At 42.0% G+C, this 144179-nt stretch overlaps 3 protein-coding genes, 2 long non-coding RNA genes and 1 other non-coding gene across 7 annotated transcripts; 4 read left to right on the top strand and 2 right to left on the bottom strand.

Moving 5' to 3' along the window:
- Positions 1-2312: 2312 nt before the first annotated feature.
- LOC107980846 lies at positions 2313-4216 on the top strand. The gene is made up of 6 exons (XM_016983486.3): positions 2313-2601; positions 2695-2865; positions 2942-3184; positions 3250-3441; positions 3544-3748; positions 3830-4216. The coding sequence occupies exons 1-5, from the start codon at positions 2499-2501 to the stop codon at positions 3627-3629; spliced, it is 795 nt and encodes a 264-aa protein (XP_016838975.1). The 5' UTR covers positions 2313-2498; the 3' UTR covers positions 3630-3748; positions 3830-4216.
- Positions 4217-29762: 25546 nt separating this feature from the next.
- Positions 29763-102608, bottom strand: LOC100120686 (flocculation protein FLO11). Of its 2 annotated transcripts, none has more exons than XM_016984734.3 (7): positions 102194-102608; positions 59740-59795; positions 45258-45298; positions 36274-36424; positions 36131-36181; positions 35857-35972; positions 29763-35788 (listed from the first exon to the last, which is right to left on the bottom strand). In XM_016984734.3, exons 2-7 carry the CDS (start codon positions 59765-59767, stop codon positions 31211-31213), a joined length of 4965 nt encoding a protein of 1654 aa, XP_016840223.1. In that variant the 5' UTR covers positions 59768-59795; positions 102194-102608; the 3' UTR covers positions 29763-31210. The 2 variants fall into 2 exon arrangements, with proteins under 2 accessions (XP_016840223.1, XP_032454552.1); XM_032598661.1 differs by lacking the exon at positions 102194-102608 and adding an exon at positions 61060-61085.
- On the bottom strand, positions 63884-63956 carry TRNAF-GAA. Its single transcript has one exon. It is a non-coding gene; the product is annotated as a tRNA-Phe (tRNA).
- LOC103316811 lies at positions 66579-68549 on the top strand. The gene is made up of 2 exons (XR_512573.2): positions 66579-66904; positions 67434-68549. It is a non-coding gene; the product is annotated as an uncharacterized LOC103316811 (long non-coding RNA).
- A 20887-nt stretch (positions 102609-123495) lies between the features above and the next one.
- On the top strand, positions 123496-124627 carry LOC103316810. The gene is made up of 3 exons (XR_512572.4): positions 123496-123924; positions 124132-124374; positions 124449-124627. It is a non-coding gene; the product is annotated as an uncharacterized LOC103316810 (long non-coding RNA).
- A 3808-nt stretch (positions 124628-128435) lies between these two features.
- On the top strand, positions 128436-128828 carry LOC100680250. The gene is made up of 3 exons (XM_008212488.4): positions 128436-128455; positions 128510-128565; positions 128658-128828. The coding sequence occupies exons 1-3, from the start codon at positions 128436-128438 to the stop codon at positions 128765-128767; spliced, it is 186 nt and encodes a 61-aa protein (XP_008210710.1). The 3' UTR covers positions 128768-128828.
- The last annotated feature ends 15351 nt before the right edge of the window (positions 128829-144179 follow it).

The raw sequence follows: 144179 nt of genomic DNA, 5'->3' as shown, positions 1-144179 counted from the left end.
CCACAAAAGAGACAACATCATTCCTTCGTGCCAGGGCATCGTGAATTGTCGCATGAACTTAATATCCCTATATAACAAAGTCATGACCGGATGAAGTGAAGCCAAGAATGCGTTAATATGATTGGCTCATGTAGTGCACATGCGTCAAAAGTATCGTTAGAATTTTTTGATTTGTTCTATAATTGATTCTAATATTAAAAATGTAATATAATACTATAATACATATCAAATTATAATTTGTGTATTTATAATATTCTAGAGACATTCTACTCTCGAGACATAACCTTAAAATTTTAAAAGGAAGTTGGCGACGAAACCGCGGAACTTTGAAATTTATATGAGCGCGAAATGAATCATATATTGTAAAGTTTGATATATTTCCGTGATAGAAAACAAATATTAAAAATATCAATCAAGTATTTATATTCCATTTAATAAGTTAATGAAATTATAGTCTACTACAGTTCGCGCAGCGCACTGCGCCAAGTCTAGTTAGAATTAAATTAGACCTTGCATACGAAGCTGTTACAATACACGTAGTACTTCTTAACTTTTACAATTATCAATAATGCATCGAAATGTATAATTATGTGAATAAATGATAAAATAAAAATTACTTTAAAAATTGCTTTGAATTACTTCCTATAAATTTTCCACTAACCAGGCAGAATTAATTTTATATAACCATATAAACATATTGAGAATATAAGCGCCTTAGGGTCGATTTCGCCGGGACTTGAATTTGAAGATGCAATCGTGATTTTAACCGCTCAGGGAGTTCGTTCGATCATTTACCCTCGGTTTGCTGTGATACATTAATTAATTATTAATAAATTATTGATAATTACTGTGGCTGATAATTAATAAAAGAACAATTTTTAACAAGTATATATTTTCAGCATCCTACTTTGCGCGCGCGCTTTGCCATTTTATAACTTCGCGCTCACTATTTCGTAATCCATCAGTGCGCATACATCCACTTGACTATACCTATTGGTTATTATCCCGATAGCAAACGTAACTCTTTGCGTAGCTTTTATCGAGGTTACTTTTCACCTATGCATCTCAAGGAAGCCACCGTTGCTTGCAGTTCAAAATCATAATTACAAAGTTAAGGCAGTTGTCTCTATGAGATTAAAAAATCACAAACATTGTCTGCACTGTCAATACTAAAAAGCCAATATTTTTGAAGCTTTGATCACGGCTCTCTTATAAAGCCAGGATGACGCAACGTTACTACGGCGTAAATCTCTCGACATTCGTTAGTCCGCCTAACAAGTATCACATATGTACCGAGAGAATTACCCAACCCATGGGCTAAAAAATAACGATCATAATACTTATACATACAGTGATTAGAAATGCAAAAAATGTCAGGTGGCGACAAGCTATAGCGCTGATTGTGCGGGAGAAATCAGTACCTGGTTGCAACGGGATCGTAGAGCTAACGAGGTGAATAAAAGCGCGCTGTATTCGTATGATGCGCGAGAGTTACCGAATAGCTGAGGACTGCAAAGATCGGTGATCGGTGGCACTGTATATTCGCATCCTTCTGGTTGATTTATCCTTGAAAAGATGTCGGTGCTTTAACATTTGATAATGTGAGTAAAGATGCATTGCACAATAGTGCTCTGGTAGAAAATTGACCGGGAGCCGTATTATCTAACTGTGTTAACTGTGTAGTACTCGACACAAGCAACACACCAAAACAGTTCACACATTTTTTTCGTTTTCAAATCGCGGTTTGACCCCTACCGATAGGTGTCTGATCATGCAAAAAGCCTCAAAACTACTGCCAAATCTAATAACACCGCTACTTCAGCTTTTTTTTCATAACGCATGTGTGAACTGTTTCGGTGTGTTGCACTATACACACAGTTGCGACAACTAGGTGCGTATATATGCGAAAGCGTTTATTATTATCACCCCCCTATGGGATTTAGATTTTTGTATTTATATTTCTCATTAAATTGGCCTGTTTATAATTGGGTAATAAGCTTATTATTTAATAAAGTATAATAACACCTGAGTTTTATTTTTTATATAACCTACATACCTATATTCACGCAATACTGTTTCGTTTTCCGTTGGATCACGCGGGCTAACGAGCCAGCCAATCACGTGCGATTAAAGAGAGATAGCATGTAACTTCATAGCTGCTATCTCTCTCTCTCTCTCTCTCTCTCTCTCTCTCTCTCTCTCTCTCTTCAGCTGATAACGCGCTCGGCCACTGAAGCGCTACCTCCAGGGTGTATTCCGAAATGGCAACAGTAAGTATATTTGGCAACAGTGCAATTTCAGCAGTCGACATTTGACGTCCTGTAACGGTCAATGACGGCTGCTGACTACTGGAGCTGTGTTCCGAATATGAAGCCAGTAATCAGCTGATTGAAGTGCTAATGATTAAGGAAAAGAAAATCATTGCAAGCTCTTTCTTTTTCTTTAAGAGCTAAAATAGTTTTAAATTATTTTCTTGTTGTACAAATGTATGTTACACAATGGATACAGTAAAAAGGCAGCAAGTAGTTTTAGTTGACCCAGTTACCAAAGAAACCTTTAAAGTACTTGTGAATGTTCAAGATGTTGAAAGGGTTAAAACCCGTAAGATATAACCTAATATTCTTTAACAAAAATTTGGGATTATTATTCAATTATATACACAAATTTATTACCAATTTTTTTTTATAATTGTAGATCCAAGCTATAGGCAGAAGATGTTAAATAGCATAAAGAAGGCCAAAAATGTAAACAGTTGCTTGGAGCCGGATAAAACTGATGATTTAGTTGAGTTGATATTAACGGATGGATTCCATCAGGTACACACCTTAAAGGTGCCTATCGAAGTGCGCAAACAGGCTTTAAGTGGTAAATTATTATACCATTATATATTAATAATAAATTGAAAAATGTATTCTTGTATATACATATTTTTTTGTTATAGATATACCATACGCAACAAAGTTATTGAACGGGCACTTACCAGCTTTGAAGAGTAATTCTGAAGTCAATCAACAAAGTTTATGCAATGGTCTTACCAGCGAATTTGAAACAAGTTCTGCTGCTCTCCAAGAAGGAACATTCGCCGCTGAAAAGAAGATGTATGAATTAACACTTAAGGATCAATTAACAATGGAGACTTTTACTTTCATTGTCGACAAAAAAAGTTTCAACCGTGCAAAGACAGGTATTTTTTTGTATTTTTATTGAATGAATAATAGATGAATTTTATGGAATAATTTTGTTACACAGATATGGTGTTTGCGACAAAACTCTTAGATGATTACAAGGCATCTATAAATAAACAGAAGTTGAATAGTTTATCAACGGATATGAATAAATGTGGTGATGATACTGCTGGAACAGAAAATAGCAGTGATCAATTACAAAACCTCATTGACACATATGAGAACGATGACTTTGATGAGGATATTACCAAAAAAAGTAAATATAAATAAAAAACTGATGTATCACTTAAGAAATAAATAATTTACCAATATTAATGAAATTATATCAATGAAATTACAAAAATGAATATTTTTATAGATACTGGTCGTTATGTATGGAGTAATCAAGAGACACTATTACTGATCCATTTGTATACAATCCAGCTTACAGTGAAGGGAAAATAACCAACAAGAAATTTTGGAAAAATTCCAAAAGAAACCATGGATCAAATCAGAAGCCGTAGCTGGAACCAATATGCCATTAGGCAACTTAGATACAAATGAAGGATCTACGAATCCTTTGAGTGAGTATACATTTTATGGCAGTGATGAATGATAAAACTGTTTCATAAATCCGTATAAATTTTTATTCTTGTTTTTTCTAGAGCATACAAGATCAATACTAGAAGCAAAGAAAGTAAGCTATTAGAAGAATCTTTAGAAATCAAACGCTTAAAAAGAACAGATACAGAAAATTATAGAGAAAGAAAATTATCTGTCATGGAAGATTTAGTACGAGCTTTTAAAAAATAAGATATATTCTGAATACGGGTGATGTTTTGACGGTCAGAAGTCGTACCCGCCGCCATTGAAATAACTTCGCCAAAAGCGGCTTCTGACCGTCAAAACGTCACCTGTGTTCAGAATATATTCACATTAGGTGTACACATAAAAAGAATTAGTGAATTCTTACCTAGAAAACTATTCAGTTATCGCTTGACGAATTCATGTTATCGAACGTATACAGATGAAAATAAAATTACTAGAGTAGTGAAAAAACCGCTGCCAATTTTTTGGCACGTAGCTTCCTCTAACAAAATTTATAGTTCCAATAGATACAATATTGTTCAAATCTGCAGTATAATAATGATTTTCAAAAGACATTCAATCTTATGTTGCATTTACAAAATGTAACCAAAGTTCAATACTTAGTCGCAGAAAAAATAAGTATTTTTTGATCAAAGATAGTCAATAAGATGTGATGATTTAATGTTTCTTAAAATAAAAAGTATTATTTTGTTTAAGAGATTAATTAGTTTTTAACAATAGTAAATTGTGTACCAAGGGCGTAAAGTAAACATTTTTAGGCCGAGTGCGAAGTTTGCAAAATTTTAGCCCTCTAAGTATGATAGTTTTCAAATGAGAGCCAAAATAAAATTGTAAAAATAGTAATCGAAATTAATAAAAACTTGATTTGGCTCTCATTTGAAAACTATCATACTTAGAGGGCTGAAATTTTGCATCTTAATTTGTATTAGCATGTTGAAACAATATATTAAGTTGAATTCATTCTATCCGATATGAATTCGACTTTCATGTACAGAGCTATCTGCATTTTTTGACGCCGAAGCCACAGGGTTCAGGGTGAAAAGCCGAACCAAGACTGTTAAGTAAAAACTGAGAGATTTGGTGGTTGAGAGTAACTGACTCGCATACCGATGAGATTGAAATACCTGTGCAAACCTCATCATTGGTGACTTCGAGCACATCGATGACACTTTTTACACAGTTATTGTACTTTAACAACACAAAGTCAGTCAGTACAAAATTCTTGTACATACTTTCATATATGAGAGCATGCATTGCAGGGTTAGGTTTTCACTCTTTGCGCACCTTAAAAATGATATTTCCCCTTCAAAAAATATTCTAAATGAATTTATAGGGTATGTATATTCACCATTCAACATTGACTGAAACTGTGAGAACTGTAGTTTTGGTCTGCTATGTTATTCTGCTATTTAACATAGCAGACAGCTTCTACTATACCCGTCGTATACTTCTGGTATGCCTGTGCCTGGCCTGAACCGTACGCGCATGCGCAAAAAATTAAGAAAACTTTTGCTACTCCGGTTTCAGCCTAAAAATGATGCATATTTCTTGATGGATTCTGGGTTTCATTTTTACCGAGTCGCTAGGAAACGGGCCAGAACTTATCGGCCATTTGCTACCATGGTTAGGCCTCTGCGTATAAAGGCTCAATAGACCCCTTTGTGCACGATTCTAGAGGACTACAGGACCCAGAAAGTTGTGTTATTTTATAAAATTCAACTTTTTTTTAAATGAGAAATATTAACGAAAATGTTTAATTTTTACAATATATATTTATTTTTATTTAAAAGATTCTTAAGCAGTACAAAAAATAATTAGAAAAATATTCAATTCACACAAGTATATCTCAGACTACACATTAACATACACAATAATATCTAAAACTAAAAAGAAACTTAAAACTATTCGACCAATTGTGGAGCTCACCCTGACTTCGAGCTGTATCCGCTCGACGACTCATCCTCGCTGGATCTGAAAAGGAATTTAAGAATTTCCGAGGTATTCTTAAACTCGAACTTAGAGGCCAGCTTTGTTCGTGGGTCCATAGAAGCGGGCCTCTTAATCGTAGACTTGACTAGGGCTTCAGCGTGATCAAAGACAGGCACGTTCTTCTTCACCTTCACTCCATATCGAACCTTTGGAGCGTCCTCTTCGATGTTGAAAGTTGACGAGTCCCTTCCCGATGATGAATTCGTTGAAGAGTCCGATGACGGAGAATCTTCCGTACAACTGGTGTCGTCCAAACACTCGTTGGCATCCTCATCTTGTTCAGGCTTCTGAATTATCCTCCATGTCTTGTTGGCGTCACGAGCCAAGACTATGGAAAGTCGGGGCCTCTTACTTGAAGGCTCCAAGTCTTTGTCGTCTTCTCTTGTAGAGCTCGTCCTTTTAGCGGTTGAATTTCTTCTGGCCTCGGCAATGTTGCTTAACCTCTTGACAACGACCCAGCAAGCGTTTAAATCCATGTTTAAATAAGTAGAGAAATATTCTGAAAATTCTGAATGAATCTAAAAAGAAAAATAAGCGTTATTAGAATAGTCTAGCGTTACGAATGTGCAACTTACGGGTTCTCAACAGAGACTGAATTGTGCAGTTTGAGGTGGGATGAGAAGCACTATAATAGCATTCGACGAATGACTACTACTCCGTTGTGAAGAAGAAGTGGAGTGGGGGAAGGGTCAGTATGGGCCAGGTATACTAAGGTGAATTCTACGAAGGTCTTAGGTAATTATGTTACAGCTCATAAATCTGTCCTGACGTCAACCTGTCTAGGAAGCGGAGTCGGCGCCTTACTGTCGCAAACAAGGTCGTTAAACGGTCTATCAACCTATACCATAAAATAACGCATAGTGAAGCGCATAACTTAACTAGACAATGGTATTTATTACAGTAAATTTTATTTTTATTTAATAAATTTAATTTCAAAAATATGTCATTGCGTAATTCAAAAAATCATTTTACGGGGTGTGGTGGAAATATTTTCCGTGTTCGTTAATGATGGTCTAGACGCCAAAGCACGCCTTCTAATTTTTTCCCGGAATTTACCTGTCTGCGTCTCAGACTTATGGCGCAATTATTATACCACATTTCTATATGATATCATCGGATTAAAAGACCGTACAATTGTGTAAGGTTTAAATTAAACAGTGTCTGAATTAGCATATTTGTACAAGCATTTATAAAAAAACTTATTTCTTGGTAAAATTGTCACTGCACTGCACAAAATTCTTTTTCTCGAATAATTGAACGAATCAACAAGAAATACGAGGCTCTATTTCATGATAAATCAATAGGTTCGATAAAATAAATTTGAGTAAATTTCCGAAGCCAGAATTTCTAAATTGTATGAGGAGAAATATAAGCACATAACTGATATATACGATAATATTTATTAAAGTTTATTTGACAAAAAATGAATAAATTAACTTAGAAAAGTTTGCAATTACATAATTCAATATTTTTATTTAAAAGATTCTTAAGCAGTACAAAAAATAATTAGAAAAATATTCAATTCACACAAGTATATCTCAGACTACACATTAACATACACAATAATATCTAAAACTAAAAAGAAACTTAAAACTATTCGACCAATTGTGGAGCTCACCCTGACTTCGAGCTGTATCCGCTCGACGACTCATCCTCGCTGGATCTGAAAAGGAATTTAAGAATTTCCGAGGTATTCTTAAACTCGAACTTAGAGGCCAGCTTTGTTCGTGGGTCCATAGAAGCGGGCCTCTTAATCGTAGACTTGACTAGGGCTTCAGCGTGATCAAAGACAGGCACGTTCTTCTTCACCTTCACTCCATATCGAACCTTTGGAGCGTCCTCTTCGATGTTGAAAGTTGACGAGTCCCTTCCCGATGATGAATTCGTTGAAGAGTCCGATGACGGAGAATCTTCCGTACAACTGGTGTCGTCCAAACACTCGTTGGCATCCTCATCTTGTTCAGGCTTCTGAATTATCCTCCATGTCTTGTTGGCGTCACGAGCCAAGACTATGGAAAGTCGGGGCCTCTTACTTGAAGGCTCCAAGTCTTTGTCGTCTTCTCTTGCAGAGCTCGTCCTTTTAGCGGTTGAATTTCTTCTGGCCTCGGCAATGTTGCTTAACCTCTTGACAACGACCCAGCAAGCGTTTAAATCCATGTTTAAATAAGTAGAGAAATATTCTGAAAATTCTGAATGAATCTAAAAAGAAAAATAAGCGTTATTAGAATAGTCTAGCGTTACGAATGTGCAACTTACGGGTTCTCAACAGAGACTGAATTGTGCAGTTTGAGGTGGGATGAGAAGCACTATAATAGCATTCGACGAATGACTACTACTCCGGTGTGAAGAAGAAGTGGAGTGGGGGAAGGGTCAGTATGGGCCAGGTATACTAAGGTGAATTCTACGAAGGTCTTAGGTAATTATGTTACAGCTCATAAATCTGTCCTGACGTCAACCTGTCTAGGAAGCGGAGTCGGCGCCTTACTGTCGCAAACAAGGTCGTTAAACGGTCTATCAACCTATACCATAAAATAACGCATAGTGAAGCGCATAACTTAACTAGACAATGGTATTTATTACATGATATCATCGGATTAAAAGACCGTACAATTGTGTAAGGTTTAAATTAAACAGTGTCTGAATTAGCATATTTGTACAAGCATTTATAAAAAAACTTATTTCTTGGTAAAATTGTCACTGCACTGCACAAAATTCTTTTTCTCGAATAATTGAACGAATCAACAAGAAATACGAGGCTCTATTTCATGATAAATCAATAGGTTCGATAAAATAAATTTGAGTAAATTTCCGAAGCCAGAATTTCTAAATTGTATGAGGAGAAATATAAGCACATAACTGATATATACGATAATATTTATTAAAGTTTATTTGACAAAAAATGAATAAATTAACTTAGAAAAGTTTGCAATTGCATAATTCAATAGTACATTACGATAATAGTGGCATAATTCATACTTTACGACACGGCGTGTATAAGCGCCCAAGCGTAGCGAGTGAAGATCAACTTATGACGCTTGTATCGTACGATATTTTATAGCAGTGACTAGCATAAATTCACTGTCACGCCTATCCGTGGCATTAGCAGTCCTTTTTTCCTGTGAAGTCAGCGCCCGAGCGTAGCGAGGGCAATATGCACGGTGCAATAAAGGACTACTTATGCCACTCATAGGCGTGACATAAACGCGGATTTATGCCACGCAATGCTATAATGTGGGATTTTTTAGGTTTAGTGTGGAGTTTGCTGTACGAGTCAAGGCAAGTTAGCCCGAGCCGAAGGCGAGTCGCAGACGAGTACTGCAGCCACAGGAGGCCAAAAAGCCCGCTTAGCCGTTGGTGCACACCATATTTTTTTAACGCATGTACTGATTTCCGCGTTTACACTCACGCACACACATGTGTATATAATCACACTCACACACACATATACGTCTATTTGATGTGAACTATTGACCATTTTTTAAAAATATTTTAGCGGGCGTTTGTAATCTTTTTTGCCCGACGGGCATTTTTTTATTTTTTTTGCCCGCAAATGCGACATATGCGGGGAAATAAAATGAAAAACGCCCTCCAGGCAAAAAAAAAAAAAATTAAAAACGTACGCTAATAGTATATTGTGTACCAAGGGCGTAAAGTGGGCTTTATTAGGCCGAGTGTGGATTTTGCAGTACGAGTCAAGGCGAGTTAGCCCGAGCCGAAGGCGAGGGCGTTTACGAGCCGCAGACGAGTACTGCAAAATCCACGAGGCCGAAAAGCCCACTTAGCCCTTGGTGCACACCATATTTTATGTAACGCGCGGACGTATTTTCGCGTTTTTTCGTACGTGTTAAGAGGGACTGATGTGACTATTTTTTGACACGGCAACCGTGCTCTTGTCTTGTTCAAACATTATATAAAATAAATAAATAATGCAAATTTATCAAAATCAACTTTTTTTTTTAAATTACAAACAAAAAATTTGCGTGCAATAAAGACTTTTTAGCGGGAAATAAAGGCCATTATTGCCCGCTGTTTGAATATGCGGGCAATAAAGGTTTTTATTGTCCGCTAAAATAACTTTTTTGCCCGCCGGTCAAAAAAGAGTCACTTTAGTCCCTATTAATAGGTACGAAAAACGCGAAAATCGTTCGCGTGTTACATAAAATATTTTTTTACCCGCTGGTAAAAAAAATAATCCTTTACGCCCGCATAGTAGGTACGAAAAACGCGAAATTCGTGCTTGTGTTACAAAAAAAGTTTTTCCCAAGGCTTATTTTAAACGTGTTGAATTTTCTGTATTTGCATTATTTATCATACACAGAAAATAGTATATTTTGATAGAAGTTCGCGAAGTAAGCGATTCTCGCACGGGTGTAGTTTGGGGCAAAGAAAAATGAAAAACGTCCGCCGGGAAAAAAAATTAAAAACGCCTGCTAAAGTTCTTTTAAGAAAATGATCAAAGCTTACATCAAATATACGTATACAAGTTTGTGTGTGTATGAATATGTATACATGTATGTTTGCGTGTGTGTAATCGCGGAAATCAGTACATGCGTTACAAAAAATGTGGTGTGCACTAAAGGCTAATCAGGCTTTTTGGCCTCGTGTGGTTGCAAACTCTACACTCGGCCTAAAAAAGCACACTTTACGCCCTTAGTATACAATATACTATTACGCTACGAAAAAAATCTCATGCAATTTACTTATTCACTATTAATATTAATAATAATAATTCGTGTTTTACTATAATCTCAGCATCTGATAAAAAACTCAAGAAGCCAAAAGTTTAAAATATCATAGAATCAATAAATTAAATATCACTAGGAAAAGTTTACAATTAGACTTAATAAACATTATATGTTTTCAGTAATTATAAGTTGCAATGATTCCATGATCTCGGTGAACTTGAGAGTAAAATCAGTAGGTGAAGTTGAGAATGAAACCAGTAGGTGGCGCTGGTCTTGACGAACTTGAAGACCTCTACCGGCCCTCATACCAGAGGTTAAACGATACCACGGGCGACCGGGAGGCTCGCGAGGGGGACTACGTCCGCCCCGCCCCAGTCACTGGGTATGGACTCGTGGTGGCAGTGGTTGTAGCCCAGATCGCTTAGGACTAGAGGCCGGGGTTGAATGAAAGGCTCCTTGGGTACTCTGCACCATCGGAGTCTGGAACTCTTCTCTGGCCTCAACGTGTGAGTTGCGGTCTCAACTCGGGGAGCGGCCTGCTTAGCCGTTATGGATTGGATCGGTTCCGGCCCCCACCGAGGGTTCCCTGTGGCCTTGCCAGCCAAGGGGAGAATCGGTAGTCGCGGTGAAGCTAAGGGTGCGGTTTGGGGTGAAATGTCTTGTGCATTCCTCCCTAAACCGTGCCCAAGGTGGAGCAGCGACGCGTTGGCCGAGCGTATCTCGGCCCCGCGCCCCATGGGGGGCCGTGTGGGGAAGCTCCTAGGGAAGGCCACACGTTAAACAATTGAATTAAAAAAAAATGATCTACGACTAGCATTCATTTTTGAGTGAACCAATAGAGAGTGCAGATCGAAATTCGAAGGGTTTCAAAAGCTAATTCGTGTCTTTAGATTTTTGCTCAACTTGCTCAGTCAGGATTTATAACAAAAAATTAACATTTAGTTCGTATATAATATAAGTGTATTTAAGATTTTATACAATTTCCACGTGCTTATCTAAGTAAGTCTAATGTTAGTGTAGTTTATTAATAAGTTTAGTAACTTGTATATCAATATTGAATCAACAAATCAGTTTATTTTTCAATTAAAAAATTAATAAATTAGTTTATATTTCACGCACGATAATGTATACCGTATAAAGCGCTTATCTAAGTAAGTCTAAAGTTATTGTGGTTTAATAATAAGTTTATTAATTTGTTTATTAATAAATTAGTTTAATCGAACATAAGTTTATACAAGTTTATACCGTATCACGTGCTAATTGTTTATTAGTTATTAAACGTAAAACGTGTAATTTGTTGGTAAAAAAAATGTCACGACACAAGCCAGGCAGTGTTAACAGCGCTCTTGAACGGGTGGCATCGGGCAACAAGAGGCCCGCTATTAAGATGATACTCAGGCGTTCAATTAAATCAGGTGAGTGGGAAATCATATCTAATAACGCAAATACGCCAAAAAGACATAGACGATTGTGACATGACTGATCAAGATGTAGATCTATTAGCAAAACCGCCCTGTATCAATGTTTAGGCATCTCGAGCTAGTATTGTGTTTGTATGCTCGAGTAAAAAGTGCGATAATTGCTATCAAGATACGGCAAATATAACTGCATATCTTGATAGCAAATTATATAAATTTGATCTAAATGCATTACAGCCGATAATTACAGCACGGAATGCATGGTTAAACGATGATTCGTTACATGCTTTTCTTGGCATAGTTCAAGAAAATCATCCCAAATTCGAAGTACGAAGTGTGCTGTATTTACACTATTCACATTGTGTTCAACCTGCAAGAACCAAAACCTTTAGCCAACTTATTACCAATTACCTTAATTATCGGAGGTTTATGCGCAAGGCACTGGCGCTTTGGATACTACGATGGTCATACAGTACGCATATATGACACGATTCCTAATTACACGGGTTGAAAACCTGTCGAACAGGAAAAGCGTTATATTACGCAGCGCTTTCCAGGCATTTTGAAAAGCGATATCAACATTGTTAAAAAATAGTAAAACACTATTTTTTATAAATAATATTGATAATGATTGCGTAAATTGCATGATTATTTTTGATACGTTATAGGATATTGTGTCTGTTACAATGCCGCTACCCTAAGCGGGTCTTGGGCGTTATCATCCAGATCGGACAGATGGGTGCCTATCAACACTATACAGCACGTCCTCAGGTTACGGATAGAGGAACAGCCCAAGAGAAGGAGGTTAGCTGCGAATAAATTGAATAAGCAGCCGCGGACAGCCGATAGGATCTGGCGTGGGTGTGATGAGCCCACACTGTCGAACGCATTCATCTAGAAACACTACGCAAGCACCACAACAAAAAACACTTCACATTATCTCTTATCTCTTAATCTATCTCTATCATCACACATTACAAAAATGGGCAAAAATCCTGCTGCCGAGGAGGATGCGGGAGCGATGACAACTGCCCCGAAAGGGGATGTGTAGAATGATTCGTCACCTGGTCTTACGCGGTAACGATTCCAGCGAAGGCGCGCTGCCTTGCAGGGGGGCGTTAGGATGCGAGAATGAAACCGTAGTATGTCTGACGACGAGTTGACACTGTCCTCGTCAACATCGGAAAGCTCTCATACTTAGTTCTAGAGAGGTATGGAGGTTATCACCTCTAGAACGGTGGACTTACTTGCGATCGGAACAGGATCCAAAGCGCGCGTGTTTAACATACTATCATGGCTTAAAAAAATCAAAACCAAACCATACTGTCGCTGTGGAAAAACTATTTCGACAAATTATTAAACGTGCACGAAAATAGCGAAGAATTAGGGGACGAAATTCACACTGCTGAACTCCACGTGGAGGAACCGAGCTACCAAGAAGTAGAGGCCGCGATTAAAAAACTAAAAAACAACAAAGCAGCGGGAAATGACTCTATACCAGCTGAGTTACTCAAATATGGGGGCGTCGAACTTACTTTTAAAGTCTATAAACTAGTATGTGCCATCTGGAAAAATGAAACAATACCCGAAAATTTGAAGGAATCTATCATTATACCGATTTTTAAAAAGGGGGATAAGACAGACTGCAATAAGTATAGGGGTATCTCACTTTTAGCAACGATTGATTCAAATATGTCTGAACGGAAGCACGGGAAAGGTCCGAGTAGGCGGTAATGTATCAGAACCCTTCACGATACGCGATGGTTTAAAACAAGGGGATGACCTCTCTACGGTGCTGTTCAACTTAACGTTAGAGTATGTCGTTAGAAAAATGCAGGTTAGCCAGCTGGGCGCAACGCTTAATGGAACAACGCAGATACTGCGTGAGTGTCTGATGCAGCAGGACCAGCGTGATGGCAGCTCGATCGCACGAACGTCAGTAACAAAAACTACAGCGTCTCGCGTTCGTAGTGACAGATGCCGCCCGAGTCAAGGGCTCTGACGACGGGGCATGGGGAGTCACTATGGGTTTCGCAGTCAAGAGTTATCTTGGTTGTCTGCGGGTCAAAGGCTGTCTGTGGGCTACGAGAATTCGAATTTCGCGGCTATCTGCTTCGACATTGTGTCCGCGGGGCTATCTGCGCGCACGCGCGACCGCGCGACTCGGCAACGGCGCGTGAACCGATAGTTTTGTCAGCGAGCCGGCCGTCGGGCCACGACGCGCTGACCAATCAACCCGGTGTTCCAGCTAGAAGGATTTAAGGTCAGTGAATCGTTTTCCGTTTTCTCCGGTCGTATCCGTCTCGCGGGTGAACGAAAAGGTTAACTCGGGTGTGCGTTAGTTACCTTCGGATCGCTGTCTTTATCTCTTTATCTCTTTGTATTGTGTTCCCTCGAAGTATCGTGTTATCTCGAGTAATAAGCGGAGTGTAGAATTAAGGATTTTTATCATAAAAGTGTAAAGTTATTTTGTGAATACGTAGGTAAATACTTGGCGCCGACACGGGCAATTCTAGGATAAGTCGTTCGGCGTTTGCGGAATTCGCATGCGACATAATTGTGTGAGTGAGTGAGAAACGAAAAGTGCGAGCAAGTGTGTGATCTGGTTACTTCTCGAGCCTTGAGATGCGCGCGAGTCACGAGGGATATCTTTTGTGTACGGGTATTTGTTTGTCGGAGTTGCCTTTGTTCACGGGTTATCTCAGTAAGTTGTACGAGTCGATTTTAAATTGTAAGAATTTCCTAAAAATATACAGTTCCGTCTGATAAACCACATGTCTCTATTATTCCGAACCGCCCTCTCTTCTTACCGTTTTTCGAGGCTACAGCTAGCCGAGCAAACCTCGCGCCGGGAAATAAAGAGTCGCGAGACTGTGGCGCTCCCGAGGAGCGCCTGGCGCCACCGGGTCATTTTCCAAGTCCCGGGCGAGGGATTGCACCGTAACTGGGATAGCACAAAAACCCCAGTTACAAAATAAAATTCAATTTTTTTGTGTATAATAAATAATGCAAATGCATAAAAATCAACACTTTTTGAAGAAGCCCTGGCAAAACTTTTTTGTTCTATTAGTCGGGCAAGATACTTTTAAAATCGCATTTATCGAAGTTAATTGTATTTTATTACTTAATATTAGTAGTAATGCCTTGTTAGTAACGTAACATTTTTGTATTCAAAATTGTTGTATTTTTTAATTTCAAAACTACCATAGCTTTATTGACATTTTACATAAGAATGCAAATGTCTTGACCATAATTTGTCCCTCTTCGCGTACAAAGGAAATTCTTTTGGAAAACTTTCTGCGCATAAAAAAGCTGTCAATCTCAGCTTATAATTGTATAGCTTACAATTGTATGAATATTTCTGATACGAATATGATAAGGTAGCGAAGATAAGACTCCAGATAATCGGGAAACTGCTTAGAAATGACGTAACTAAGGAGCAGGACTAAGGAGGCGGAGGACTGGCACAGGTATGAATTACTTAGAAGGGCCAGTGATAATCCTCTCTGCCCATGTACCTGTAAGCGTCTGTTTTACTGTCCCTTATAAAATGTCTCGACTACCCGAAAGCCCGACGGGGAATTTTAAAAGCCGTCGCGACAAATTACGCTGTATAAAATCCGGTCGGGAAAAACGCATGCCGTGGCGTAGCTGCTCTCTCAGGTACGATGTATGCATAGTATGAGACTTATACGAGGAAATCTACGAATGAATTCATTGATGTAACAATGTAAGCATGTATTGCGGCTAATAAATAAGATTCTTTGTGAACGAGAAGTGTTCAGGCGTCAGGAGGGCAAAAAAATTTCCTGGGAGTTTTAACTCCCACGGATTTTTTTCTGCGGGAGCAATAAGTACATTATGCAACAAAGGAGTAAAGTTGTTGATTATTCCCGCGGGTGAGAGTTTACAGTAAATCACCCAAGGGAATAATCAACGACTTTACTCTCGTGTTGCACATAGTGCTTTATTCGCGACTGAACTGTGTAGCCACTTTATTTCTTGAAAAGTGGGACCTACTCAGCTATCGGCATTTAATGAAAATACACGTTTGTTATAATTTCTATTTATTCTATTATATTTATTTTATACATAATAAAACAAAATAACAACCATTTTGATAATTCATACAAAATAAATAAATTTGTCTACTATTTAACATTTTTTCAAAAATTTCCAAAATTTTGCGGGAATAGAGAGTTTATTTTCCGCAAATTTACTTTATCCCGCATTTGCAGGAATAAAGAATTTATTTCTCGAATTTTGCGGGAATAAAGTTCTTTGCGGGAAAAAAAATATGAGGGAATAGTATGCTACTTTAGTCCTGCTTTTTAGGGAATAAAGTGGCTATTATAGTTCGGTCGTGAATACAAAAATTTCAATTAACAAAAGTTGAAAATACCTGGCGTCTGCATTAGAACACCCAGAATTTGTAATACAAGGTGGTTTCAGACCGGAAGTGGAGTGTAGTACTCCTATTGTGAATGTCCAATGTAAATAGCGCATCTTTGCTATCAAGTTTTCACAGAAAGAGGACAGAAAAAGTTAGTAGGATTCAGCCGATTTGTCGGAAATTCGACAGAAATTTTAACCCCACTCCCTAGTTACCAAATATCTTCCAAATTCAAACCAAATTCTCATAACTTCTGAAGTCAGAACTGTCGTTTCTCTCAAAGGGCAGTTCTCTAGCAGCTAAGAGTCACATCTCTTAACTCTACGACTGTAGGTTGCACCCAGCTAGCCGGAGACGAAGGATCACTTAACACTTACACGGAATGTAAGGCAAGACATACAGGGCGTGATCCACGTCTGTCGGTCTCAGTAGTCCGCTTCTATAAGTATCCTTCTGGGTCTGGATTTCGTTGTAAGTTGTCGGTATATAATGCTTTGCCAGTACCATGTCCACCTGACGGTCAAACAGGGAACTACGGTTTTAGTGCGATATACGCGCTTGTGTATTCGTGACAATTTAATGAACAACCTTGGAGAAACAACGCTTAACGTTGTCTGTGAAATTTGCAACGGGGACTGGCAGCTTGCCTTCTTGATCTTCTCGCTAACCCTTTCTGGACGAATCTCAAGAGAGAGAGAGAGAGAGAGAGAGAGAGAGAGAGAGAGAGAGAGAGAATTAAATTGAATTGAATTGTTTATTTATTAAAGGCTAAGGACTCAAGGTCCTTGATAGCCTCAGACACAGTACATTATGCTTAATGGGTTGGCATTCCAGTAGGGCGCGCTAACCCTGTACAAAATAATTTACAAAAAAAATAACATAAATAAATAAATCTCTATGAGTAACTAACATACATAAAAATCTCTTAAACTAAAAAAAAAACAGATACAAAAGCCTAAAAACTGTTGATATACAAGCGCTTCGCCATATTTTATACATTACAAAAAATAAATTATCGTAACTCTACAGACGAAATAAGATATAAGAAAAAAAAACGCATAACAGAAGTTTACACATTGATATCATTCCGCTGTTAACACACGTAAAACGTTGGTTTTACACATTTTCTAGCAGATACATATACATTAGAGCATTCTTAAAACACGGACGCTTATAAAGACGACGAATTTCCACAGGTGTCGCATTTCACCGGTACACTGCGCCAATGTAGAAGGAATTGCGAAGGCAGTCCGTTCTAAATTCCTGAATAACAAGATCGTAATCTGATTTTCGACTGCACCCAGGTTTGCTGGTGTCCACAAATTGAAATTTTACGTACAAATAGGCCGGTGTCTTTGTATTTCAAATCTTGGCCAGAAAGCAGAGGGTGCGAAAGTCACGTCGGGCAGTATATGGCAGTATATCTAGTTTCCGATAGACCGGTGTGTTCCTGCTACGAATCTGAGGGCTAGGCATTCTGACATCTTGATAGCTTAAGGGTCAGCTCCTTCGAAAGATCTAAAAATGCGCTAGCGCAGTAGTCCAGATAAGGAAATATAAGCGTTTTGATTAGGAGAAGTCTCGTGTCTTTGGTCAAGTATGGTCGACATTTGCGAAGACGACTAAGGGCTGCAAAACATTTCCTTGCCGTGATATTACACTGCTCCCTCCACGACAACGTACTGTCGATAAGAACGCCGAGAATCTTCAGGGATGAACACGGCGTAATAACCGTGTTGTCAAGTATGATGTCCGGAGTGTCAACCCCCGCAAGTCTACTAATGAAACCCCGAGAGCCCACCCACATTGCTTGGGTCTTAGTCGCGTTGATCACAAGTCCGTTGTCTAAGGCCCAGTGGGAAATTTTAGTGAGGTCGTAGTTGACATTCTGAACAATGCCATTTAATTCTAAGAATTTACCGCTGATGTAGATTATGAAATCGTCGGCGTATAGCTGATATTTACAATGCTTAAGTACTCACGGCAAGTCGTTAATAAAAAGAGAGAAGAACGGAGGCCCTAAAAGGCTGCCCTGCGGAACACCAGCGTTCCGACGAAGAGGCGATGAGGTTTCCCCGTTGGAGAAGACGACAACCTGCGATCTGTCGGTAAGGTACGTCCTGATCCACGCGCACACCCGATCCGCGAATACAAGGTGATGCAGCTAAGCAACCAGCAGGTCAATATTCACTAGGTCGAAAGCTCTTGAAATATCGATTCCCACTACGAGCGTAACACATTCGCTGTTGATCTTCTTCCTGAAGTCATCGACTACCCGGGTCACTGCCGTATTAGTGCTGTGTCCTTTGTGAAAGCCAGACTGAAATTCGTCCAGCACGTTGTTTTCCAGTATAAACTCCAGAATTTGCTCAAGAACAACGCCCTCAAATAGTTTGGAAGAAGCGGTGAGGATGCTGACAGGGCGAAATTTGTCTTTATCCTTAGCTGAAGCTTTTTTAGGCAGAGGACGAACGAGAACATGCTTCCAATCTGCCGGAAAGCATCCTGCGCGGAGAGAGAGAGAGAGAGAGAGAGAGAGAGAGACGTGCATGTTCATCTGCATGAGAAAAGGCCAAACCAACGTGGCAGAGGCTATACTTACGCCACGGATGAACGTGTCTTAGACACGAATATAAGCCACGCCTCGAGCCACACAGTGCAATACAATTTTTTAGTTATCAAATCAACAAAAACTTTTTCATAAGAATTATGAATTTGATTTTTGATGGTAGGTATGAAGTTTGCCATGATCAAACAATATGAAATACGATTTGAGGTGTGGTCATAAATTGGTCACGTTAGCTCCAACATCCACTTGTCAGAAAAATATGAAGATCACGCGTGTATTACCAAAAAATTTAAGATATAAAAAGAAAACAGTTGCACTTGTTGAAATAACAATATTCCATGATGATAACCACACGCCAGCTTATGGTGCATTTCTTTGATGATACTCAAGTCTGTTCTTCCATTTTTTGTCGTAACCCTGCAAAGATTCTGCAAGCGTTCCGCTCTTTCCACGACCATAGGTAATTATTACAAGCGCATTATGTGTGTATTCCTCATAGCAAGCGCAAACTCGCGCTTTACACGCAGTTTTTTCTTAATCTTTATATGACTTATGACGGAGCGTAAAAGTTGCGAATTCGTGTTGGATGAAATGCAAAATCCTAGATGATGCGCACAACTGTTATTTCTTCTTTGAAAGGTGTTACGCGCTGCGAGTAAATTTACGTTGTTATGGATTTGATGTTATCGTTTGTCTGTTTCGTAAGGACATAAACGACTGGCACGTATACACAATATAAACTCCCGGTTTTTCGTTCAGTGTCTTGTGCGCAATGGCTTGTGATTTTGCTGTCACGATTCTTCTCTCTATCTATACTGGCTAATAAAATTATTAATTTGATCCGTTATCGCTGCTCAGAATTTTCAGGTAATAAAATGTTCGCTTGTATAATTATTATTTGCGATAGTTTTCCAATAGCGTATTGCCACTACACTGCATGAGAAATTAAAGGCTTTATGTAACATCTACAGATATACCGTCCACTTTGCGCGAATAAGCATGAAATTCGTGCAAAGTCGCCTACAAGCGTCTGGTGCGTGAAAATGATGTAAAAGCGCAATTAAAAATAATGATAATGAGCGAGCATGTACATATAGTGTGTGATACATCGGAAGACTCGCATTAAATCGGCATTAAGCCACCCCTGACTTCGCTACGCCCACGCTATATGCAAATCTAGCTCAACTCACACGTAAGGTCATCTTCGAGCCATTACACAATATAACGTGCGGGTGCACGGACTTTACACGGCGTTTTACTTTAATTACACACACATCTTAATAACGACCAAACTCAATTATCCGGCTTAAGTGAGTTGCGCGGCACCGCACATTAAGCTGCATGTATAGTAGGTGTACTCCGCGGCATTTTTAGTCAGCGATTTTTGGAAACGTGACTCTTTCCTGTTGGGCTGTATTACTCTGCGATGCGGCTGCGGATGGGGTATAATATTTCATTAGCGTGAATATCTGCGCAGCGAGAGTATAAATTCAACGAGATTTCGTGTATAATAGCGAGAGATTAGTCTTCCTAACTGGGAGGCTAGATAATGTTGTTGCTTTTGAAGTTTTTTGAAGATTATTGCTTGTATACGGGGATGATTAATGAGTGGGATGACACTTTCGAAATGAGGCGATTCGAAAGCGAGTGTGATTGGGATTATGCAACTCAAAGTTTTCGGCATTCGCATCAGCACATGCGCAGTGATTACAGGGTTATTATGAGTTATTTTAAAAATTACGTTTAATCAAAATAAGCAAATCACTGCTGCAAACAATTCGCATAAGTACGATTCAACTTTCATTAAAACATGCATCGGTATGCGTAATTTTGCTTCCATTTAAAATTAAGTACACAGCGTCCTCCTGTAGGCCATTCAGCATTCAGTTATAATCATCATATGAATTATTCATAAATCAAATAAATGGAATAGCATAAAAGCAGCGAGAAATGAGCACGGCGACAGAATTTTGCCGATAACTAATCAGCGAATGAGAAACTTAATCAAACACATTTCAATGACTCATTCATCGGAATCATTTCCTGGTTATCATTTCCTAGTAGTACACAAACATAACAACCAAAAACTCTTCGCTCTGCTGAATCTAGTACAGATTCGCCGCGTGTACGACATCCCGGCTGGCAAGCGAATTCCTCTTAATCGATCTCGCCGCGAGTTCACGAAGTGTATCAATGCACAAAGAAGCGCACGCTGATCGAATGCGGCGATGGGTTACAGCAGCGCACTATAGAGAATTATATTTTCCGCGCATCCTCTCTCGCAAACTACCGTATTATGCAATTATCTCTCTCCTTTTCTCGGCGAACACGTGGAGAGGAGTCACTGGGACGCGCTTAATTAGCCTCGGCGGCACCGAAGACGCGGCTTTCTCCGGGCCCTCGTTTTTCGCGTATTTTCGCGGAGCCGCTGCTTCCGCGATCGCGTGCATTATGCGCCTATAGGTGGGTTTTAAATTTGAAAGGCGTTTTTGCAGAGTTAGAAGCACGTAATGTCGAGGAGCCTCTTCCTTTGACAGCTGTATGATGAATATTGAATAGGTGATTGGTACTTTGGATTTTCCTTCTACGAAAATAAAGCTTAGATTCAATGATCTACTTGAATAAATCGGTGGACGCAGCATACCAATGCAAGGTATCAATTTTAAGAGTTTCACCCATCAAAACGAGCCGAAATCCCACGACAATTTACGGAAAAAAACATCTGTCCATCTGAGCAAGAATATTCGCTTTGTCGGTGCATAAGATCGATACTCGTCGTACCTGTAAAAGTCGCGATGGGTCATGACAAAGTATAGTAGTGAGCTGTTCAGATGCTCCCGAGACGCGTGTACGTACATAGGTAAGTATACGCAAGTACACGGCGCTGACACCGCTGGGTATTTCAAAATCGACGCTTGGCTCATTCGATTACGAGTCACGTCGAACGCGCAGAGAAGAAAGAGAGACGAATATAGCAGCCATTATTGTTATGACCGTAATGATCGGATGCATTTCGACGTCACTGCATAGCAGCGTGTTGTGAGCTAGAGAGCGAGGGCTTAGTTTGCTACGACAATAGCACAGGTGTACCTGCTGCGTTAAGGTTGCACCGATACCGATTGCACAGTCGGTAAAAAAAGTTAAAAAACTTTTATTGTATTTTTTTTAACTATATGTTTTTAGCGAAACAATCATTCTATTGTCTCTGTTTGATGACCATTAAGAGGTCTGATTTTGCAGTGTGGCTTCATAATTAAATGTAATAAATCGTGTTTTGATTAAAGAACGCATGAGAGGTGAAGTAGATTTGAGCTTCAGGCAATCTAGCAGTACGATATCAACTCGTTCTATAAAGACGGGCTTCAGTAGTAGCTTATTTTAGATAATTTAAACAATAATTTAACCAGAAGGCCCATCTAGCTCTGTAGACTGAAACTGGATGGCTCGGCTACAGCCTTATCCAGGCCATAACTTCAAGTTGCAAACCATAGAAAGAGACATTGTTCTGATTAATTTATTTGATCGATCACTTGTGGTTAGAAGTAGAATTTTATCTATAAAAGTCATCTGGTGCATCAGATGAAAAAATCAAAAGTTTGCTTAAGTGTTTGTTGGATTTCTTTATTTATTAATAATTATAAAATATTCAACGAACACAATATTCTCCAAGGGCTGTACATAAAGCGAATCCTCGAAAACTCATTATCGATGCTTAATAGCCGAAGGAAGGCAAGGCAGGTGTTGCATTGAGGTCATTAGAGGCTTTAATGACCACTGATTAGTATTTTCAACAGCTCACGATTTAGGCTCAAGTGATCATTTGCTCTGGGAAAAAGGATCAATCGCTTTTCAATTCGACGATTCGACGAAGTTGCCTTTTTTCATTTCTGGAAATTACACGGTGATCGGAATGCGTCGAAGGTGTACGCAAGAGTTAATCTGCTGCGTTGCGTTTTAATTTTCGTTGATCCGATAGGAAAGTAGGTATGCGTTGAAACATCTAATGCCGATCGATCTTGTCCTTATACTTACTGGTTTTTTTAGTGCAATACGATTTAAAAAAAATATATAAAACTTGAAGCACTGTGACGCGTATTTACGATATTAGAAAGTCAGCAAACTAAGAATGAAATTAATTATCGTTTTCTATCGATTTTCAAAACAACGCGATAAATCAGCGTTTAGCGTAAATTATGTTTTGTTGTAACAAAAATAATGCCCCTATAACAATTCCATTATACATCTCTCTTTATTTTCATCATAGATCTCTTCTATATAGCCAAGCGTTTTCAAAGAGCTCGACTCGGATTATAAAAGCGCTTATCTCATAAAAGTAATGATACATAAAACAATTAAATTTAATTTCATTATTACACTAAAACTTTACGACGGCACGTAGTTTTCACATCACGTTGATGCATTGCAGCATCTGTGCAATCCACAGGGCATCATCAAAAATTATAAATTTTGAAATCTCTGTTATGTTACATCAATAGTATATTCTCATTTGTGTAGAATTGAACGAAACCGTCCGAGTTCAGCAAAATCGTCATCGGCATGAAGTCCGACCAATTAAAAGCCTACCTCTGCCAAATGAATCCATTCGCCATCGGTGCAGTTTTCGCGCCGTATCCGCGGCCCGCATACGCAATCAGGCGGATCCCGGCGGCGCACGTCCTGGGATACTTAGAAGCGCCCAAGTCCCAGACAGCGTTGCGCCGAGCGACTCTATATGTCTCTATGCCGCACGACGGCGGCAACAGTGCAGAGGCTCTTCCCACACTCGCAAACATATCATCATGGCCGGGAATATAACTCTGCCGCAGTTTGGCCCGTAATGGCGAACTCTGCGCCGGCTCGTTTTGGATATGACCATCAGGACGTCGTTATTCCGAGCGGCTGAATTTATCAACGAAAACGATCGTTTGTTGTCCATCGCGCAGCATTATTAGCAAATGCCTATAATACATACAAGAATGCGTATGTAATTAACGTTGTTCTATAAACCGCATAAATTAAACATTTTCTGTACGTTAGAAATCCCGATCCCCGCCACGCACAGCTATAATAACCATCATTATTAAAATAAAAGCGACAAGCCCCCTCGTCGAAATTCAGGCATTCCTTCGAACGTTTGGGCTGCATCTCTTGCGCGCGCGCATAAATTCAGAAATTCAGCAAAGCAGCCCGGCGTAATAAGTAAGAACGGGCGGCGCGCGTTGCGGCAATGCGCGGCCTCCCTCGCGTGCGTCGATCGCTGCCTCGCGATACGCGCTCACGAAACTCGCTCCTCTGTGCAGCGTATATTGTGCATGCAGGGAGACGTGCATCTCTGATTAATTGCAGCCGGGGATGGGGGCTCTAATGATGCGCGCGCTGACGCGATTTTCGTGACAGAATGCAAGGACGCGCGTGCCTACTCCGTCTTCGCGCAGGTACCCACACACACACATGCGAGATTTTCTGAGAGCCATGCGGATAATTGCGCGAGAGGAGCGTTGAGCGATGCGATTAATTATTAATCTACGGGAGTGTTTACACACGTACTGGGACCTTGAATTCGCAGACGTACTTACGGCCGTGTGAGTAGACTCGGAGCGATTCCATCCGAGGAGTGGATATGATTGACACCCGTTGATGTAGGCTGATTCGTTCAGGGAGTAATTTAGTCAATTATACTGTGGTTGCCATGAGGGATATAGAATATGAATTAATTTTAAAATTCGATATTCAAGCCACGACAATCGATAATTTTCATCGACGATTTTTTTCAATGTTGTAATAGTGATAAAATAGAATAAAGGAAAGGGTATTGGCGATTTGAATGATCGTGCGCGCACTTTAGGTAGTATCGATTCCATCTCCGGGATTGTTCAAAGGTCGCATTTGAAATGAATCATCGCTGCGGCCGTAGCAATTTCCACACACACTTATGTGCACTATCTCGTAATTATCCAGCCAGTCCCGGGCATTACAAATAATGCAAACGGCAATATTTTACAATCCACCAATTATTTATAAACAATCAATACAAAAGAAACGAGTCTCTTGCGCAAGCAGCACGCAACGCTCGTGCTTTTTTCCTTCAGTAAAAGTTCTTCGAAAAGAAATCGATATTTGCATAAGAAAATTGATTGAAGCCGACGCGTCAAATCATTAATCCCACAGAACGCGAATTTCCCGACGTTACTCCCTCATTAACCGTGAAATACGAGGTAGTAAAATCCTCCGCGGTAGCCTTTCCGTGTTATGCGCGAATAATTGATACGGCGTCGAGAGAACGGCCGTATTAAAACAGCCGACCGCCGCCGCCGTCGAGTCGAAAAAGCGAGAATCGCTGTTCGCTTGATTTACGCGGAAGCCTCGATAATGTCCGACAAATTGATGGAGACGACCAGCGTATTTCACCGGCGGCGCCTCCGTATGGCCGTCTGTCATAAATACGCTCAGCTGGATATCTGCGTTGGGCTATTGTTGTGCCGAGAGAGGGAGAGCGTTTATCTGCGCTCGCGGGCGGTTGCATTGGGTTTATCGGCGAATGAAAAATAGCCGCGGATATGTCGATGCGATTTCGATCGGCGCTCTACCTCGAATGGGCGTGTGTCCCGCTCACTGAATTGAAGTGTTTACGGAAATATAAAGCGAAACGCGCATAGCGATAAATCAGTCGTTTAAAAACAACGCTAATTTAGCTAAGCTGCGTCCGTTGATTAATTTTATCGATTCGACGTATTGAGGCGAGTTATTGCGTTGAAAAGTCACAGAGGCGTAAGGACAAGCGAAAAAGCTCATTATTCACGGAAATCGAACGAAAACGAACGCCAACAACTAAAGTCTCTCGGATGCAGAGAAACAGGTCATCCGGCCTAGGTTACGACGAAATCCCCGCGCGCAGCCCCGCCGATAAGCAATCACAGAGCCCCTTCGGTATACGCTCGTTTCCACACAGGCTCTTCCGGCGCGTCTCCTCTCGCAGCCAAAGTCCGGAGCGACGGCTGCGCAATTCATTGAAATCAGGCCCCTACTCATTTAAATACAGGCGCGCGCTCGCGAGTCTGCCGCGTGTACACTTGCTCATTTAAATGAGAGAAGATAAAGCATAGGTATGCGTGCGTTCGTTTTTCCTCCGGATTTTTCTTCGACGCGCGTGTGGCGGGGGAGTGCAGGTAAATAAGCATATAAGCGCGCTCTCGTGCGGACTTTCTCTCCGCGTGGCCGTCGCGTCGTGTGCTCGTTATGAATGGCGTGGCGACTTCCGTTTTGAATTCTAATGCGAGAGGAGCTGGAGGTTTTTTACCTATGCAAATCGTGAGAATCGATTTTGATGCCTTACATAAAGGGATGTATTATACGCCACCGTGAGCCGGGTTTCGTTTTTCCTCGCGCGTATAATGACTCCGTACACCGACGTATGAGTATGAGTAATTATCTTTCGATCACTGAATCACGTTCGTCACAGCCCAGCCCAGTCGACACCGATCGATCCTCACCGAAATCAATGATCTCCGAAGCGCGTTTCTGAGAGAGCCAATTACCCAAGACACGATAAAACGATCAACCGCGGGCGTGCGGGAGGAAATCGTCCCTTCCCTTTCATCTCACGTATCGGAGCACTCGCGGCGCATCTGACGTGCACCTCTATATAGACCCCTACCTGCAGCGTGGAGTCTACTTGTGGCCGGCAATTATCTTCGCACTCTACTGCTAAGGCGGTAAAAGGTCGTCCGATTGCATCAGAGCTGCACACAGCTCGTGTGCGCTGCTCTATACCTACACCTGTAGGTATCACTGTGTGTTTGTGCATACAACAATATGTGCGGTTGGGTTACGGAGAGTTGGCCAACGCCGCTGCCGCGGCTCAATTAACTTTAAGGCGGGTTAACTCGTGATGCCGCCGCCGTTTCTAGCCGTCGTCTCGTTGCAAGGACGCCTGTGCAAAGGTGCGCGTGCGGGTTCCTTTTTCGAATTTTCAAGCTGCAGCAATAACATTAACACAGAGTTTTAGTTGAAGAAAAGCGCGGGTTTTACACGCGGGCTCTGATACGATCGAAATATAAATCTTTGCAGCTTTCTAGGACAACGGCGAACCATATGGTCTCCTGCGCTATCCTTCACAGTTTTACCTGGTGTACTTGGAGAAACGTATACCGTAACGTTTTATGTCCCCCGTATTCCACTCGCGTTATTTCAAAGACACCGTCGGCGCGGTGTACGAGATGAAAAGTTAAAAGTCGCGCTGTATTATCTCGTATACAACAGGCAACGAGCCGCGAGCGCGGTATACATGTGGCTAATAAAATATTATGAGCTATTCACGCTTTGCTCGTTAGACTCATGATAGACCCATTTTGTCGAAGAATTTAAATAAAAGCGCACAATTTACCCTCCAAACTGCACAATTTAGTCTAATTAATTGTAAAATTGCAGTTTACGTCATTTTCAGCCCATAAATTATTTTGCATTTTGATGGATGAACCTGTGGGAAAATCTCAAACAGCAAAGTCGATTTTTTCCTGACACCACGTTCGACTAACGTTTCTACATGCTTAGTCTAATCACTTAACGAGGGAGAAATCTTCGAAATCTCAAATATTATTACCTGTGCACACTACGATACAATCAAAATAGCTCCAAACTCGCGCGGACAGGCCAAATTTATCGAGCCCTGCTTCACGACTTACACATACCGGCGTCGAAGAACTGCAGACTATACATCCCATCAACTTGTCGAGATTATTGTGCAACGTCGAACCGACATTTTTCGCGCGAATTCGCTCCCCAACAAAGTATATCCACTCGCGATCATAAAGATGCGCCTATGCAAGTCGTTCGCAAGCTGTAGGCAGGTATATAGGTATATAAATGCGGGCCCGGGTCACGCCGCCACGATTCCCGCATTTGTCATAGCGACGACGACTGCCGTGCTAGACAGAAATCTATTTAGCGCGTGTCACGTCAGGCTCCGCTTCGCTGAACTTTTGATACATATTCCATTTCTACAGCGGCGTCGTCGTCTTCGCGCGAACTGACGCGAGCGAGTAGGAATTTAATCCGAGGCAGCGGATTTTTCGGACCGCGAGTGTAGCTGAGTGATCTCGTTCTCGCGGTGGTGCGGTAGCTGGCGAGGCGCCGGTTACGTGTCGTGTGATGTGCTAGAGCTGCTCGAGAACTTTGCTCGAGAGGCTCGATGATTTCGGCGGTGTATGTAGTACCGAATTTGGACGCAGCTGAACATAAATCATGCGAAGTACATGGATTATGCTGTCGCCGATGAATAGTTAATTAGGACGTTTGAGTAATTAATCAAAATGGAATATTCACTTAAATATTGTCAATCAATTACATCACTCATTCGACTCGATGCATGTGCAATAAATAATAATAAAAAAATATTACGATGGGCCAGATGAACGTATAACATTTCAGCAGTTATCAACATTAGCGTCGCGCGTTTCTTGCAATAACATACACACCCGCCGTCTAGCTGCGGACTTTGTCTCATCCCTCGCCATTATATACGCATTAATAATCTATTAAATTTTTCCCCGATTCGAAATTGACTCACGCGCGAGCGGCGATTTCGTCACCCCATTAAAAACACTGGTCGCGACTGCACGAACTCCTTTTAGATATATTTCGCTCGTGCGCAGCTCGTAACCCACGCGACTCTCCAAATTGCAAGCATGTGTGTACCCGTGTAATTATTATCTCATCTTGCCCCCCCCCCCACTCGCTTTTCACTTATACGTATACTTATACTATAAATATGTACATAACCCACACCGTCTCTTTCTCTCTCTTTCGCGCTCTCTCTGTCTCCGGTCGCCTTACCCCGTGGGCACACGTTCCATCCAACTTTCACGATGATTATCCGCATTCGCATTTTCATAACTCCGGCGAGAAAAACTATACGGGAGAGGAAGATGCACGCGAAGGGCGATGATGAAAAAATTATTCTGGAATGCAGCCGAATGGATGATGCCTCTCCTTAGTAGGTGCTTAAATTACTGGATGTTGCCGAGGCGCCTCTCTCTCTCTCTCTCTCTCTCTCTCTCTCTCTCTCTCTCTCTCTCTCTCTCTCTCTCTCCGAGCGACGATTAATATTTCCCTTCCTTTCCCGAGTCGATAATACGCAAGACCCGTTTGATTAATTTTCGCAGTATTCCCGCATCGAATAACGCACTTCGCGCGGGATATTTATTAAATCAACTATTCGACAGCGATTTCCCACACGGACGCAAATTTCACGGCTACAGCTTGTAAACAGTTTATGCACGGACGAAAAATTCACAGCGATACCTCCGGTATATGGGCCACAACAGCCGTCAGACTGCATAACAAGCGATATCCATTCGGTTTACGAGCTTTTCCGCGCCTCCTCGAACTACTATACAGCAGTCGCTATACACTCGCTCGCGCGAGGGAGATCGACATTGATGGCTGCGCTCGTGCTCGGTACGTTTATCTTCTCACTCGCGCGCCGGGCGTATAATATATATTCTTTCGCCAGCCGTCGAATCGTTCGGGATTGCCTTGAAATATTCGCCCGAGCACTGACGGATTTCCCCCGTGTGCGAAAACGCCCGGCGCGAGCGTGATGGATACGCGTAGCTCGCTTTCGTCGCCTGCACAATGGGCCGTCTGCTCCCCCGCGCGAGTTTTATTCCAACGACTTTGCCCTGTACGCTATTGTATGGAAATGAAGAATAAATGCAGTTTCAAACTTATTTTTCACGAGTACTTCTGCGGTTAAAGCTCGCTTTTGTTCAATTTTTCCTCGTCCCAGACAAAGTGCTTCGTAAACTTGGCGAATATATTCGCGCTTGAAAAATCGACTCGCGTTTCTCTCGATGTTGGAAGAATTATGTAACGCTGTGAGCCACCTTTCTTCTTCCAGTGATAAGGACTATTCGCGCGCAAGTAAAACGCCTGGTGTATAATATATTATAACAAAACCCTCATTTATTTATTCACATTCTGTACAAACATATTTTACATAAAATCGATAAGACTACTTCATAATCTCACGCATTCACATCGAAAAAAATCTGCTTATTGCGCGTGCGCTGTTTTATGAGAAAAAAAATAAAAAATAAAACAAAAACACCATATCGAGCATTCGAGCGATCCCGGAGTCCGGTATCATCATCATCATGCAATGTATCGATCTTTGCTCCGGGACCGTCCTTACAATTACTGGATTCTTCTTTTACTTTTGTTTACCGACACCGTACACATGTTTTTATTTAATGATACATTGTTCTCTCGAGTCTTAACGAACATTGACTTAATGATTATACGTAGGAGGGGAATAAATAATTTTGATTCTCAACGGTCTTATATATTTAACGTCTTGGCTATGGAGAATATTCAGCCTGCTGCTTAAGTATCTTCATCTTTGTTAATAAACGCTTCCATTCAATATATTCTACGTAATATATGAGTATGTTAGCAACTGCTCTTTTTATATAGCTGGCAATTACATCTGAGACAAGTTTAGTATGCGGAAAGGAGCTATTTCGATCGTCAACTTCAGTTGAAAAATATTAGTAAAAATTGTTCATCCTATTGCAGAGGAAGTCACGTGCAAGCTGAAGAAATAACACCATTAAAAACTTAATAAGTACAATAAGTAAAATTTTGAGAGCAGTTCAGTGCATGTTTCTTTCGATCTAAGACGTTTCATCGTTATTTTGACGTTACATGCTATTATGCATATATCGAAGGATAGAGTTTCTCATAGACTACACTACAATAGATGCAAGTATTTCTGTGATAACCCGTTCAGGCGCAGAGAACAGAATACATGTATAACGAGTCGTAATTAGGAACGAGATAGACGAGGACGTCTTCTCATTTAACTGTCGCGAGGTCGAAACTCGAGAAGAGGACTCTCGTATCCTTCTTTATTAACCCCATCTACTCATTTACTTTTACATATAGAGAATAACTACAGGCTACGGTAAACGATTCTTCGCATTCACAATGCGACCGCCGTACAATATCATCATACGTCGACGCGCGCCTATAAATATACGGTGACTCTCTGTCGCAGCGTCGATTATCTTACAGATTGTTGTTCAATCGAATCAGAGTCCTCGAGTTTCGTGAAAAATTATCGCTAAAAGTTACTTAGTCCGTTTATGCTGGCCAATGTTTTGCTTGTTCGACAAAAATCGGGCGCACGATAGCTACTTTGTGACTGCTCGAGCATACAAAAATTTCGCAATACAAATTCCAAATACAAATAATCCATCGAGTACAAATTTTAAATATAAAATTAGCGTAATAAAAAATTCTCGTCGCAATGTGCGTACATAGCTAATCAATCAAGAAACAGACAGTCGGCGAGCGATCGTGCCTCCCAATTGTGCGCATCGACTTCAACCCCATTTGGCGGCTATCGTGTAGAGCGACCTCAGAAGATCTAGTGCTCGGTTGTCCGATGCGGTCCCTTCGTCCAAAGAAGACACGGCATTTCTCAGCTGAGCAGGTGCTACCCTGTCAGATCTCGCGATCGCGTTGTTGGACGTCACCTTCGAGTAAGATGGGTTTGATTTGACCGTCGTAGTCTTGAACTTCCGGCCAGAGCGACTTCTGAAGGTCGTGACCGAAGGCTCGCTAGGAGCCGGTGTCACGGTTGTTGTGGGCGTCTCCGCGCTTACTGTGCTGGGTTTAACTGTATCGCTCACTGTCGATCTACCGAGTGGCAGGTGCAGCTTGCTGATGCCTCGAATTAGCTCTCGAGATTCCTCGGAGGTAAACTCATTGACAGGCATTTTGAGGAGAGCGTTCAAGAGCTGCTCTTTTTCCTCTTCCATTGTCTTATTCATAGGGCCGTTGCAGTGACTTATGAGAAGAAGCACCAGCTGTCTGACGGTGGCATTGTTATCGGCCTGCTTCATCACCTTCATCAGCGTGTTCGTGCTCGTTTCGTTCAAGTTACCGAACATTTGGTGAGCTTTTTGAATCTCATTTTCAGTTACATTGTACACGCTGATTCTCGTGGGAATACCGTGATCTCTAGGCGGTATGGCGTTCGTTGCCGTGATGGACGAGGTGATGGTCGTGGTGATGCTGGATCTCGTGGTGTAAGTCGGAGTTGGCGTAGCTGTGTTCTCTGTGTTTGCGTAGATATTGGGCAACAATGTGAAAGCGGTTGGCGAATCGTTATTGTTCGAAGCCCATTGCCAAGGAGTCGATGGATCGGTGATGAAGTTCTGAGGTGTCACGGCATTGCTGGCCTCGTTTTTAAAGAAGTCATCTTTAGACGACGGAGTAGTGCTTCTGGAATCGATGTTGGACGACTGGGTTATTTTTGGATCATTGTCCAAGCCACGGTTTATGTGATCCGGGTCGATGAACACCGTTGTCTCCCATAACTGGGTCACCGTAGGCGATGAGGTCCAGTGATGATTGGTTGGATTGTTGGTAAATCGCTGATTATTTGCAGGTTTTTCAGTCTGGCGGAAGCCGTTGTCTAAATTATTGAAGTTATTTCCGAAACTAGAATGAACGCTACTGGCTGTCACGAGGTTCTCGGATTGGTGCTGCTGTTGCTGCTGCCTAGGTGTAGTCGTGTCATAGTACCTTATCCTGAATGGCTCCTTAGTGGTAGTAACTGACTCCTGTGGTCTCTTGTAAACCGGAGTAACACTGCTACTCTGTGACTTGGTGTTGCTTCTAGTGCTACTGGAGATCGCGTTTATGGTGTTAGAGGTCTGATAGTTAGGCTGAGCAGGTGGCGTCAAGTCATCACGGAGATTATCGTTAACACTGGCACTTGGTTTGCTAGGCGCAAAGTTTTGCGGAGCTGCTACTTCGTAAGTCGCTGGAGTCGACGATGCGACGTAGTTGTCGCTTATAGGCGTTGCGTCAGAGGGTTTGACGTACTTGCCGTAAGGAGCTTGGGTATTGGCAGAATTGTTTTGGAAGCCACCGTATCTGCTGGGTTCATTCGGAAAGTAGCTTTCGTAGTCCTTCCCAGTGTTACTTGAGCTGCTGACACTGTAAGTGGTGGATTTGTAATTCTCGACTTCGTTCAGCTTCTTTGAGTCAAAAACATTGTTGACCCGATAGGCGAATTTGTTATTAGTTTTCTGGTCATTTGGCTGGTTGATGTAACCACTCTGAGCTTCGTTCAGCGACTCATCCGGATACTGTGTGGTCGTTGAGAAATACTCAGGCGTGTAGAACGGCTGGTAAGTCGTCTCTCTGACAGTTTCAGTTGTTTCCTTAGCAGTTTCGGGCAGCGGAGTAGTGGTAGGCCTCCTTCTCCTTACACCGTTATTGTCATCCGAGAAATCGAGAACTTCGTCCTTCTCTTTCGTTACAGATGGGTAATCCTCCGTAGTTGTCGGAGAAGCAGTTGTTTGAATCTCATTTTCGCTCTGAGGCGGCTCAGTCGGTCTTATTTCAGTAAGTACTTTCTTAAAGGTATCTGGATCTTGCAAGTAAGCGGAAAGAGCTTGCGTAAAGACCTGAGCCAATTCTCTCAATTTAGTGTTATTCGACTTTTTCACACCGTTCAGTGGACCTTCGCTCTGCTGTATATCCAAATCGCTCGTATCCTCGTCAGTCAAATTTTCATCGCTGTTGTCGTAGCTCGTATCGCCAGTTATATTGTTCTCGAGCGCGTTGTTTAAGTTGAAAAGTTCGGCATAAGAACTGATCGTGTGCTGAGTTAAAATACTGGATGGCAACTCGATGACGGAAGTGTTCTTCTTTTCGATGGGATTAGCCGTTGTCTCGAAGTACTGAATGTCAATGGCAGAGTCGGTCGGTCCCTCATCGTCATCATCAGCATTGGCAAAGTACAGCGCTAGAGAATGCAAAGTGGAAGGCCCAGAGGAACTTGGTATGTCCAATCCAGATCTCGAGTTATTGATGTTATTCAAATTTAGATTTGGAACAGATCCTTCCAGGCCTTGCAAAGACTTCAGCATACTCAGAGCGTGCTCCCTCTCATTCTGCGGTCTGTTGTCAAGGGCATTCGTCTCGCTGATGAACGTAGGCGGGGTAGTTTTTTCTGGCAAGTAAGTTGCACGGTTACCTGATTTTCCGAAATTCGACTGAACATAGTTTTGCGGAGAGGGCTTGGAAATCCGATTCTTGGAGACTTGATTGAAGCCTGAGCTGACTGATGTGTAGTCAAAGGACCTAGGCGTCGTCGTAGTGGTCGTGAAAGCGTAGTTCTTCGTGAACGGTACGTATGGGCCAAGCGTTGACATAATCTTTCCGTGCTGATAGGTTACACTTGTATCGTATGGGCTCGGCGTGCGACGTGGTATGCTCGAGTCGAAGTTTGCGCGATTGGATTTTTCAGTAGATGGGTTGATGTGATTCTGACGGAAACTTTGCGACTGAGACTTTGCTCCGCTCTGCGTGGAGAATTTGGGAGATCCAAATCTGGCACTGTCCTGTGCCTGAATATCTTCAACAAATGTTACGGCTGGGGTCGTGGGACCATTATCATCGACCGTGTTGGATGAAACGGTGTTTTGGCTAAATGCATCGTTGTAGACTACTGGTCTGATGGTAGTGAACGATCCAGAATAGTTATCAGTGAATCGCGTAGTATATTCGCTACTATCGTAGTTGGTAGTCGTGGTCACAGCAGGGGTCGTTGTTTCCCTGTAGAAGTCTCTGGTGAAGTAGGTTCTTTGAGTGGTTGGTGGAATAGTAGTGTAGCGATCGTTGTTGAAAGTGGTCTGAGTTGGATTTGTATTTCTATCGCGATAGTTCGTAGTCGAATAAGTGAACTGTGAATCAGTGGTGGTATAGTCAGGATACATAGTGGTCGTCTCGTAATTGCGGTAGGTCGTTGACTGCTCCTGTGAGCCCTGCCTGTAGTAGTCTGTATTAGTGTACGGCCTCTGAGTGGTAGTAGACTCCTCTTGTGGTGGAAGCGTCGTCGTTCTGGGCTTGTAGATCGGAGTAAAGGTTGGTCCAGGGAAGGCTGGTATGCTAACGCGCGATCGCACGAATGTGTGCGGACTGCTACGATCCTTCTGCGTTACCACCGTGGTGGGAGCTGTTGACTGCTGGAAATTATCGGTGGTAGCAGTGGGTGCTTTGGTGTTCGAGTAGAAACTGTTAAATTGGTTAGAGCTATGAGGCTTGTGACGATTGTTGTTGTTGCCTCTGGTCGAAGCAAAGGCAGCACTTTCGGCTAAATGCTGAAACTCTCTGATTGGACTAGCAGTAGAGGTTCGGAAGGTTGTGGTTTCCATATAAGTGGGTGTGACCTTCTGCACAGGAGCATTAAAATTCTGACGAGTGAAGCTGCGTGGCTTATTCGATTGTTGCTGCTGCTTGACACTCTGCTTGTCTTCACGTTGAGCATTGACATTTGCTGCTGAGCCGTAGTACTCGTCTTCCTGGCTCGATTTCACTTGATTGTTGTTGTAGTATTTGTTCGAACCTCTCTGATCATAATTTTGATTGGACTTTCCGTCATTGGAGAGAAGCTGGTTCTGCTGTCTGTTATTCTGAGGTTTATTATAGTCGTCCTTAGCACGAGTCACAGTAGTATCTTGGGTATAGCGACTCGAGTGAGTCGGCTGACTCTGAGACCTGGTAGTCTGCCTCTCGTAAATCTGATTCGGATCGAACGCCTGGGTCGTTTTCGTATTCTGGCCATCGGGTAACTGGTTCTGCGAAGCCGATGAGCCATAGGGATTTGATCTTCCGTTCTGACGTCCGTCGTAGTTGCTGCTCTGGTAGTAGCTGTTGCTGTTGTCATCGTTATTCGACCTATGAAACTCGGAGTTCATCTTCTTGTTCTCAATGCGCTTTCTCTCTTCCTCGGCGAGAAGCTCGGCGCTCTGCTCGTAGAGCTCCGCGGACTTGCTGCAGTCCACCTTAAACCACCAGTCGCAAATCAATTGCGACTGTTGGAAGATGGTACCGTTCGGACATAGGAATGAGATCTTCCGACTGTTATCGCAGATGTGGAAGACCTGAAAATTCAAGAATTAGACACGTGTTGCTTATAAGTTGGACGGATAAATTGGACTCGTATACGCACTTGGCAATTAGTCTCCGGATCGGCATAGTAACCGCCCTTCTGTCCTCGGCAGCTGAATGAGGTAGCGGGAATCGTTGTCAGTGCTGGGTAGTCCACTCCAGGTTGCCCCGTTATTTCTGAAAATAATGGAAAATGTAATTTTTCTTTTCAAAACACTTTGTTATTGTCAGCTTTATAGCCATTTCGTTAGAAAACTGATCAAAACTATATATGTATAAACATGCTAAAAGCAAAACGATTAAGGGCGTGTTTTAGCTGAAAAAGCATTATATACCCGCTCCCTGCTTGAGCCAGTTTCTCAAAAGATCCTTGTTTCCGAAGAAAACTAGGAACAAACGTTAAAAATCACCATGATGTTAGTATCGCGTTAGTAAAAACTGAAGTATTATATTTTGTTAGTAACGGAGTTGACAACACCTTGGATCATGTACTCGCCATTCTTTTCGGGTGCCAGTCTTTTTACGATCTTCCGCAAAGCCTCAACGTCCTCCACCGATGCCTCGGCGCTCGCCACATCCAGCTCGGAGAGAAATTCCGGTAGCCTCGATCTTTCCTCATCGCTTGATGTCTATAATCAGAAAACAAAAAGCATTAGAGTCGTGCCTTAGAAGACGAGAAAAACACTATGAAAATAGATTTTTGCAAGGAGTTATTACGAGCGTTAACTCTCGTATACATCATCGTAGTGCAAAAGCAAGTTACTCTGCGCTGCAGCAATAGTTCAATTTAGTTAAATTAACAGCGAGTGTTTCGCTTAATTAATATGTTCATTAAAACAAACTTAAGCATGCGTGCGCGCGTGGTGCCGAAAATAATTAACAAACTTTACGGAATACACGCTGAACTTTTCGTGTAAACTATTAGCAGGTTAAAAGCTCCTGTATAGCCGGTCTTGAAGCTACCTTCTAATTATTTCCTGCTGTTAATTGACGAGGGAATCGCATTAGTCGTGAAACTTTGAAAAAATTGCATCTTTCTGGAACTGCTGTTGTCCTCTATACAAAGGATCAAATGAAAAGCAATCGCCAAAACTGCAATGCTTCGCATTTAAGACCAGAGAGCGAGGAAGAAAAGCGATAAGCATAAAAGAAAGCGTCAAGAGAAAGAAAAAGCGGCGTTACGCAAGCCGCGCGAGAGGCGAGTAAAAGCTTGCGAGTCGCGTCCTAATCGTGCGCCCATATATACCGCTATGCGGCGGAAGCGCCGCGCAGTCCAGCTGCTTGCGCTGATACTCACGCAACGCACACAATGTCACTTCACGCGCCCGAGTTTCTTTCTCTCTCTTCCGGAAACGATTCGCTTATTGTTATCTCCGCGTGGCTCTAAAACCCAAAGAGATAGAGAGAGAGAGAGAGAGAGAGAGAGAGAGAGAGAGAGAGAGAGAGAGAGAGAGAGAGAGAGAGAGAGAGAGAGCTATTCTACTACTTCGTTAATGGAATCACGCGGCAGCCGCGGCTGCCGCGTGAGAACTTACCGAGATAGGCATCGCGCGACATAATACGTTACTCGAATGAAAGTTATGCCGGCGCGAGAGGATAATTAAATAGCTGCGAGCGCGAGACGATAAAAGAAGATAAACGAGTTTTTTATTACTTCATTCGACGTTTATTTCGGACGCGGCCCGCGTGTATATAAGCCTTTGTAAGATAGTGTGTGCACGAGTAAGTAGACAGACGAGTTGGACAGGAGGACTTTCTACAGGGGGAAAGAGGATGAATGGCGCGCCTGTCGAGCGGCAACCGTCTGAGCACCGCTGCACGCCGGATTGCTCGCTTGCAGGGGTTCCTACCAAATTGTGATATGTTAGGTATACTTGCAGGAGAAATTAGAGGACCAGTAGTAACGGACGGGTATGCTCGGACGTATCGCGCAGCGAAAGTTATGCAACGAGGGAAGCAATGAAAAATTTTGTAACGAACATCATTCCACCGCGATGAACATTAACAACCATCTGATCTTCTTAGAACAAACTTGTTCATTAATTAAGAAGTTCAAAACAAAGTTACATCCCTAGCGACCACGGGCGCACAATAATCTTCCTCCAATTACTCCGCGAATGAGTTGGCACACACTAGACAGCAGCTCGACTTATCAAATCCGCTTTTGAAACTTCAATCCGGTAGCAGAAGCAGCAGCAGCAGCGTGATTAGAGACACTTCAATTAAAGCCGGCTGATATACGTCCAAATAGAACTAACGCGTGCAGCAAACCAGATTCTATAGGTGCATGAAAAAAACACGACGAAAAAAATGCAAATCGACAGGTTCGAAGTCCTCGTCCAGAAACGTCTTGTGGATAACCTTCGAACGCGGGCTCGAATTAGTCCTCCTTAAGCTAATTAACAAGCGCGCTGCCTCTCTATTTAGCCTCGAAACTTTCAGCTCTCGTAGCGCACTGCACCGACTGTAGCGCGGCTGATGTAATGCCAGCGGATGAGTAGAGGGAAAAACCGATGCTTGCTTCGGAAGAAACTTTTAAGAAGCTCGTAAACTCGTAAATCTCGTCGCGCGAGATAGCTCGATTTTGTGTTTCGCCTAGCTGTCAACGACTTTTTCGTGAGGAGAGGGGCAAAAAGAGCAACGCTTAATACGTCGTTGGGATACGCGCTCGTCGTAAAGTCTTAACGCTCGGCTCTTGCGTTTGATGATTGAATACGTTATGAATCGCGTAAAATAGACGAATTTATGGAGAGTACTGTCTACTCTTGGATTTTTTTCATTGATAGAGAGCTGCTCCTTCATAATTCAGTGCACTTTGATCCTTCAAGTTTCTGGCTCGAGCGATGAATAGTAAACGAAAACGTTTCATTTAATGAACAAACGTGTTTACAGGCTAAAACGAGCAGTACTTTTTTTGTATAATCGCTGACAAATAGCAGACCATTATCAATTTAAAGACGCCCTGTGAAGCAAAAACTTGCTCTAATAAACGTTGTTGGGCCAAGTTTTCGCGGCAGCCCGCAAGCGTATATTTTCCGCGGGCAGTTTTAATCGATGAATATGCAGCTCAGATTCAAATTTTACGAGCAGGTGCAGGCTCCCGTTCGATCGCGCGCTCTTTTATCGTAATATACTACGTAAACATTAATTGAATAAGTTGCCGAGTAAAGCAACTGTAGCAGTTTGCGGCAGAGAGAAATAGTTGCAGGATGAGATAAGTGATTAAGTAAATACCAGCTATATATTTAGCCGGCGCGGTTTAATGCAAATACTTTCCGCGCGTTTATGGGATACTTTGGTCAACACAAGTATTTCGCCTGGCTTTATACTACATTGTTTACGGGCTTGGCTCCATAGATAATACTGTCACTGACCACTGGACGTGTAATCACGATTAATTTAACTACGGCCGACAACATATGTATTACACATTATTTCAGTCGTTTACATCAGAGGATTTCAAAGCTTTCGTGTTGCCTCAGTTACTACTGGTGTATGGTTATTGATTTATCAATCGGCATTGATATTAATCATCATCCAGCTAAACTCGGCATTCACATTCTATCAATTTATTATTCAATCAGCAAACACTAATAAAGTCGTAATGGAGATGTACGTGCACGTTATCACGATCACGCATGAAAATACTGTCTATTTCCAAATCTCCAAACTACAAGAATCCCTTCTCGATACACTTAACGTATTACATTCTAATATTCCTCGCTTTGAATGTATAAGGCCCTCAAAGCACATCGCATCCATTCAGGACACAGACATACATACACATCTGCGAAGTAGTCCTTATGCTATTTCTCTCTGTCGAAATTTTCGAGTAGAATACATTAGGCGCGCACAGACGGCAATGCGCGACTCCCTCGTTGCTCCAGTTAGAGCGCGATAAGTCCAAGGTCTCGAAGGGAAAGGCCTATTTCGCTCGCGAGCGCGTGGCAGATGTTACGGAGCGAGAGAAAGACGGGCTCTTTGCTGCATCCCGGGAGTTCCGCGCTGCACGACTGCCGGATCATTTTTCACGGTGCTGAGTACATTCAATGATGAGATTGTGTTCACCGCCTCACACAACAATGCGATCGCTTTTCGTTTCTTCTCTTCCTTATGAAAATCCGAGGAAAATTTAAATTCGCCCCCACTCCGACAAAGTGTCTTAATTGAGGCAAATAAAAAGTTGTTTACAGCCGACTAACGCAACGCCACCGTGTCTGCGGCTAAATTGAAAGAGACGTTTTCTGTAGCCGATCGCTAATCTCGTCGCGCGGAGAAGCCTACGGAGGAATGCCGGATGAAAAATGTGCGGCGGAGTGTCTGTGTGTGTTGACATCGCTCGCGGGAATTCAGGTAAATATTTTAATTGCCGGATAGTTCCGCTTTTTCCGTAGACTCTCGCCTGTATATTGGCTGTGGCGCATAGCTCGCGTTGTTTTTATCTATTGTTGCAGATTGTTTAAACGCCTTTGGTTATGCCACGCAATAATGGTTCGCCGTAATAAAACTTCATAACAGACTGTGCGATGAGTCTGCACGAAAGCTGAAATTATTATTTTCGACCTGATATAGTATACCCGAGTGTATACGCCTCATTAATATTTTCACTCACAGCGTAAGCTAACGTTCGTTTGGGAGCTGATTAAATTGCTCGCTGCAACATAAAAGAGGAGGTCTTCAGTCAGACAAATTCAGACAATATCAGAATTGAAAAACAGGAAAACAAGAGCTCGACTATATGAAATAAATGAACTCGGTCTTTCAAACGCACAACCAGAGATATCCAGTGTGGTCGATACTTGTATTCGCAGAGGGTTTATTCGTCAAAGACTCAGATATCTTCCCGTAGCTGTATAAGATCGCGATGATTCAGTTCGAAAGTTAATTTAGTCCGCATATAAAGTTATCGGCCAACTTTAAATCGTGGCAATAACTTGAATTTTTTCATTTCATCTCGACGTAGCATGATAACTTCGAAAGAAAACTGAGTATAAGTAATGAAGTTGCTAGCGAATTCATATTCGACTGAATGAAACGTCGAGCCGGCCAATAAATCATTTAAAATTCGAAATAAATTTCCCGGTGAGCACGCGGACGATGCAGCTGAATTATTAACTCGCACCTTCGCGCGCAACTGAAAATTTAATGAAAACTTGCAGAGCGAGCTGGCGCTGCTGTGTTGACTTCGATTTTTCGCCGCTGCGAATGTTTCCGCAAAGCAATTAAGAAGTTTCGTCCTTCTCCACTCTTATTTATCGAGTTACGGTTTATCCTGCAATTTCACGCATCTCCCGCGTCGACAGCCAGTCTTATTATTCGATGTCGTAATTAAAAAGCAATATCGCGGCCGAGAGCGATGGTTTTCTTTTTTTTCACCCTCTCTCTCTCTCTCTTTACTACTGCGCGCTTATATTTGAGATAATAAAGTGCGCGTGTTTATGCGATGGCGTTTCTCACGATTATTACACGCGAGGATGAAAATTTGTTATCGTCGTTTATTACCAAAGTCATGCGCGTTGGCTTTTTGCATTGTAAATTTTCAACTGTAGACTAGAAAGCGAGAGGTCTAATAAATATTAGTACACAAACCGCGAGAAAGAAGCGTAGTGCGGGAAACAATGACTTTCACCTCTTCTCAAAGTAATGCAGTGCTTCTTTTATTTTTTATTCTATTTTTCCGGATTGATATAATAACTTGATTCCTGCAATCATCCGCAGGCATCGTTACAAAGTAGACGAGATATTTTTGAATTGTGAACTACTTTTCAATTATCATCTCTCGTATCACATCTGTTACATTGTTTCGTTGAGAATGCTGAAAATAGTGCAGTGCAGACATTTTAAATTGCAAACCCACCAGATGAACGCTGCCGCGTTAAAACCGTTTATAAGTCCTAAGAGACTCATTTTGAGAACAATGCATCTTCGACTGTAATCGAAATGAATCGCTAACGAGATATTTCCTTCCTCTCTGAAATGATTTGCTCTCGGTGTATCCTGAGAACCGTAAAACTAATATGTAAATGCATCAGTTATAGTATGCTGGTTTATGGTAAACAAGATACTTCCGCGAAATTTAGTTGCCCGATATGATGAAAATATTGAAATGTAGAGCGCCAAGTTGGTGGATATGGATGTAGGAAACCAGGCAAGGATGGGAACGCGAACTTTGATTAAATTCTTGGAGAAGCTGGAGTACATCCATATCGTACGTGGATCCGCACGCAATAAGAAATTCGTCTAATTTAGTTCTGATTTCGTGTTGGAATTTCAGCCTAGCTGACGACTTACTCGCATGTCTATTAAAATTTACTTCGATGCATTCCGTTAAAAACGTTATTATTCTCGTATATATTTATACAGAATATAGAAAATCATTGATATTCGTATATTGAAACTAAGTTTTAAAACAGCACATTCATGAATCGGAAAACAGAGAGAGCATTTTTCAAAAATAACTATGCGAAACATGTAACTCTTTTTCTTCTAGAAAAAAAAAAATCAAGATTGGAATGCCTGCGAAAAGCTTCAAATCCCACGAAAAAATCAGGGATAAAATACATACACGGAGGATGATTTATAAAGAAGAAAATAAAGAAATAAAAATCTCGAAAAACAGAAATATTCCTTGTAGTTAATTTTCTCTTCAATTTAAACTGTAGTTCAAAGTACGTTACGAATTCAACTGTTTTCTTTTATACGGCTATTATGGCTTGGTGCAACTATAGAACTATAATTCGGTATGCTTGTACTCAGATCTATTTTTTTATCTCCGAGCGTATAAATCCTAAAACCCGCAAACGCTGTACTTCAGCCAGACAACGAGTCAGTCACACGTGCGAATACATAACAGCACAACAAGAGCCACAAGCGTAGCACAGTAGCGGCGTAACGTAATTCCATAACCGCGATAACTCGCGCGCGGCGGATAAGCGATCGGCGAAAAAAACGGAAGGAATCCCGCGTAATACACGTGTTAGATAATTTTATCGCGGACTGGCCATCATCGAGTGCGACCGACGCAACTGCGCGGATCCGGCCTCGCGTGAAATATGAGTTAAACGATCGTTAAATCGAAGCGGTCACGGCTTGCGCCCAGGGAAAAAAGGAGGTACACTTATCGCTCGCCGGGATCGGCCGTCATATGCACGCGCGAATATCGCTTTCTTTCTTGCGCGAGCCGCTCCATGTCGGAGAGCAAAAGAGAGAGAGAGAGAGAGAGAGAGAGAGAGAGAGAGAGAGAGATATTGCCCGATGGGTAGGGGGAGAATCTGTGTACCGGAATCACGGATAAACTGAGCGCGAGCCCGAGTTGTGCAAGGCCGAGAGAGATATGTTGGATAATAATAGCGTCCGTCGCGTTGTCGAGTGTATCTCTGGAATTGTTTCTGATTTTTTTATGAAATCTGGATTTCAATACTCGCTGATTCAATATAGAACGCAAATGTCACTTGTCGCACATCTGTGAATGAATTCTTCATTTATCTACAAGACGTCGCGAGATCATCTCTGCGCAACGAGAGCTTTAGTTTTCTTCTATAATAGCATTTATGAATTGTTAATACTCTGTTCACGGTAGTGCGATTCCTCCAGCGTTAACGGGTTCTACAAAACAATAAATGTTTCATCACTGATTATACAGTCTAAAATAAAACCAGCTGTGTGTATTTTAAAAATTACCATAATAAAATCTCGCAATAACAGCTCGAAACTCCTTCCTAAAACACTTCCACTTTTAAGCCAACAGAACCGCAATGTGAGTCGCGCGGCAGCTTATTTCTCTCGCGTCGTCGCGCGAAACGAGCATAAACAGAGGGCCTCCGTATACATATACACCGAGAGTATACAAGCCTCCCGCGAGTAGAGGGAAAGAGTAATAGGAGAAAGGTTTTTAACACGTAACAGCTGCGCCGATGAGGATGAGCCGTTCGTACCCACGCCTCCTTAATGAGCCCAGCCGAGAAAAATGTATAGGAAGAGTCGCACCGGCGTGTTTTGCCGCGAACGTCTTTAACGGCCTCCGGCGCTTCCGCGACTCCGCGTACACCTCAGCGCCTACGTGTATATGACTTCGGTGTACTCGCTCCCGAATTTATAAATTGAAGCGCCTGCAGGGGACTGTGATCGCGCTTTTTCCGCGGCCCTGACCGTGTATCGTCAGGCTAATGCTTGTGCTGGGTTTTTTTTATTCGGGAGAGAGAATCCGTGTTCTAAGTCGCTTTTTTTGAGAAGATCATTCGACTGCAAAAAAAGTCGCGGCGGAATGTCGTAGGTGTGAAGTTTTCGATGAGCCTGGCTTTCTAAATAGATTACGAAGAAAGTCGAGTACTATATGTCTACGTCGCGTTCTTTGTTCCTTTTTGTAGATTACGGAATTTGGAAGAGCGGTAATTACGTAGAGGGAAACTGCCAGACCACAGATTACTGGCTTTCCTTACAAAAGTTCCGAGGAAGCTGGAAGATATTTCGATTCATAAGCGAAGAAAATACCCTAGCTTATTGTGCGACCCATCGCGACGTCTTCCACATTACACACCAATCACGAAAACAAGCGCGTGATAAAAGCCGCGACTGCTCGCTTCCTCGAGTGCAGCTAAACAACAGCTTCTCTCTCGATCCGGTAGTCGTCTGCGCAGCTGCACAGTATACGGCGTGGCGCGAAAGCCGCGAATAAGCACAGGCCTCTGCAGCCATGGTATATAGCAAGAAGCGGAAAACGTCGAGTTGCGCGGCGCGCTAAATTTCGCCGCTCCGCGCGTGATTTCAAACGAAGAAGAGGCGAGACGTCGGGAGCGAAGTGGGAGGAGCAGGACCGCTTCCATAATACCATTGCATCACGGAATATCCCATTGTCTTGCCAATCTGATGAACGCCACCGGAAGCTCCGAAGCTTCTCTCTCACTCTTACTCTGACTCCGTCTCAGGATCTCTGTACACCTACAGCACGGTCTTTCGGTTGCAGTCGAGAGATAACGCGGATGTACATGCCGAAGCCTAAAGCAGAATTACACTTGGCACCTGGCGGAATTAGGAGGGAGAGAGAGAGAGAGAGAGAGAGAGAGAGACGCTTCATTTGCTTTCTCTGCGTTCTGGGCCGCAGGAATAGAGCGGGAGGAGTGCAGTGAATAAATAAGGTTGGGGATTATTGTGCAGAGGAGTGAATTGCAGGATGGTGTGTTGCCGATTGCGATACGGCGAGAGTGCCGCGCGCGAGCGAGCGACTGGTTTTACCGCACTTTTGAAATCGGAGGAAGATGCGCGCGCGCTCGCTTTTTTGGCAATAAACCCGCCCGTAAGAATCAGGTTTGGGAAATTGCTTGGGAATACGCATGCTAAGAACACAGGCAGTCAATGAGGATGCGCGTAATAATCGAATGACGATGAAGAAATAAATCGCGCTAGTATCAGTGCGAGTCTCGCCGTGCTCGGCTGTTTCTACTGCTGGACGAATCGATATCTTACCTTTTCCTCGCAGTGGCCCGGTACAAATGTAGCCGCAACACCTGAAACAGGAATAAAATCGACTGTTAGTTGTTCGTTGTGCAGGGTATTTCAAAGTATGATGGAATAACTCGAGTATATTTAAAATAAGATCAAACTAGGCCAACGCTGTTGCGCTTTCAAGAAAAATTTTAAATACATCAGCATAGGTACACACTCGATTCCAGGTCGGGATAGCATCAATTATGATCGACCGCCCATTCCCGACCCACTTTTTATCTCCCAAGCCTTTTGTAATATTGAGCCAAATCGTCCTCTCCTACTTTCCTTCTCGGACGCTCCTTCCGTATTCCGGAACCGAATTTGCAAAATTCACCCCACAGCAATAATGTAATTACTCAGCCTGAAAGAAGCTCCACATGGTTATAACACATCGGTTTCGTCTGTTCTGCATTTGCAACAAGCAGCTTTTTTCGTCGCGGTAATGCGCATAACGCGTGTCTAAGATAATGATTCTCCGATAAAGGGCGTGAAGAGAGTTTATCTCGAATGAAAATTCCAGACTGCGGATCCGGAGGAATAAAAAAGTCGTAAAGCCCAAGGTTTTATTTTGAAACTTCATTTTTTTCGACTTTATGATCGTGCCTTTTACGACTGGCCGTAACCGAGACACATTTCGAGCAGATAAAGAAATTATCTAAAAAATTCGGTTATACCTATATCCTCGCGGGTCATATCATTTCCTCAATAAAACGGCTTCAACTCGTCAGACAAACAGAGAAATTCGCGCTTCCATACTTCCGCGAAAATTGCAAGCCCTTCCATATTCAACGGGCAAACTCGTAATTTCGTTACTTTCCAAAAGCTTTTAAACGCTCGTTCGAAACCGCCGATCTCCGGAGCCGCAGCGCAGCGGCAGTTGCGGCAACAAAAAGAAATCGTCCCCTAAACTGCCTTGAAGCAATTCTCGGACTCAGCGGTGTGCAGCAGCGCCACCGCAGCACCTGCATTTTAACGCTCTGCCCAGGCACACCATCCCCCAGGCTCTCCGGCAAATATTCATGAGCGCAAAGAGAGAGGAGAGAGAGAGAGAGAGAGAGAGAGTTTTAGGACGTTGACTATTTGCACTCTCCTGGGACCGGACCTTTTTTCGGGGCTGTACACTCCGACCGGGAGAGTAATTTTGCCGCTGGCGCGTTCGAACACCTGTTGTAGAGCTTCGTTTTTCGCGATAACTCGAAAATGCACCCACACTTACGGCGAGTCTAGGTGGTTTTGCGCATTTCCGTGTTTTGTAGGATGTTTATAGGAGACGGCAAGGGAATGCATGCAAGAAATAATGGGACCTGGGGTGAAGAGAAGCGGTTTATTTACGGGGCTTGCCTCAGAAATTTATTCATTTCCGTGCGAAAAGAAATTTCAAGTTTTGCATTTTTTCCAATACAAAGTAAGCAATTATACAGCCAGAAGAGAGGGGCATAATCGTGTGGTGAAGTAGGGCGCCTCTCCTTAAATAAAACTTTTAATATACCTATGTTAGTTTTAAAGTTAAAAGTTCTGATCTTAACTGAATCAATCACAGCAATGATTAAATTATTAAAGTACAGAGAAAAAGTAGACTCTGTCACGAGACTTTCAAAGTAACCAAGAAAATAAATTCCATTTCATTAAATCAACGAAAAAATCCTTATACTTTTCATTCGCGGATCTATTTCACGACCATTCCAATACCGACTAACCCGGGAAATTCAATTCGGAAATTCACCAACAACAAAGCTACCTCCCGTAACCACACATAATTAGATCTCTGTAAAACGAAAACGTCAGCGAAATACACACGCGTAGAGAGTCGGCAATAGCGTGCGATCATCGGATTTCCATAATAGCAGAGCCTCGGAGCGCAACTCACACCGCAGTGTCGCGCCGACAATCAATGACTCCGCGGCGATGATTAATCGCCGGAAGCCTGACTCGGACGTTTACACGAGAGCGTCGAAGAAGAGAAGGGGAGAGGGGTGACAATGGGGGTGAATCAATCGCGTCAGCCGCGGAGTGTCGACAAGTCGCCCGCGGAAAAGCACTCGACGCGCGTCAAAGCCATAACCGATGCGATGATTGGACGCAGAATTGATAATGTGGGCGCTTCATAATGATTTCGTTACGCATACCGATGATGACGAAAAAAATCTCGATAATGCCTGCAGTTTCCACATTCAGCTTTAGAATGAGGCTCGAAGTTCCGCAAGGCGAAAGAGAGGCAAAGGGACCGCAGTAAAGGGAATGCCAGTACCGTCCGCGGGCCATAAATCAGCTGTCAATCCGCCGCGGCCGGCGATCGCATATACTATGCACGCGAAAACGCGGTAGATATTTGCGTTTCACTCGCGTGTGAAGAGCTTTGAGCGCGAAGCGGTGATCGATGAAATCGGCGCGGCCAGCGGGTATACGTGTCGATGCGTCTGACGGAACGTCGTGCGAGTCTCCTTGACCAGTCAGCCGCGCGCGAACTCGTCCGGGATTTCCAGCTCTCTGATGTCGGGAGTCTGTTTGTTTCAGGCTAACGGGGGATGCGCTCGGTGAGGAGTTTGTTTGTTTTTGATTGAGACTGGAAGCGAAATATCCCTAGTTCGAGTTATGCATAAGTCTGCAGTTCATGCGAGCACGCAAGGCTTCCCACCACGACGCTCGAAATTCCACTCTCCCGGAGTAGAGCAAGAGCGGATCCCTCGCTGCGATTCCCCGCTGCAACTCGACGGCGCGCACTTTCTAAGCATCCGAAACCCGGCCGGCGGCCACAAATAGCCCGAATGCGTCTAGCCCGCAAGGCTCGCAGTCGAACTCGCCGAGCCGCTTAATGCTCCTGCTTTGTATCGAGCCGCATCGGCGATGGCTATCTCTGCCTACTTCGCCGGGCATTGTATCATAATGCAAGATCGCACGGTGCTCAGCCAGGATGAGAAATATCGGGCAGCAGTCGCGGCCTAGAAAACGGTCGAAGGAGTAGGGAGAGAGAAATGGACGCGAGCGAGCACGTATCGCAGGCTCCGGTGTCGCAACGATGCAGCTTCTGTGTGCCGAGAGAGCGCATAATGCAGCGGAGGATTTTGCGTGCATGTGCGAAGCGCGCGCAGATGCGCAATCGCTGCAACGAGAGGTGAAATGCATCGGTCGACGATCTGAATTTCTTCGCTCTGTCTGGCTGTGTTTCTAGATTTATTCTGGTTTGGAAAATAGTTTGTTTTTCTACGAGAAAACGACAGGTTTTACATTGTGAACAGTTTCGTTGTAATTTGGTAATGTGTGAGTATAATTTATCAGGAAGTACACGAATTAACGCGATCGGAATAATGTACGCTCGACCATCAAATCAGGTTATGACAGAATAATTAATTCCTCGTTTATCTCCGGGAAACGAGAATTAGCATGGACTGCGCGTACAGCGCGGCGGTAAACAAGAAAATCGATTTGTTTGCTGCATAAAACATGAATTTGGAAATGCACGAGCGAGGTTATCGAATAACAAAAATCCCATCGACACACTATGAAAGCAACCCTCCATACAGCAGCACCTATCCGCAGCGAAGCTTGTAAATTGAAACATCATAATATCTCATATCCCGCGCATTCGCGATTCCTATCGACCTCCCAACAGCGGCACGACGTGTATACACCAACCCACACGTACGTACATGTATTCGGTAGCCGCAATCGAGGGGAATCGCCAGCTCTGGTATATATGTATAACCATATACCGCCTCGACTCCCGGATGATCGATCTCGCATACCTACTCCACTCGGTGCTGCTGCTGCTGCCCATTAAATTTATCTATCGCGAGGAGCCGCGGCTAATTATGTCGCTACGCTCAACTGTGTTACGCCTTCTTCTTCTAATACCCGCACACGCCACGGTGTGCAAGCTTTATAATACGTGTGTATAACCGTGCGCGTACGCCGTAGTCATGTCGACGGCTCCATTAATGCGCCTCCCGGAGCGCGGCATCTGGTTGACACAATCGAGCGGCGCTCGATTGAGATGTATGCTCGGCGTCGTGAATTTCAATTAGAGTGTGCTCAGGTGTGTCGAAGCCTATATACTATACATACAGCGCTTCAGGCGTGGATTCGCGTGTTACGTTGCGTCGGTGTGAGCGTACAACGCTGTGATTTTGATTTATTTTGCCTTTGCTATAATAATGTACTCGCGCGCGCGTGAGTGTGCGTGGAGAAAATGACACGAAAATTAGAAGAGTAATCCTGTCACTTTCTATGCGCCAGTGAAAGTGTTCACGCAGTCATCTTCGTATAATAAAGAGCGCGGATATTACGAGAAAAGTAGATCGGAACAATTTCATTCGAAACCATTTCAAGCGGATTCCCCCCCCCCCTCTCCATCTCTCTCTCTCTCTCTCTCTCTCTCTCTCTATACGTGTACGCGATTATAAGTATTACTCACGGGTGATTCATCGGACGCATACATTACTGAAATATCTTTAACACGGATCATCTGATTTTATCCTCGGGAATTATGTTACGCGGTTATAGGTGTATCTCATGACAATTTATGCAATAAACTAGGGCTGACTGAAATCAAATGATAATCGAATTGGTGCGGAGTAAAGGCCTTGTGTAACGCGCACGATATTAATTTGAAGTAAAACTTAGCAATGTTTATATTATACAGTGAAATAATAGCTGCGATGATCGAAAATCCCGATTTGCATATTAATCAAGCTGATTACAATCAAGACAACAGACGCGAAGATCAGCAAGGTGAGATGTGTCTTTCGTTATAAAAAATAAAGTCAATCACGGATTGTGAAACTTCACCAGGTGTGATTTATATATACCGGTTGTCAGACAAAAGCAATCCCAGAAGTAAAAATGAAAATTAACCTACTTTCCAGATGCATACGTCAATCATGTAACACCTACTTTGATATTTATCAAACACACAGGCAGCTCGCCGACGAAAATCGCGATGAGAAAAAGCAAAAATGGAATCGTCATAATTGACGAAAGATATAACGCGATGCGCTCTCGGATTGTATATAGAAAACAACAGTGAGATGAGGAAAGCATCATTCTTATGCACTCGTAATAATTAAGCCATACGTCACTTCTGTGAAAAGTTGAATAAAGTCAAGAAAACAAAAGATCGTTTCCTCGAAATAAGAATGCGCAACTGCCCGTGTCCTGGCGAGAAAAATCGGTATTATAATCGTTCTCCAAAGTAACCAGAAATCTCAACTGGATCATCCACATCAGCATAACACTATATATATAGTGTACGCGGGACACACAACGCATTTCGTATGCGCTAATCCGACCCACTTCCACGGGACGCGATTTTGATCTCAGCGAATATGCATATGGTTATGTCGATCGGTGATGTCACTGCCCAAGTGCCAAAATACTACATTTTTGCGTCTTTATTTTTTAAAATATTTATTATAAATATTTTTATTTAAAAAAAAACAATCCATCGTCATAAGTCAGTCGCCAGAGCGAATCAATTGACAATTCATTCAAGAGTCTGTATACAACTGATCCATCGATCGTTCGGCACTTTAGACACAGCCATGCAAAACCCACGTACTCTCGAGCGATCGCTGAGCGCATAGGAAGCCGAGATAACGGCGGATACGCTCGTAGCTTTTGACGTGGTTCCACGAGCGGAAAATCGTTATTGTGCACACGAACACACAGAGCCCCTCAAAGAAAATCCCTGCGGCGATAATCTTCGACAGATAAGACCTCACACACATGTACAGCTGCACGTACAAAAGAAAGCCCTTCGTCGAACTTTCTATCACGCACGCACACAATGATTTCGCGACAACGTGACGCCTCGAAATCTATGATATTCCTTTTTTCCTCCTCCTGATATGCACTACGCGAGGTTTCTCCTAATTGAAAGCGCGCGTTCGAAACTTTATTGACCATGACACTGCGCTTAAAGAAGCGTGACGACGTCGCCGCCGCTGAGCGTTCGTTGTACAGTCTCGCGTATAGAAAAAGACACGGCAAATTAGCGTACGTCGATGCCCGATTTTACCGGCGTCGTTTTGTTTGTGATCGTTATGTCATTTTAGGCGCGTTAGGATCGAGGTTAACGATCGCGCCTGTCTCTCCCAACGCCGAGACGGGTCGATCTTTTGTTATAGGAGGATGCTTGCTGTGAGTGATGTGTTCTCGACGTTCCCCGCGCTGAGATCAAGCATCGTTCGAATGAAAGTACACAAGCGCTTGAGATTTTCAGACGTAGAAATCACGTTATTTTGACCGCGGTGTAATTAGCGCTTTTTAAAACAAACAGGAAAAAATGAGGCTCTTGAAAGTAGAACAGCCTGTCCTTAACACTTACAACCGGAAAGCGGCAGATGGTCTCCTGCGATAAATCTCGTGACCCTATAGAGACCGATCGCGCTATATCGATTCCGCGCGATAGGATTGCGAAAAAGCCCGCGAAGATCGTTTCTTGCGTATACACGTATACCAGCTCTCGGCTTTGCTGTAGTCGCTCGCGGAAAACGTAGGCAAGAGCCGAAGGCGCGTGAAAGTGAATCGAGGATAATAATTATCGCGTGGCCGACGGCGGCTTCGCGTTTATGTACCTCTGGAGGCGCAGTTGAAGGGAATCTATAAATTCAGAATATTCCCCATCGTTGCGCGCGCGTGCTCTTGAGAGAGTCGACGATTGTAAATAAAGAGTGGGGTAAAATCGTCGGTTTGATTACATCCTGGAATGCGCACCTCTCTATGCAGCTTTCGGTTAGAGAAAAAATCGTTGTTGGCTTGAGCCGCCACATTGACGATTAATAAACTGATTGTGTTATGCGCTTCGGTGGTTGAGATTGTAAATAGTTTTTGCGAACGTTGTTTCCGATAACTATCGGAATCCGCTTTTTAAACTCTTGAGAATATACCTAGCTGTTTGAAATTAAGATAAACTTTGAGAAGGGCTATCAGCGCCGCTGATGTTTCTCAATTTTTAACGAATAATATTCATTTTTCAAAAGAACATCAGACGCATTTATCACATTACTCATTAAATCACAATAAAATATCGAGACACAGTTGTTGGCTTCGCGTAAGAAATAAGCGATCTCTGCAAGATAGCACTAAAATTGTAATTCCAAGCGCTGAGCATTTTTCCGCATCTATCTTCGAGAGTGCATTAATTTCCACGAAGCTTAGCGTTCGCATCTCTTACATAGCAGTTCGATAAGTGTACTAAACCGGCCATTAAGATCTTCAATATTCATTGATCAATGCTACGCGTATGCCAATAACGCAGACCGCGCATAAATCAGCCGCGATAAAACAAGAGAACAGCTGCTCTCAGACATACACGTATAAGATTCCTTGCAGCAGCTACTTGTACACAATCAGCCGATTCTCTCTTTCTCTCTCTCTCTCTCTCTCTCTCTCTCTCTCTCTCTCTCTCTCTCTCTCTCTCTCTCTTTCTCAAACCATTAAAAAACAACAACACACCCATGTACTTACTACCTCACAGCAACAATCGACGCCAAATCACCGCATGTTGTCCATCTAAATTGCCAGCTTCCAGTGGTACAAGAAAAAAATGTAGGAATATGCGCAAAGAGAAGTACGTCGTTATAAGGTCGCCGGCTCGTCATCGGGCTGCGCGGTGTGGGTGCACCGTTAGCCGAGAGCTCGCGGCAGAGGTGCACCTTCGCGAGGTCACGAGCGAGAGTGGATGCGCCCGATCGGCCCGATCCTTGACTTTTACCGAGAGCTATGCCGCGACGAGAGTATACTCGTGTGCCGAGCAAAAGGGAGAGCAGCGTCGGGAGATTTACATTCATTTGTCGCGCGCGAGCTAGAGAGAAAGAAGCCGCGTATGTTTCGGAGCGGCTTGGGTATTAAAACGTGAAAGGAGGAATGTTTGTTTTTTTTTTGGCGCGTGTTCCGTAAAATCGAGGACACGCGTGTGAGGTATTCATTATCACTGACACTCTTTTCTGCTTTCGTACACGAAAAATACCGTGTAATAATTACGGTGACTGATGCCACGGCAAGCTGGAGATGTTTATTTGAATTTCTCGCGTGATACGTATCATACAAACGAGCATACCTATTACATTCCCACAAAAACTGCTCACAATAATAATAACAAGTATACATCCTCTCATCCGATGCTACAATAGATTTCAATAGAAGAAGAGCTAAGGTCGACTTCTTTCTCTCTCCCAGCTGCTGAGAAAGATCGAGTTCGACCGAGTGAAAGAGCATCATCTCTGAGGCTAATCCCACGAGGTATACGAGTGACGAGAATTTGAAGACTATACGATGACTTTGCCCATGATCGTAATCATCGCGAGAGATGATGACGATGCATCGCCGCGCGGCCAAAGAAGCGTGTATACACGTCCTTTCAAACATTGTCGTAATCGCCTACAAGCGAGATCGTGGCTGTGAAATTGGCCGCGACGATGGACGGATTAACTTCGCTCGATATAGCCGCTCATTATAATTGAATTGTGTGCTCTTTAACGCACCGAGATTCAAGGATTTGAACTGGACGTTGCAAATTTAAATTTTAGAACTCGGTTGTTTCGGTGAAACAGAGAATGCGAATGCGGTCAAAGAGCGAGTGATGTAACTGTTACAATATCACGGAAAAAATGGTTGGTAACGTTAACAAACCGCTTGGCAAAATACGCACCAACTATTTTTTTGGTTAACCTAACCAATAACTTGATAAATGTTACCAAAAAAGCAGGTAACTTACCAATTATTTTATTCTACTTACCAAGTACTTGGTAAGGTTAACCAAAAAAATAGTTGGTGCATATTTTGCCAAGCGGTTTGTTACTGTTACTAACCATTTTTTCCGTGATAGTGCTCAATTGACTGATGGATGGTTCGAGGTTGCGATAGGCATAAAATTAATTTTTTTTCGAATTTGTTTTTGAGTAATCAAATAAATAATTTAAATACCCGGCTATAGTCATATTTTTTTCTCTTTTCGAGGCATTGGATCATCTAATTGATCGGCGCATAATGAAATGACTGACATAATGTTGATTCTAATTTGAGTTACCTTTCGTATTTATAATTTATTTATGAAAGTACCATCGAGTAGAGTTGTTGGGCAGGAAATCGTACACCCTTCACTTTGTTAGTAGTAATAATATGAATAAAATTAAATGATGACGGTTTTATTCTACAAGTATAATCTTGGGACGCTAATTTTTACTTTACTCATTTTATACTTACGATATTTTACTCGCGGTGAACGGCGCATATATGAACTCATTCTAGTCGAGCAATAAAATTGATTCATCTGCGCGACGCAAAACTTAATATTTACTCAGAATTCCGTGATCGGCGGTTCGTTTTACCGTTACTTAACGCCGATGAATGAAACCGATTCCCTTTTCGATGTATCGAATTCTTATACTTTTCGCGACCCTCGCGGTGCTCGACTCCATAGCGATATCTCGTTACCCCAAGCATTGCGCAAGCATCAGTCGGCGCAATAAACTCATCTTCAGACGTTCTCCATTTTTTGCGAACTTTCTTAGCCTGGCAATACACTGTCTTTGTAATTACCTTCATTACTCCGAACTGCCATGCCTGTAGCGCAATTCACCGATCGTCTCGAGAATCGGGAGAAAAAATGCTTTCTGATCGAGCTCGTACTTATGCCAGCAGCCACTTCGAATTCATCAGTCATCTCTTTCCAGGCTGTCATTAAATCCTCCCGCCGCGTAATAATACTCCGCGGCGTTTCGAGTTCGTGAGTAGTTCATCTGCTCGTAGCTCAAGCTCACACTCCGCGCGCATACGTAGCTCGCGCGATTAAAGATGGAATAAAACGCATAGCTAAGGCCACATCTCCCTAATCAATTAAACTCTAGCGGAGGGCATTCGCCGTTGGGTACGTAACCTTTCTCTTGCCAATTCTCGAGGTCGTGCACCAAACGGAGAGAAGAGAAGCTTCCTGCTCTACACGCTCTTGCGAAACGGTTCCCCTTCATATAGCGAAGCACGCACGTTTCTTCGACGCCTCGAATTCCAAGGAAGATAAGGACGTATGGTTTTCGCTTGGTGAATTTCAAAGTTAAATTATTTCTATGGGGAGGCTACGACCTTCCACCTCCACCTAATGATTCTTGCTAAATTCTCACACAGCGACCTATAATATTCTCAGCATATGAACCTCCTGCAATTAAAAAGTCTTCGCGTACCATTCAGCAGTCAATATAGCGAGATAATCAGCAACAGTCTACATCTTCTCAGAAACAACTATAAGTTCGTCTACACGTTCTCTTTGACAGGCTAAATTACCTCATTATACCCTCGCGACGTCAGAATAATACAGCTACACACACACACACACACACACACCTGATAAATTCAATACCAGTGACACGCGCCACTCAATTAACCAGACAGCGATATTGTACGGTGACGCTCCTACTCAGTGGTGACGAGGAGAAAAGAGGGGTGACCATTCGATATTTATTTATCCTCCGTTTAAGCATTGAACATTTCATCGATGGATGTGCGCAATTATAATTTCTCGATAAATTCTGTGCATAATATATAGTACTGTCGTGTTAATGTAAAGAAAAGGGAAATCCACTGCGGCCCCGATGTCCGCGTTTTTTCTTCTGCGGATGGATGGACGGATAGAGAAAAAACAAAAGACCGATTGTTTCCGCCCGACCTGCTTATTAAAGAGAGAGAGAACGGATCGATCGAGCGATACCGCTGATGCGAATGCGAAATGCAACTAAAGAGCTGTCGAGGGCTCGCTGTTGCTATTCCCTTTTCAGCTTTTTTGCGCTTAAGGCGAGCTTCGTAATGGTTCAGCTACGGCAAAACAGACATCTATACTTTTTGTTGAACAAGAATTGCTTTCCAGTGTATTTACAGCAATAACTATAAATTAGTTGAATTTTGTCGGTCATGATTTATCTCCAGACCTCTATAGGAGTTCGAGTAACTATTAAAATTTTTACATAAATAGCAAGAAATTATCTCTGATCGTTATAAGGTACCTATAAAGAACTTGAAGAAAGTTTCTAAAACTCATTGATAAATATTCAGCGATTGTATTATTCCGATCTTTGCAAGCTAGGCACAAACACGATCAAAGACAGTACTTCATGAAAGATCAAAAAAGGCCTATGATAAAACTCAACGAAATTAAAATACGTCATGCGAAAACGACTCGTCGAACTAAAATAAATGATAGCAGTAGGTTGCTGAAATACGTACACAACGAGAAATTGCTTTTCCGCACCCGACCGCGGCAGCGAGCCAACAAGGGGGAGTGTTTTTTTATCTAGATAAAGAGAAGGTACCTGCTTATTATGTTTCACAACTTGAAAAGAACACTGTTTACAGATTCTTTTGTATGCAGTTTCAGATATAATTATATCTGCATAAAACAATCTTTTCAAACAAAAATACCGTGTGCAGAGTGAATTTTGTAAAAAATGTGCTATGGTCCCGATAGTTTTGCAGATGAAAAAAAAATGACGTATTGAAAAAGGAATATCTGTCTACGGTTCGTATTTTTGTTTGTAAAATAAATACTAAGAAAAGACTAGCCGGTTTGGATTTCAGAACTAGAAGTATTATAAGGATTTGGAGTTTAAAAAAGCATGTTCAACAGAATAGCTGTAGGGACGACTCACAATATCCCAGGCATTAGCGGGATTTCGTTTTGTGCCACGATTTTCAATGCTAAGCGACAGATCAACAACGACGAGAAAAATGTATACCAGCTCTTTGCAACGTGAAGGCGGAAAATTTAATGAGAAAAATATACACGCATTTATGATATTCAAATTAGTTGGATTCAGTCTGTAAAGTATCGAGAACAACAGAATAATCTAATATAACTTCATCTCTCCGTTTCGCATAATCAATGCCACAATCAGCAAGCCAAAGAAAAAATGTAACGACGTAAAAGTTGTAATTTCCTTTGCACAAATGAACAAGCGATTCTCTACCCGCTTAATTCGCTTTTTTCATTAAAAAGAACGAAGAAGAAGATTAAGAAGTGCGCACCAAGAAGGAGCCGTTTAACTGTGCCGAGTGCACTCCAGCTATGAGCCAATTAAAGCGAGAAAAAAAAACGAAAGAACCCTAAGCTGATTCACATAGGTATATGGAGAATTCTAAGGGAAAAATGCCATTTTCTGGTTGGAGAAACCGAAAAAAAGAAATGTTGGGGCACGCGCCTACAACCTTTTTTTCATATTGTACATGTTTAGAACAATGCAAAATCACGTTCCAACATCGAAAAAGTGCCTTGTGACACTGTTTTAAAGGCCCTTCAAATTCGTCGAAAAATAGCCATTGTTCAACGGCATGTACCTTAATGATAAGGACACGAACAGAACATGTGTTCCGGTAGAATGAAAGAACGGGAAAAGAGCTTTGATTAAAAAAAACGCGTTAAAAATGCTTGATTTGGTCAAAAGTTACGCACAATTGAAAATGCGGAAAAATCCTGAAAAAAGATACAAATTTCTTGACTTGAAAAATCCTGCAATTTTTATGATATATCCGCATTTTCAATTGTGCGTAACTGCACTTTTTCGATGTTGGAACGTGGTTTTGCATTGTTCTAAACATGTACAATAAGAAAAAAATGGTTGCGGGCGCATGTCTCAACATTTGTTTTTTTCGGTTTCTCCAATCAGAAAATGGCATTTTTCCCGTAGAATTCCCCATATACACAGCTCAAAGCTACGCAGTGGAGTGCGCGAAAGAAGAAGACTCGAGCTTTGCCCATTACTTAAAACAATCACTCTCGTGACCGTTAAAAAACATGGTGCAAACGTTTCGCGGGCAGAAGTACTTGCCACCGAGGCGCAATGCGTGCGAGAACTGCTCGTTAATGCGCCAAGCTTTAAGAACTGCGCTCTCGTGGAATTTCGGAGATAGGCGAATTTAATAGAGTGGATGAGAAGATCCGGTAATCGGTTGTTCGAATTGAAACGCTAATTCAATAATCGAACTGGCCATTAGCATTTTGTAATCACAAGAGATCGCCGTGGATGCCAAAAGTGCTCGCTTTGGATTTCTATGCTTTATACTTTTTGTGTATTTAAATACAGATTTATGAATATTTGCAAACAGTGAGTATATTATGATCAGTCCAAAAAATAAGTTCACCCCTTCTCCAAAAAATTATACTGGAAAAGAAGAACAACATAAACAAATGTCCGATTATTATCATTAAAACTATTATGAACTCGGTCTTATCATTATGCCAGAGGACCCGGATTTAAATCCCGATCGAGCCACCAAAATGTCATCATCGGAATCGGCTATAATCTAAAATTAGCACAGATATTTACGAATGAAATAAAAATTCAGATGTTCATGATGTTTGAACGCGTAACGGTCGAGCTCGATCTCGACCTTATCATATATTTTAAGAAAAATATATTTTTATATTTAAAAAATAGTCTAGAACACCGATGTCTTATTACTTTGAACTTTCAAATCCCAAAACACTTATAAAGTGCGCCCAGCGCCCACAAACGCATAGATTATATAGTCTTTCAAAACTGCAGAGAAGAAGCGAGCGGTCCTCGCTAGAGGCCCCAGAGTACTTAAGTTCGTGCAATCGCTCGACCTTGTACCTCCATCTGCACAAAGCGCGAAGAGACTTTTGCAAGGCGCAGAACAGCCGAGTAATATATGGTCCGATTCATCCATCGCGCCCAAGGCATGTCGGGACGGGCAGCGGCACCTTGCGCAGCACAGCCAAATAATCCGGAGGCAAGAAGACTAGACCAAAGACAAAGGCGAGTGCGCGTTTCCCAATTTTCTTGCAATTCGTGTACACTACTAGCCCATAGTTATCGCGGTCTTGATCGTCACGGCTTGGAGAGCGCCCCGAAAAACTAGCCTGCGCACAGCGAAATTTCCGGTTGCCCCCGACGAGCGTCGCCGTAGCTGATCCATACGCATACCTACTTAGCTTTCGTGTACGTGCGCGGAACACGGCAGCGTAACCTTGAAATTGACAATTAATCATTGCACATTGCGGAGGAGCGCAATATAACGCCGACAATAGCTGGGATTGGGCAATCATCGACGAAAAATTGGGTCCGCACCGCGGAGCTCATGCATAGCGAAATGGCCTCCTCGAGTGTTGCGTTCGAATCTCGAAGTCCGTGTGTATGACTTTATAGGGAGGAAGGAGGGAAAATATTGTGGATTCACCGCGCTATAGAGCGAGTGGACCGCCGCGGCGGAGGACCTCAAGCGTGTTTTATTGTTTCTTTACGGCTCGCGCCGGAATATTGTGGCACTACCGGCCCATCCGTTCTGTGCTAATTCAATGGCGTGCCTCGGGGGATTTTCAAAATCGTTGCTGTGGTGCAGTCATTTCCAGAAAGCCTCCGCTATTTTTTGGACGTCAAAATAAATACCTATGCTTGTCCGCGCAAACTATTGAGTGAATTATATCAGTATTATAATTGTTACACAATGTTTTACTTACATAGCAGAAGAAAGAACTTGAAAATCATCGTCGCTATCGGGACGCCAGCTCGAAGCCTGCAAATGAAAATAAATTACACATTTATTAGTATTGCCATGTCTTATAACACGATAATTAGCGGCAATAAAAAGTGAGAAATTACGAAATGATTTATCACGAAAGAAAGCCGCACATCAACTGTTTCAGTCGCTACACTTATATTTTCGTGAGAAGAAATAGGTAGAGATAAAATCGCCGAGATAAATACTTTCAGACACGCATAATAGTTTGGGGGATTGGTAGATCGGAATAATAATGATGTGACGCATATATATCTTTGTAATCTAGTTTACACTCGCGACATCGTTTTTTTTTCATCTGGGTTATATGGGAATTCCATTTATGACTATGAAATTCGTAAGTATAGTATTATGTATATAGAGAGTTCAAAAAATACAGTCACAACCAGGAGTTTTTTCTACGTCGATCGAGCACATTTATCATCGAAAAACACGCTATTTCCGAGAAAATATTAATAAATCACACGAAATATATATATATATATATTCTCTTATACCATCATCGTGAAACAGAGTCAGAACGCGGCAAATAGCCCATACCAGTGCAAAGTACATAGCGAGTGGCTTTTCGTGTTGACATTTTTAATATCGATATATTATGCTTCGGTCTGCATACATAAATATATATATATCTATACATCGCACAGCTGCTATATCACGCGAGCTGCCGCGCACTGCGTTTTCCGTAATAAATCAAAAGAGGATGCGCGGCTCTCACGCTTTTACCGCGGAATCGTTAGGGCCGACGTTTGCGGCAAAAAAAGTGCACTGCACCCGGGCAAAGAACAAAGAAAATATTACATGGTATCCGTATAATACTCGGCTTGCGCGCGCGAATTAGAGGTTAGATCGAGGTTATATTTATCCATACACAATACTGTTCTTTAAGTAATTTTCCTACCGACTATAATTACTTGACTACACACGTAAAGTTTAAAAATAATGTTTAAACTATTTCAAGGTATAATTTATTGCAAAATACCGTTTAAAACACTATCGAAATACATGTCCCAGTATTGGTAGCACTCACGCTAACGAATCTAAAACTGGGACCCCCAGAGCCATCCCGTCCCAGTTTAGGCAACTCATTCAAAAACTTGTCAAATAATGGAACACAAGATTTAAAAAAATATATTCAATGATATAATCAAAATAATCACTCATTTAATTTATGAACGTAAGCAGAATGTGTAGAAATAATTTTTCGTATATGTATGTGCAAAAATTGATTAAATCAAGGACAGAAAAGTTAGGCCCATACTTATGAAACATCAGCAAAATGGCGAGTTTTTACGATGTTCAATACGCATTCATTAACAATCACTTTTTAATATTTTTTTATGATACATTTAACTCATCAAAATAAAAACAAATAGTATTGTAGCTGATCTTGATCACTATCAGCTGTGCGCACGAAGAAAGAAGACACAGAGACACTGAATTAGAAAAGACAAACTTTATTGACAGACCAAACGTCCGAACTATTCGATCGCTCGCCAACATCTGCCCAATTTTCCATCGCCTGCTCGCTCAATTGTCAAAAAACATAATTGTTGTTTCATCGCTAGGCAACCTACTTCTTTTCGAACGTTTCTCTTAAGCACAAGTTTTCCTATGGTCAATCGTCCGTGAAAGCCTCTGCGCATTTCACCCCGTACCCTCCTTCATTTACCGATTTACTTATTTGCATGATATCATGTCAAAATCGTCGAAGGAGGAAAGCTGCCCCGGACGATCCTTTACGAACGCCGTGCACGCGGCCTACGACACAGTATCGACTATCACCGGTCGTCGGAAAACTTGTTTCGTTTCTTATTTCCAATTTTATAAATAAAAGAATTATTAACATTTGAGCGATTACAAATTATTAAATTGAAACGGTAACAAGTATAATTAAATAAGTAAGATCTTCGAAAATATTAAACAATTTTTACTTTAATGTTCTATTTTAAGATTCAATAGATAGAAAAGATGGGACACACTTTTTACACTGTCCCAGTAATGGCCAATTTACCTTAGCATCACATTAAGCATATAAATATTAGAATTCAGAATAGAAAGATAGCTAGAGTTGAGAAGAAACTACAAGTACTTGGAAATTGTCTTAGACTTAAATTTAAAATAAGACAAACACATCCAATACCTAAAAAACACAAAATATCTACTACTGTCTACATTTTTTACAAACTGTCTCATATCTATGTCATCAGAAACACTACACTATAAACACCAAAAAGTAAAAATCAACGCTAGAAGGTGTAAAATTTAGTTTACTGTAGAGTTTACTCTTTTAAGAATTATAAATAGTAAAAATTAAACTTATTTATATAGTGTAAATCATTAAGCTGACACTTTAGAAAAGTGTAAACTATTAAAATTACACTTTTCAAAAGTGTAATTTCATTGGTTTATACTTTTCATAAAGTTGTAAAATGAAGATTTACACTTTCAACGGTTTTAGTTTTATGCTTTTTAAAAGTGTCTTTGCACTTTATACTCTACATAAAGTGTCAAAGTTACATTTACACTTTTAACGGTGTAATTTTCGCAATTTAAACTTTGTATAAAGTGTAATTTTGGCAATCTACACTTTTTGTAAAATATAAAGTTCTAATTTACACTTTTCTAAACTGTGATTTTATGATTTTCATTTTTAAAAGTTTGTAATTCATCGTTCTACACCTTTATTACAGAATTTCACAAAGAATAATTCTAAAGATTATCAATAAAAATAATTTTAGTATACAAGATAGTCCCCAAATATTAACAGAATAATAAAATCGCGCAGATTGGGATGGGCAGGGCACGTAGCGAGAATGGGAGACGACCGTACGGCAGCGCGTGTCATGAAGGGCAGGCCGATGGTAACGCGACCTCTATAGGTAGACCTAGACGTAGATGGGAGGACAACGTAAAAACGGATCTAGTAGAAATAGGACGGGTGGGTGTCGATCGGAGAGGTGCATCTTGGGTGGGGTTGACACAAGATAGGGCAGCGTGGAAGGCTTGCGTAGATGAGGCGATGAACTTTCGAGTTCCAAATGCCATGTAAAAAAAAAAAATACAAGATAGTCCATTCAACCTAGAGCAACTATTTTCTTTTAAGGGCATGACACAGTCCAGTTTTATCGACCCTAACTTAGATTCCGCGTGCTTGTTGATCTCCTTAGCAACCGCCGCCACATGTTTTCATGAAATTATCGATTTCTATTAAGCACGGATTTTACTTTTTTGACGAAAAATCACATTAAAGCGGTCGTCCGCCCTTTATTGGGTCATCAGGATGCGATTTCCAGAAGGAAAATTCATTCTGAGCAGCCATTTCGCCGAAAAGTGGAATCTAAGTTAGGATCGATAAAATAGTACACACAAATGTAGGATGAAGAAATGAATTAAAACTAAAACATAATATTGTATGTAAAAGGATAGAGTTATATAAACATGTAAATAATGCAAAAAGGTTGCAGTTAGTATCTGATAAAGAGTATTCATTTTAGCTTCAAGTACATGTTAATTATAATGTATTTTCTTTTATTATATAATATCATTTTTGCTTCGTAATACCAAGCTTGCTAACAGGTAACTGCTTTTATGTTTACAAGATTTTGGGATGTATTAATGTAATATACTCTGTAAATTACTCTACTTAGTTTAAATAAATTAATAGTAATTTTTAGAGTTACGTAGAAACATATCAAAAGTGTGTTTTATAGTATTTTTAGCCAAAAAATAGCGTTGCTGAAAAATTTCCGTCAGAGTGACTGCGTGCACGTGTATATGTGTGTGCGTGTGCGTCTGGGTTTGTGTTAATTTATCCGCTAATGCTCATTCTCTTAGTTTGTTTTCAATTTAATATAATACAAAACAATTCTACGTTACGTAAGCGTAAATTAAGATTAAGAATTAAGAAACTGTTAATTATAAATATTTAAAACATAAAATCTAAAAATAGATCTTGTTTAGTTGGGTCATTATATGAAAATACTCAAAGAACAAGCAAATAATGAAATATCATTCTACAAGAAAACTCAATCTCGAGCAAATCAGCTTCCTCTGAGGCCAGAAAAAAGAAAAAAAATTAACATTGCCGAAACCCGGGATTGAACCGGGGACATTTAGATCTTCAGTCTAACGCTCTCCCAACTGAGCTATTTCGGCTTGTTGAGTACGTCACTGCCGGCCACATATGGCAGCAGCATCGATTCTAGCGACCTCTGGCGGACCTTCGCTGAGCCTCGACTTATTCCCCAGGCTAATCTCGCGGAATATGTCGACGTATACGGCTTTACGTATAGCCGTGGGCTTCGCGATGCGCCGCTCTCGGTGCGTCTCCCCAGTCCCCATCGAATAATATACATTGCGCTCGCTTTCTCCTTTGGTGCAACTAGACGATCGTCTCGAGAGTACTGCACTTGGATGTACAGATATATTCTGTACAAAGACGAAATTACGAACTATGTTTGCCTTATTTATAAATATTTGATAAATGTAAAGGATGATTTGAACAGTTAAAAAAATTCTAAAAAACAATATTATTTCGGTCCGAAATAGTTTATCGAACAGCTGCTCTACTTCATATGATTATTAGGTAATTGTATGCGTAACCGCTTATCAATATCTCACACATCAACGCTCATCAAATCCGCTCGACCGGCTTATATCATCGAAGCGCACCTTCTTTCACAAATAATCATTACCCGTTCCCCCCACTTCATCCCATCTCATATCGAGCGTAAAATGAATCAAGCCCCACAGGAAAAGTCTCGCCGACGATTGTAAGCCGCACACACTCACGCACAGGCGGCTAATGTTTAATATTTCACGGAAGACGAGCAGCGTCCGGCGCTAATTGAATTGCAGATTGGCCTCGCGCGCGGCCTGCTGCTTCGGATAAACGCTGTTATTTACATTGTACAACACAGAAGCCGTTGCGGACCCCGCAATGCGTGTACATCACGAGAACTTACAAAATATGGCTTTCCGATCCCCTGAGATGGGTAGTGTTGACGACTGCTGTACTTTTTTGGAGACCTCTTCACGCTCTAGCCTCTTGATTTTAAATTGCGTGATATTTTGTGAACTTAGGGGCAGTTGCGTAAGCAATTTGATGCTAGTGAAATTCAAAGAAGCGCGATTTTCATAGTCAAATGCCGCGAATGCGATATACAGAAGAATTTTTAATTTTTACCCCATTCACGATAAAATTCTCACGAGGTGCCGTATAATAATTTAAATAGATCCTCATCTACAAATCGTAAAAACCGTAGCCGTTAATCATCACCGCTCCATCCAGCGAATAATCATAAAAAAGCTAATTAATTTAAAGAAAAAAAATCCATAACGATCTGTTTGTGAAAAGCGCCGGCTATAATTATGGCACCGCATTCAGCCATATCGACTTCAACTCCTTTTCGTGATGCGCCGTCCGGATTATCGGCGCAGAAAGGCATCGACGTGCCCATTGACAGAAGTAGAAAAAAATCGCACTCCGCAACGCCGAGCTCTCCAGATCGTCATTAAACTTCGGCGCTCTAACGAGGAGAAACTCGTTATATCCCTGTGCCTCTCGTGCGAAAGGAGAGCCGAAGCCCCCCTGCTACTACTGCATCAGTAGACATTATTCCAAATGGCCTCGCGCGCACGGTCTCCGGAATATCAGCTACTCATGGCGACTCGGTCCGGGACAAATGTTTTTTGTTGGGATTTGTATTATAGGCCCGCGAACACGTTTGGTTTTACAAAGAAAGTCCGTTGTATCTAACAGAAAAAGAATCAGCATTCTATGTTCTTTTATATTTCAGACTCTTATGCAGCCCTGGCGAAAATAATCTCATGCATATAATTGTTAATAAAACTTATTAACTTTCTTTAGATTTTAATAACAATTTATAAAGTGTGAATTTTGGACTCCAATAACAGTTTATAAAACCTATTGATGTTTGTTAGCTTTAATTATTTATTATTTAATTTTATAAATGTTTTTAAGCTTTTATTAGGTTTTATTAGTTTTTTGAGTGCGTTAAATAATCATAAAGCAAAAAGCTAATAACAGCCATAAGATCTTACTAGAGTTTGGCACCTCTTATTAGTACCTTTGTGTATTTAAAAACCATAAAAACAGATAATAATAGAATCTTTTTCTTGCGATACAAGAAGAAGAAGCTAAGTATGATTTATAATATTTCTTAGCAGTTATTAGGTTTTTGAAAAACTATTGCATACTAATCATAAGAATTGGAATTTCTTCTAAATCTAAATTACTGAATGTAAATATATTTTCAAAGCAAAAAGAAGTTATTAGTAGCTTTTTTTGAGGTCACGCATTCATTTATTTTTATGCCAGAATATCTAAAGTTAATAAAATCTAAGAAAAGCTAATAATAGCTTGAAACAATTATTAATTATCACTAGACTCCAAAATCCACATATTATAAATTGATTATAAAAATCTAACCAAAATAACGGTACAATATTTGGAAGAAAGTGCTCTCGGGGTCGATTTTGTATACTGTTTTTTTCTGTACTGTGCGTTGGTAAAATTTATCGTATCACATTATTATTTTGTATTTTAATTAAATAGTAAAAATTTCATAAGATAAAAGTTTTTCTAGTAAGTAGTTGTTATAACACCATGAATAATTTTAAAAGTATCCTTGGTAGAAATGTTCACCAATAGTGTGCTATCAGTTGGACAACTCTTGTTTGTTTGACCAACGTTTTCAGTATCGGTTAGCCGAAACTCCTTATTTTTCTTAAGGTTTTTTAATATGAGTTGGTCAACCGATGGTAAAAATTTAAATAGTAAAAAAGATCAAATAAACTCTATTTACGGCAAAAATTATACATTCATAAAGTTATACTATCGATTAACAAACATTAGATCAACAATTAACCTGCTTTACACCGCGAAATCAGTGAATCATAAATAATCGTGTGTAGGTTAGAATTTGAGGTTAGGAGAGCATATGGCTCGAGCGAGTACGACACGTATGTCGCGCATGCGCGCTACGCCAGCTGCAAGCGTATAGGCTTATACAAGACTCGTATTTGTATACAAACAAGCGATCTATTTTCGGTTATTGCGGTTTCACTAACAAGTTAGCAAAGTAAGTATTGGCCAACTGACCATTTAGTCAATGAATTTTTTTTCCAGGGATCTAAATTTTTTTGTAAGACTAGAAAGAATTTGGCCTCCGTGTTAATTGTTTGTTTTTGTATTTTCATAATGACCTAAAGTTTTTTTTGGTTTACCAAAAACAATGAAAATTCGTTGACTTATTTCTTTTAATGATTGAAAATTACTTAACGATACTGACAGAATTCAACCCCATAAAGGCTACTACAAGTTTTAAGATAATTTTGACATTTCTTTTAGTGTACTTTAATTTGCTTATTTGCTGATTTCCGCGACTGCCATCACATTTCTTTTGCATATGCCTATGGTCGAATAATTGCAATTTCGATATTACATTAGCATAATCTGATGAGCACACTCTTGGAGTCCATGCATCAACCCGTACTCACGCTTTCGAATCTATCTTAACGCAGAACTAAAAACTAATGTCAAAGCAATACCGAATTAATGAGCTTTTAATATAAAGCAATATGTAATCATAATATTTTTTTTCAAAACAGATACTAGCGCTGTAGCACAACACGTCCGAAGTCGAAAACCACGAGTGGATAGAAAGGTGTTCGTATGATTGATGTCCGGTACTTAAAAAAGACTCGGGATTCGTGTTACAACATCCCAATGAAGACATTAAACATTTAACGTAATTTACTCACTCTGTTATCATCCCATTAGCCCACAACCTTCTCTTATAACAAGACCAAAAAAGAAGCGGATCCCGCTATCTCGGAACTTTTCGCAAGATCCTATTTGAGAAAGCCCGTATAGGTACCGAGACATCATCTCAGATTGATCAAGTTGCGCAAATTGATAATGGATTTTCGTGAAATAATAATCGAGCCGTTAAACGACGTAATGAAAGTAAAATTGCGTGCGTTTATCCTAGATTTTATGATGCTAATAACATTATAGCGGCTCGGGCGGAGCAGCGGGAAGAGACTGATGGCTAGCGGGCCGGGGGAAAATAAAAGAGTTTCACTTATGCAGCGGGTATTTTCTTAATCCGACGCACAACACACTGCGGGACACAACAAAAGTCTTTTGCCGATAAGAGAAAGTAACTTCCTCGAGCAAACGCCATTAAGATGATCGACACATTATTGCTCGAAAACCCGTTTATTGAACTTTTAATATACCGGCAAATTAAATTCCCCGCGGGCATGTAGACGTTTTTTCAATGAAAACTCGCTAGATTTACAGCTTTTTTACCCAAAGGCACACGCTGCTCCGTTGATTTATCGGGTAGCGTATTTTTAATTATCAAAATTGATAGGATAATAGCATTGTACTGCATTGTGTGTATTAATTTTCGCGAAACAATAACAAGCGCCCGTTACTCGACAGTTAATCAGCTTTTGAACAGTAAAATTTTGAAGAAGCCCGAGATGCGCGCTTCTCGCTGCGTTATATGTCCGCTGCGCGGAATTGCAGCTTCGAAGTAATGGGAAATAGATTATACCAGCCAAGTGGGAAAATTAAATAGGCTCGAAGTATGAAAAGAAGTTGAACAGCTGAAGAAGTGAAATTTTTCGCAATTTAAATTCATAATTCTCATTGAAAACTCGCGCGTGCGCGTAACGCAACGCTGATTTATTTTCGAAAAATAAAATTATCCTCTTTCAAAGTCGCGAGTTCTCATTTCCGCATTAATTAATTTGTATTCTCCATTATGGATGCTTTATATTCTCAAATTTCATGCATACCACATAAGCATCCTCGTGTTCATTAATTTTCCATAAAGCTCTTGATTATTATATTATGCTTTCTGATGCCTTTGTTATTCCACGCTTCATACCAATGAATTAAAGGAACTTTAAACAACAACTTATTTTGTGCTAAATAAGCCAATAGTTGTTAAATCGTTGATTCGTTTAAAAATACTAGATTTTGAACAGCGCGCATTGCGCGCCCTAACCAAGAAAACGTTGTAGACTTCTGACTTAGACGCATGCGCACTACATGAGCCAATCACATAACGTCTATCTTGGCTTCACAACATCCGGTCATGACTTTTTTATATAGGGAATCCACCCACTGTATTATACAATAACCAAACTATAATAAAGCTTTACGGCGAAGGCAACACACGCTCACAATAATTGCAAACAAATATATCTCTGCCACTTATCAAACAGCCATAGCCATTGCATCTGCTCATCTTCAAGTCACAAGTCGTAGAGACACGTATGGTTAAAGTGCTGTCCGTACCTTGACAAGCGCATCGGGAAGCCACCGACCAGTTAAGGCGATGAGACGATGACGAATCGCCGCGCGTGTATATACTGTCCTTTTTTTCCCCGCCGGTGTAATCGCGGGTGAAAGTGCGTGCGGATAATGCACCGCGAATTTATAATGCAAAATCGCGCGCGCGCTGCTTTAGCTACTGGCGTCGATGGCTTTCCTCGCTCACGTCGATTCCGGAAAAGGCTCGAGCTCGTCTAATGCAACCGATAAATCAAGCTGAGAGTGCGAGATGCGCAGCGAGTCTCTGGAGGTATAGCTAGTTATGTGCGGTGGACAATTTTTGCGCGGAATGCGCAGTGGGATTGCCAGTGGGATTCCGAGTAAGAATTTAACGGAGATCGGTACCGTGGTTGTTCATATTGTTAATAGTTTAATGACGTGAAAGTCGGGTTTTCCATGGAGTCTTGTGGTGATGCTGCTAATTGCAGTAAAGTTGTGGTGCGTTATTCATCAGCGTTATTCGCGATAATTTTGCAAAAAAATTATGAGTGTAGAAAAACAATAAAGACGAAAAGATGACAGATGGGATTTATAATTTTTGTCGTCAATCTATATAGAAAATAAAATACTTTTATATTGTTGTTAGACTCAGTATGCAAATGCGTCTCTTTCTTCAATGGAAGTTTAGTTAAAAGAGCATTAATTACGATGATTGTTCTGGCTAAAAATGTATGCATTATGGTTATTTGTTTGAGGACGCGAAAGCGTGTTGTTGCGGACGTTGGGATAGTCAAGAATAATTACGGCAAAATCGTGGTTTGTTATTTATGTGGTTGAACGTAACCTTTAGACGACAGAGTGTAAACCTACGACTTTTCGTTAAAATATTAAATCGTACTTTCACAAATCACAAATAGTCGTTTTAGAATATTGCGCACCTTTAAATTAATAGATATATTGTTTACAAGTAAAGGAGATTTTCTTACTGATTACTGAGCAAAACTTTAGAGCTTCAGTCACGATTCAACACCTATTACAAAATTGCGGATATGATGACGATGCACAGATGCATCGCGGAAATATCTCACGCTAACTATCCTCACATGTTCGATTAAATATTTTCGTTATGACTGAAAATGTGAAAGTTTGTTATGAGTTGACGATGTAGAATAATTGCAGAGAAATAGTAGTTTATTCCTCACGTACGCTTGTTTCTGCAACATATTATCAAATGGATATTCCAACTAAAAACCAAAATCAATGCGTAAATATGCTACATGAATGGAAATGTTTGCTTTGCTTATATTACAAGGTTTATAGGATGAAACAAGAGAGAGCGAGTAATTGGACATTTATACATGTATTTATTACATAAAACGATTCACAAAAAGATAAAATATATAAAATAAAAATGTAAATTATTGGCATCTGTTTAAAGATCTATCCTTTCTTGAATCTCATTACTGCAATTTGTTAAGTCATAACAATGTACCGAATTCGCATTGTGGTCACGTACGAAATGAATCAACACATATCTTATTGAAAACAATATAAATACACCTCAAGCGTTAACCTCCAAGTCATTAATTCACGTTTAAGGAAACAAAGGGATATAGAAGCTCGAATGCCCTCGCAATCTCCGATCCACCTCCGATTGACTAACTGGAAATTTCACACCTCTTCGACAATAAATTCCCAATCGTTTCAAAAGCGCGCGGATAACACTTCAGAAACCTGACATCAATCATCTCCAGTTCCATTCATCTCCGTATACTCCGAATTCACCGCCCTCACAACGCGGCAAACCAACGCAAAACATTCCGAGACGCGATTGTTTTCACCTTGCGATGGGCTCTGGCAAACGCTCACGCACGTACGCGCTCGTAATAACGCGGAAAAGCAACGCTGCAAACGCGTCCTAATGCGCACGCGGCTACCTGACGCGTCCGCCGCGACTTCGCGCACATATACGCGGAACAAACACGAGGGGCATATCGGTGTTAGTTCGTGTATGTGGATGCGAAGAAGTGCCTCTCTCGGTCGGAGGAGAGGAGAATCTGTTGCCTTTCTAAAGAAGTCAACGCGCGCCGAGGATGCACTTGAGTGTAGAAGAGAACTTGCGAAAACTACGCGCAGGTCGTACATAGGGTGCCATTAAGTATGCGCGAAGAGGCACGGTTGTTCGTATTATCGGTGTGTATCTCGTTTTCAATGCTAGCTTTTAATGGATCATTGATTTAGGGATAAATTTATTACGGGAGTCGCTACATCCGAGAGCAGCAGTCTGTTTTAACATCGATGGGATTTATTCTACTTTTCCTGTAACGATTAGTAGTTTTCAAACCAAACATGCTTTCCTATGCATTCCAGTACGCCACAGCTCATAATTGCCCCCTTTCTACCAAACTAATCAACTCATTGAACATCTAGCACGCGCACGTAAAGTCTCCGCGAATAAGATGTAAACTTATCCCGATCGCTGAAAAAATGCTCACACTACAAAGATCATAGAGCCGAGCAACAAAAAGCAAATAAGATATTACGTTGAAATCTCGCCGTGGGCATCTTCCGTCAGCACCAGCAGACAGAGTAGCGCAGCTATAAGCTAAGCGGCGATCTCGAGATCATCGGCGCGTGACGCTCGGGAACATCAAATCTCCAGCGGCTCTCGGTTAAGTGCATCGGCGTGCTCTATCTGTATACCTATAGCTAGTCGCGCATTGAGCAACCGAGCGCGGAGAGCGCGATCCGGCCCGGGATATAGATCGCAGCGAGGATCGCGAGCGACTTCTAACGCTCTACCGTCTCTGTCCCTTCTATCTCCCTCCCTTCTCCCAGCTTTATCGTTTTGCGCACGCGAGAGCTCGCTGCAGTTTGGCGCTGAGCGAAAAATCGGCCGATCGACAGGGAAGCGCTTTTAGCGCGGTCGACGCTTTTTTTAAAGCTAGACAAGAGGGCGTAATTCAGAAGATTTTTAAGAGGATTTTAAAATGCTTCGTTATTTTATTTCTGACAATAATTGAAATAAAGTAGCAAATTTTAAATTACAGCCAGGACCTGCAGGGTACTTTTTCACAATCGCCATTCACCACAAACATGATCCTTATAGATAAATTATAGTTTAATGAATTAATAGTTGAATGACTGTATCCAAGAATTTTTCTTCGATAATAAACATAAATCGTTCAACTGATCGACGATTTAGTCCGACCAACAGGAGACATGTCAAATTTCAAGCCTCGTATCGGTTCAAGCTGCCAGGCATGAATTTTCGCCCGCAACGGAATTATCTCGATAAATTAAAGCCGCGCGCTTGCATTTCCGGCGCAACGCAACAGGCGATGATGCCTGCCACCGCATAATTGAAAGTGCAGAAATTATTCGTTTAACATAACTACGTAGCCGCGCGCTCGCAGAAAAAGCTGCCCGGTGTAACGAAACGTTTAATTAACGAGAGTGCGAGCGTAAACCGAGGCGGTAATGAACGAGCAGCGCCAGCCTTTTATTAGCGAACATATCATAACTTCCAGTCGTTTGGGGTTAAGCAAAGCTTATGTGCATGGACGGGGTGAAGAAAGAATTTATCGTATCGTGGAAGTTTATGCGCTGCTGAGATTTTGAATATTAACTTTGGTTTGGTGAATGAGAAATAAGTTTTGAAATTGCAAAATTTACCGGCGTTTGGGATTTGGAGACAAGTACGTACTCGTATACAATAGCGAGAATTATTGGACTTTAGGGTACATATGAAAGGGAATTGATCATTTGTCGTAGTTTCCAGGAAAATATAGTTCGCGCTAATATAGCTAATTTGATCAATATTTTTCCTGCTGCTGAAACGTTGTACTCCTGTTAAAATTTCAGTATTTCCATGCCCAGGGACCCTAAACTCGCAACTAACAGTATACATATGTGCAAATCCAGAAAAAACCGGACACTTTTGGGGGTCTGAGTGAACAAATTTGAAATTTGGGAGCACACCTACCCGTCCACTTTTTTTTCGCCCTTTAGGTCATACAGAACTCGAAAAACCTTGGGTTCCCAAGATTAAAAAATACCTATTTTTTTGCCGGGCAGTTTAAATTCTCTTATGGGAATTTAACGCGGAAAAAATAACAGAAAATCAGAAAATTGCCACTTTTTGTCTGGAGGCGCAATCCAAAAATGTGTTTTAATAGAATCAAAGTATTAAAAAAAAATTAATTCGAGGGCTAGTGGGTTAAAAATGGCTGCCTGGGTCAAAAGTTGTCTAGGCTTGAAAATGGCAAAACATCACCAATTTTTCGATTTTCATGATAATCGGCGATTTTTCTTATTTTTATAAACTTTATAACTTTTGATCGGAGCAGTCAATTTCGACCATCAGGGGCTCAAATTGTAGCTCTTGTCTTCCGTTTTCGGTTTGAAAATTTAAATTAACATTTTCATTTTACAATCAGCTATTTATATGTCGATGAAAACGGCCAAAAAACGACCATAATTGATAGGCATATACATAGCTGATCGTAAAATTAAAATGTTAATCCAATTTTTTCAAACGAAAAAAGAAGAAAAGAGCTTTAATTTGAGCCCTGAAAAAGATCGCTGATTTTCGTAAAACATCTTACTCTTCGTGACTATGTACTATTTTCGAGCCTAGACAACTTTTTGCCCAGGCAACCATTTTTAACTTACCAGCCCTTAAATTGAAACTCTCTTCTGATACTTCAACCCTAGCAATACACATTTTTGGATTGCACCTTCATACACTGAGTGGGTAAAGTTGAATCGTGGCTTGTTTTCGATCATTTTCCCCGTGTTAAATTCCAATAAGAGATTTTAATCTGCCCGGCAAAAAATAGGTATTTTTTAATCCTTGGAACCCAAAGTTTTTCGGGTTCTACATGACCTAAAGAAATTTCAAATTTGTTCACTCAGACCCCCTGAAGTATCCGGTTTTCTGTGGATTTACACATATGTACAAGCCTGGAGTCATGTGATTGGAGCCGATCAATTTTGCGGCTTATCGACACTCTATTAGAACCGAAAGCAACATTCGTGTGCTGGCCGGCGGCTGATCTAGTTAGTTGTATAATCTGTTGTCTATAATCGGTGAGCACAAACGTTGCGTACTTATAGCGACCGACCGAATCGACGTTCGCAAGGCATTCAGTACGTGTCGAGAGTCCTCGCAAGCCCTATTAGGGTAAGCTTTTGCGCAAGTATAAATTTGTATAAATGCGAGCACAACTTAACGCATGGAGCATTGTGTGCAGTCGTTGCTGTCTCCTGCATCTGCGGATTGCAGTATCGAGTTTTATTCTTGTGATTGGGGTATCCATTGACACACAATGGCACAGATAAGGCTACACTCCATATAATCAGGCATCGATAGAAGGGATCTTTCTTCCCAGGGCTTGACGAAGCAACTGCCAGCACATAATCAATCTGATAGCGCATTGGATCCAAGTTTAACGACCAGGTGAACGATGCGAGAAGCAAGCGTACCAATTTAGATTTGACTTTATAAAGTAACGCTTAGACGATTACGCGCAGTGCGGAAGGATCCTTATTGACAACTCTCACGTAATTACGGATACGACAATCTGTCAAATGTTAGCAATCGATTGCAATATAAACGATAAATATAGTCATATCATTTTTCACAAACCAATGAGATCACCTCACGGGCTCTAACTAAGCTTTATTTCTCTAATGAATAAAGGCAACACTAGCATCGGTTGTAGCCAACAACGCTCTAAAATACACAAATTTGCGCGAAACAAGAATCCCCTCCTGGAAACAAAATTTAACAAAGAGATCTAGCTTGGGATTCCGCTTCACCTTTTTGCCTTGCTCTGCCACACCACAGGCAGGAGCCGAGGCCTTAATTAAAAGTCACTTCTGTGGAAAGAGCTAAGGGAGCGTGGCAGCGGCAGCCGCCGCCTCGAAATGCAGAGAAAAAAATGAGAAGAAAGAGAGGAAGGGTTGCCGCCGTGGTGGCGGTGAAAATTCGCGCGCTGGGGCATCGAATTAACAATGCGAGACGCCGGAGAGCGATACGAGTCTCTCATAACGCGCGTTATAACGAAATCAGCGGAGCGTAAGCCATCGCCGCAGTAGTGCCTCTCCGGATATTACAAACCTCTAGGCGAGAGGTGATCCTAAAAAAAACGACTAATTAATCCCGCGCTAGGTCTTTTTTTCCGAGGATGACGAACAGTGGTGGGGTTTGTTGCGTTGGCAATACGTGCTAGCATGTCGACGAGATTCTTCACGGTTTTATTACACTTTGCTGGATTATAAGGCCTTTTTCGAAACCTATGTAAATCGAGAATTTTGCAAGTCGAGTACTTGCAGTCGCATGAATCCATCTATGAATAGTTCCCAGTATGGATAATTTTATGTTTCCAGCTTTCAATAACAGTTAAGTCACTTTAGATTGGTTATTTCATCTATATTTGGGTCTATTGAACATACTTCGGGAAAAGTTTTTAAATTAATCACAGCAAAAATTACAAAGAAAATATACGTAAACGATTAATTTCAAAAGTTTCAAGTTATTTTACGGAACATCAAAATGGGAACATTTCCATATTGTTTTAGGAACAAATTTACTTTAAAATTTTTTAAGAGTAAGTATACAGCCGAAATTGCTAAAATTATCCATACTGCGTCTCTGCGTTTTTTTTAAATGCGGGTACAATTTGTTCGATTTTTGCGTGCATTTTTTAATAAAAATTTTGGTGTTACACGATTATCTCTGAAAGACTTTATAATTAATCGGGCTAAAAATTTATGTGTGAACTCCCCTAACAATAGTAAGGTGCCAAATTTATTTTGGGCTTCATTAAAAAGTTAAATGGACATGTTGTAGATCTTTGAAAAATACAACTTTTTCCCATCAACATCATATCATGAAAATGCTTATAACTCGAGTTTACAGCCCAAAATCGATTTTTTACAGCTTAAAGACCAATTATTTGTCATAAAACTTTGCGTATTCACGTTGTACATAAAAACATTAAACTTAAAGGTTGTACATATTTTTAAAATGCAATTTTTTATCGTGACAAACTTTTTTAACACTTTTTGACAAACAACAACTCTATTTGAGTGCCAAAATCAATACTACGGTGCGAGGGGGTTCATGGCGAGTGCGAAGCGCAAGCGTCTGCGGTCATGCCTTATACGCAAAACGTGAAGCGTGGCATGCTAGTTTTAATACAAAAAATAAACTTAGGAATACGTAGAAAATTCGGATTTAAAATTGGCGTCAATTAAAGGTTTAAGAGACTATACAAGTAAGCCTGATTTAAAACTAGTTATTTTCAGTAATTCAACTAATATACTATCTGCGTTACAGTTGTATATTTTTATGAGCGCTTTCTGTACCCTCATACGTCTCATCATAACTCTGTACATACATGTTTTTTCTGATTTCCATGCTATTTGTCGGTAAATCCGGCTTGAGTCTAACATCACGTTCAACATTAAATCTGTTGTACTAATAGGTACATATACTTAGTATCCTTTTAATGCTTGCGAACATTTCACATATTCATACGAATTTATATTCATTTGAAGACGCTTAACTAATCCCTTCGTCTTGTCATGTGATCTGATGCTCCTAAGTCGATCACCCACATAACGTTTCTTATTGGTGGCTTTATTGAACGGCTGCTTCCTAGTAGACCAATCTTGTCTTCTTCGTCGATCAAATTTCGTGCACTGTGAAAGCTGTTGAACTTTTTCTAACTGTTATAAGTCGTGAGCGATGTTTCCAAATTCTTTATTTTTGTCTGACCATTAAAAGAATTGCTTTGCAAGGCAAACGCACAAAAGATCTTGAAAGAATTTTCTTACTCTGTCAGTGAGCTCCCGCGTAAACTTAACTTGGTCTCTTGTAGAAAATTAAGGAACTAGTGTCTAGAATTCGTCAAATTTTCTGCTCGGTGAGCAGAATATATCCTAGAATCTGCGCAGAAGGTAGAGAGACACTAATTTGAAGCTAAAAGGTTAATTGATTATATTTGATACAGTGCTAGTTCACTATCTGTAAAAAGTTTCGATCCGTTTAGCGAAAGTGCGACCTCGCGTCTCTACTTTCGTCCATGAGAATGTCACGTCACGACATGTATACAACGGCAACTTTTACACGTGCGCGACAGGGGTACCCGTGCTGAGAGATGCATACATGGGGAATCACTCTCCCTTTCGTGCTGCTGGTGCATGCGTCTTTCACTTGATCAAGCTTCCGCTACTTCTGTGGTTTAATTATTTCAAGACGCCGAGTTTATCAGATGCTTGTATAGAAAAAGTAACGTCGGATATGGCGAGGGTTACGCTTTCCTTTTATGCGAGATCGTTGATACGACTTTGACCTTAAGAGGTCATCATACTTTTTATTTAGATATACCAACAGCGTGAACATTCCGCTATTTTTCTTGCAACTGTTTGTTCGCAGGAGAATTCGTCAACAGAACTCCAGAGAAAATCTTATCAGCTTGTCAAAATAATGGACTATTCTGATCTAATCCTAAACTCACAAGTTTTGAAAATGCATTTTCATATTTTTCTCCAGAGTTCTGTTAGCAAACCCAATAAGCCATGCGATTTTGCACAGAAGTAAGCAAGACCTATGAAAGTGAAAACAATGTAAATTTATAACATTTTTGTTTTTATTTCGGGATAACGAAATATCAAAGGAGGGAGGCAACTTTCCACGCTTCCTTAAGCTCTAGAATCTTGCAAGCGGTATCTAGAGTATGAATGAAGTTTATAAAATGTCATAGGAGGATGACGGGTCCTGCTCTGTGAGCAGGACAAGAAGTAACAAAGTAGAGCTCAAAGTAGAGTCAAAATTAGAGCTCTGCACAGTCTGATGCTCGCCCGTGATCTGTTTGCGTGTGCAGGCGTGTAAGCATTGCACCTGTGTGAACTTCAGGAAGTGGCGTTTCCTGCTGACGATGCGTTTGAGCATAGACGCCAACAGCCATCGGCGATTCCATCAAAGAGCTTAGCAATCGTCTGTGACAATAAAAGAATCTTCAACTAGCTTAAATCAGCGTCGGATCAACTCTATACTATACGCGAAATAATTCTATGCGAATATTTTTGATTCGAGATCCGAATAGTCTTCATTCTTAATTGTTTAATTACAATGCTAATATAAATATATGCAAAAATTATGATTTATTGTTATCATAATGGGTTATACGATTGTGTAAAATACAGTTGAAAAATTTGAAAAATAATTTTACGGAATCTTCGTATGTTATAAAAAATATCTGTGTATGATTATTTCGTCTATGTAAAGTAGGATTATTTTCGAGAAAATTTTGTCCAGCGTTCTTCAATCTTGTTTGGCGCACTAGGAAGCTTGTGCACTAGAAGTCATCGCGTGCTCCTTCATTTATAATGAATTATAAATTTTCCACTGCCGGTGCTCATCTATTTTCCGTAGCAACGAGCTGCCAGTGTATACCCCTCGCTCCCCGAGAAAGCGAAAGGAGACGACGCGACGTATCGCGGGGAACCGTGTGCGCACGTGTGTCTGATGCCCGTGTTTTCGTTCGTGTGCCCGAGCGGTTTTACGCCGCGTTATACACCTCGCTTCGCCAGATGCCCGTGACGCGCTTAGAGCTAAAATCGTTTTTATAGTTATGAGCACGCGCGCATCTTGAGAGGGTCAAAGCTCGAAAGACGTTGTAAAATAAAATTTTCAAGAAACACTGAGATGAGGCTTTTTAAAAATCAACAAATTTGTCGCGTTTAATTTCTCGCCAAGTTGGAACATAGCCACTAAATAACAGAAGCCACTGCAGCAAGACACAAGGCCAGCTGAATCCTTCGTATATGTACTGCGCCATTAAGCGCACGTGTGCGAATGTACTCCTTGTCGTCGTTGTTCCTTATCTCGCACGCTCGGTGCAAAAACATAGCCAGGGAGAAGGGAAGAGTTTCTTCTACTGAGAGAGCGCGCACTTTCGTTTCGAACGAGTTCGCGATGGGACCATCATTTCGCGATGCTGTTATATGCAGTCCGCTTATACAAGTTAGCACGACTTATACTGGTGCGAACATTTGAGACCATCGTTGTAAAACTTTGTGCTTGTATCTTTGTTCGAATTCTATAATAATCACCTATTTGAATTTTGAATCTTTCTCAGATTGGAAATCTGGTAAGATAAGACGTTTTTGAACGCTTCGGTGCAAAGTGGCGTCTAAAACGGGGACCTTGGCGAGAGTCATTTATATAAGTACGTATTTATAAGAACTGCCCGTTAAGGGGCTGTCGGAGGATCAGCCGAACGGTGCCGCCGCAACGTCCAAGTAGCACTGCGGTCAGGTGGCAAAATCCCGATTGAACAATAAATACAACAGCACTGCGTACTTTAGAAAAAAATCGCTCTTTACCGCCCTTCCTTTTGACGTAGTATTGGAATTACGTTTCAGCAACAGAGCAGCCAAACAAGCGGCCATCTTGAATTTATATACGGTCACCATAACTTGGTAGGTCATATCGTAATTCCAATACTACGTCGAAAATATGCACTTAATACTATATTTTGCACGAGTTACTTTTACTTCAGGAAAAAAGGAAGGGCGGTAAAGAGCGATTTTTTTTTCCTAAGTACGCGGTTCTGTTATATTTGTTGTTCAATTGGGATTTGGCCAACTGACCGCAGCGCCACTTGGACGTTGCAGCGGCACCGTTCGGCTGCTTCCCCAACAGCCCCTTAAGTATGTGAAAAAGCGTGACATTCTGCTTAAGAAATGGCAAAGAAAATTTTCCAGTTCTTAGATGCCATGCCAGAGACTGACCATTAAGCGTGTTACCGATTCTACCATAACGATGCACCGAAAAAAATATCTAGTCAGCCGATTCTGAAAAGTCGCACCACAGTTGAGTTGCGCTACCGCATCACAGAGCAACTACCGACGGAGACTTGGGCGTTCTGAGCGCGCACTCTCGCTTTCGCGTGCGCCCGTGGTGTGTATAGTACGTGCGAACGCGCGGCGCCGGGCCATTTGCATAATATGGGAATTGCCCGCTAAGCATTGTTCGCTACTGCCGTGCAGTAGTTGTCTGAGATGTGCGACTGAAATGTGGACAGCTTATACTGCCCTGTGCGAAAAAACATCCGAGCACGTAAAACTTTGATCACCGTTCTGGTTGTCCGGGTTTTTCTTAATTGCTTAATATAGCCGTGCTGAATTCACGTATTTTAGTTTTATATCTATTGCATTTATTTACATCAATTAAGTCGTGCGTGTTTATCTGGCTGGTTTGTTAAAGATAGGAACCTTATATGCGATCATAAATCTCAACCACGTTTATAGAACTGGGTGGCATAAATTCGCACTGATTTCACGTCTATACGTGACATCAGTCCACTTGCCTGAGCGCAGCGAGGGCGATTAGCCCGTTAGAATACGCGGATCTATGCTAGTCAGTGTCGTAAAATAATGTACGATACGCGTATTGCTAGTCGTTCTTCATGGCACGGTGTTAAAGTTATAGAGACACACGCCCGCCTACTCCTGGATATTGTATAATTCCAAAGATCAATAATCGTTAAAGAACAGTGTTTTTACGTCTAAACGCTCGTTAAGGTAGTACTACCAGTAGATAGCTAGTCAAAACAAAGTCTACTTTTCATATCTTAATTATTTTTGGGATACACTTAATAATAGAAATTGTTTCATTATTTCAATTCAATTTTCATTATTTCAGCTACCGCAGACTTACTTATCGCAGACTACAAGTTAAGCATTATTTTTGTCATTTTCTAAATATTTAAACAAATTTTTTTTATCAAATTGTAGACAACTTTTTTAAATTAAATTTTTTTTTAAATTCCCACACTCATTCCATAAACATATGTGTTTAAAGTAGATTCATTAAGAAAGAAGTGCCCTTCGAAGCCCAAAACTTAAGTAAGTCTGCGGTAGCTGAAATAATGAAAATTAAGATTTTTGGCCTTCAAAGACCTATTGTGCCTGACATATGGTATTTATAAACTTTGTTTGATAATTTTTACAGTATTCCTGAATTAATATAATTGTTTAGTTGATTATTTAAACAATTTAAGGTACATTTACACAAAAAATGCAATATCTCATTTTTTTAAATTTAAGGTGGTGAGGTCCCCTTAAAGTCCGACGATCAGCGTGCGTTTGTCTGTTTAATCAAGGATTGTGGTGAGTCTTTCATCAACCTTAGTCGTTTAAAGGTACACATTTGCAGCCATACAGGCCAGCGACTATATGTTTGCGACTGGGAATCTTGCGGAAAACAAGTGTCAAGTGTCCGAAGAGTTTTCTGAGAAAGGTTTATCTCTCCAAACACTTAAAGACTCTTGATTATTCAAAGAGGAAACCAAAAAATAAAGCTCATTACTCCTGCAATGAATATCAGGAACAGTTACCCAGTCCTAGAATTATTCAGCGCAAATCGACAACATTAGAACCGCTATACCAATGGCCCAAATGGATGTACACTGCACAACTACCCACGTCTGAGCTACCGAAGATTAAAGAATTTTATTGACGAATATAATTTAGGCGAAATGCAGCCAAAAACATCAGAGTCTCATCGAACAATTAGATTTTAATTTTTGCATACGCTATATTATACAAAATAAAAATGACTTACTTAATAGTTAATTACTAGATATTTTATTTTTTGGAATTATGATTTTTTGTCTTAAGCTATAGTTTTAGAGTAATTTTTGAGTAGTTCATATTATTGTTGATTGTCATTTTTTCTAAGTCCCGCAGTTTAATTATCGAGTTATAACGGCTTCAAAAAATGTCACTTCTTGATGAATAACAGAAGAAAGACGAACCATAATCGAAGTTATCCGCGGCAAAAATATAGGTACATATAATAAATTTTATTCTCTTCCAAAGACAGAAGAAGAGGAGTTAAGAATCGAACTCCTAATCACCTTGGTTATTAGTATTAATAACAATTATTTATTATATAATGTTTTATCGCAACCGTGTATAATAACTAATTTATTATAAAAGTGTGTGAAATCCTCCGTATTGTAAAAAATTAATAGGATAAAAAGTATAAATTAAAATTATAAATATTAAACAAAATGAACATGAATAAAAAAGTTTTTATGTAGATAGATAATATGTTTATTGATTAAATACTCTTTGTATATACACAAAAAAAAATGCGCTGCCCCCCAAATTATAATGCATCAAAGTTATATTGCGACATCGAATTTTGATGCCTCGCCAAGGAGCAATATTGTTCGACAATCATCCACATCAACCCTAATAACACATCTAAATACATTGTCTCGCGCCCGCATTAACCTCCGTATGTATAATCCTTGATTTATTGAGCAGCCAAATATAAGTACGGAGCTTTGCAACGGTAAATTTTACGTAACCTTTACAAAAAATAACGAGTAAGCGCGCGCAGATTACACGTTTTTTTTTGCGTTGCACCCATCCTAGACAATCCTAAGCTCACGATCGACTATATAGTATGTATCGTATCTAATGTTCGAGCAGGGGGTAAACAGTGGACAACGCGACGCTTGTGGGTGAAAGTCACGCGCAATAGTTGTAAACCCGTTATAAACCAAGTGCGCGAGTTTTAAACGACTTTGCCGCTGAAAAGCAAAGTTCGTGCTTCGATTAACGATTCGGCCACGCCTCGATGCTGCTACGGCCGTTATGAGCGATGCCCCCGCAGCTGTCAGGATTCTATCCGGATGAATCTTTCGAAAATCAATGTTTGATCGGCGGTCGAGATGTTTTTTCAGTATCGATGACGAGACGAGGTCAAAGTTACATTCGAAGCGCCAATAGCTCACTCCTGTCAGAGTTTCAACCCGATCTTTGTTAAACGACATGAATTACACACACATCCGATGTACCCAGAGCTTATAATCATCAGTCAGCTTAATGTATTGATTAAACATTGATTAATTATCTGTCATCGCCAAACTCTTGTAGACACATCAGAAGAGCGCGCATCAGAAAATCTGGAATTCAATTACGCTTGGCTGCAAACACTAATTTCCCCCAACGTCGCTTATCAGATTTCGCGCTATCGACTCTTGCTCTTCTCTCTTCTCTCTTCGAAACTGCGCGAAACTCCATATCCGCCAGCAGTAGCAGCCGTAGCGTGTATTGAAGGCAGAAATTCACAGAGAGCAGCAGTGGCAGTAGTAGTTGAGTCCGCCAACTTCCATATCCGTGAAAAATCGCGAGCAGCAGCGCTGACAATTTCCGTGATAATTGCGCGCGTGAAATTTCGAACGGCCGAGGGGCTGCTGCCGCCGGGAGGGAAGAGAGAAAGTACGGTGGAGAGGCGACGAGGAAGAGCGTCGCGTAACGGAAATTGGGTCGTCGCGCTGAATTTCCGAGTGCGACGTGGCGACGTTCACTTGGCCGATCGCTAGGCAATATCTACACTCGCAGTACTGCTGGCGCATCGTGTATACTCTTGATGCTGGTTTTCGAGGTGAAATTATGGCTGATGTTGTTATCGGTGAATAAACGTTGCAGAGAGCTTTGAAAATTTTCCTGGCGGTATAGACGGTTCGTTAGTATCAAAATTATAGTTTCTACTCGCGAATGCGAAATTTTTATTTCAAGCAGGAAGCAGGAACATCTCCCAGCACTTTCTTCGAATCGTCGATCAATTCTCATTACCGCGGAAACTCATAGTCTCTCAAATTTTGTCACGTATCTCGCGGAGTACGTGTATCTCGAGTTTCCTGACAACTAGAAATTTATAATTGCGATACCGAGCGTCAGCACGTGCGCGCGCGGATCTGGCCACATGTGAGCCTGGGTTAAGGTCGTCCCTCGATGGCGCGCGCGCGCGCGCTTTGCGACGTTTTAATTAGCCGCGGATGTTTTGAGCGTCGCTCGAGGGGTTAATTGCCGACTGTTTCGCTTCGGGAGAAAACGCTGTTCGGTGAAATTTTCGCGGATCGATTCAAGATGCACCGTGTGTCGCGATGAAAATTTCCTCGGCAATTCATCGCAGAGGGAGACGGATGCTAATTGAACTTACGTGTCGCAGGGCCAAGTTTGAAAAGGGCTCGGTCGTGCAGTACTACGCGGTCTACTCCGGGATGATGGGCAAAGTTTTGGCTTACCTGAAACAAACAAAGCAATTGCGAAGTTAAAAATAAAGTTCTATCGGGAACAATCCTGAGCTTGATTGAAAAATACTTCATCGCAAGAAACCCGTCAAATAAATCTCTCAGCCTCGGATTAAAGCAACAGACTCAAGAGGAGCATCAATAAAGTCTAGCCCGCAAAAAAAAACCAGCCACTTTAAAGTGCGCAAATAATAGGTTTCCTAGCGCTCCTTTATTTAGCGCCGCGAAAATAAAGCCGTAAAACAGCCGGAGTCGACGGGGAGGAAATTAGTGCTGGGCGAATTGCTCGAGCCGCCGGATGTACGAAGAGAACGTATAGATTCCGGTTGCGAGCAAGTGATTGGCTCCTGAACGGACGACAGATCTTTTGGTATCGAACTCGAAGTGGAAGGACACACGATGGTTTTAAATAACGCGGGCGCGCCGAAAATCGATGGCAAACATCCGACCAAGTTCAGAACTATACAAAAGTAAACAGCTTCGAACAATGAGGAAGCACACGTTCACGCTGTACGGGCAAAAACCACGCAATACTTTTCCCCAATAACCGAATCCTCTTCCTCTCGGCTGCAGCAACAAAGCGACGAGCGAATTTCGGTTTGCTCTTGCAGAACAGCTGCAACCCTATAGGAGAGTAGATCCCGGGCGAGAGCGAATAGAGAGAAAGAGCTGCCCGCAGAGTAGTCCGATCGCGCGGCAATTATCTCCCCTTCCGCGAGACGCGCGCGGAGAAACGCTTTTCCCATCGAACTCATCCCTGCATAAGAGGATGATACTTTCTAGACGCGCTGGCTCCGAGTGCCGAAGGAGCGTGACGTAAATGAGGGGAGCAGTGCAGTAGTGGTAGTCTTGCGCAAAATAAGGACGAGCTCTTGTTTTGGGCTCTCTGCCAGACCGCTGGACTAAATTGAGGATTCCTCGAAGCTTGTAGGTATACGCTGGTCATGGCTTCTGGTTACGCTGAATAAAAAATGTCGAGATTTCGATCGAACAAAGTATGTATGTGTTGAATCGAAATTCCAACGCGCGGAATACTGCGAATTTCGCAGACCATGCTCTAATCCATCACCAGAAAAGGAACAATCGATTCAACACCCTTTTTCTCGGAAAAAAAGACATAAAAATACACAATGCAGCGGCATACAACAGTACAACCGTCCATCCACACGCATTGCGCCAATATTCTCGGCTGGCCGTGAATCGTATACTATTTTCGGCTAATTATTAATTTTCCTTCGCTCCACACGCGCGGCTGCACGTCCTTCGATTGTTCCCGCGAACACAAAGGCGCGCGCGAGGCTTTTTGCATGCACGCTCTTGCGGAATCCGCGCATACCTGTATAATCTCTCGCGCGAGCCCCACCATAATGGCTATTATCCTCGCGACGATGACAGGCTGTATAAATCGTGTAATGGAGCCCGGGGATGATGGCTCCCTTTTACTTTTTTGTTTCTGGCGCGTCACCGGGTCGAAATTGAAATTCATGCAGCTGTGGAAATCGCGGCCCTCTTCTGTACTCTTTGACTCGTCGCTGCGTTTGTTGTCGAATTCATCGGAACAGCGGAGGCTTTGGCAATTTTTCGCTGCAGCAAGATGAAAAAGATTCCCGGCTGAATGAATTGAATACTCCGACGATGGCGTACATTGCTGCAGAGCTTTCATATGCTTTGTTTGCCGAATCGAATCAAGCTGCGCGTTCCTTTTGACAGGCGCGAGCTATTCGGCTTTATGGAGGTTTTTATCGGAAAAATCGACACTTTCTATATCATCGTCTTAAGAAACCCCACTGACACGATTAACCGATCCCCTGCAGCTAAACCTCGGCGAGAGAAACTACCCGTCTCTTATCTCCCGAAAATCGTATGAAGAACCTCGCGGCAATCACAGCAGACATAAGGCCCGCATTGACAAATGGGCCACGAAGCGATTAACGACCGAACAATTAAGTCCCTTCATCAATCGCTTGAAAAAGCACCGAAGAATCAACAATAGTCCGATTGATTATTAAAACAACAGAGTCCACAGTCATCAATCGCACATACATCAAAGACGACCGGTTACATAAAAAAAAAACAAGATCTAAAAGCCACTCGATTCTTCGACTCTCATACATGTAATGCGTATATGTAAGGCACTGCAGCAGAAGCAAAAGAAGAGGCACGTTGTATAGGGCTCATATACCTACGGACGAGAGAAAGATGCAGTCGGGCGTTACGCAAGGAGCGCGCCTAATGACAATGCGCGCGAGATCGCGAATCATCTTCTTCATCGCGTGATGTAAGCGCAGTGGAAAAACGCCGGTGCGCGCCTACTTCTTTTTCTCTTCGAGAAGGGAGACGCCGCTCGAAAGTAGATACCATGGGAGATGGACGTTATTACCGAACGTTGGGTTATCGACTAATTGCATCAATATAGGTCTGCAGAGGAGCTGCCGGGGCAAATGGACGGGGACAAGATTTGTGGGATCGTGATGGCCCGTGAGCAGGCCGGGGATCCAGCTGAGGTTGATCTTTTATTTCAGCTGAGCCAAGTCGTTTTTTTTTCATTTAGTGACCGATATAATTTTGTCATTGTCACGAGCGATAACACTTTCGACTAACTCGGCGTGTTTGCTCGGCAAGTTTGAAAACTCGGCTACTGCGCACGGCTGCAGCAGTTCTAATGATAATCTAATCTCTCAATCCGTCTCTCGCGCAGTCCCCATAAATATAGTTCCACTGCAGCTCTGGTCCAATTTTGTCTCTCTATTTGCCTGATCATCGTGGAGTTGTTACATCTAATTTTGAAGTACTTGCAGTTGACGCGTTGCAATTTGTCGTACGAGGTGCGCGCAAAAATCGATTTGCATAAAAACAAATGATGGATGGCCTCCCAAGCCCATCCATCAAAGGCGGCGACGAACTTTCTAAGCTCTGGTAAAAAAATTCTGTAAAAACAACAAGCGAGCAAGTGCGTGCGCTCGACCATCACCGACGATAAACCCACAGGCCTCGCGTTTTCTGCTAATTTCTCCCGCCGTGTCTTCGCACACACGCACACAGGCAGCGCATTCGTACATAAAAATCCATCTTTGCCTTAGGGCCTGCGAGCGAGGCTCCTTTTCCAAGCGTCTTCTTCTCCCGTACTCGCTTGCGAGACTTTACATAAGATCCGTGCGAACGCGTCGCGTGCACTTTTGACGCTGGCTTTCTCCTTTTATCGGCGAGCCGCGAGGATTTTTTTCGCGATGCACTAGGTGTCTCTCGCTTCCTCCCACCTGGCCGATTTCCGCCGTCGATTGTTGCCACGGTTGCTCCTTTTATTTGATTCTTTTTTCTTGCGCAGAGCAGAGCGGATTATTCAAACGGGGAAGGGAAAAAATCGCGCGTGCGAGTGCGTGCGTTTCCGCGTAGGAAGCTGTTGATTTTTATGGGACGCCGCCGTTTCCGAACTGTACTGCAGCATGAAGAGATCTCGGTGATAAAGCCATTCTTACGTATGCGCGCAGTTTCTGAATCGTACATCGTGCATCTCGGTAATGATCTCGTTGAAGTTCACAGCAAACCGATCGAAAATAACGAGGCTGCATTCCAGCGTGTGATATACAATATCACGGCGTACTTTTATTATTTGTTTCATAACACTGAATTTGCCCACAAGCAGGTAGGGAGCAGGCGAAGAAGAAACGCGAAACTGCGCGCGCGCTCACCTGCTGCCCGAGATCTCTCGCGTCCGCGTGTCGCAATGACACAATGCGAAGCGCGCCGCCATGGAGAGATAGTCGATCGCGCGCGCGGGCCCCAGCCCGCCCGCTCCTTTGTAATGCTAATCCGGCAATTACTCACTTATGTGCGATGCAGTTCTGCCTGTCACCAGCAACGCCAGAGCTGCTGATCTGATTCTTCCGAGAGGCAGGGTGACGCTTTTTCGTCGACGCTTGTTTGACTTGACCCCTTTTATTGTTTGGCCCCTTCTATCTGGCTAGGCAGGTTCATGAAACCTAAACCCGGTAAACCTACCAGCTCTATCGGCCCTACTCAACCATTACTAGAAATAATGAGAGAGACTCCCCGTCGTTAACGTGCTGTTAAGCCCTTCATGCCTGACGACAGCTTTATAAAACTCTTTATCAGTCTCTACCACCCCTACACGTAATGATATATTGATGAGAGACGCACTTTACAGAGAGCAATCCAAATTGATGCTCAACGGTACTTTAGTGCACTGATTGCATTGCTTATAATGAGGACGGGGGTATCCGTGCCGGCCTTGCTAAATACTTCTTGCATACGCCCTCTTTGTCTTCCTTAGTTGCGTTATTGCTAATATGCGCTGTCCCCTTCCCCTCCTAGCATATCGCACTCCCTATAGGAAGAAACTGAGCTGGTTAGATACTTGGGAAAGAAAAGTTTACTTTGCGGTGGTATTAGTATATCTAAAACTGACGAACAAAAAAGAGGAATTAAGTTTGCAAAGAGTCTGGGATTGATGTAGAAGCAGGACTTGCCCAAGTTTAATTCTGCCCCCGTACAACTGTACAACTGTTTATTATAATAAGTATTTTAGAAAGGAATACAGATCAAGAATATATTTTTATTGTGGTCTTATTTGAACATAAGATGGATACAAGATGAACTAGAACCCGTATGCAAACGCATAAAAAAGTTCTCGATGACGTACCGGTTCTTGCTTTTCTAAACAAATATTCAGGTCTATAATCGACCATCAAACGCGTGTTTTATAGACCTACCAATTAAACAGCGACAAATAGCCTATTTCAATATGGCGCCAGTCTTTCTATTAAGTAAGAGAGCGAGACAAAAAACTGTTATGAATGCTTACTAATTCCAAAAAATGTTTCTAATTATTAAAAGTACACCAATAATTAGCATTTTAAAAAACCAACATCTTAAGCATGATCATTTTAAAAATAATAATCGTCGTTATTATACGGTACTAAATTATAATGATTCTATTACCTCCTACTGTACGCAATTTTCGAGCAAATACCAGTCATTATACTTGTCCGAGAGTATAATGCGTATAATTTTGCACTAGGTTACACAATCCAAGTGAGTAACCTAAATGACTAAAAATGTCGCGCTGCTAAAAATCAAAAAAGTCCTCGTTCAATGCATACATTTTGACGAAAAAATCTTTCCAATACGAAAATAAATACCCATCAGGTTAGCGGTAAAAAATTTACTCGGTCAGTCTAATCGATTTCCGGCTGCCTCGCCGAAAAAAAGAGCTGGAAGCAAGACGCGCAGACACTCGCCTTTCAACCCATTTTCGTTGGCGCGCGCGAGCGCAATCAAACATCGCAAGAGCTCAGCGGCGCGCGTACGCGAGCTACAGAGCAGGATTTCAAAGCTTCCTATTTACAGGAAGCAGAGAGAAAGCCCGGCTGGAAAGGCAGATTTCTGTGTCTGGGGCCCGAATTTCATTTGCATTGAATCAAAGCGACAGAAGCGCAGCCGTACAGCGGCCGCCGCTGATTTTGGCTTCGAAAGAGTAAGTACAATATAATATAAGAGATCTCCGACTTTTCATTGGCGGAATTTCTCGGCGAGCGAGAGTTACAACGTTATTGTGGATTTAATTTACGGATCTGCCGGCTGTGAATGGTCCGCTTTCGTGTAATTTGCGCGATAGCCATTATTGTCTCGTCGACGAGAGGAATGGGATGATTGAGATTGGATGAGCTGATTTGTAATTTGAAATTTATGCAATGAAAATTGTCTCAGTGTGCGCACGATGCTCGAACAATAAGCAGAAAAATTTAGAAAGTTTGGCGCACACGCGGAACTTGCGGCTTTAAATTAACCGAGAAGATGAATAATTGCGTAACAAGGCGTTAATTTTTTTCAATCTCTCTTCCCATGGCGAATCATCTCTTTCGGCTTGTCTTCTCTGGAAGAGAAAAATGCCGGGGAAGCCTCTCACTGCGGATTTCAGTCGCAATGAAAGCGCAAAATTTCGGCAAAACTCCGGCCAAGAGTACGTTTTAAAGGAGTAGACGAGTCGTCAAAGTTCGACGAGCTTGTGAGTCTGTTGCTGGTGGTGAATGCTGCTCGCCTCATTAGACGAATTTTGTGAGATATTAGACCTGAACCTTTCTTTGGAAATCTGAACCGAAGCTTCATTTTACAGCATCAATTTTTTTTTCTACACTCGTATACCGATGTACTCTAAGAGTGAAGTAAAATGATGTGTATAACGTAGGCTAATTTGCTTGTGGAGTCGCAATATTTACATACAAGAAGGGGCTTTGCATCCCAGCAATGGGCAAATAGATCCCAGACAGCAAGTGAGGATCAGTCCTCTTTTACGGAGACAGTGTGGCAGCTGAGATACTCAAATTTGAATGCACTATAAAAAAAAATGGAAAATATAACTATTTTTAATAGTTAGAGACATCTCCCTACATATTTCGTAAAGTTCCGAAATAGATCTAAAAAAAATACGATTTCAATCCGACTACTTGTTTAACAAGCAAACCAAGCCAGCCCCGCGAGCCCAATAGGCAAACAACACACCTCTTGGCAATAAACTCCCTCGGCATGCACCGCTACAACGAGAAAAAGCGAGTATAGCTGCAAAAGCACCAAGAAAAGCCATTGCTCAGCGCAGCTGCGATGTGTATACGTATATATCCGTGCGCGCGCGAGGTGCAGCCAATATTTGCCGAGAGACCGCATCCGACGGAATATGGGAGCAAACATCCTATCCCTGTGATAAACACGCGCAGTCGCATCCACTCGCTGTGGCAACGGTGGCGGCTTATATCAGCGGCGAGTGAGCGCACGCGGAACTGCATTGTTCAGCGGCACTGTAAATCAAACAGAGCAGTCGCGGATTAGCTGCAGCTTCGTCGCCGCGAAGGAATGTGGGCTACGAGTGCGCCGCCGTCGGCTCGCTCTACATACGCACGTAAGCCAGCTATGGCTTGATGAGTTTAATGGGGAGGATGGGGAGAGATATTTTGAGAGAAGAGAGAGAGAGAGAGAGAGAGCGGTGAAATGTCGCATATGCATGCAAATGTGAACGCAGTTTTATGATGCTGCTGTGCGCGCGAGATGAAAGGAATTTGAATTTTTACGCCGCCTGTATATTCCGGCGCTGCTAACTGTTTATTGAGTCACGGCTCTATTGTTCTTATTTACCGAACACTCGCGGATATTCCGAATATGAATTCGTGTTTTATAGCGCACATTCGTCTTTGAAAAAAGCTGTATTTACTGAGGCGCAGCTCTCAAAGTTATTTAGATAGCTCTTGAAAGATAAAAAACTGCCTGGTAAGGTAGGAACAAAGTTCGTTTATATACTCCCTTATAATTTGTTCTGAAAATTTGCAACTAAAAACCTCGCCCGCAGAGACTACAATCATCTTATTTCTTCATGCTTTATACTTTATGAATAAACAAAGATAAAAATCTTGTGTATGAATGAAAATACCAAACTATTTAATGGATTGAAAATATTTAATTAAAATGAAATGTTACGTTTATTCGCTCTAGGTCTGCACATGGTGATAATTAAAACTGTGCGAAAAAATCCATCACGGTCAATATAGAACTTTTGAGCTATATAGCGTGTCCTTTATAGTTCACTGACGGACTTAATCGATTTTCCCAATTAGAAAAGTCCTAATTGCCTTACACTCTATTAAAACGATTCGGTTCAATTCATGACAATCCCGACATTTAATGAACACTCCGTCCCAAATCACTTTCAAACGAGGGTACGAGACATCAAGAGAGAAAAGGGGAGAGCCACTACCTTATATGACTGAAATCAAGAGTCTTCCCGTAATAATTCGATCAATCCTCATCCGAAAAAAGGCGTCGCTTCCTCTTTAATAATTTTCCTCCCAACTTACCTCCGTTCATAAATCACGAGGCTCGCGCGAGCGCGGTCGAACAAAGGACCCGACCGCCGAGCCGCAAAAATTTATTAGTTAGTATAGGAAGCGGGTCGCGCCTCTTAATCCGATTCAACCCCAGAGAATAATGAGAAATCGCCATTAGCCCGCATATTAATCAGGGCCCGGCTATGCGGCACCGCTGCGGCTCTACGTGCGCAGTATTTATGTGTATTAACTCTACGCGGAGAGGAGAGAGGGGACAACATCGCGAGCGTGCAATCAGCCATATTTATCCAGGCAATTATAATCAGCGAAATTCGGCGCGAGCGAAAAGGTCTCGTTAGGGGTGAGCCTCGTCGCGGAAAAAGCGATACACACGCGGGCGTTATCGGTAGAGGCACCGATGCGGTGAGGATTATGTCGCCCTCGCTCTCCAATTAAAGACTGCGTATAAGGTAATTAGGCTGTATATGACAATTTTAATTCGGGAGCGCCGGCTAAACGGCTCCTTTATATGCGCGAGTTTTTGTCAATCGACCCTGCGTGCGTTCGGAAAAGGCAATTAGCTTTTTTTTCGTAAAGCTGGAAAAGTTTTTGGAGAAAAAGTACTTTATCCAGCTCTAAAAATCTTTTGATCTTCCGCTGCGTCAACGAGCTGGAATGCGAAAAGCTTCGCTTTATTTTCCATTTAAAAATTACTGCGCACAATCACCACGTTTCACAATCCAGCATCGCCCCTTACATTCGCCAAACATCAAATTAGCGGCAATCTACATCCCATCCGAACGAGCTAATGCATACGTAAACTGCCCCCAGCACAGTATAACAAGATAGACCCTGAAATCGCGGCTCGACTAAGACCTCTCCTCTCCTCGTTTCAGCCCGGCTTTTACGCCGGTAATCGCAATTTACGACTCGGACCTGAACAGCAGCTGCGCCACTACCGCCGCACGAAGCGTGCACATGAATTTTTGAATTTCCTGCCCAGAGTATGTTATAGGCGGGATCGTTCCTTTTTGTGCAGGAGAGCGCGTGAATGTTGCACACACGGCCGAAGAGAATAGGGATGCCTGCGCCGTTTGAAAAGAGCGAAAGTAGGCTAGCGGAGCGCTCTCCGCGAATTTTCGGAGTTTTGCAGTCTTTGCCCGAGAGCTTCTGGAAATTGGCTGCGCTCGTTGTTTTAAAACGCTTTGTTCGAGTCCAGCAGGAGAGGAGTAGGTCTTACGTACGCATTATCTAATAAAACGCGACCTCTATTGTACACGCGTAGCGTTATCGTAAAGCTGAGAACATCGAATTGTAGAACAATCTGAAGATGGAATCGCTGTAAAAATCCAACGAGGAAGCTGATGCTCACCTATATATAGAAAGTCACTCGAAACGCAAAGCTCAAAGGTTTACCCTCCAACGTTAAATCGGACGTTGTAATTCAAAGATGAGGACGGCACTCAACCGCGGCTCTCCTTACACAGCAGAAAGCTCCAATTAAAATCTCCCCCGGCGTTTTTTAAATAAGGAAATAATTGCGAATAGCTAGTCGGCGAAATCCGGAATTCTCCCGAGTTGATCCCGCTGCACATCTCGAAAAGCTGCCTTAACTTCGTTAGCTTGCAAATTTTCCTCGGCTGCAAACGAAGTTCGATCGTTCATGACTTCCGCGCCGCATACATAGTAGAGCTCTATACATCCACTTACTCGCGCGCGGCAAAGGAAAAAAGAAAAACGAGGCCGAGCGCGCAGAGAAGGAAAGAGAAGAGGAAAAGTCTCGTGAAAAGGAAAAGAAGAAGCTCTTGGCGAGATCGCGAAAAAGTGCGCGAGAGCAAGTCGCGGAAATATATATTTATACCTCTCAGCGCTAGCTCGCACAAAAGCGGCGAATCCGAAGAATCGAACTCGATAGGGAATGAAATAAGATTCTCCCGCGATAAAAGGCGATGTCGTCGTCGTCGCCGCCGCCGCGCCGTCTCCTCGATGCGATATCCCGAAAGGGCTTCGGGAGCGAAAATGTATATATATATACGTAGGAGGAAACGGAAACGCGCTGCGCGGCTCGCGGATAAACATCTTTTTCGCCGACTTTGGCTCGCTTTGGGTTAGCCCGAAACTTACGTGGAATCTGCGGATTGTTACACAACCGAATATATTCGTTTTCTTAATTCATCGCGTCACATCTCGAGATACACGCTCCAAGACTCGCCGAGACTCGCATAAAAGAGCCAAATCAAGAGCCAACCCAGCGTATCAAATGAAGCTCGCCCAGAACAAGCCGTGGCCAAGCAGCATCAACGATCCGGAAACTCGACTCTCCGATCCATCGAAACGCAGCGACAGTGCCAGTTGCAGTTCGGCCCCGAACAAGCGGCAATTTTCTCGCCCACCTCTTCTTCATCTAGCTATGTATACCCAGATGCACACAGTATACAGACTATGCGCAAAAGAGGTATAGAGAAACTATAGACGGGGAACTGGAAGTAGCTGCGGCGCAGATCGTCGCACGCGATAAAAGCGCGCGCGCGAGTGTGTGTGTGTGTGTGTGTGTGTGTGTGTGTGTGTAGAAAGGGGCACCAGGAAAAGGTGAAATGCAAACAGCAGCGATCCTGGCTACGCGGACGGTTTCGGCGATCGTGATGGAACGAGCCTTATCGCACTCGAGATTTTATTGACCTGGAGATTCATCAGTTTCATTTTCATGGAAAATCTGATCCTGTATTTTTACTGCACTAACCGTTTTACAGTCTGCGAATTGAGCGGAAATTATATTTATCTCTTAATTGGCAAGCTACGGAAAATGGTAAAATTCCATGAATGTTGGACGCGTATAAATAGAGGGAAAAAAGTCTCGGGAAAAAAGCCAATTATATTTACTCCACGCGGCTAAGGACTCGGCGAATTAAACGGCAAAAATGCGCGTGCGCTCACGAGTCTACGAGAATAGAGGAATCCCGAACAGCAGAAAACTTGTTACGAAGGGTGAAACGTTGGCTAATTGAATTACGGTAAATAAAATTTCACGAACGGAAGCACGAGAGGTAGCGCGAGCGAAACGAAAAATAAAAGATTCCTCGTCTGTTCGATCATTACGTTGCTCTGTCGATTCGCTAATACATTTTCATGCTGACTTTTTTCGTAGCTTTACGGATGAAATATTTTGATATGTATATTTGTGAGCAAATTATTTGTCCACGAAATCGGATGACAACGAACGCCAATCAATCTTCTGACTTGCGTTATATCATTTAAAATATCTCTTTTAATAACTCTTTCAGTTCCGCGAATCCGATTTGCTCTGGCTAAATGTTTCGTGAATTTTCTTATAATATAACGATCGAATTGAAAACATAATGGAGCTCAAGCTAGAATTTATATTTTCTTTCATCAAATCTTTTGAAAGAAAAGCAATGTTCAACGTCACTTCTCTTATTATTTGATATTGACATGAACGCAGATAATCTATCTATATGCCTGCTTCTTCACGGCATTAATGAAAATTGCGGATTGTTTATATTTCACGCCAATATTTAAACGTACTACAGAAACGCCAAAATTGAAAAAACTTAAAATTCAATATTCGAATAAGCTCCGCTTTGAATAAACGCGTACTAGTCAAACACACAGGTTTAAACGATGCGCGCATACAAATTATGGGCAAATATTCACTTGACGCCTACGTACATATACGTATACTTTTAAAAAGTATCCTGTATAGAAGGTGAGTTTGGAAAAAGTTTGAAATTTTTCGAAAATCGAAAGCTAAAGAGGCAGAGACGCCCGGACGAGCAAACAGCTGTTACCGGGTGGCACCGATCATGCCTGGAATAATTCATCGAGTTCGTGAGCGGCTACTGAAAGATTTAGTCGGGGTGTCGAGATGTGCCCACGCAAAACACTCGAAGCGTGCAAACACGAGTCCGCGCGTTTTCTGATATTTTTATCAGAAGCCACGATCCATATAAACAAGAGAGATTTGTTAAAATAACAATTCCACGCGGGACGTGCTCTGCGCTATTGTACGGAGAATCAAATTTTTTACACCTCTGTAGCATACCGTTATGCATTTTGTTTGAGTTCGAGGAAACCCGCGCGTGCGTGTACATACGTAAATTTCACGCGCTATTTACTCGATCCAGAAAAGTATCACAACAAACACGATTGCAGAGTACAGTGCGATGATTGAATTTTGAAAATGTTGCTAGTTTCCACTTTAAATTAGTGGGAACTGCGATAACCGCAAATTCAGACTCAATTTGTACAAGCTAACGAAGCAGGAATTCAGCACACGTCAAATAGTGAGTTTTAAAAGATACCCCTTCGACGTTGTACAACGTCTAATGCATTGCGCAGAAGAATGCCTCTCTAAACGTTGATAAAATGGCAATAATAACTCTGCACTGAGAGAAATAGTGCGTAAATGTTACTATATGTTCATGACAATTTACTGGAAAGTTTGGTAATCTCGTCACAGACTGACAAAACTGACCTTTTTACTAGATTTATATCAATTTTTACTAAACTTCCATATAAAATTTACCATACTCAATAGGAAAAATTAACAGAAACTATAGTGAAAATCGCCAATGTATGAATTTTTACCTGACAGTATAGTAATTTGTAATAGAACGTATAGTACTTTTCATCTGAAAATCGGAACTGATGCGTATTGACGCGTTATGCGCATGCGCGTTTAGCAAACATGGCTGTTTGGTGTGCTGCCGCTAGGGGGTGCACGGGAAATAAAACCCGCAAGCGGTAAGAAGTTAGCTCAGTTAGTATATAAGTCCGTTTAGCAACCCTGTTGTAACAATTGCGAGCGTATAAGCATATGTACTGCGAATTGCGAATATGTATAATAATTAAGCGTTTAGTTGTAGGAAATGTATCTAGGTTAGTTTAATGTCTCTAAAAATCAACTGCGGCGAGTGAATCGATAATGTTCTCTGAATGAAGTGCGTTAGAAGAGTAACCCTCCATAACCATACAAATTTAGAGCCATATAATAATTGAAAATAATTTTTCCACTATGTGCATTTTTATATTTAATTTAGTCAGGGTAAAAATTACTACTCAGTATAGTAAAATTTATAGTTTTATAAAATTTACTATACAGTTTAGTAAAAATTACTAGACTGTCAATCTGTGAGTGGATTACCAAACTTTTTATTAAAATTTCCTATCCAGTATAGTAAAATTTACTATAAATTTCTCTCAGTGTGGCAAGCACAGAAATTTATCGCCGAGATAAAAGTCATTCGCAACATGGAACTCGCGGAGATAACAACGGCAACGAACATCATCTGATGATCGTCCACATTCCACAGGACTACAACAATTTTCATCGCTTTCCTACACATACACACCGGGATTACCCAACCTCCGCGTGGCTAGCATAAACTCGAATAAATATTATAGCATACTTATATAGTACGGCATTCTCCCACGCGCAGCGCGTATCGCACATCCGAAATTTCTCCTAATTCCAAAACGAGAGAACGAACGATCCCATCTGCTCGTTTCCAAAAATTAAACTCACCTTTCCTCTGCCAGAGAAAGAGAGAGAGGGAGAGAGAAAAAAAAGCGCCGCATCATCCGACACGCGCGCGGCTCTCGAGAGTGAAAACAACTAGTGGCACTCTCGAAACAAAAGCGAAAACTGAAAAGCAGCCGTAGGTGTATACACGCGGCAGCGGCTTTGTGTAATTATTACATTGACAAGCATCGAGCGTGCGAAATGCGCGTCATTGTGCACCGCGAGCGCGCGCGAGAAGCTAAGGAGGAAAAGAGACGTGGCGCGCAGGCGCTTACTTAGCCTGCTTTTTCACCGCCGCGACACACGAAGAAACTGCTGAAGATGAGTCGCAGGAATCGTGTACGTGTATAGATATACAGATATAACCGGGGCAGAGTACCTGCTGGTATGCGGGGAAGTCGCTTTTTACGAGCGAGATGTTCGAATCGAGAGGATTTGGGTCGTGTATCGAGTGTGATTACTCGGGTTTAGCCTGTAATTGGGTAATGCTCGTGATTTTAGCTTACGTAAGCCGTACGCGTGAGCTGCTCTCTCTGGATACATATGTTTTTAGAATTTTTTTTCCAACGCTTGTTCTAAACATACGATATCGATCTGTTTACACGAATAAAAACTCGTCGCTTTTTACGATACACATCAGCTCATCCTCGTGCTTTTTAACCGCCCGAAACAGAAAGAGAGTGGAATTCTAATCCTTTTTCTAATTACACACTGTAAGCTACTTATATCACCTACTCCAACATCAGTTATTCGCGCCGCGAAAGAAGAAATTCGGATGTGCCTAATTTTCCCGCTATCTCCGCGTATTAATCCATCTATATTATTTCCCCGCACTTTTTCTCATCCTCTCCCTTGCGCAATCGCGCGCTCGCGCGCCTATGCACCTGCTCGCTACCGCTACCCCGTTGTCGTATAATACAATAATCCTCTTTCAAAAGAGAGAGAGAGAGAGAGATCCTCGTCGATTCGCGGCGGTGTTTCCTCCCGCGTGTGAATCGTTAAGAAATTCGGCACGCGTTGCTCTTGCGCGTCCGGATCCGCGGATGTGACGAGTGCTTTTTGCATAATTTGGTCAAGTTTTGCAACAGCGGATTTTATCGCGGCTGATGACACGATGACTCTGCAGAGGTCTCTGAACTTTCGGCCGGGAGACAGTTCAGCTCCAAACGAAAATTCATATTACGCTATTAATGATAAAAAAGCTCGGACAGGCGAAACGGAGTGAGAAGTCGCGGTGATATAAAATAATTTGCCCATCGATCCAAGCGTATAAAGACTCAATTAACGTTCCCTCCTGTACCTGCGCCCGGGGAGCAACCGAGCGAACCGAGCTCGCAAATCACACACGAGCTTTGCGGAGTAATTACTCCGATATAACCTGCCAGCAGCGGGGGGCTTGAAATATCACGTTGGAAAGAGAGCCAGCAGTGTACTGGTTACGACAGAGAGCAGAGGCGGCAGCGACGGCGGCAACGCGACGAAAGCAATTTCGTCAATTAGACGAATGGCTCTCTATCTCGGCGGCGAGCACGCTACAGCTTTATCGAATTTCATAGAGTGCGCGCGCGCGCGCGTCTCCGAAAGCTTTTAGCGGAGCTTTTTTTAAACGCCCGCCAATTTTGGCTTTGCTCATCGATCGAAGGGGTTTGAGCGGGGTATCGTGTGTTAATTGAATAGAGAAGGCTTTGAACTGCTTTAGCGGGAACGTTGTACGTGCGCACTCGGCCCGGAAACGGTTGCACTGCACGGCGCGCTGCTTTGCATTTAGTTTATGTAGTATAAAGCGCTTTACTGCGCGTATACCCATAATATTTGCTCTAATTGAAGCGTATATTGCGCGTATATCAAAGTCAAAGCGTGATGCTTCGTGTACGCGTATACGTATTGTATTGCGATGCAATAATGATGCAGGTATTTTTCCGATTTCAAACTATTTCGAGCAAGTAAAATGTTATGTTTTGTCGAATCGTCAAAATATCGAAATTTCAAAATCATTAGAAACTCGCGTCGATTTTGAATAAATATACATTTTAATAAAAATACTGAAAATACAGCAACAAGGATCAGCTCGTTATGTATTGTATTCATGAAGAAATACTCCAAATGTAAACATATTTATTTTATACCAACAGTACAGTCCCCTGAAATAATAACTCCTTTATTAAACGAGACAATACTGTATCGTCCCAAAGCAACCGGCCGACATAAATTTTTCACCCACGACCACAGCCTCGGCAGCAACTCTCCGCTATACGAGCTGTACAGCCAAAAGCAGCGCAGTAGTCCATTACCCTCCACACTCGGCGGCCAGAGCCATTAACATCATCCTTCCGCAAACTCGCAAGAATTTCAATTTTCCATTCCTCAGCTGTGTGCGAGGCTCCAAAACGCTCGACTGCAGCCCGTAAGTCAAGCGCGTCGGAAATGATGGAGCGTCGCCGTCTGACGGATCGCGGAATTATACTACTGCAGCGCGAGTCTTTCGGCCGACAGCTACGCCTGTGCCGCATGTATACGTGCATGTATATATAGATGACGCATGACGGCGCGCACGCGAGATAAGATCGCGCGCCGGCCGGCGAACGCGCGAATTAATTTGCCGGCGGGAAGAAATTATTTAGAGCCGCGCTGGCGGTCTGTTTGAGGCGCTGGATTACTTTCTGCACTATCGCAGGAGGGTTGCTGATATTTTCGCGTGACAAAGCATTCATTCGTCGTATCAGGCCAGTTGTGACGAAGGGAAAAAGACTTGTAACACGGTGGGATTTCGGAATTTGTTGGATAACGATAGATTGGTCGCCCAGACGTTTTGGCACCCCATGGTAAATGGTGTGTGGGGAGTAAAATTGAAAAAACTTCAAAACTAAATGCTCGTCTCGCTCCATCGACAGGACACGTGCAACAAACGCACTCGATATTTCCGCGTAGAGTGCGTCATTAGGTGCAGCAATTACAAAACTACGAAAAACCAAAAACGCGCGTATGCGCGTAAGCGAGTTGGCCAATCCTCGAGTATAAGCAAAGAAGAATCCTCATCCCCACCTCGCAGGACGACGCGACGACCTTCGTCCGAAAGATGCGCGCTGTAAGTACGCGCGTCGGGGGGCCGTTATTCGCGCTCGCGCACGTTCCAGTTATTCGTGCTCTATTCTCAAGACTCGCTGCCGCGATATTGTTCTTTCTCACGCCCCCCTAATTATAGCATCTAATTGTATGGCGTCATTAAGGTATATTTCTATGGAGGCGCTTCCTTGCCCGACTTCTTGCGCCGCTCGCGCAACGCCGCTGCTGGAACAGAGGTTGTCTCCCGCTCGCTCTCGGCGTGTGTACGTGCAGTGCGTCTTGTGTGTGCGCGTCGGCGCATTATGTGGCAGATGAGCGAGAGAAGATGTGTCGGGACGATTGTTGATGCCCGCGCACGTGCGCGTGGGCCGCTCGGTTTTGTTTTAGGCGAAAGTCGGGCTTTTAATGGCTCGCGGTCGGCATTGATCTCTATATAATTGGCCGACTTCTCTAGCATTGTGGGCTTCTCCGCATTATGTCGAGGGAATGTGAAAGCGTACGAAAACAAAAGTGGATGTTACTCGAACATTCGCCATATAACTTAGGTGTAGCTCTAGCCGATGCAGAAAATAAATTGGAAGCGGAAACTTTTTGTCGCACGAACTCTAAAGTTTTGCTCGGCGGCGGCGAATGATCAGTGGTCAGGCCTGAAAAAATCAATAACGAAAAAAAGTTCCATCAGGTGTAGGCAAAAAGCGTTCATTTCGAGGATAAGAAACGCCGTCCACGCTCTAAACTTGGAAGTTTTACACCCTTCATTAGCCGGTGCTCTGAAATTTTTCCGCGGTTTGGATAACTCGCGCTCGCCGGATTATTTAACGACTTCCCTTTTTTCTCTCCACAATTAAAAATACCGCCCGCGTTATTATAGTGTCCGGCTGGCTTTTCGCAAATAATGGAACGTTTAATGGAGCTTAATGGGTCGCTTGGTACGTGTACATAAATCGATAATGCTCGTAATTTTAAGATACTGTTGCGCTCGCGAATTTAAAAGGTCATTTGTTCCGCGAGCAAATATTTAAGGACACTTCGCTCTGAATTTCTAAGGGAAAGCCGATGAAATACCCTTTATTATCATAGTTAGAGCCGCGCTTGCGTTTATATTTTAAATTCTGCATTTTCCGACTGCTTTTAAATTCAGGAAAAAGTGTCTTGTTATATTCGAAGAGAAATGGAAGTGTACACAAAGCAACGGGAAATAATGTACACTCTATTTCCCACTGCCCTTTTTTCGAGCAGTTACGCGACTGCGACGCAGAGCGAACTGAGAAAAGTATGTGCAAATTGTGTGTGTGTACTCACTCGAATGAATTTTTTTAATGTGCATTAACTGAAATTCTGTTGCACGCATATTTTTCAAGGGGAAGAAAGAGTTTAAACACTCTAAGCCTTTTGAAGAGGGATGAGGTTTTTTAAAGTGTAAACGCAAGAGAAGCCTTGATAATCACCACTCGATAAAAGGCAGCCAAAATACAAACATAAGCAAATATAATTACAAGTACATAAGTGGAGATACGTACCACGTGAGCTGCTGGCCGGTGGATGATGGTAACCGCCGCCGTCACAGGTTCCCCGCTCGCATTCAAGCCTCCGGGCTCTTCAACCCTTCCTCGCGAACAAGCTCTCTCTCTCTCCTCTCGCACTCTTTCCCCGACTAACTCGAAGCAACCGCGCGTGTCTCACAAGGCGTGTATCGTCTATTGGCTACTGCAGACAAGTCGGAAGCTGTCGAGCCTTTCTTGCGCACTTGCAACTCCTCGCACTGTATCTATCATCGACTCTGGTCGCGCAGCGTTAATTCGGGCATGTGTATCGCAGAAATACGAGCTAGCGTGGGCTATAAGTGGTGTACGCAGGGCTATATACTCGTGTGAGCGGGAGCTGAGATGATCGCGCGAGCGAGCGAGCGGCGCGAAGGAGTCGCGGCACGGTACTGACGGGCCACGCTGCCGGTCGGCAAATCTCATGCCGAGCGCGCGCGCGCCTCTCCCTCCCTACTCTGCGGACGAGATGCCTCCTTCCACCGGGACGTCGCTGATGGAGCGCTTCTGCCCCGCTGCATCCTGTCGCTCGCTGCTGCGATGCCCTCTGCCCTGTGCATATTAGAACAGACTTGGGACAGCTTTGGCCGTGTGTATTTATATAATGAAGGCAATTTCGTTAGTTATTTGATTGTTCGATGCTCGCGCGTATTATACGCTGGTGTGCATCATAAACCCACACGGTAAACTTGTAGGTTAATGAGTCGATATAATTAGAGAGGGACTCGTCCCTGCAGAAGCAGCTATAGGCGCGTGATGCGTTCTAGAAAAGAAAATGAAAGTAAAAGTTGTAATAAGCGGCAATTTGAAGCGTATTAAACGTCGAAGCATCTAATGGGTTCCGATACCATAATACGTGAAGCTGCGAGTATCGAGTTGATTATGAAAAAAATAATCGAAGTACAACAAAGCTATTCCTTACGCGTGCGATTGATCACAGAATCATCGGATGCTCATAACATTTTCTCGTTAGTTCGTAGAAAACGAGTTTTGTTCACTTTCGATTAGGAGGTTTTCGATAAATCCATCAACTCTCCGAACGAAAACTACCGCAGAATCGATTAACCACAATCGAACCGCCATCAAAACTACCGGAGTCGATCAAAGCGGCGATACACAGCCCTGCGCCAGAACAATACGACGAAATCAACGCGAGCGCGTGAACGAATTATTCAAATATTATTCCCTTATCCGAACTATCGCGTTCCGTTTAGTAATGCGCGCGTCTAAACGCGCCTTTCTACTCTCCATCAGACTCTTCTTCTCGTTTTTTTTACCTCCGTCATCTGCCGCGTCCCTTTCTCTTTGTCCGCGGGAGAGCTTCGAACGTTGAAATCGAGTGTCAAAATACAGCTCACGGCATTACACCGGACTTTTCGATTCTCAAAACGGGTGAAGGACTCGCGCACGCGCGCGCGGGTAATGTGTAATAGAGGTGTAAAGGCATACGGCCCTCTCGCGGGGATCGTAATTGCGCTGATGAATTTCAAATTCGATAGTCGGACTCGGAGCGCTGGCGAAACGCGCATCGCTACCGTGTATCCCGTGTTCTTTTTCGCCTTTGTCATCTCCGGCTGTTTAAGTAGGCATTTTTACTCGCGCGGACAGATGTGTACCCCAAGCTTTTAGCTGCAGTGCTTTCTTTGACGCGCTCTGCCTGTCTGTCGGTGTGAACTAGTTTCCGGAGTTGATGGACGCGGAAGAGAAATTGTTCGGGATGCGATGAGAGTAAGAATTTTCATCTTCGTTGCGTTCAAAGTTTCGGCGCTTCCTGTGATTATGTTACTATCGAGCGATCTCTGATGATGCTCATTTTGAAATTTCAATTTTTCAGGCATTACCCGACCCGATTGAAATTCATCGAACTCCATACTCGATTATTACGTGTGGGGTATGGTACTTATATTTCCAGAAGCCTCGATTCTCCAACTTATACGGTTTCATCGACCTATGAATCATTCATAAAAATTCATCGTATAATATGTCATCGAGATCGACAAGATTGACATATTTCTTTTTTTAGATTTGCAGAACTTGCACCGTCGCGCACCTATATATAATATTTATGTATACCCGCGTTGAATCAGCCACGTATATTTTTCGCCGGAGAAAAAAACTTCCTCGCAACTGGACGGACTGAATTTTTTCAGAATTTATTCGCATCCACGCGCGGAAACCATACCACAGCGCCGTACATACGTGCGCCGCGTACAAAAATTGCGCCAGGTATAATGCACGCGTACGCGCGTATTTCCCGGATTTTTTTAAACCATTGCGGCCCGCGTCGATTTAACGTCACTTTTATACGCACTAAATTTTCCGTCGCGAGTTTCGCAAGTGTTTAACGAAATAACAAAAGCAGTCTCTTGGGCAATTCTCTAATACGATTGGGGTGTATATTTGTATCCCCGCTAATTCATAGATGCACCGGCCATTCCGCCACTGACGTGGCGCAACGATGAGGAGCACAATCCATTACCGCGAAGAAGAGAGAGAAAGAAAGAGAGAGAGAGAGAGAGAGAGAGAGAGAGAGAGAGGCCGTAATGACATAACGTTTACGAGCATTGATCAGAAGAATATAGATATTATCTAAATTGCGAAATTTTTTCGCCGCCGCATCGCTTCTTTTATGGCTGCTCTTCGAGCGAGGCCGCGTCGCGTCGCGCGAAAGTGCGCGGCTAATACTTTTTAAGTAGCAGAATCTCCCTCGAGCGACGGAAATTGCTGGATAATGAATAATTAGCCGATATACTTGACCGAATCAATGATAGCTGAAGTACAGACCCGGAAGAGCATTAGACCACTAGTTTCGCATCCCAACGGCGCGGCGGTACCTTTTGAACGCGAACCAATGCGCGAGTGCGTTTAATTGATGTGTGTGTACCGATACCGGCGAATCACAAATATACGTGAAATTGGGCATAGCATTGCAGAAATACGAATTCTTACGAATGGCATCAGCAATGAATCGAATCACTGTATGTTTTAGATAGTTTAGGAGGCAGCTTTGTCGGTCTGTAAGTGATATAAACTAGCCGAAATTCGAAATCCCCCTCCGTATATCGTTATATATTTCGTGTACAGCTGCGAACTTACGGACCGTGGCTGCGACTAGAAAGTTATTTTACCACACTGCACATGGAGGAAAATCGACGTCGCCAAAGCTCGCTAAAGGGGCCATAAAAGTCGAGTCGTTTCGCGTAATTTCGCGTTTCTATACGTAATGTATCGCCCGCGCGCTCACAAGAGAGAGAGAGAGAGAGAGAGAGAGAGAGAGAGAGAGAGAGAGAGAGAGCATGTATTGTGCATGCGCAGGAGGACTTCGCGCGGACTTTTTTTGGTCCTCCTTTCTTCTGGCCGCGCGAAGAGGTTTATGAACTATGCAAGATGACGGGTAGCCGGAGATAGTTATCTCATTACGGCTCTTATAATTGTTTCCGTCTTATTATAGGGAGACGAGCGGCTTCGAGTAGCGAACTTTCGTTTCGCTTTTATACGGGCTATTTTTCTGGATCGGAGCCAGAAGATGTTTTTTCACTTTTGAAAAAACACACACACTCGCTCGCATGTCTAATGGGATGTACGTGATCGGAAAGTCGGTCTTGCGCTAATACCGATCAATTAAATTCCGCAAAACCAACTTTTCCGTCGATCCTCAGCGGCGCATACGTGCATCGCCCACGTGTGTTACTCTCATAATCGCCATCCGCGCACGTACACACCTGAGCCTCCGCGGACATTTCTTTCCTTATAGTACTATGGCTCGGGCTCTTCTCTCATTGCGATTTTACGATGGTTTCACGCGTCGATCGCCGCATGTATGTGAGCGCGCGCGAAGTTCAAAGAATACCGAGGAAGAAAGCGCGGCCGTGAAAGAAAATTTAACGACCAAGTCTCACGTTCCTTTTCGTTTTCTATAATATGTGAGGGAGAAAGACGAGCTTACGCGTGTATGCGAGAAGCTTGTAAATTTCGCGGGCTTTCCATTGTGCGCGGCTCGTGTCTCGGAATTCAATTTACATGGGAAATTTATATAGAATTACGCTGTTGCGGGGAATCAATATTTGAAAATGGCAGTTTTTTCTGAGTTTCGCTTATTAATTGGTGATAAATTTATGCCTATCGCAATATTCGAAGTATTTTCAGAGCGAGATCCGCAATATTTGCACGCGAACAAATGAAGTTAATATATAAATAAACAGTTCGCATTCAATACTGTATGCTGTGCCACAATCAACACCGAACGAAATTTTGCAGAAAAATAAATTCTCGGAATTTGCACGTGTTCCAACTAACGATCTCGGCATCATTTTCTCACAGCCCAGAAAGCTGAATTCGGAGAATCGATACAGTCGCGTGCTTTTCGTAAGCTGCGCTCTCGAACCTCGTCGCGCATCGCGTTTCCGTCTCAAAAGACACACGTACCCTATGCGTTTCTCCCGCACATCATAAGCGTATACCGCGTCGCAAACCTACGACCATATACGAAGTATCTCATAGTCGCTCACCAGTCGAAAAAGATCATATAACAATGGATATATAGCGAGACTCCGGCAGACTCCCCGTGTCGAGGAGACTCGGTGACAAAACTGCAACTTTGATGCGCATTCCGATCGCTAGATTTGTTTCGGCCGTCACGATTCTGATTGTTCGCCTTATGATTGATTGTGACTGAATCAATAAGAACGTTCCCTTTCCTTTATTTGAAAGTTTCGCGCGAATCAATCGACGTTTTAATTTAGCTTCGTTGAACGTTATGCAAATTCCATTATCAGCGCACTGCGCACCATTCCAAAAACGAAGGAGCCGATTTTTTAATTATACCGAACTATGATCGCGCACCACCGACAATTTTCCCGGAAAGCGGGAAGAGCACGTTTATGCACAGCGCATACCTTCACCGATCGATTTATCGAAGTATCGAGATAAATTATTCTCACGAGCGCGCACGAATATTATAATGCGCGCAAGGCCTTCCTCCCGCGCCGCCATGAGGAAACACTTGCGAGCTCGCTATAAACAATGGGCCCAAATACTTCGTGCGGAGAGCCCGCGAAGTTGCATCAGATGATGGCGCGCACTTTTATTGAAAAATTTGCGGCGTGACTTCGCGGGGACCGCTAATAAATTAATACACGTATATGCGCCCGCGAGTGAGAGGATGAGTTGCTTCTCATCCATGGGGTGAACGTATATGTACGTAAATTTGAAGAGACGTAAACACGTCAACAAGTGGCTGCTCGCGAAAGTGAAGAGGAGATTGGATACAGAAAAAAGCAAACATATGACTATTGTCTCGAGAATCCCTTGGGATTTCGAAACGAATGACCAATGCCATAGCTCAAAATGTTCGGATTACATAAAATACGCTATTGTGGCTATTCTATTTTTTTTTTAATTTTTAACCGAGTTTTACCCTCGGGCGTTAGCGTTCCGTATACGCACCGACCTTGACCATACAGCGTCAAAAGAGTTTTTATAAATTAGCAAGTAAGACAGCGAGTCGAAGACGAGTGCTGCAATATCCACAAGAGGTCAAAAAGCCCTGCACTTAGCCCTTGGTAAGTAGCAATGTCCTTTAGTATTTGTATTGCACGTATTGTTAGAATATGTGGGAGACCGAAAAAGCCTCGAGATATCTCGTCCTGTGTCGAGAAGGAAAAACCCTGTCTCGGTCTCTAGAATTCTGAGAGTTCTAGCAGTTATAGCATGAGCTTATGTATAGCGGTCAGTACGCAGTAGGTCAAACAAGGCCTTTTTAGTTTTGATGGCACACCGCTGTACCTACATTCAGTGCACATATTGTTCTGTGTTGGTAAAAGATATTGCTCTAAGGATTGCACGTAACATACGTATCTAGTGTATGTACATGCAAGCTTTTACTATTTAGCTTTAGGTCTTCGAGATGCTCCGAATTTGATTCAGTGAACGCATCGGTCGCTATACCTAATCTTAGAAATTTCACATTTTCTTCTGAGAATCTGCCATGATTATTTTACACTTTCAATTAATTAATAATAGCGCCAAGCGTACTTTCAAAAGAATTAAATTTTTTTAAATAAAATGAATTATATTTTCAAAGCACCGCGGAATACTATTATAGGCAATTAACGAATAGGCTTGAAATCATTGCAAAACTTTATCAACATGAGTATTATGCGATCTTAGAAACGTTTTTAAAGATTGTGATGTACATACGACAGCACTATTGTTAATCATTTTATACAATCCATTTGACAAACTAAAGCTCTCAAGCCTCTACTGTAAAGCTGGAAACCGACGAGTTTACAAGCAAAAAACAGATGACTGCAACTAGAAAAACAAGTACAACGTCAATCCCCTATACGTATAGGTACGTGCCTCTCTATGCATATACCCTGTTCCATCGCGCAAGCAGCGAAGATAAAGTGATTCTCGCTGAGAAAATGCAAATTCCACTAATGGCTTTAATGAAGTGCAATCTCAAGAATTCGTGCGGCGTCGATCATCCCCGGCTGGGGCTGTAATAAAAATCGTCGTCTCGAGCTGATTCCGATTGATCGGCATCGCCGCGCTCGCGAGCGGCGGAGAAAAGGAGAAAAATGTTTACGATGTTAAGCGGCATCTCTTGCCTGGGACTCTCGGATCGGACTTGAGATTATTATTAGTTGCGCAGCTCGAGCGCCGAAGCGACGGAGATAAGGGAAAAATGATTGTGCACGTGAATAACGTCACTGATCCTATTAATAGCGAAGGAAGTACATACAATTGCAGCTGCTGGTTATATTTTATGTGCCGCTATGGCCATAAAATCACTACCCTCTTGCTATTATTTCGGGGTTTTTAATTAAATAACATTTATTGAATTCCCGATTGAAAAACGGAAAATTCAATAATGGAACGCCCGGGATTCAAGGTAAAATTCAATATCAATTTCTCGCGTGAGCCGCCAACGAAGTAGCGCTTTCACATTGCCCTGAAACGATATTTCGCATATTTTTCCGCGTATCTATATAGGTGTATATAGGTATAATGTATAGACGGAGCGCGAAGGAAAAAAAGGAGAGAGCAGCATCGGAGAGCGTGGATCTTCTTCGTCTGCGCTTCAGCAAGTACACGCGGAGTCGAGCTCTAGGCCACGATGAGCGTGGGAGAACTTGTCACTCTCTACTGACCGAGGCTATCGGTTGCTCTCTTTCTACATCCTGATTTTTAAAATTCTCTGCATTTATCGCTTCTACTTTCCTTTCAAGGTAATTCGTTGTTGATAAAAATTATTCTTGAGGAAAATTTACTTTCACGTGCGGGAAGTGAAATAATTCATATATAGATCAAATGAAATAATAGACTAAAGGCGAATTTATTTTTTGGAAAATCAAAACTTTGTTCAGTCGGCCCATATAACTGCTCAAAAATTAACCGAGTAATTGACATGTGGTATAATATGTCGTGTAGTAGCTGGCCGGCGAAACAGGTGGCGCGCAAGCGATACTATTATCCTCATCTCAATCTGCGCGTGACTATAACTGATAAGTAGTATGCCTTCTATGCCAGAACTGCCTTGTTCGGCCTGCTTAAACCACTGGTGCTACAACTGCAGTCAAGTCCAAAATCCAAATATCTAGGAAATTGATCTATTGTACAGTAATTGTTCAAGATGAATAAGAATATCAAACTACAGCTCCATTTACTTGGGTTGAGATAAGAAGAAAACGATATCGATAGTATTTTTGTCAGTTGGACATTTTTTTATTTTTGTGTTTTTAGTTTCGTCAAAACTTCTAGAAAATATTTTTTTGTGTGTTAGAAGTTCAAATCAAGTGTTTTTAGAAAATGTCCATAGGGATGTGTATGTATGTGTATGTACACGAAAAGAATTTTTCAGTAAAAATTACCGGAATAGCACGGTAATCGTGGGCCGCCGTATCTTTCCGAAAGTTTTTATCTGACCCAAGATATTATTTATCTTGCTGCCCGTAAATTTTACTGAACCGGCATTGTACATTTTTTGATGTCGAAAATTTGTACCGTGCTGCAAAAGAAATACATGCGCGGCCATGAGCGTCATCTGCTTCCATAACCTCCAAATCTAACCCTGATGTACGCTCGTTGAAGCCAACGAATTTCTTGGTTCAAAGTGTGTCATATACGAATAACCTTTCATAAATCAATAATACAACGTTAAAAGTACCGAAAATTTTACTGTGACGATGCAGTAAAAGTGCTCTAGATGGCGGGGCGTCCCTACGTTACTGTGCTAGCACGGTAATTTTGATCCTTATTTCTACGTAATTTTTATTGTAAAATTCTTTCCGTGTATGTATACCGTAATATTTCTGGAACTACTCCGTTAATATCAATAAAAATGTTTAAACTACTTATTTTTTCAATAATAAATCGAAAACTAAAAAAACACTTGCACTTGAGATTTTGGAAAAAGTAGATATTTTATGGGTTTTGGCTAAGTTCATTGCGCAGCTTTCAAACCCCTATGGTTCTTAAGATATCAAAGTTTCAATTTTTTTTTTGAAAATTTTTTTATTCCTTATATCTCTAAAACAATATAGTTAAACGCTTCAAAATTTTATTTGGTGGTTAACCATAAAACAATCTATCTGCTGCTAAAATTTTTAACAATTTCGTCAATTAAAGTTCTCAAGTAAAGAGCTAAAATGTAAAAACCGATTTTTCTCAAAACTTTTGCTTCCTCTTATAGGGGTATCGCTGCACGTCATTAAAGTCCCTATCTATGAATTTATGTCATACTTGATATATTCTGTAACAAAAATTGACGGCAGCGTTCGTAAACTATAATAAAAAACAGAGGAATCGGCAAACTTTTGGACAATGAACCATCCAAAACTTATATTACATTATGTATCAAAAACCGCCTCATACATTAGCAGGCAGATTATACTGTATATTGAAACAATATTTTATTTATTAGACCTATAAATTTTGCTGGAGGAAGCTACGTGCTAATGAATTGGCAGCGGTTTTTACAATTTGTACAATTATCCGAATTCAGTCTAAAATGTATTACGAGGATGGGGGTCAGTCATCCCGAGGGCCAAACGGGGAAAAGTAGATAATTTTATTCTATTTTAAATGCGTTATAGCTGACTTACCCTGGGAGAAATCTTGACAGGTTGTTGCCCAGTTAATCTCGAATTTATAAAATTACGCCAGTTTCTGCTCGCCATTATCTCCAGAAACCTCGTCACCTGGCGACGTTAACTACTCAATAACTCGAGAAAAACCCGTCTAGCGAATGAAATTTGAATTTGTATGTTATGAGCGTTCATCTTGTCCTCATTCTATCCTTAATATATAGCCCGTTTTTGTATTTAAAATAATAACTTTTAAACATTTAATTGATAATTCAATTAGTCTTATTTGTTACAGTCATCAAGTTTTATTTTATTTCAACTTCAAGTCATGACTATCTAAGTAAAGAATCGATATTATTTATATTAGCATGACTATAGTGCAAAATGTCTTGTCTAATATGAGTAAGCACATAATGTATTCATTGGAACATCCATTGTTACTTGTCGAGCACAGGAGATGAAAATTTCATATTTGTCCTGGCATCGATAAGTAGGGTCAAAATCTCAAAATAGCCAATTAGAATGATTACGTGATATTTCGATTTATAGTTCAGGAGAGGATATAAGAATATTATAGAAGCATTTAATTTTTGAATAATTTGTTAGTGCACAGCTTTGTTTTCTTTTATTTGTCAGCATTATCTTTAATAAATCGTCAACTCTGATGGTTCCTATACTATAGGTTTAGCTTTCGGCGTACATTTCGAGGAGCTAGAGTTTCTGGTTGTTCGATTGCGCGTTTCGAACCTTTTTTAACAGTACTTGCTTGGCAGAACAAGTCTAATTCGTCCTGGTCTATATTTTGTTGCTGCTGCTGCGGAGGTGGTGACAGTTTCATTTCTGACATCTGACTGCATCTTTGGTTTAGGCGCCTTTTTATTTTTCTACTATTTTGTGTAGGCGACGGTGTTTTTATATTCATATTATTCTGCAAATTTGTTGACAAACTCGAAACTGGACTGGTCGATGCAACGTTAGTTTTGGAACTCATTTTGGAGGTGTTTATTAGTGATTCTCCAACAAGAACCAAACTTCAACTACTTGAAATTGTATCAAATAGCCGTATTTAGACTCACCATAGGATGAGTGGGGTGTCATTATGGTGGAGGAGGGGTGTCATTTTTGACTGGTGGGTGTCATTTAATGAGGTGGGATGTTATATTAGACGAGACAATTTACACTATAGTCATCCTAATATAAATAATATCTATTTAATTGTTGACTAGATAGTGAAACTCAAGTGAAATCAATTGTAATGTATGCGTATCATATAAATTTTATACAGATAGCAAAGTAAAACTATCAAATATAATAAATTGAAGTATTAATTAAATCGAACTGGTTTATTAGCTGGTGATTATGTTATCCTTTCAATCTGACTCTCTACGTTTGTCAGAATTTTCAGCAAATTCTGCGCAGAAACTCTCAGCAGAGGCGTATTTTTCTGCACCGAATCTGAGCAAAGCATCTGGACAGACGTTACTGCAAATGAACTACGCGGCCAGAAATTATGGTGTATTTTCTACCAGGGCAACTGTCAGAATAAATATAACTTTTTTTCCGAAATAGAGAAATAAAAAAAAACATACATCAAACTTTATTGACATTTATTGCCCGGATTCAGAAGTATTACGGTATAAATACACTCACACACTCTAGGAGAAAGCAAAGATAAATGCAACTCGATCCTAGCAATCGAACAAAATACCCATCCCGACCATTAGCATTATCACCAGAGGCAGAAAATCCTGGCAAGCAATGCAGACAGAGGAGAAAACTTCTCGCTGCTGGCCCCTCCGCATGCACAGTATACAGTACACGGCGATGAGATCGCGGCCCGCGGCCAAAGCTGGCGTAAAATTTTGCGATCGATTCTCGATGGATTTATAATGCACTCGGTCGTGCTCCTGCTGCCGCCGCTCTGACCTTCCGATCTGATAGGAGATTGAAATATCGCGCGCCGTATTTTCTCCGCGGAGAGAAAACGATCGGACGACGTTCTGCGCGGAAGAAAGAGCGAGACAGCGAGGAAGATGTACATTTCGCGTGTAGAAGATGATCGAGGCGACGGACACCTCTCGAAAGTATTTCATTGGGATTTCTAGCGTGGATAAGCCTTTAGTGGCCATTGTTCGGTGAGCGATAAATAAAATTAGAGGCCTGGACTTCTATGTAAGCTCGGCTATTCGAGTGCGTGAGAAAATTTTGTCGGGACTCGGGGAAGACTTGTTCTGACAGGCATATCGATGTAGATGCGGCGCTAAGTCAACAAGCGGAAATCACCGCACTGTCCGCGAACTCGGCGAATTCCATTGCGAAACGTAGTACGGCTCCAAGCGCACATCCCGAGGCACCAACCTCGTGGAGGTCAGAGCGCTGCATGCAGGAGACTCTTGTCAAGTGAGAGTATGCACCGGCAGTTGACCCTTCGATACGGAGCCTCTAACAAGCATCGGTAGTGAATACTTCTGCACGGACTTATCTGGCGCAGTTATCATTCGCGTAGTTCGTATAACAAGATGTAAAAGGAAAATCCACAGAGAACAACTACTGTTCGCGCACAATCGGTCGATCTGAAATTTTTGCAATTTTCCATTAAGAAACCTCCAAAGTAATACACCCCTCCGGACATCAATATACGAGGCTTTGCGACACCGCACACGCGGGAAATGATCCATGATTCCCCGCCACAACAAAAGACGCTCAGTTTGTCTCTCCCATTACTTATACAGCCGCACAAACACAACGCACGGGATTCCCTTTATAGTACCCGCGCGAGGCGCGCGAAATCGAGTCTATGCAAATGCTCGCCCGGCCAAAATAGTCAATCAGATATACGACTAGTTTGCATACGCGCCGCAGTCGATGCACAGCCGTGTACAGCGAAGAGCCTAATGAGAAGGCGTTCACTCGCGAGGGGGCAGGATGAATAATTGAGAGTTTGACGAGAGCTGCGCAGCGGCTGCGTAAGGTATCGCTCGCGTTGTGCAACGGCTGTGCGGATTTATCGGGGCGTTCGTTATTATCGCGCAGACTCCGCAATTACCGCGAAACGGCAATAAATTCGGATGTCTGAGGAACAAAATTCTGGCTATCCGCGAGTGCGCCCACGGAATTTCGTCATTTTCTGAAAAGATGAATTAGGTACAGCTCTCTCTCTCTTTCTCTCTCTCTCTCTCTCTCTCTCTCTCGCGCGCGCGCAGCTCAATCGAATGATTGGAATAGCTGAGTAATAAGTTGATCCCTCGTAGTGGGCCGTGATAAATTTGCCCAAAGTTTGATACAATCGCGCATAGCATCCTCCGCAGAAGCGATCCGCACGTATACGTACAGTGCTATGCAGGAAAGTTTCGCGGAATCCGATTCCATTACCGAGCCATTACTGAGCAGAGCAGCGCCTCACCGCAGCGTGACAGCGCATCTCTCGTCATCGCGCGTCGCCTATATATAGGTATGCGCGAAACAATGCATCTCCTCCGCGTTAAAGTGCCTCGGCTGTCGGAGCCTTTGAAAAGATGCGAGAGCATGAAATCCCGATCGATTCACTCGGTAGTGTCAGCGCTGCGAGGAAAGCATTTCTCTCTCTTCGCTCTTCCATTATAGGTCAATGTAATTCAATGGATTATTGTTTGCTCTCATCCACGATTGAATTATGCATCGATCTCAAATTCGGAGGCGAAATTTTTCTAGATTACGTTCGCGTCCATCATTATACGGTATACGCGGTGGAGGAAAGTTAGTGTGCTGAGTCGCCGATAAGTATTTATAGTATGGGTACACTGAGAGAAAAGAATCCTTGTCGCAAAGGATTCGCAACTTAACCACAGCTTATTTTTCATGTATTTGTTGCAAACGAAAGTTTCTTCATAGTAAGAGAAGAATTCTTAACTATTAAGGATTTAGAAATTTTTGAGCGATTGTGGCGCACTGTCGGTAAAAACTTATCGTCCGAGTGCAGCAACAGCGCGACTCGTCGGCACGCGACTATGCGAGGCGTCGAAACGTGTCGGCTGCAATCGGAGACCCGTACATGCGTTTATACTATTTCACGCGTGATATGCTTTTTTACGTACCTGGAAGAAAGCATATTGATGCACAACATTTAAAATATCGTAGGGCTTGTTCGATGAAGTCGAAGATTCTGTATGCATAAATACTTTTGTGATAGTTTCATGCACACAGAAAAGCGGGGTTATGTGTAAGGTTATATTCGTATGATACCTATCGTGCTATCATTCGAATATATTTTGCAAAAGCAAAGAATCTTTCAACATCGAATAGTCTCAGAGCGATACTAAATGATAATAAGAAGTGAAAACAAGTAATTATAAAGTGCTAGTGATTTTACGTCGATGGAAAGAAAGTTACGAAAATTCAAAAATCTGAAAACCTAACTGTTAAGACGCTTGGATTTCTCCATATTTTAATCCAATTTTCTTAACAGTTAAGAATTCTTCTTTGTGTCAAGGATTCTTTTCTCTCAGTGATACACACACACACATACATAACGCTGCACGTTTGTCGGCTCTAATTAAAGGCCCATCAATTACACACACCGCATGCTTCTCTGCTTTTACTTTCGTGTGTGGTAGTTAGCGCTATTAGTACTTATAGCAATAAGAATAATCAGGACGGGTGCGCAGGACGATTATGACGTTTAATTTTCTGCTCCGATGCGCCGCAGTTATGTACACAGGCAGGAGAGTTAAATTTGCTATTCCGTCTTTTTTGTCGCGGCGTCGTTTGGTTTGTTCTGACGATTACGGCCCGATTAAAGCTCCGTTTTGCTAAAGTTCGATTCCGCGGTGCGGCGTTATGCAATAACAGAGTGCGCTAGCTGTGTATAGAGATTCGCCGTGTGCTTAATCGGGTGATATTTCATATCATTTCGATGCAGCAAGATTATATAAAATTACATACTTTATATTTCAGAGAGAAAGAGAGAGGGAGAGAGAGAGAGCATCGCGCTGTGTGCACAGGATGATGTTCCAGAAATTGATGATGCCCATAAGCGCGGCGTATAATGATTTCGCGGGTTATTACACAGACAAGTTCACGAGCTGTTATTGCGCACACATGCGAACTATTATAATAAATCACGTTTTCCAAATCATTGGCAAATATCTGGGCCCGCGCGCTACACGGTTTAAAAACTGTACACAGAGCCGCGCGCGACTTCGTTCCATCGTTCATCCGATTAAAAAGTGTACCAGCCCCTTGTCACCTCCGGCGTTTCGCGGGCGAGGCGGCCGGACAAGAAGATCGATCTTCCGGCGTCACGTCCGTAAAATAAAAGTACGCGGCAGAGAGAGATAGAGAGACACTCCGGAAAGTTGCCGCTGGGATCGGATAGTTGAAGGCGATGAAAAGTTGCGGGCAAATGGAGAAGCTACATAGCGGCGAAGTGTTTAAGGAGAGGAGCTGAGGAGAGGACACTCCGCTGGCCTCGATATCGATAGCTTATAAAGTCGAAAAGGGAGGACTGACGTTTGTAGCGACTTTTTAAACTTCCTTGTGATGAAGATGCAAAGTTCGCGCCTGAACTCTTCGATGCGCGCTGGGCTTTTTGCGCTTACGATTGTAAAAAAAATGCGCAGGAATAGCCGCAAAATCTCGACGTGAAAAGTTGGGCAAGTGGAAAGCAAAGAGATCGAAACAAAAGGATTAGCCCCGAAAAGGATCGCGCTTGCTCAACAGCGAGATCCACAAAGGACCGAGCAGCATCGCAAAACGATGTCACGCAGAGAGAGAGAGAGAGAGAGGGAGAGAGAGAGAGGGAGAGAGAGAGAGAGAGATAGAGAGACTCGTCGCTGGTAACTCTCGTGTAATGGTCGCGTGCGCGCGAGATTTGCTTAACGCGCTTGCACGTCAGGCAGCTCGAGGAAGTTCTCAAGGTGTACGTGTCGTACATCCGCGCGCGCATAAACATTGTTTACTCGCTTTGACCGACCAGTCCGTGAACTTTGTAATTAGCCGCGGCGATTAAAATTTCGAGAGGGACGGGTCGAATTGCGTGATTTACTCGTAATTAAACCTGTAATTAGACTTGGATGCTTGTTATTTTTTTCATTAACTTCTCTCTCTTATTTTTTTTCGAGATTCTACAGTAGAGTGTACAGCTCGATTTCATTGTCTCCGCGATTGTTCTGGAAATTGGGAAAGACGCATGGTCGTCATCGTCGTCGTTGTGAAAATATACGGTATGATGACGAATTGCCCAAAACGCCGCAGCTGTCCTAATTCAATTACGCGATGGTGTCGGTGAAAAGTGTGATACACGGCTTCGCCTGTCGCAACATTGTAAATCGAGAGATGCAACGATTCTAATTACCCCGCGAGCGAACATCAAAAATCCACCCCGGCGCATTTCACACGCTCGACGCCGAGAGACTCGTAAAGCTCGCGAAGCGTTATAGTGCGCGCAGCTATTAATCCGATGTGCACATCGCCTCGCGCGCGGAGTCACTGAAACGCGTGCGCGCGTCTCGTAATAAAATCATCGTTAAAACGAGCTGCGTTAAATTTAATATCGCGCGTATCGCGGCACACAAAACCTCGCGCGACAAACAGAGAGAGAGAGAGAGAGAGAGAGAGAGAGAGAGAGAGAGAGAGAGAAAGAGAGAGAGAGATGAGTTTGCGAAAACCGCAGATTTAATAAACCTCGCACACGCTCCAATTAAACGTGCGCACAATTAGCATAGCATGTTTTCCGCGGAAATCCAATCTCTCCGCGCGAGCGAGTGACGAGACAATATACACGCTGTGCACTAAACACAGCGCATCAGGTGTGAGAAGGAAACAATGTGTATCGCGCGAATAATTGCGAGCAATTTGCCGAGGCAGCTCCTTTGAAGGGATTGCGATATAAGCGCGGAGCTTTAGTTGTGTATTATTAGCTGTACGCAACAATTGGCCAGAGAAATGCGCTAATAGTTTTCATTTCGCGAGAGCTGACTCACCGAGCTTCATTTGAAATGTCACCTGTCGTCGTCGTCGTCGTGAATTACTACGTTCCTCGCGAATTCGCAATTCCTATTAGTTTGATGGGTGCCGTTTTTAATTTTCTTTTAGACGATGAACGCTTTAATGTGGATGAGCCGATGTTGCCTAATTTTTGGGCGCGCAGTGCAGCGGGAGAGGCTCTGGAATCCAGATAAATACGCGAATTATCGAGAGAGGCAAAAATTGGAGCTGCATGATGAACGGCTGGAATTATTTTTATTATTTTCTGCGCAATTTTACGTCCTTATTTTACAATCGTAATAAATTTTGATTAAAATTTTGCATCTTTTTATTTCATCATTTCACTGGGCTTGCAGCGCTCCAGCGCTCCAGCTCTCCACTCCCGAGATTGTTTTTATGGTAGTGCCTAGTAAATGTAATTTATTTTAATCTATGTACACGTTTGCAAATCCACGGCCAAGTACCTATATATAGAAGTTGAAAATTCATTTTCGAAGGCACATATACCTACCAGTCCAATTCATTCTGCTTCCTCGAATCATCCGATCGGTGAAAAAGCTGCACGCGCGCACGCCTGGCCATCGGTTATTAATGAAAACCAGGCATTGTCCAACGGCATGCATTCAATAACAAAAAGGAGCACAATTCAAAAATACATATTACTAGAATCGAAGTATCGGCCGTTTTTCTCTTTTTAAAATTCTCATTGTAACTTTTGATCTAAGCGATTTTTCATAGTCCATCATCAGTGCTTTGATATAAAAAAATTCACACATTTTGCGTAATAAATTTTGGCGTCTTAAATGATATACTTTAGTTTTGAGGCATATTACCAGGCGCATACCTGTATACATAATAGCAATAATGTAAGCTACTAAAACAATGTTTTCATAAAAGCCATACTCCTAGCAATAACTTTGTATGTATACATCCATTCTTTTGTCACCAAGCCATCTTATTCGTGTAACGAAAAAAATTAATGACCACTTTCCAGAAATTTTTCTCTTCCAATTCATAATAAATTTACTCATCTCGAATTGTACATTTTTCTCGAGCGTTCACTGGCATATTTTATAAATATAATATAAATCTGCAAATTCACAGCCAAATGAAAACAACTCGGTACCTAAGCCGAGAGCTTTAAAAGCTTTAATTTAAAAATGGTTGATCGGATCAGAAGTTTTACGGATCGAAGGATTTTAAAAAGAAAGAAATATAACGAGTGGTTATCGTAAAAAGTCGAAATATTTATAATTAATATTTATAATTTTTTGCTGTTGTCAAGCGTATAAGATAACTTTTTACTTGAGCAACCTTTTGAATGCATCATCAGATGCTAAATTAAAGCTTTTTCTTTTCCGATATTTTATAGTAATATGCATTTTCGGATTGCGCCTTCAGACTAGTTTTCGTTAATTTTTTCCATGTTGGATTCCTTTAAGAAAATTTGCTGTTCGACAAAAAAATTTGACATCAGATGGTCCATAGAACTGAAAAAAATCGGTCTGGAAAGTTTGACCCCAAAAATAAAATCGAGCTGTTCCCACTCGACCGTGGATTTACACTTATGCATGAAAAGCGAAAACTTTTTCAAGCATACGCGAGCGCACGACATTTTCCTCTTCGCGCAATAATCGTAAAAGAATATCTTCGCCTTTAACCGGCTGAAACGCGACACAAAGAAACTCGTTTCCCTATATCAACAATGGCGCGAGCGACCTCGCAGTATAAAGAAGATTCAAATTTCACGACGCAGAGCGCACTTCCTTCTCGAATTACTCGATCATTTATTCGAAAATGCACGGTAAAATTAGAAAACCTATAGTACTGCTCTTTAGAAAGCCCGTAAACGTTTCCTCCTACGGTATCTCGGCGACCCGCATGAGCGAAAACTACTTTATATAACAGCTGCGTAAAGTGCGAAAAAATGCTCGAATGCGAAGAATCGACGGTCAGGCGAAACGCGCATCCTCAGCGCGCTGCTCGTAAAAGCGCATTAACGCAGGGAAGATTGCGGCTTCTCGGCAAGAGAGCACATAACGATTAGGTTGGATCGCGTCGGCGGGCGGTGTGGCGGCTTTTCGTTTCGATGTCAGAATAGCCGCGAAGCCGTTAACGGTTTATTATCGATGCGTTAATAGGTGTCGAGTCGGATATTTTGTGAGCGAATATTGCTGAAGCGCAAATCGTTGAACATTTCGTTTTACGATCGTTTAGCGCTAGTTCACGGTGCTTCATGTAATCCGACTCTTTCAATTAAAATAAAGATCGACATGAATAGAATTCGCTAACAGAGCTGATGATAGTACAAGGCAGTTTTGTCGTAGGTAGCACACTTCCATTTATGCATTTTTCGCGTGATAATTTCGATAAGGTTTATAGAAAAAGTGTTCTAAAAAACCAGTTATTTTCACTGACCAGAGACTTACGGTACAAGCTCATCAGTACAACCGAGGGTGTAGCTTTATAGCTACTCCCAATTCACACAAGAGAAAACTCATGTAAGTTCAAGTGTCGCGTACTCGTATGCTCAGGCGCCGACTCGGAGGACTAGATGTGCTTTTGTTTCGAGCTGAAACATAATCTAATAACACCTCCAGACTCTTTTCGACATTGAATCGATGGCATTGTGCTCAAAGAAAGTCCCGCGAGTGTTATATTGTCCGTTGTGCACCACGCTCGATGCCAATCTCTCGATAAGGAGACAAAGGTAATTGACGCGTCGTCCGCCCGGGCGTATGTGTGTATGTAAATCAGCCAGATACGCAGCGCAGACGTAACACTGTAGAAAGGAGCAAAGTGGATTTTCACAATAATTATTGGGTGTGGTGGTAGCGGACCGAGAGTTATCTCCTCGGAAAATCGATGCGTTCGATTATTTAATTACGAAAAAGTCGGAGTTACAAAAGGCCCCGCGCCCGTGCGTGTCTGGATTAAATCGCGGTGTAGATAAAATTGATCGGGAATCTTTGTAAAGGACACCCTGGGAAACATCACATTATTTTCGAATGTCCGGGGTCCACGGCGCGTTACATAAACGGCGATAAATCCGAGATACCGATTGTTACGAATTCCTCACCTCGGAGCGTCTTAAGCGCTGTTATGATGGCCGAAAAACGAGAATAAGCCAACGGAAAACAATTAAAATTACGAAAGCTTTATTTGTCGCGCGGCGGCGGCTAATCGCGATATAATAACATTTACGTAAAGGCGCCGCTGCACACACGTAACAAAGGAGCACTCTAAAAGACGCGCCTGAAAAAAAGCGAATCTTCTCCTCGCAGCGACAGCGCGCGCTCATCTCCCGAAAGGCCCTTTACGTAATACAATATAATCTTTTTTCCACCCATTTCACTCGCTCGCGCGACTTGCAATAATTAAATGATGTGTGTGTTTGTAATATAACAATCGGCGCGTGTATCAAGATAGAAAGTATCGGAGCGTTTCCGAAACTCGTGCGCCGCCTCTGTAATTGATCATAATCTCCGGCTTTTACCGAGACGCTGCATTCCTCGCGCATTGTCGCGGCGGCGAGGCTTTCCCAGTGTGTCGTGCATGGGGGAAGGACAATGAGTGTAAGGAGACTTTTTCGAGCCTTCCGTGCGCCGCGCAATTAAGCGATTAATGCCTCGCCGAAGGCCTCTAAGCGCTCTTGACGCGCCGCGTGTTTTTCTTTTTCCACATTACGCTGGCGCAGGCTCCGGTCGGCTTTCCGTTTTGCGCGCATCAGGCTCGATTACAGGTAATTGGAAATTAATTAGATTTCGTTAATAGGCCAAGCGCGCGATGGGGGTAATTACGGGGAAATTTCACTCATCTTCGCATAAATATCCATCGGGTGTACACGGACCGTCCGCGAGAAAGTCTGGAATAGGCATAGACGAAAAATGTTCTCTCGAATAAAATCTTGCGAAACGTGACGCGATACCTGCGCCCCTCGGCCCGAAAAAATCGCACTTTTCTGTTCTCACAAGCTTGCGAAAGGGTCGTCGTCGTCGTCGTCATTTTCGTTACACGCAGCTGCGCCCATCAGCGATGCCGAAATACTTGTCACACAGCCGAAAACAAAGCAGAAAATCGGCCGGGAGAATCGGTACGGGACGGAGAAAAAAAATGATGCGACTCGAAACCGCGAAGACCTCAGAGATCGCTGGCGCATTCCAACGCGCGAGGCGAACAATTGGTTTCGCTCTCGTAGGAAAACAGGCCCTCGAACGGCTGATGTACCGCCGGCGATGTGACGCAAGATTTGCGGATGCTTCGCCGCAGTGAGGTATCATTAGCTTTTCGAGTAGTTTGTAGCAATCGAATTTTCGGTAACGAAATGCAAGGCTGATTATTATCAGCGTCGACTTTCGGTTCGAGGCTCGAAAAAATAGAAATTCGAGAAACGCGGATCGCGTTGGCGAGAGGAGAAAGCATCGGCACATCTTCCGCTTGGCGCCTCTCATTGTGCGCCGCCTCGAGGATCGCGCGCGAGTGGCTTATTAATTTTCAACGAGTTCTCTCTCTCTCTCTCTCTCTCTCTCCCTCTCTCTCTCTCTCTCTCTCTCTCCCTTCCTATGAAGGGGCTCCACGGAAAAATCGATTTGCCAGGCGCTGATGAATCGAGACACGATGTTTTGCAGTTCGTTTTTGGCCGGTGGAAGAAAGTTGAGAGACGCCAGCGGATTGAATTAGATTTTTTGCGCGCGAGCTATAGATGATTGTTTGTTCGCGTGAGGTATTTGTTTTCGATGCGATTACGTGCGGGAATTTGATAATGCTGTTGTCAGGCGTATTCGTCGTGCGTTTTTCTCTGAATTATTGGAAAATCAAATTGAATTATCAGGCTATTCAGGAAACATGCTCGTGCGATTTTAAAATCGATGCGATGTTAAACAATAGCGCCAAAATTAATAACCTTCGATCTAAGCGTCTTTCTATACCTCTGACATTCGTATTACAACTTGCAATCCTGCAGTCCCATAACAGTCGTGAAAAATTGGCACGTCATCGCTATGAATTATCGCAGGTCCACACATCGCACGCATCCTACCCAGAACAATGGGGCGTAATTACTCTCTAAGAGTTTCTGTTATTGATATTAATTTCTATATTCATCGATCTCCAAGGGCAGAGTGCGCGTAGGCAGCACATAACACTGATGGCTTTTATATTTCCCCCATAATCATCGGGCGCAAACACGAATCGACTTTCGCACCTATTGAACGCACGCGCATGCATGAGAGGACGTTCGAAGGCGAGGGGCTTCAAAAAGTTGAAATCCGCCGCGCGAACTTCGCGCCGGTGTAACCTATAGAAACCGCGGCGATAAACAAGCAGTCCGCTGTTTCGCCGCAACAAAACAGCGTCAGTTTCGGCAAGGCAGGGATGAGGAGAGAGGCGCGTCGAGTCGTCTAAATTTTTTTTCACGCTTATCGCTTTGGAAAAGGAAAATTCGCGGGAGCGAAGCGCACGCAAGCCTGCAAGTCAACACGGTCTCGTCGGCGAAAAACTCCTTGGCTCTCCGGACTCGAACCATGTGAGAGAAGCTTCGACGCAGAGGAGGAGAATCAGCTTCGGACGCGCTACGGATCGACGTCTAAATTCGCCGCGAGGACGGAAGGAGAGGACGAGGGCTCTGCTGACGGAAGGCTCATATTTTGAAATTTTAAGGTACTTTTTCGTGAGTTTTTCATCTCAGTGCGGAAATTAGCTTGCGCTCGTTACTCTCACTACCGCTTAATCCAATACTCGATGAAAATTCAATCCGACATCCCCTTGCGACTTGGCCTCCTAGTATAACCTCGATTCACCGAACGCGTCTCTCTTCTCGCGCTTTTTCCAGCACCGAAAACTAACCTCAATCCAAAAATCTCACAGCTAACCGCGAGCTCGTCCGGGGAAGATGGCCTGCAAGAGAAAGAGGCGCAGCAGCAAGCCGCAGGTGAACGGCTTCATCCTGTTCTTCATGAAGATGCTGCGCAAGAACCCGCGGGCCTGCGTCACGCGGGTGGCCAAGCAGGCGGGCAAGTGCTGGCGTCAAATGTCGCGGAAGGAGCGCTGCAGGTACATGATGAGGGCCAGAAGGCGCCGTTAACGCCGATCGTCTTCCTTCAGAGTTGGGTGAGTGTTTACACAGCTACGGTTAGCGCCGAGTATTAAGGACGAACAATCACGAGCCGCGTTTTTCGTTGCAGCCGTTGCCGATGTCCTCGCCCCGTGTCCTGGATACGCAGAAAATTGAGCAAGTTTACCGACCACGTACCTAGTCACGTCTTCCGCTTTTTTATCTATCTCCAACGTATAATAACGTCGATTATGTACACGTCTTTTGGAATATATAAATATACAATCGTTTTGGATCTTTACAAGCAAATACGGACCTGTCTAATCGCTCATTTCCTTCGCCTAATGGCTGAAGTTACAAACTTGCGAATCATAACCAAAACGGAGATTAATATAGACGCAGCTCTCGCGGAAAAGTGTGTCAGAAGCATCGACCACACAAAAGACGTCGTAGGTGGGCAGCTTTTGAAGGCGACGTCGTCAAGTGTGAAGGAAAAAATGAAGCCTTATACTGCATTGTGTGTCGGCGATGATGATTTCTAGTTGAGAAAAAAATAACAACACGCGCCTCGGAAACAGATGCATCATTAAGCTGACGTATCGGGAAGCTACATCTCGGGCTTTTCTTCTTCTTCTTTTTGTTCTCGCGAGCCTTGTCCGAGCGTGTTGGGATCGTTGTATGGGCCGCGGTAATTCGACGATTTTGATTCAAACGTGTTTTTAGCAACAAAATAAGTGCATAGAGCCGCACTCGTTTTACGACTCCCATTGAAGGAAAAAAAGGAGTTTCAAAATCACGCTCGCACCTCCGACCTTCGCGCCGCCGATGCAGCCAAAAAACGATCGATACGGTCTACACGAGTCTCTTCGTACAAGGCACACACATAACATTCCTCGCCAAAAGAACCGCGAGATCCCAGCGATTTCACCGGCAACACGGAATCTCCCGGCGCAGATGCATCATCGTCGACATGTCGCCGCGTGTGTGTAATTTCGTAAATGTCTCCTCGTGCATAGATTGTAAAGAGAGCCCGAGGGGAAAAATGTCGGTCATTACGTACACCTATATACAAGCAACCGAGATGAGATCGGATCGAGTGGGATCTTCTCTCGGCGAGAGACTCTCGAGGTTTATAATCGATATTAACGACGGTGGAGAGTTATACCGTGCTATTGTCTCCCGGGCTGTGTGTACGTGTGTGTGTGTGATGCTCGAAGGAAAAAGTTCATCGCGCTCTCATCAATTTATCTGTCGTGTCTGTTTGCTCGGCCGTTTACTTTTTACTGGCTTTGTGTGAGTAGTTTTTGAAAATTACGGGTACTTATACGCGGTACCGACTTGTTTCTCTCGTGCTCGTCGTTCCACGAACTTATGCTCTTTTATGGAAACACACGGCGTGACCATTAGGTAATCGCCGAGACTCACCGATTAATCTATGCAGTGATAAAAATCTTATATACGAGTGCTACGCCGTCAGAATTGGAAAAGCGCTATTGACAAATAATTCTGATGGGCATTGCTCAATCGCGCCAAACTGACGAGGATTCGAAGACGGCACATAGACCAGACGACGATTCGCACGACAATAATCAGAAACGATCGATCGATCTTCCCGCGCGCACAAAAGCTTATCATTCGATAATTTAACCCTTTTTATTTCTTTGTACAGGTCTGGAAACGATTATCGCTGATTTATAGGCAATCGACGGCAGCAGGACGACGACGACGAGGTCGCGAAGTCGGAGTTGCCTCATGATCTTTCTCATCCTATAGGAGAATTCCGCGTCGATCTTTTTGCTCTGTGTCGATACTCAAGGTTGTGCGCGCGAATTCGGCACAATTGGGTTAGGATGATTGTCGGGCCAATGACGCGACGTCCGCGATTCTCAACGCTGAACCTCGGCAAATTCATACTTCGAGCGTGCTCACCAATTTGTCTCTCGTTCGCTTGCCTAACGCTGTGTGCACTTGATTAATCCCCCGGCATTAATAAGCAATGGGTGCAGTGTAGTACACTCGTGCTGCGCACAATAAAACTCGAATTCGCTCTTCGCCTCGCGGCATTACACGTCGTTTATCAGATGAGAGCTGTACTCGCAAACACGCGCCTCCGCCATCCCTCGGGACTCTTCATTTTTCTTCAAGCGCGCAGTCTCGCGAATAATGCCCGATAGTACACACAACGTGAGCAAAGGCGTATTTGTGTGCTGCGCGGATCCTTTGCCGGATTAGAAATTCATGAGCGCGCGCGCGCGCGCGAGAGAGAGAGAGAGAGAGGGAGAGAGAGAGGATTCTCTTTTATTCTCCATCAGCCCGCCGGCTTTATTTTGTTTTTCGGCGGATTCGGCTGTGTGCCGCGATCAAAAAGGAGAGGCGCTTGTCGTTCCTTATCGACGCGATTGTTTGACGAATCTCGCCGAGTGGACTCGTGATTCGCGGATTCCTTCTGGCTATTTGTCGTTGTTCTATAGCTCTGTCTACTGTACGGAATATCACTACGCGGCGCTTCGATTTCGCAAGCGGCTCTGGCTTTGTCTACAGAGGGTTTCGTTTGTCATTCACAGGGAGACAACATATCTTAATACCCGGCGCGGAAAAAAAAATTGGAAATTTCATCCGAGGCCGTTTTCAAAATTGAAATCGAGAGATTGAATTTTAAAAATCGGGAATAGGAAATCGCCCGTCGCACGAACTTGGTCCTCGAGAGCAGCAATCACGAAAGAATTAATGAACAACGACCGCAAGTGCCAACTAAAATGTTCAATCTCTCTCTCTCTCTCTCTCTCTCTCTCTCTCTCTCTCTCTCTCTCTCTCTCTTTCTCTCTCTCTCTCTCTCTCTCTTTCTCGACTCGATAATTTCCCCGATTCCGAACTCGGGATCGAGCTCGCTCGTTCATTATCGCTCTCCGAGCTGCTCGCCGCGCGACACCGCTGCACAGCAGCGGAGCAGCGAGCGGCGGCGCGAAAAAAAGGGACGCCCGCGCGCGAGCGCACTGCGCAGTGGCGTAAGCCGGTAATCGTTGGTTATTACAGGCCAGATTTACGATTGTGCAGCAGAGCCTGCACTGCCGCCGTCGCCGGGAAAATTAAAGATTTTCGCTTTACGACTTAATTGAATAAAGCTGCGCCGAGCGAGCGAGCGATGCGACGAATGTTTTTCGAGTCCCTAGTCCCTCGCTTTTTTGCGCCAGAAGACTTTTCCAAAGGCGCGCTCCGCGGCGGAGGGATGATTTATTGTATTTGCGAGAAAGTTCTGCTCTCGGAAGTTTCTCCGTTTTTACGAAATCTATATGAATCATGCCGGCGACTCGACTTCATCGATGAACTTTAGTTACGGCGACGTTCCTGGAATTCGTTACGCGAAAGATAAGATTCACGTTGCTCGCGCAACCGTCGTTGTCCAAAGTTCAATGCTAATTGTTTATGCAGCGTTTCCAGAGAAGAAGGGTGCGGGGAGAAAAAATCACGAGTTCGGACGAGTCATCATGGCGCCTCATTAACGAAATCAGCGGCGGCAGAGCAGAGTGTAAATTTCAATGGGAAAACCTCCCGACAGTTGCGGCACCGCGTAATCGTGACTCGAAGATGCGACTCTCTCGCTCTTTCGCGGCGATGAAGCTATATCGACGCAGATGAACGAAGCAAGCGCCAGTTATTATATTCGCTGAAAATCATATATTTTAAGATTCTGCAATTTTGTCAGAGCGCGCGCGCGAGAGAGAGAGAGAGAGAGAGAGAGAGAGAGAGAGAGAGAGACGCTCGCATTTAGCTCTCGAGCGGAGATTGATAATAAAGTCTCGCGCCGAGCGGCGAGCGTTTCTTCATTCTTTTTTTCTAATAAATTTCTCGCCGGTGTTTTTCGCTTATTTCTTATTTTGAAGAATACCAGTGATTTGCGTCGTAAGTTCGTTTATCCAATAGCAATTTGTATTGCTAAATGCATCAGTACTTTATTGAGTCAACGAGCTTTTACTGCGCCGCCGATAAGAGAGTGTGACGAAGTGATCCTAGATATCAGTTCCGGGAAAGAACCAATTGTATATTATCTTTGCGCATATTGTAAAATATATCCCATGATAGGGAAATTGAAAAACGCAACATCGCTCTGTATATAAGAATGAATTCACTATCGGTTAAGCTGATATGTACCTCAAACGGAGTTTGAGAATCACTAATCGAAGCACGATGAAGACTCTTGTTCCTGCTAATTCTGCTTCTAGCGTACGTGGCGTCGTCCGAGTCAGCTGGTGAGTTTTACACGTTTCGTACTCAATCATATCACAAGTCAATTTAAATTTTCTGAACAATCAATTTAAAAAAAAAAAATCTGTGTGCTTAGACTGCGAGAAACTCCATTGCTGGCAGGACTGCCTCTCCAAGCTCTACAGTTATGGAGTGTGCGTAAACAACGAGTGCCAGTGTTGCGGCAAATTCATCGGTGGAAAATAGGAGAAAAAAACGAATCAATGTATCATCCAGCCTAAGCGTTGAATAAAGCACAAGAATAGAGCATCCTATAGGTACAACAGCTTGCGTTATTCTCAAACGATCCCCGTCGCTCTGCGCTACGGCAAAAGCAAACCAGAGCTCGTCCCAATCCATTATAATCAATCGAGAGCGATCGAGCATCGGAGTGCAAGCGACTCTCGCTCTCCCCGCGCGGAGAGTTTCAACACACGCCGGCACACTGAAGGGACGTTTAAATATCGATGTAATTGCAGGAAGAGGCACGCAAGAAGAGAGCGTACTTATGTCTATACTCTCGCTCTCTCGGGCTCCTCTTATTGCGCTCTCGCGCTCGGATAATTTAACGCGCGCGCGCGCGCGCGCAGACGAGCCGGAAGACGCGCGCGATGCACAATGCAACGCTGTGTTGCTTTTACTTTCCGCGTTGGCTAAACGAAGGAGGAATAATCGAGCTCTCATCGATTTATTATGCGGTCTGCGCTCTGGATCCGCTTGATCTATTTTTGAGTTGTATAGCATGCTTCGGAAAAATGCACTTTTGTTGGCGATAATACGTAAACGAATCATAACAGTATAAGTAAACGGAATAGAAGCCATGAATAATCAACGACAGTCGTTTCGAGCCGAAGCGAAGCCCGTCTCGGGTGTGCGCAGCAGTCGCGCGAACACGACTCAAAATCGCGAAGAAGGCGCGCGCGATGCACGTAACGCATTGTGTGCAGCTTGGTTAGGTAGAGATAGGTTCGCAATATTCCGCATCTGCCATGAGTCTGTACAGCACTTGCTTTTATTTTTAATTTGTAGGTTCGCTTTGTGAGCGAGTCGTGATGCTACGGCGAGACGCGATTTTTTTATCGCGATCTCGCGTGTGTGTAAAGTTCGATCTTTGCTTTTCAGGCGCTTCCTCATTCGATGGTCTCTGCTACTGGTGATGGCAGCTTGTTTGATAAGTGCACGAGCTGTTGAATGGGTTTTGGAATCGAAAGTGGGACGTGTGACAATGCGAACGTAGTTTTATTTTTGTCGAGCATTTTTCGGATTTTTTTTTTTTTTTTTGCAATTGATTTACAATTCTTAACATATAATACGAGCGAAAGGTATATCGGATTTTCGAAAGAAAGGGATGATTTCGATTTCTGTAGAAATAAATTAGTAAACCATCTTCGCTTTTTAAATGCTTATCTTTATGAAAAAGTCTTAAAATTATAAATAATTATGAATCAATAGTCGTTATCAATGTAACGTACTCCATAAGATCTGACAACATATTTCACCAGGCTGTTATTTTCCAATAACTTACCTGCGCTACACAGCCGTCAGTGTTTTTGACGTATGACAAAGCCTCTGGGTCTAAAACTTCCCATCATCATTGATGAGCAGTTCTTGATTCGTCGATCAGGAAAAGTTTGTTCGAGAAAAAAGTGAAACCAACTAAATCTCAAACTTAACGTCTAGTAACTCATCTTGAAATAGTGTTAAATGTGAAAATTCTACACGCGCGCGCAGAGTGCACGCAACTGTATAGTTAGCCCCAACAATGGAATCAGCGATGTCGCGGATGTTGTTTATTTATGTTGTGAATTTAGTCCTGACTGCTGCCAAGATCAGCCATGCTATTGATCGTTAAATAATGTTTAAGTAACGTGTTTTGGAGTTTGTTAAAGAGTATTTTCTTTTCGTGTTACATGTGACCCATATAGGCATCTGTGTTAAAAAGTAGCTTAAAAAAGAGGGCTTAAATATTTGTTTTTTGATCATCGCCGATTATTGTTGATTGATTCATTGAGTTTTTTTCAACAGTACTTAAATATACAGTGTGGGTACATTTGAAATTTCCAAGTACGATAAAAACGCAGTAACCACAGCTGAAGCCGCTATTCAGTTCAGAATTCAAAAACATTTTTCGAACAAAGCAGCAAAGAAAAGTGAAAATCGTTTTCCGCGAATAACGAAATTTCACTGATCGGAAAACGTTCACACCTGTCCAGGGAGGCGTGAAAAATAGCGAGGAAAATTAAACAGCCACTGCAAAGTTCGTGATGCAGTCTGGCTCACACCTCGTACAAACAGAGACGGAGAGACCCCACGTAAGCCGAATTCCCGGATAGATCGTTATCCAACGAAGCAAACAAGCAGCGAGCTGCAACTGAAAAAGTCAAAACGCGCGCTCGCAGAACAGCAGCAGCAGCAGCAGCAGAGCAGCGGGTTACATGCGCTTCTCCGATCGCAGCTGCGATCCTTCACCCGCCTCCTCTCGCAGCCGCGAACGACACGCTCGCGCGACTCTTTCCGCGTGTCTGTATATTCGCTTGCACCTACGTCGCTCGAGCTTGTTTATTATAGGACTCTGTGCCGTGTAGTTCTGGACTTGGTGTCGTGTGGCTCGTGTAGTAGCGTAATTTTTCGCTTCGGAGGCCTTCGACGTTACGGTACAGCTGCGGATCAGAAGGATTAAAAGTCTAGACGCGTCCACAGAAATTATAAGAGAAAAAATCCCAACGTGCATCTATTATCTTACGCGGCTACATAACAGACGCGCATACATACGTCAAGCAGATCATATGGTGTGCACAGCTCGAAGGAAGCGAGTAGAGCGTAGCACAGTGGATGACGAGGCTGCCGCTGTACTGCTCTCGATTTTTATCGGCCGCCAGAGCTTTGCGCAACGTACGGCGCACGCGGTTCTCTCTCTCCCTCTCATTCAAATGAGTACATAAGCGGCGGACTCTCTGCCGTGCGGAGGAAGAGAAAAAATTGCGCAAAACGCGCCCGCGCTAGAATATGCACGCACCGCACGAGAGTAGACTGCGCGTGTGTAGGGACGACTACTCCGCCTCTCTATCCTACTATCGTATAATCCGATTGTTACGGAGGAATTCCTTCCCTCGCCGGCGCTGTTTCGACAGGTTTTTTTGTAACGCGCGTGGATGCCGGCTGTGCGAGTAGCGCTACCGTAATCGACGGATGATATATGCGAGGATCAAATCGGTGCGCAAACTGCGTGCGATACGATTTTATTTTCGCATCTGGATTTCTTCTTCCAGCTTTATCTCGAACAATATAAATCATCCATTAAGCTCTGCGCCGCCGCACATTCGTCTGCTTTCGCTGAATATGCATAGACTTAGGCTTCTTCCTCTGGAACAATCCGCGAATACTTATACTCCTCTGTCTGAAATTTAACGAGCCACTCCAGCGCGAGATCGCAGTAATAGTCAGAAAATCATAATATCGAGCGGCCTCCGGAAGACGACCGCGAGAGAGCCAATTAAAACGTTTCCAAGGGGCAAATCGAGGCCGGGCGGATCATTAAGCGGCTATTTCGTGCATCTAATAATGTGCCGTGCGCTAGAGCCTCACCTGCGCGCATTATAATATCCTCGCCGCGAAATTGGACGGGGTAGTCGAGAGAGAAAAACGAAGCCGTTTTGCGGGAAAAACCGCATCTGCAGGGGAGAGAACAAAGGCGAGAACTGTAAAAAAGCGAGACTGGACGCGCCCGCAAAACGATGCCTCGTTAAGACGGAACCGCGAGAGAGAGAGAGAGAGAGAGAGAGAGAGAGAGAGAGAGAGAGAGAGAGAGAGAGAGAGAGAGAGAGAGAGAGAGAGAGAGAGAGAGACTGCGTGCGCGCATGCGACGAAGTGTAGGTATAGGATAAGAAGAAAATGGGATAGATACGATGGGATATTTGTTTTGCGGGCGCAATTTTGAGGCCAAAGTGAAAGCACCTTGGTGCCTGCTTGATTGAGCTGTTGGGCCACGTGGATAAGCACAGAGTTGGCGGACACGGTATGATAAGATTTCGATCAGAGAGATTACGTATGCACGGCTTAGGCAGTGGCCACATAAGGGCGTATGCGTGCGTATGCATGCGTACGCGCGCGGTGAAGTTACTAGAAACATATAGTGACTTTTCATAGAGCCAACTGTCGAAATTGATTTCCGGAATTGACTAAAACTAGTTATAGAAAACGAATGCACCACAACAATCGTATAACCTCAACCTTCCAACGTGTCTATCTCACTGATGGTCTCCAGCAGATACTCTGTTTTAACAGCGATTATCTCCGAAAAGAAAGTGTGAAAATAGCGAAATCGAAATCTAATAAAATATTAAGTAATTATATGTCTACAACATTTACAGTACTCTATAATCATGAATTCCATGGAAAAAAACCATCATTCGATTTTATGCTGCAAATACTTTTATGTTCGACCATCAAGATGAAAAACATTATTCAAATACAGAAAAAAATGTTTTATTAAACATACAAAAAGCTCTTTCGGAGGATGGTATTAATATATCAAGTACGTAATTCATTTATATATTATAAATATAAATATTATGAAATATGAAATTAAAAATAAATCAATAAAAAAATATTATTACTTTTGTTACAGCAAAGCAAATTAAGGAGAAATACAAATATCTTAGAAATATTTTTGTAAAGACCGATAAACTAATTGAAGCGAAACAGAATCTTACATATCTACAAAAGTGCATATATCAGAGGATGTACTTTATAAAACTATTTTTGGTTTCAAGTTCGAAACCTCGATCCACGTACGAAGTGAAGAGAGATATAAAAGTTCAAGAGACTGCTTCAAAAGCTGTAAATCAAGGAATACAGGAATATTTTATATCAACAAAAAGGTCGATGCCAAACAAATATGTGCATATGTAAATGAAAAATTACAGGCAATAGCAATAGACATGTTCAAAGAATGAAGTTTTTTATAATTTTAAAATCAATAAGAATTTTTAAAGATTATTTACAGACTCAGGTAAAACATGCAGTGTAAAAAGAACATTGTGTATTTGTAAAATCTAAAAAATACTTTTGAATAAAATTTTTCAGTTAAAAAATTGGTTAAAGATTTATTTTTATATCTTAATCAATGTACGTGTATGTAGTTGTACATTAAATTATTAAAATATGGAAAATATTTTTTAATTTTCTATGTATCTAAAATATTTTCATATAGATACTTGGATACACACGCAGGCACAGATATTGATTATTCCTCTCCCCCTCTCTCTTTTACCTCTATCTGTATGTCATCTGCTCAACTCAGCTTCAATCTCCCAGTAGGTTGCCTATGCTGAGAAACAAAGTCAGCCATAAAGCCATAAAAAAAGTGAAAGTAGTGAAAATCTGTGCGGATTCTAATATTATTGTTAATAAAATATTAATTTATTAAAAAATGCAGAATGAGTACTAGACCTAATTTACAATTGTTACCCACACAGCATGAAATATTTCCGAAATATTTCGAAATATTTCGGAAATATTGGAACGAAATATTTGAAATCTTCCAGGAATCTTTCGACGAAATATTTCTGAAATAATGTTATGTCCCTCAAATTACTATATTGAAATATTTTTAGAAAGAATTCAGAAATATTTCTGAAATTTTTCACGAAATGTTTCATAAATATTACTGCAATAATATCATTTCATAAAATGCCCCGCCTTGCAAATCTCTCATGAAATATTTCTAAATTATTTTGTGGCACGCAGTCTCCTGGGATTTGTATTTGAAATAATTCTGGAATATTTAAGCAAGCTTCCGTAACATATTTCTTTAAAATATTTCTGATTTATTTCTGAATTATTTCAGTGTTTAATATTTACTGGAAAATTTGCAGTAAAATAATTCCGGAACATTCCAGAAAACTTCCATAAAATTTCTTTAAAATATTTCGGAATTATTTCCTAATTATTTCAGTGTTCAATATTCACCTGAAAATTTTCAGTATAATAATTCCGGAATATTCCAGAAAACTTCCATAAAAATTTCTTTCCTAGATTTAAGCAACATTTCAAAATTATTTATTAGCCCGTAGTCTCCTGGAATTTGTATTTGAAATAATTCTGGAATATTTAAGCAAGCTTCCAAAATATATTTCTTTAAAATAATTCTGATTTCTTTCAGAATTATTTCTGTGTTTAATATTTACTGGAAAATTTGCAGTAAAATAATTCCGGAACATTCAAGAAAGCTTTCATAAAATATTTCTTTCCTAGATTTGAGAAACACTTCTGAAATGTTTCTAAGTTTAATAATCACTATAAGTTACTAGTGAAATGATGATTCAGAAATATTTCTGAAAAATTTAATAAAATATTTCCCCTGAAATAATTCAGAAATATTCCACATATCTTCCGTGAAATATTCTTCAAATGTTCCCGAATTCCTTGAAGGTACAGTCGCCGGACACAATAACTTTGCTTTACGCGCCACAACATGGCGGCGGGTCTCTTGTTAATTGGACTCCTTAGATCGGTCATGACTGTCAGGAAAGCGATATCTGACGTCATGACCGTCCTAACCTTCTTCTTCTTCTTCTTTTTATGGCCTTGGTTCACTGTCTATGCGACTGCGAAGCCGATGCGCCACCTTGTTCTGAAAGCCCAATCAACAAGAGCCGCCATGTTGTGGCGCGTAAAGCAAAGTTATTGTGTCCGGCGACTGTACCATGACACCGCGAATATATCTTATTTTATATATATAATTATAGTAAATACACAAACAGTTTGTATCTTTGCTTTTACGCCATCGGCTTTCGTAAACTAGTTAATGTTAGTAATATTAAACTTTTGGATCAAATTATACGAAAAATAATTGAAATCATGTAAGCGGATAAACTGTTAATTCGTTAATTCGAACCCCTTTTGTTTTTGAATATAAAGAATAACTCCATAGTTTGACAGCAGGTACAAACACATAATTGATCCAGTGTGAATTCATGCGCAGGCAGCTAAGGTTAAAATTTATTTTAAGAGTACCAATAAAATATTAAAGAATTATTTCATAAGTATTTCAAGAAATGTTCCATTGGAATATTTCCGAAATAATTACATTATAGTTTGCGAGACATATGTATGGAATAATCCTGAAATATTTCAAGAAATATCCAAAATTTATTTGAAAAGTTCCAATAAAATATTAAAGAATTATTTCATAAATATTTTAAGAAATATTCCATTGTAATAATGAAGAAATAATTATGTAAAACTTTACAAGATATATCTATGGAATATTTCATAAATTTTTTGATAAATGTTTAAAAATTCGTTACAAAGGTCCAAAGAAATGTTTAAAAAAGATTCGAAAAATCTTCCGCAAAATATTTCAGTGTATTATTAAGTAAATAATTCTGAGCAATATTTTATGAAATATTTATGTAAGATTTCCTAAAGAACATATTGAAATATTTAAAAAGGAATTTCATAGATTCGAATAAAATATTTATGGAATATTTCTGAAATATTTCACGAAATATTTCCATTGAGTCGGTTGATAGCTCTTCTATGGACTATTACTGGAAGGTTTCAGAAATATTCCGTGGATATATTTCACTGAAATATTTCGAAATATTTCATTGAAATTTATCATGCTGTGTGGGCTGCGAGATCTTTTTACTAATCTATCTCTAATAAGATCATAGACATAATTATATGTCTGTACATTCATCCTATTAAAATGTATGAACTGCTCCTCATCATTTAGTTGGAAATACCGAAATACCATAGCATAACCACCATATCCACTTAAATAGTTTTGGAGAATTAACGGCTTGCTCCACCATCTCCTGAATTTCTTTCTCCTTCTATCAAGGTATTCCTCTAACTCGATGAATACTTGAGTTATCTCCACCAGCAGTAATCCAATTTCAGCATAATTTTCATTATCCATCTCTTGAGATAAATAAATCTTAAAAATTGGATCACACCTTCGGGTGATATCGGAGTCCTGCCCCCCTTTTGACTTTTGAATTTCACAACTTTCAGAAAAACTAAAAATGATTAATGGAACTTAACACAACGACGTGCAGTTTTTCGCTGCTTTCTGACAATTAAGATTTATATTAATAACTCCGCTGCAAAGGAATTGATGTTCTTCTCAAAGAGCAAACAAAATACTGGGGACCATGAAGCAGACTATGTTAGAAGGTTGAGGTTATACGATTGTTGTGGCACATTCGTTTTCTATAACTAGTTTTAGTCACCTACGAAAATGAATTTCGATAGTTGGCTCTATGAAAAGTCACTATATGTTTCTAGTAACTTCACCGCACGCGTACGCATGCATACGCACGCATACCCTCTTATGTGGCCACTGCCTTAGTGTTGACTGTTGGCTGTTTCTCGGATTCACTGTCCTAGATTGTTCAAATTTGTACTCATGCCTTGATTATTATTCAAAGCGAAAAACATATGGAATTTATTGTATATTTATATAAGTTGCCAATAAATTGAAAAATGAATATTCGAAGCGTTCTTGGCACATTTTTCAATTCTTGTGTATTCGGTTTGGTTATCGTAGAAGCTGAAACAGATATAGTTTTGGTTAATTCAAATGCTTTAATTCTTGGAGATTTTGTATACACATTTTCAGAACTGCTTGACGATTGAAGATTTTCAGAAATAGTTTCTCTCTAAATGTACAAGAGTGAAAAATCACTCTTTTGGGAACATAAAACAGAGCCAGTCGGAATAGAGTGAAAAGTAACTTTTTTCAAGAGTGATTCATGTCACTCAAATGCTTGAGTGACATGATATTTCTACTAATACTATAAACCTAACCTAAAAATAATTAAAAATGTATGTTTATCATCACACTGCGAGTAACTTTTAAAAAAAGATAAATTTTCAAACATTTATTTATTTTTACTATTATATTTTAGATTCATTATTTATTATTAACTCATTATTTAATTTATTGTTCGTATTATTATTAATTTATTATTCATGCATTTATATTATTATTACCTAATGTATTGATTTAGTATAGAGAATTAAGGAAATTAAAATTTTTTGACGGCGACGGGATTTGAACCTGGACCCCCAGCTTGACAGTCGAGTACACTAACCACTCATCCAAACAGGACTCATGTGTACACAGACTTTCGGATCGAATTTATCAACTACTTTACATATTAACTAAAGTTAATAATATATGAACAATAATTAATAAATAAAATCAACAATACTTGCATAATGTCACTAAACATCTGATTATTAGATAAGTCAATTTATACCTTTTAAATTTGCATTATTTTCCGTGCGACATCACTCCAGCATCGAGTGATTCAGAGCAGGAAAATTTTATCACTCGATTACTTTGAGTCATTTTTATGATTCTATAGCTAGAGTGATTTGGATCATGTTACGACTCAAACTTGAGTGATCTTACTTCTTTTTAGAGTGAAAAAATCACTCTTGGAAACTTAGAGAGTTCATATGCACGGCTACTCAAATACACAGACACGTTTCCTAAAAACACGTGATTTGAACTCGCGATGTTCGTTCAAGACATTAGACGCCTTCGAGCGTATAATGCAATCTAATAAAGACCAAAAGTTTTCATTGTTTAAGTTTATATTGGGATTTTGATAAAACAGGCGAGGAATAGCGTCACGCAAAATTCTCATGATCGCGAGACAATAAACAATTGTCTGGTGTCAAATTTGCTTTCTGCGTCAAAATGATAACCTTGTGTTTTTACGGATATTTGATTAGACGTTTATAAGAGGTACAATTGTACAATGTACAATTATATTGCCTCTATTTAAACAGCTGAAGCAATCGGGGCGCCTATATAATAGACACCCTATAAAAAGACGATAATTATTATTATTTAATTAAAATTTTACAATGTTTAATAATTTTAATGTCGTCGACTGCAAATAAAAATGAAAATTTATTGATTAAGCCATAGTATTATGATAATTTTTCTAATTTGTAAAATGCTCGTGATATGAGTCATATTACAAGCTATACTCTATGTGTTATGTTCTATCTGCAAATTATGCGGCTTCAGTCGCGCAAAGTCAGAAAGTTTTTAAATAATTCTAAAATTATGTAAAATCATCTGACCCGTTGTGATACTAAACAACGATATGAAAATTGCCCTTACTGCACAGATTTGTAGGCAGATCACTCGATCGAGTCAAATTCTTTTTATTTTAGTTGATTATCAATTTTAAATAATTTGTGATTCTTGCTTTTGTATCTGTACGATATTTATTGCATTATTCCTGGAATAAACTAGGTGATCACCTTGATAATTACATTTCATAAGATGCTTATTACAGAAATAAGATAAATATAAATTTAAATCCGAAATGGTTTTGTTAATTTAGTAACTTTAATTTGTAACATTCATTCATTAGAAGTTATATGCTCCAATACAAAGTCATAGAGAACTATTCAGAATATATATACTGTGTAAAAATATTCAGTGCAATTGTTCACTATCGAGTAGTAATATCCAATAATGTAAACGTTTAATTAAAAAATGTGACAGTTTATTTGAAAATTACTGTGGTTTCATGAATGTTCATAGGTATAATTATAAAATTTCCAAGAAAAACACTTGAATTTATCAATGACTAAATCTTTAATCTGCATTTTAATCAGTTTCGGTAAAAAGTAACTGAGTATTGAATCGCATTGTAGTTGGAAAAAACTGCAATCATATTATTGAATTTTAAAGTAGTCATTTTTTTACAGAGATATTTTTATAGTTTTGTCGTGCTTTTAAATGTCAATAATCGCCAACCTATATTGCGTATATATAAACGCATTGTGCCTGGATAGGTATCATTTAGTGTATTGCTGTACCCATATATTCAAGGTAAAAAAAGTAAAATTTAGAAATCATAAACGTCGTCTGGTTTTAGGATAGGACTAATATTTTATTAATTCACTGCATACCTTCTTCTATTATGCTACTAAATATTGATCTGAACATATTTTATATAAATTATTTCTAAATTTGTTTAAATTTATTTGTTGCTATGTGGATATTATTAGATTACAAATACTTTTGCGTTAATTAATAAGTTTATGTTGTATTATTTAAAGGCAATATATAACTTATCAATATATTATATACATACAACAAATGTAAGAACAATAAAGATCGGAAGAAGTTCTTTGATCAGCAGCGTTTTTAGTTTTAAACCTATTCGTAGCTGTCTTTAAAATAGATGTACGTGCTTTTGCAGTGTTATAAGCCACGCGACATACGAAAAGGCTCGATCTTGGGATGAGGAGGTTTCAGAAATAAAAACAGTAATTTCTCTTGATAATAAAAATAACTATTTAATGTTAAAATCCACATTCACAAACCCAATTTAGAGAGTTCTCTGTAGGTCTTTAAAAATTATGACTCAAGTTACATTTTGCCGTACGGACTCGCGAATACAAGTTTGATTTTAATTCGTCCGTTCACTAGAGACTCGCAAGCGCAACTGACTAGCTCGACGTGGCAATCACGCGATATTTCGACGATAAGAGAGGGGCTAACTCCTCGACAATAACATAGACTATACTTTTGAATTGTAACGGCCTAAACATACCGCCCGCCCTGGAGTGTTTATCAAACAATCCAGAAAACAAAATGTCTCGATTAGATAACTACACATAACATACATAATCTTGAAGTTAATTCAGCCGGGTATCTAAACAAAATAAATATATGCAGACCGGCAATATAAAACACACACATTCTTTGTACAGCACTCACTCATAAAACAAGATAACTAGATTTATAGATAAAATTTACATGAATTCGAACCATTACAATAAATAAAATCGGAGTTAAAAAATCTTCGATCTTCTCTCTTCTCTCTTCTCTCTTCAGTGGTGTCCAGTGGACGTCGTACTACCGCCCGCCGTGATTTCCTTGCATTGTAGGAAATGAGTGACAGCTTCTTCATTTACGGGTAGCAATATGATCTTATTGACCGGGCGTTTATACTCGCTCGTACGAGTTTTAATCTTGACGACCCTACAGAGACCGTCCTTGCCGGGATAAAGTTATACGATTCGAGCAAACGGCCACTTCAGAGGCGGGACAAGCTCGTCCTTAAAAAGCACAACGTTTCCAACTTGCAAATCTCGATTAGGGTGCAGCCACTTCGACCGCTGTTGCACGGTATTCAACAAATCATTATGCCATCGTCTCCAAAACCGATTGCGCATCAAGATAAGCAAGTACCACCTAGAACAAACACAGACCTTTTCGTTCATTTCAACGAACGGTTCCGCGGGAGCCTTCAGCAAAGCTCCAATTAAAAAGTGTCCTGGAGTCAACACTACCTCTTCTTGTTCATCGGATCTTAAGGAGCAGAGGGGACGAGAGTTTAGGCAATTTTCGATCATGTGTCTCGTGCATTTAACGCATCGGCGCACGATTTGTCTTATCGTGTTTCTTCCTCTCACTACCCAGTACTCTCTACTTACGTGACTCTGAACCAGCGACCATCCTCCGTGCATCGTCACTTTATGAGCCTTGGAGATGATTAACTTGGTGACGTGACTCTTGGCCGGTAAGATGACTGGGTGTTTTTCGCTCTCCGAAAGGTGCGAATTTTGTAGCCTGCCGCCTATGCGCATAAGTCCCTCTACGTCTAGAAAGGGTGCAAGTCGGCGAATAGAACTGGTCTTACTAACGGCCCCTTTATTTTCAAGAGCTTCTATTTCCTTGGCGAAAGCTTCCCCCTGGCATATCCGTAACATTAGCTTTCGACCTAACGCTCTCTCTCTGCTGCGGAGAGAAAAGATAAACGCCTTTCATCAGTTGGTATTTTAGAGTTACAGCGCCAACGACAAATATAGGCAAGTGCGTTTATAATTCGGTCGACGGAAGAGAATCTCTCAACCCAGGTGATCAGTTCCGCAGGTAGAAGCGCCGTAAAACCCAGTATCTTGTCGGCGTTCCACGCTTCCAACGTTGTTTCAAGCGATTCGACTTTGCAGGGCCAATCATCCGCGGGCTGAGAGAGCCAAGCCGGACACTTCCACCACAGACGCGAATTTTGAAGCTGAGCCGGTGTCGCCAGGTCCGCCGGATTGTCGGCCGATTTGACATAATGCCACACTGAATCCGGAAGCGAGGTCATGATTTCGCTTACCCTGTTGCCGATGAAGGGCTTCCATTTTGACGGATGGGCCTGGAGCCACGCAAGGGCGACTTTAGAGTCTGACCAGAAGTACTGCTGGGAGGGCTTTCTCTTCACTTTCGATAGAATGTAAGCGGCTAGTCTTGACAAAATAACCGCACCGCACAACTCCAGCTTGGGCAAGCTTACAACTTTAATTGGCGCTACCTTGGACTTAGCCGCAAGCAATTTTACAGAATGTCCGCCTTGGCTCGGAATTACCGCGTATATAGCACAAGCGTAAGCACGTTCCGACGCATCACAAAACCCATGGAGGAACCACTCAGATTTTTGGTATGTACCTATCCAGCAAGGTATTTTAATTGCTTCTAACTCCTTCAGCTGGGTTATAAATTCCATCCAAGATCTTGACGTCGCCTCAGGAACTGGATCGTCCCAATCCAATTTGTGTAGCCATAAGTTCTGAATGAGAATTTTCGGCCGCACGATTATGGGCGACAGCTAGCCTACCGGATCAAAAAGTTTTGCTGTCGTGGCTAAAATAGAGCGTTTCGTGACCGTTGTCGATGAAGGAACCTCTGAAACCTCTATGCTAAAAATCGACGTCCGGAGCACTTAAGCCTCTTAGCAAATCTTCATGATTAGCCGCTCATTTGCCAACCTGCATGCCCGCTGAAGCCAAGACAGAAATTATTTGGTCTCGCAAACCCCCAGCTTCGTCCAGGGTGTCTCCTCCAGCATAAAAGTCGTCCGCGTACCGCCCTGTGCGAAGTACCTCAGCAGCTTCCGGAAAGGTCTGTTCTTCGTCATCTGCAAGTTGAAGCATGCACGCATTGGCCAAAAATGGTGCACAGGCCGTTCCGTACGTGACTGTTGTAAGCCTAAAAACCTCGAAACTGCCCTCAGAATTATTTCGCCATAAAATTCGCTGCCAGTCGCGGTCTTCCGGGTGCACAAGAAATTGCCTGAACATATTGACAACATCGCAGGAAAATACAATTGGATAGAATGACCAACGGAGAATAATCGCCAGCACCTCCTCCTGTAGCTTTGGCCCGATGCGTAGCAATGAATTCAGCGAGAGACCTTCCGCATCCTTCTGAGACGCATTGAAAACAACGCGAATTTTGCGGCTGAGATTCTTAAAGACTGGATGATATGGCAGGTATAAGCAGAATGCGGCCATCACCTGATCCTCGGATACCTTTTGCATATGGCGAAGAACGAAGTATTCATTCATGAAGTCCTTATAAGCAGTGGCGAGTTCTGGTAGACGGCCGAAACGTCGTTCAATGTTCCGTAAACAGGCCTCAGCAATACCCCGCATATCCGAGATCTGAGGCCTTCGTTTAAAGGGTAGTCTTACAACGAATCGCCCTTCCTCATTACGAGTGTGTGTCTTTTTAAAGTGCTGGTAGGCAGCTTCCTCCTGTGGACTAAAGTTGGATGAGCACGGCGCCTCCTCTACATCCCAAAATCGTGTCACAACTCTAGATAAATCTTCGTGTGTCATTACACGCAGGGATGTTGCACAATCGACGCCTTCCGCGATGTCAACCCCCATACCTCCCTTAATAATTCAGCCGAAAACGGTGTTGAGGGCAACGACTCTCAGACCAGGCGGACCCGGAAGAAAACCGGTTCGCAATGTTGCCGTGTAGATCTCTGTATCCAATATGCAGTCGATCCTGGATGGTTGGCCGAAATGTGGATCCGCAAGCTGTAGCGATTCGAAAGCGGTCCATGCAGCCACACCTCTAGATTTTTTGAACCCCTGACCTCGGAAGCTCTTGCCTGACGAGTTCGAGCTTTTTTGAGCTTGCACATTCGTTTCATGGGCGCCGTGCAACTAACAATCAGTTTCAGCTCGAGCTGCAATTAACGTTTCAATACGTTCCTCCAAGAACTTGCGGAAATCTTTCAGTTTCGAGAATCCTCCGTTGTGATCTCGGCTAATGAGCCTGGCCCAGCTGCTTTGAGAATCTCACCTGTTTGTTGTCATATTGTCGTAAGATTGTGTTCCACGCAGCATCATATCTGCGGATGACTTGATTCCTCTTATAATACTAAGCGCCTCGCCCTCCAAACAGTTATGTAGCCGTTGCAGCTTAAGGACGGGCGCCATCTGCGTATCTGAGATAACAAGCGCGGTAAATTTGCCCTTGAATGAATCCCACTCGCTATGCTTGCCGTCGAATGTTGGTAGCTTTATCTTTTCCAGGCCGTAGAGAATTTAGACATTTCTTAAACCACGACTTCGCATCCATATATCTGGTTGCCGTGCCAACAATCATATCTTCTTTGAAATAGGTTCTACCCTTGAGCTGTTCGGAGCTGCGCTTTAAAATTGTGTCTCTAGCAGCAAATTCCCTCCACAGCTCTTCCAGCATTTCAAGTCGTGTTTCCAGATCTTCGATACCGAAGTGTGTGTGTGTGTGACGCCTTCTTTGTGATGTCATATAGGTTCTGAATTAATC

This window comes from Nasonia vitripennis, chromosome 3 (assembly GCF_009193385.2).
Source record: "Nasonia vitripennis strain AsymCx chromosome 3, Nvit_psr_1.1, whole genome shotgun sequence".
Lineage (NCBI taxonomy): Eukaryota > Metazoa > Arthropoda > Insecta > Hymenoptera > Pteromalidae > Nasonia > Nasonia vitripennis.
The sequence above is the reverse complement of the archived record's forward strand: the minus strand, read 5'-3'. Positions and strand labels throughout refer to the sequence as shown.

Excerpts from the sequence above, each read along its gene's own strand:
- LOC107980846 (XM_016983486.3), top strand. The coding sequence starts at position 2,499 with ATGGATACAGTAAAAAGGCAGCAAGTAGTTTTAGTTGACCCAGTTACC. Across the intron at positions 2,602-2,694 it reads TGTTGAAAGGGTTAAAACCC|ATCCAAGCTATAGGCAGAAG; the intron begins GTAAGATATAAC and ends TTATAATTGTAG. Across the intron at positions 3,185-3,249 it reads TTTCAACCGTGCAAAGACAG|ATATGGTGTTTGCGACAAAA; the intron begins GTATTTTTTTGT and ends TTTGTTACACAG.
- LOC100120686 (XM_032598661.1), bottom strand. Across the intron at positions 36,425-45,257 it reads CGGGCCACTGCGAGGAAAAG|ACATCAAGCGATGAGGAAAG; the intron begins GTAAGATATCGA and ends TTCTGATTATAG. Across the intron at positions 35,789-35,856 it reads ATCCGGAGACTAATTGCCAA|GTCTTCCACATCTGCGATAA; the intron begins GTGCGTATACGA and ends TTGAATTTTCAG.
- LOC100680250 (XM_008212488.4), top strand. The coding sequence starts at position 128,436 with ATGAATTCACTATCGGTTAA. Across the intron at positions 128,456-128,509 it reads ATGAATTCACTATCGGTTAA|ACTCTTGTTCCTGCTAATTC; the intron begins GCTGATATGTAC and ends AGCACGATGAAG. Across the intron at positions 128,566-128,657 it reads GGCGTCGTCCGAGTCAGCTG|ACTGCGAGAAACTCCATTGC; the intron begins GTGAGTTTTACA and ends CTGTGTGCTTAG.